At 42.8% G+C, this 126,553-nt stretch overlaps 3 protein-coding genes across 11 annotated transcripts in view; 1 reads left to right on the top strand and 2 right to left on the bottom strand.

The window, feature by feature from the left end:
• Positions 1–5,916: 5,916 nt before the first annotated feature.
• MRPS17 (mitochondrial ribosomal protein S17) lies at positions 5,917–12,927 on the bottom strand. 2 transcript variants are annotated; one of them, XM_056556488.1, is made up of 3 exons: positions 12,787–12,927; positions 9,060–9,200; positions 5,917–6,413 (listed from the first exon to the last, which is right to left on the bottom strand). In XM_056556488.1, the coding sequence occupies exons 2-3, from the start codon at positions 9,180–9,182 to the stop codon at positions 6,120–6,122; spliced, it is 417 nt and encodes a 138-aa protein (XP_056412463.1). In that variant the 5' UTR covers positions 9,183–9,200; positions 12,787–12,927; the 3' UTR covers positions 5,917–6,119. The 2 variants fall into 2 exon arrangements, with proteins under 2 accessions (XP_056412463.1, XP_056412461.1); XM_056556486.1 differs by lacking the exon at positions 12,787–12,927 and adding an exon at positions 12,277–12,410.
• Positions 12,423–99,438, top strand: LOC130355796 (merlin-like). Of its 8 annotated transcripts, XM_056556481.1 has the most exons (21): positions 12,429–12,544; positions 26,147–26,303; positions 28,458–28,498; positions 31,375–31,625; positions 45,815–45,940; positions 49,533–49,658; positions 51,454–51,576; positions 77,512–77,595; positions 78,044–78,112; positions 79,517–79,599; positions 81,398–81,473; positions 86,397–86,534; positions 91,186–91,260; positions 92,685–92,798; positions 93,894–94,016; positions 95,054–95,271; positions 97,127–97,229; positions 97,808–97,923; positions 98,700–98,850; positions 98,986–99,165; positions 99,371–99,438. In XM_056556481.1, exons 5-21 carry the CDS (start codon positions 45,848–45,850, stop codon positions 99,404–99,406), a joined length of 1,908 nt encoding a protein of 635 aa, XP_056412456.1. In that variant the 5' UTR covers positions 12,429–12,544; positions 26,147–26,303; positions 28,458–28,498; positions 31,375–31,625; positions 45,815–45,847; the 3' UTR covers positions 99,407–99,438. The 8 variants fall into 8 exon arrangements, with proteins under 8 accessions (XP_056412459.1, XP_056412456.1, XP_056412453.1 ...); XM_056556478.1 differs by lacking the exon at positions 28,458–28,498; XM_056556482.1 differs by lacking the exon at positions 26,147–26,303 and having other exon boundaries at positions 12,479–12,544.
• Positions 99,439–118,427: 18,989 nt separating this feature from the next.
• The window catches only part of SBDS (SBDS ribosome maturation factor), a 13,721-nt gene continuing 5,595 nt past the window's right edge, over positions 118,428–126,553 (bottom strand). Inside the window, exons 4-5 of the mRNA XM_056556475.1 lie at positions 122,051–122,215; positions 118,428–120,565 (exon numbers count right to left, since the gene is read on the bottom strand). Coding sequence (XP_056412450.1) covers positions 120,437–120,565; positions 122,051–122,215 — 294 coding nt within the window. The 3' untranslated portion in view covers positions 118,428–120,436. The remainder of the gene's footprint in view (positions 120,566–122,050; positions 122,216–126,553) is intronic.

Below are 126,553 nucleotides of genomic sequence, written 5' to 3'. Positions count from 1 at the left end.
TCCCTATCTAAATGATAAGGGATAAGTTGTCTAATCGCATGGGGGGGGGGGGGGGGCCCTGCCGCTAGCATCCCCCCCTGTGCTACTTTAGAAAAATGGCAAACTTTTTAAAACTCAACGTAACTTTTTTATTTTTCTGTATACGCTGTTGTATGAGGTCTAATTTTTTGCGCCGGGATCTGTAGTTTTTATTGGTACCATTTTTGGTACATGGTGCTTTTTGATTTTTAGTATTTTTTTTCTGATATACGATATTCGATATTTTTGTTGTTTGGTATTTTGTTATGTTTATGCCATTTGTTATGTGGGATTTTAAACATTATATTTTAATAGTTCAGACAATTACGCATGCGGCGATACCAAATATGTTTATTATTATTATTATTCTTTTTTTGTAAAATGGATAATAAGGGGGCTTTTATTCGTTATTAGGGGAGGAGGTTTTATATAATTTTAGAGACTTTTTTTATTTTTTTATTTTACACTTTTTAAATGGGCACTGTCAGATTCAAAAATATTTATACTGTATGTTGTACATCTTGGCAAAACATGAACCTTTCTATTATACTTCATACAACAATTTCATTTCCTTTTTATAGAAAACATGGCTTATAAAAAGAAAAAAGACATGGATGAAGTCCAGTAAGTAATGGTAGGACTAGCACTCCTCTATGCTCACTCCTGTCCTATCAGACTGTGGCATGAAAACTGAGAAGACCCAGCACAGCAGACTCAGGGAGGAAGATGTCATGCAGAGTGAGGACATGCCACCTTTCAGAGCACAGAATGACAAATCAAGTGAGCAACAGATGGAAGATATTTGTTAGAGAAATATGTGAATTATAGCATATGTACATGATGAGAATTAGGTACCGAGTAACATATAACTTTTTTTTTCCAATGGGATATGACAGGTATTCTTTAAGTCCCCATAGGGGACTTTTATATGAAATCATTAGCTGGCATTCACTGTATAATTCTATGCCATAGGCATAGCATTACAAAGTGAGATCGGACATCCACTGATCAGTAACTCTTCAGCAGAAGGCAAGTAAGGGGACACCCTCCCCCATCCCCCCCCCCCTCAGCCATTTTAGCTCAATGAACCCATGCGATCAACACGCGATCATGTCGCAGTGCCGTGACATCACTATACTCCGGTCCCTGTATCGCCTGTCAACAGGCATGGAGCGAAGTTCGCTCCATGGAGCAGATGACACAGGGAGCTGCATGAGAGATCGCAGGGATTCCCAGTGGCAGGACCCCCGCGAACAGACATCTTATCCCCTATCCTTTGGATAGGGGTAAGATGTCTAGGGACGGAGTACCCCTTTAACCTGTCAAGGACACAGGGTGTACAGCTATGCCCTGTGTCCTTAATCACTTAGGGACTTAGGGCGTACAGCTTAGGGCGTACATGCCAGTGGGAATTTCGGTCCCTGCAGGGTGGGAACCGGACCGGGATGGCACCCCATGCAAACCCCTGGGGGGACCTGGGTCAATTAAGACCGGCGATTTGCGGCGATTCCGGGTCAATCAGGTCTCTGGTGACCCAGAAAAAAAGGGTGAATGGGGCTGTACGAGACAGCCCCATTCACCCTTACCCAGCAGGAGTGAGGTGGCATGGGTGCCACCTCACGATCACGATTGATTGGTCAGGACGACCAACCAATCACTGCCCTACTGGGCAGTGATTGGGGTGGCGATCGGGGCCGGCGGGGGTCTCCTACCTCTCCTTTGTCCGGCAGGGGTCTCCTCAGAAGCGGCAGCTGCTGTCCAGGCGGCAGGAGCAGTGGAAGCAGCGGGGGCGGTCCCGGCAGCAGGATACAGCAGGAGCTGAGCCCTGTTCACCTCCTGCTGTTGCTTAGCAAAAACTCTCAGCATGCACAGCCAAAGGGCATGCTGGGAGTTGTTTTGCAACAGCTGAAGGCACACTGTTACAACGCCCAGCAAGCCCTTTGGTAGTCTGTGCATGCTGGGGGTTGTAGTTATGCAACAGCTGGAGGCACATTTTTTTCTATGAAAAACTGTGCATCCAGCTGTTGTATAACTACAACTCCCAGCATGCACAGACTACCAAAGGGCATGCTGGGAGTTGTAGCAGTGTGCCTCCAGCTTTTGCAAAACTACAACTCTCAGCATGCCCTTCGACTGTCAATGCATGCTGTGTTTTGCAACAGTTGGAGACATATTGGTTGTGAAACAGAGTTTGAGTCCTAACTGAGTGTTTGGCAACCAGTGTGCCTCCAGCTGTTGCAAAACGACAACTCATAGCATGCACTGAGAGACTGTACATACTGGGAGTTCTAGTTTTCCATCAGCTGGAGGCACACTGGTTGCGAAACACTGAGTTAAGTAACAAACTGTATGGTCTGTCAGTGCATGCTGGGAGTTGAAGTTTTGCAACAACTGGAGGTTTGCCCCCCACCCCCATGTGAATGTACAGGGTACATTCACAAGGGAGGGGGTTCACAGCGAGTTTTCTGCAGCAAGTTTGAGATGCGGCAAATTTTCCGCTGCAGCTCAAACTCCTAGCGACAAACTCATTGTAAACCCCCTCCCATATAAATGTACCCTAAAAACACTACATATACATATACCCTTACATAGTCACAGTCCGAATACCCCCCCCCCCCCCCGCCAAAGCAGAGCCTCCAGCTGTTGAAAAACAACAACTCCCAGTATTGCTGGACAGCCACTGACTGTCAAGGCATGCCTGGAGTTTTGCAACAGCTGTTTGGGAAACACTGCTTTAGGGTATTTTGGTGGGGATTGCAAATCTCCAAAATAGGCCTCAAATGCGCATGGCGCTCTCTCACTTTGGAGTCCTGTTGTATTTCAAGGCAACAGTTAAGGGCCACATATGGGGTATTTTCGTACTCGGGAGAAATTGCTTTACCAATTTTAGGGGGCTTTTTCTCCTTTTACCCCTTATGAAGGTAAAGTTGGGGTCTACACCAGCATGTTAGTGTCCAAAATTTTTATTTTTGACACTAACATGCTGGTGTTGCCCCATACAGTAAAAGAAAGGCACTAACATGCTGGTGTTGCCCCATACAGTAAAAGAAAAAAAAAAAAAAGACTCCCAAAATTTGTAATGCAATTTCTCCTGAGTACGGAAATACTCCATATGTGGGTGTCAAGTGAAAAGGTGCGCTCTCTTCTGAGCCATGTTGTGTGCCCACAGAAGGCACACAACATGGCTCAGAAGAGAGCGCACCTTTTACATTTGAGGTCTAAATTGGTGATTTGCACAGGGGTGGCTGATTTTTCAGCGGCTCTGACAAACGCAAAACAATAAATACCTACATGTGACCCCATTTTGGAAACTACACCCCTCATGGAATGTAACAAGTATAGAAGAGTATACAAGAGTATAGTGAGCCTTAACACCCCACCGGTGTTTGACGAATTTTCATAAAATTTGGATGTGAAAATGAAAAAAAAATTTTTTTTCACTAAAATGCTGGTGTTACCCTACATTTTTCATTTTGACAAGGGAGAATAGGAAACCCCCCCCCCCCCCCCCCACAAAATTTGTAGCCCCATTTGGAGAGAGAATGTTTTCTTCTGAGGAAGGGGTTGGTTATCTCTAATATAGCACCCAGAAACGCGTTTAGCCTGGTTTCCATATGCAGTGTGACCGCCACTGAACTTGAAACAACCATTTACCAAAAGGCAGTTGCCACTGGTAACCACCGTTGCTCTCGGATTTCCTCTGTTGCGATAATCTGTGCATCACCTGGAGCATTTAATACCTGCAGTTCCTGACCACTGACATCAGACGCCATCCACATGAAGGAAAGCAGCTAACATCATCACTGACACCTCCGGACTGCAACATTGCACGGCAAACATCACGTTCAGTGCCGTCTGAACCAGCCGTGCCGGCGCCTGCCAGCGCTCACAGGACAGCGTCACTGCGCAAGGATAACACAGGAATCCTTATCGGGTAATATCTCTACTATATTATACAACATTTTGCAGATTTATTTGGGACAATACTCTGGACATCCATATATTTGTCTTGATTTATTTTTCTGGACATTGGTAGCATCATACCGGACTATCAGTTACAGAATTGCCGGATTATCGGTCACATTGCATTGATACATTTTTTAAAAGGGAAAACTTTTTTTTTTATTGCAAAACTATTGCATATGGATTCACTTTGGGGGAGATTCATCAAAACCAGTGTAGAGGAAGAGTGGTGCAGTTGCCCATAGCAACCAGATAGCTTCTTTCATTTTTAACAAGGCCTTTGAAAAATGAAAGAAGCAATCCGATTGGTTGCTATGGGTAACCTTTACTCTGCACAGGTTTTGATAAATCTCCCCCTTTGTCTCTAGGCATTTGCTTGTAACTTTATCCCCCCGCAAGGTCCCTGTGAGGGGATTTATCTGTATATATTTTTACACATTGCATTTTGATATTCATGTATTAAATAAATTTATATTATGAATATTTGAAGCACAGTCTCAGCCTAAATATATTAAATTGTTCAAATGACTGTCCTTGAGGTGTAGGCAGCCCCTCTTTTCTATACAAATTATTACTATACACCTGGGTATAGGTGTTTTTGCCTACTCTGCCTCGGCCAGTATTTAATTATGAGCTACACCATTTTCTAAATTTAGAGATTTGTAAATTACTTCTATTAAAAAATCTTTACCCCCGCCCCCCCCCCCCCCACCTACACGTTGTCCATCTTGCTCCTAGAGCGCTGATGATTTTTCTACTCGTTTGAATACTGAAGCAAGAAAGGGATTGAGAGTGCCCTGGTTTTTCATTACTCAGCAAGGTGTACCAGTTACAATTGTTATAACCGACTGTGGATTTAATGCATTCTGTAAATAAACTTGCTCATTTGGGTACTCAGACACAGCTTACCCCCAGAACATCCCTCCCAGGCCCATAAGTTACTCAGGACCCTTTAATAGTGCAGGGGCATCTGGTAATAGACATCCGGTAACAGTGTGGTGGAGTTTACATTTCTACACACCATTTCAGGCTGCCACACAGTGCCACTTGTAAGGGGATGCCAAGCTTTTCGCAAAGGTTTGATGTAAAATTATTGGTTATGGTAGTAGTTTTGGGTTAGCTCCAGAGCCATAGGGTGTATCAGAACATGCTGGGTGTTGTAGTTAGTAATTGCAACTGCCAGCATACCCTGATACAACCTATGGCTCTGCAGCTGGCCAAAAGCACAACTTCCAGCATGTTGCATTACAGTAGTACAGTACAGGTTATGGTGAAACATGCTGGGAGTTGTAGTTTTGGGTCACCTGCAGAGCCATAGGTTGTATCAGGGCATGCTGTGTACTGCAGTTAGTAACTGCAACTCCCAGCATTTTTTCACACAGCCTATGACTCTTTGTAGTGGAATTCTTGATACGGCCCAGCCTCTACCTCCAGCTTTCCCCAAATAATTAAGCCCATACTAAAGATATTGGCCCAGATTTATCAATCTGTCTTATTTGTCCATAGCAAAAGATCACAGCTCAGCTTTCATTTATCAAATTGCTCAGGTAAAATGAAAGACGAGCTGTAATGGGTCGCTATGGGCAAATCAGTTTTTGTCGGATTGATAAGTCTGGGCCATTGTGTCATAGGGACAACCCCCTGCCCATATACCCGATCAGTCAACATAAAAGGGAAAGAGGGGGATTCTTCTTGGGTGAACTATTGGAGAACTGTAAAGTGCCCAACTGTCTGCACTGCTGTGGTTACCTGTGTATCGGAATCTTGTTTTATGTAGCTTTCCCCTTGTTTTATTATCAATTATATCTGTATATGTGTACCCCTAATAGAACAGAAAGTTTACCTTTGGCTATGTAAGCAAAAGGTGAACAACCATTTTCATAGACAAAATAGGTAAATTGGTGTAAGAAATACATACATACAATATAAAAAATACACTAAAAAGACATTTGTTTTGGGGTCACAGATCTTATATTGGGCTATAATATAAAGTAAATGTAAAGTAATGAAATTAAACAAATATTTCAGTTATAATAAAAGAGAATTGTGTAATGTAGAAAAATTGAATAACTTTAATGACTCTTGTTTAAGGTAACGTTAATGTACAAAAAGTGTTTGCAGGGAACAACCATAGCTCTTCATGAATCTGCCGCCTTCTCTTCACTTATTCCAGCTGAGATTTTCAGACTCTGGAGATGTTTATCCAGATCATCTACATTAACGTCCTCTAAAGTCTCTAGAAATTTGCTGCCTGCACACAGCTTCCCGGTTAGAGGGTCGACCACTCTGCCAACCTTAAAAATTATTTCAGACAGTTCATGAGTCACATGCTTGCTTCTCCTCTCAGGTAAAGCTTTCAGCAGCACAACGTCACCTACTGTGCACTGCTCCTCGGCATCATGGGCAAAGTAAGTCTTCCTCTTGTTGTAATACTAAAAGAAAGAAGCAACATTAGTCACCTTTACTTGCCAATGACAGGTAAATATTTCTTCTATCCATACATGTAAGGTGGAACGACAGAACTAGAAGGATTCTAAGAGGTATCCCAAAATTAAAAGTTATCCATAATCCACAGGATTGCAGTTATCCCCTATCAAGAGCATGGATGTCAATTGTGAATAGAGCAATGTGCATGCTTGTCCGCGGCTTCTTTCATTCTGTATGGGACTTCCGAACATTGCCAGGCGCTGATCTTGGCTCGCATAGAAAACAAATGAAGCAGTGGCCAAGCACATACCCTGTCACTCTATTTACTGAGGGAATAAATGAACCCCATCCTTGTGATGAGAAGGGTGTGTGGGGCTAATAGTGAGGCTATGTGCACACACTGGTCCAGATTTTAAAGCAAAATCCTAAAGCAATTTAAACCAATTAATAGATAATCTAATCTGAGATGTGATAAATCTGGTACATTCTCAAAGTGTCTAATCTAAATTTAGAAAATCTGGCCTACTGTTTTTGAGGTGTGAAATAGTTAAAAAATAGCAGTTTTACAGCACAAAAAAAGTCAGTATTTAGGGTTCTACTAAATGGAATGGTAAAGGGCTCTGTGTATACACACTGTTTAAAGAAGTCCAGCGAAAACACTTTTTTCCATTTGTCTATTAGGCTGGCTTCACACTACAGAATCTCCGCCTAGATGAAATCTGATCTGCTTTGCTATCAATCCCATGATGCATCAGGACAGCATCACATAGGCAGCTTGAACCAGTACCATCTTTGCCTGCTGGTAGGGCAATGTAATAGGGAAAGGACTATGTTCAAGTGCTTTCTCTTAGATTTGTTGTACAATGATGTCATTACAAGGTACAATTGGTGGCGCAAAAATGGGTCTGTAGGTGGAAAATTAAAAACGTTATTGTTATTAGATTAGAAGGCAGGGAAGACTTAACGAGAAAGCACAAAAGAAAAAATCCCTGCATACCCAAAGGGTTAATATTTTGGACTTTTCCGCAAACTGTGATATAAATAAAAATATATATTTGGTATTAGTTGATGTTGAAAAGGGGCGGATAAAAAAAACTTTATTAAGAAAAAGGACTTATTCACACTAACTATATTTTAGTCCCTAAAGTTGACTATTACATGCAACCTTTGGATAGCAAACACTGAACAATACAATGCAATGCAATAGCATACATCAGTGATATCAGCGCTTCACTTATACAGGCTACCAGCAAACTTGGACGCTGATCAGATGGCAAGGAGGCAGGTAGCAGCAGTCTCGACTAACCGGCAACACAATTTTACAGTTTTTAGACGCCACAATCAATTCTGATTGTGTGGTCTAAAAAGTTACTGCCAGACAACAGCCTTATTAGCTGTGGGTCCTGGCTGCTAACTGGGTATGAAGCGCACTGAGCACCTGCTTCATACAGGAGCGGGCAGAGGGCATACATGTACGCCGTTTGTCAACCTGAATCCAGTAAAAGGCCATTTTTTTGTTTAAAATACTGTGTATAAACATAGCCCAAAACTAGTTTAAAATCAACTCAATTTATGTCATTTTAACATGGCTTATGCTTTAATCCCCCAAGAGAAAAGTGCTATAAGGGGTGTCTGGCAGCTGCTTACCCACATAACCCTACAGAATGTTTAAAGGGGTACTTCACCCCTAGACATCTTATCCCCTATCCCGCCGCTGGGGACCCTCACGATGCACGGAGCGCACTTTGCTCAGTTCCAGATGACTGGCGATGCGGGGCGGAGGCTCAGGACGTCACGGCCACGAGCCCTCAATGCAATTCTATGGGATGGGGCTTGACAGACATCACATCCCATCTCATAGGCTTGCATTGAGTGGGCATGGCTGTGACGTCACGAGCCTCCGACACTGCACTCGCGGGGGTCCCCAGCGGCGGTACCGCCGTGATCAGACATCTTATCCCCTATTCTTTGGAAAAGGGATAAGATGTCTGGGGCAGAGTACCCCTTTAAAGAGGAGTCATAAAGAAACAACAGTCAGTATATGGCTAGCTCCATTCATAAAGCCTCTGTTTAAAGGGGTACTCAGGCCCTAAGACATCTTATCCCCTATCCAAAGGATAGGGGATAAGATGTCTGATCGCGGGGGTCCCACCGCAATCTAGCATGCAGCACCCACCTGTAAGCACTGTAGGATGCGCTGGAGGCTCTCAGTGTTATGCCTCCCGACCATGGGGCCAGAGTATTGTGATGTCACGACTCCGCCCCCATGTGATGTCACGCCCTACCCCCTCAATGCAAGTCTATGGGAGGGGGCGTGATGGCCGTCACGCCCCCTCCCATAGTCTTGCATAGCGGGGCATGACGGCACACGGGGCGGAGTCATGACGTCACGATACTTCAGCCCCATGGTCGGGAGGCATAACGCTCCCCCGCGGTCAGACATCTTATTCCCTACCCTTTGGATAGGGGATAAGATGTCTTCGGGCCAGAGTACCCCTTTAAAGAGCACTTTTCTTATACTTTAACCAGTCGAGAGCCGCAATTGGATGACACATAGTCTAACTTACTATGACAAGACTATAATCAGCCATCGTATTTAGATTTATTCTACTAATATCAGTGGGAGTAGAATACAAATGGGCTGTACATACCTTTAGCAAGTAGGAATCCAGCACCATCCTTGTCACTCTTACTTTAGCTGTTTTTTTCATCTTTGTCCCAATCACTTTTCCTACAATCCACCTGGCATGAACAGAGGCGCGTACAGCGGACATGGTGATGACCAAGTGCACCTAGACCAAGAGAGACCATTCACAATTACACTTCATAAGCTCTATACTTTCCTATAACTGACTTATTTGATATTGCCTTTACATTTCAGTCCTTAACCCCTTAAGGACACAGCCCTTTTTCACCTTAAAGGGTAACTCATTAAAACTAATTTTTGCTATTGCACTCATTATGGTAAATGAAAAATATTTCTAATATACTTTGTTTAAAAAAAAATGAAGTTTTCTATGTTTTATTTCTGCTTAAAAAAGCTCAAGAGCACATTTTCCCCCATCTCATACACAGACTTTGGACCGAAGCCCAAACACAGGAAGTGCAGCCAGGAGTGCTGAGGGGGGGGGAGGCGGGGGGTCCAGCCTCATCCAATCATAGCTCCTCTCACACTTAACTGCCATATGCTGTTGGTTGGACCCCCCCCCCCCAGCACTCCAGGCTGCACTTCCTGTGTTTGGGCTTCGGTCCAAAGTCTGTGTATAAGTTGGGGGAAAATGTGCTCTTGAGCTTTTTTAAGCAGAAATAAAACATAGAAAACTTATTTTTTTTTAAACAAAGTATATTAGAATTTTTTTTATTTACCATAAGGAGTGCTATAGTAAAAATTAGTTTTAATGAGAGTACCCATTTAAGGACGGAGCCCTTTTTCGCAATTCTGACCACCGTCACTTTACGCATTAATAACTCTAAAATGCTTTTATCAAATGTTCTGATTCTGAGATTGTTTTTTCGTGACATATTCTACTTTATTTTGGTGGTAAATTTCCGTTGTTACTTGCATCCTTTTTTGGTGAAAAATCCCCAAATTTCATGAAAATTGCAAAATCTGAAGTGACAGATGTTAATGAACTACAACTCTCAGCATGCCTGGGCAGTATAGGCATGCTGGGAGTTGCAGTTTTGCACCCACTAGGAAGGGCAGCAGTAAATATCACTTACTGCCCCCTTCCTTCCCCCCCCGTCATTTCCCTACCTGCGCCGTGATCTCCGCTGTCTCCAGCGACGATCGGCGGTCCCCACGGCATCCTCCCCCCGTTCTGCCCGACATCCAGGGGTGGGCAGAAAGGGGGTTGCCATGGCAACCCACTGTCCTGCGCTGCCATTGGTCAGAATTCATTTTGACCAATGGCAGGGGATAGGAGGAGATCGCAGCACTGCGACCTCGCTCCTATCCCTCAGGATGATCGGGGCTGTCACTGACAGCTCCGATCATCCCTATTTTCCGGGTGATTGGGTCACCAGAGACCCGATCAGCCAGGAATAGCAGAAAATCGCATGTCTAAATTGACATGCGATTTTCTGCAATCGCCTACATGGGGGGGGGGGGACGACCCCCTCGGCAATGTGCCAGGATGCCTGCTGAATGATTCCAGCAGGCATCCCGGTCCGGTCCCCAACCGGCTAGCGGTGGGGACCGGAATTCCCACGGGCGTATGCATACGCCCCACGTCCTTAAGAGGTTAAAGGGGTACGCCGGTGGAAAACTTTTTTTTTTTTAATCAAATGGTGCCAGAAAGTTAAACAGATTTATAAATTACTTCTATTTAAAAATCTTAATCCTTCCAATACTTATCAGCAGCAGTATGGTAAACAGGAAGTTGAGTTGTTTTCAGTGTGACCACAGTGCTCTCTGCTGACACCTCTGTCCATGTCAGGAACTGTCCTGAGTACAAGCAAATCCCCATAGCAAACCTATCCTGCTCTGGACAGTTCCTGACATGAACAGAGGTGTCAGCAGAGAGCACTGTGGTCAGACAGAAAAGAACTCCAGAAAGAAATACAACTTCCTGTAGAGCATACAGCAGCTGATAAGTACTGGAAAGATTAAGATTTTTAAATAGAAGTAATTTACTAATCTGTTTAACTTTCTGGCACCAGTTGATTTAAAAAATGTTTTTTCCACCGGAGTACCCATTTAAGGAAACCCTGTCCCCTCTAAAAATCCCACTAAAATACAATGAACCGATGCCAAGTCCAACCTGTCATTTATATCTGTCTATTTAATTGCATTCCACAAACAAATAAGAAAGCGTTATCTCTCAGAACAAGGAGACAATACGGGAATTTCACATTACTGCAAATTTGGTGCAAAATCTGTGAATGTAGGTAAAATCCGCTCTTCTGAATATTGCAGCATCCAAGTTCTAATCTTACATTTTCAATTTCCCCGCAGTATTTAAAATATTCTCCGCATAGTAGCTACTGTATATTAACATTTTCTGCCATGTGTGTACAAACAAGTCATATAAAAAATAAGGGTATTTTTGACTGTTTATATAAATCTGGTATTGTAATAATTGTACCAACCCAGAGAATAAAACAAGCATGTGATTTATAGTGGAAAGAGAATGTCCTAAAGACGGATCGTGAAGAAGAGAACTAGAGATGAGCGAACTTACAGTAAATTCGATTTGTCACGAACTTCTCGGCTCGGCAGTTGATGACTTTTCCTGCATAAATGAGTTCAACTTTCAGGTGCTCCGGTGGGCTGAAAAAGGTGGATACAGTCCTAGGAGACTCTTTCCTAGGAATGTATCCACCTTTTCCAGCCCACCGGAGCACCTGAAAGCTGAACTAATTTATGCAGGAAAAGTCATCAACTGCCGAGCCGAGAAGTTCGTGACGAATCAAATTTACTGTAAGTTCGCTCATCTCTAAAGAGAACAGGAAGTTATATGTGTAACAAAAAAGCTTTTATATGGCTACACTATAAACTTTATGGCTTATTTTAGGTGTATGGGGACACTTAGGTGTATGGGAACTGTCTGCAGATAATAGTATCTCCTCTATAGAGACCATGGACCCTTCCCTTAGACCATGTTTCCCAACAGGGTGCCTTCAGCTGTTGCAAAACTACAACTCCCAGCATGCCCGGACAGCCAAAGGCTGTCCGGGCATGCTGGGAGTTGTAGTTCTGCAACAGCTGGAGGCACTCTGTGCACAAATCCTATTCTACAATGCTTCATTGGCGTATGTGGAGTATGACTGGTCAGTCAGCGGCAGTATAGGACACATGACACTACATAGAGAGGACTACACTACATGTGCACACCGCAATGACAGTCCCATCAGGACGCCACTCACCTCCAGCCGCCACTTCCTGTCCTTCCGACCTCTGTCGCATACATGACGTCATCTGTTTTCATCCAGCCGCATCTGGCTAGAGAGACCATAAACGCTGGTTCTTGTGCAGAGCGCCATCTGCTGGCTCCGCTGAGAACATTCAGGAAACCTTCGGATAAATACTGAGGGAGATTTAGGAAACCTTGTGCAGTGTGGGCAACTATAGCAACCAATTATATCCCAGCTGGAGACTGATTAGTTGCCATGGGCAACTGCTCCTTTGCACAAGGTTTGACAAATCTCTGTCTTCTGTCCTGTCCCAGCAAAAGCATTAGAATCTAAGGGCTTCTTCACACTTCTTTGTTCTCCGGTAAAGGGAACGCCATAGTCCAGTCCGTCGGAAGGACAGGAATTAAAAGGAGGAAAAAATTGTGCATGTCCTATTTTTTCCCCCACTTAAAGGAGAACTCCAGAATAGAAAAATTGTCCTCCATACTGCTGGCAGTAAAAAAAACATAAAGAGGTACATACCTTCCTTCGCTCCTCCGGTAAAGCACTCCGGTCTCCGCCGCGATCCTCTTCCTGGTTGCCTGTGGTCGGTGAGTCATACTGCACTCAGCCAATCACTTGCCGCAGCGAAGTCCCGACTCGGCCGGCGATAGGCTGAGCGGCAGTGTGACGTTTTCAGCCCCAGCACCTGCTGTTGGGGCCGAAAACATCACATTGCCGCTCAGCCTATCGCCGACCAAGTCGGGACTTTGCTGCGGTCGGTGATTGGCTGAGAGCAGTATGACTCACCGACCACCGGCAACCAGGAAGAGGATCGTGGCGGAGACCGGAGTGGGTTATCGGAGGCACCGGGGGAGCGAAGGAAGGTATGTACCTGTTTATTTTTTTACTGCCAGCAGTATGGAGGACAATTTTTCGATTCTGGAGTTCTCCTTTAACTCCTGTAAGGCTGCATGCACACCACATTTTTGCAACACAGTTCCCGTATCAGGTTTTTGAGGAAAAACGGATTCCTCAAAACCTGACTAAACTGTATCAAAACGTATGTGCAAATTTTAACCCATATATGGTTGAAAACCGTATACGGTTTGAAAAATGATGTCGGGTTGCATCTGTTTTTTTAAGAAAAAAACGTATATGTTTTTAACCTTTCACTCCATTGTGAATAAAGTTTCACTTGTTTGATTGAAATTCCAAGAAAAAAAACTGCAAAAACCGCGTCAAGGCCACCTTGTTAGAGTGGGTCCCTAACCTAGCACTTTTTAATTAGCAGGAAACTGCATAAGGGTTTCCTCCTACCATTCTCTCAGGGAGCACATGGTAGGTTTCATACTCGTGTGGTTCTCTGTGGCAGCCATTGTTTCTGTGATGCTTTGTCTGTGGGGTGGAGTGGCCCAGGGGCTTGGTCGGGCAGTAGTGGGGCTGCCTGGCCACTGGGTCGCTACCCCATTGGGCATGGGGTCTCGGAGGCAGTGGTCGCCGCCGGGGGCTACGCCAGTGTCAAGTTAGGGACCCACTCTAACGAGGTGGCCTTGACGTGGCGAGTGGGCTTGTACTTTTTTATCAAAATGTATACTAACAACCTGTTAGTTTTTGAAATTATGCTGAGAATCAGGTAGATCAAATTACATATGGTGGATGTGCGGCCATGTTTCTCTCTTTTTGTGTTGCACATTTGTAGTCTCTCCCTTCTTCCACAGCCATTACTCCACTCCACCCATTTGGCCCAGGCGTTTTTAATTAGCAGGAAACTGCATAAGGGTTTCCTCCTACCATTCTCCCAGTCCTCTGGCAGTGAGCACATGGTAGGTTTCATACTGGTGGGGTTCTCTGTGGCAGCCATTGTTTCTGTGATGCTTTGTCTGTGGGGTGGAGTGGCCCAGAGCCAGGGGCTTGGTCGGGCAGTAGTGCGGTTTCCTGGCCACTGGGTCGCTACCCTATTTGGCATGGGGTCTTGGAGGCAGTGGTCGACGCCGGGGGCTACGCCAGTGTCAGGTTAGGGACCCACTCTAACGAGGTGGCCTTGACGTGGCGAGTGGGCTTGTACTTTTTGATCAAAATGTATATTAACAACCTGTTAGTTTTTGAAATTATGCTGAGAAGCAAGTAGATCAAATTACATATGGTGGATGTGCGGCTGTGTTTCTCTCTTTTTGTGTTGCTAACTGACAAATCTGTTTAACTTTCTGGCACCAGTTGATTTAAAAAAAATAAAAATAAAAGTTTTCTACCGGAGTACCCCTTTAAGGCGGAATTCCACAAAATGAAATTCCACAAGCGAAAATTCCGCTGTGTGAATAGACCCTAAGACTGCCATCACACACCAGGTTTTTTTTTTTGTGTAAAATTACCACTGCAGTTTTTGAGCCAAAGCCAGAAGTGGATCTAACAGGAAGTAGAAGTATAGGTCCTTGTGGATAGGGGAAAAGTTTTATTTCACTGGACCATCCCTTTAAGGCTAAAACAGGCTGCATCATTACAGGGTTAATGTTAAAGAGTACCTGTCACCAAATAAACTTTTCTAAACTAACTCAGGCTATCTTCCCTAACTACTCTTTACACTCCTCCCACCCTTAAAAAAAAATGTCAGAGCTTTAAAAAGCTGTGTATCATACCTTTCTTGTTGCTCATATAGTGCAATCTCCCAGCAGGAGAAAGTGGGCGTTTCCCAGCAGGCATGACATCACTGAAGCCTGCTGAGGGACCACTTCTGTCCTCACATGGTTGCAGTGCTGTGATGAATAGAAGACCTCAGGCTCTGTGCAGCTTTCAATGAGGCTCTGTGCAGCTTTCAGTGAGGCTTTTTGCAGCTGTCTATCAAGCTCGGTGCAGAGAAACACTTCCTGAGTTTGGTCTTCTGCCAGGCCAGGAAGAGACCAAACTCACTGTATTAATTGTAGCAGGGAACAGAACGTAGCCACCTAGTGGCCGTTTTTTCTATTACATATTAAACATATTTATATAATTTTAAAAGCAAGTGAATGGGAAAGTGTCTGCTAATTACGCAAGGAACACTAAATTAAAAGTTTTATTTAATGACAGGTACTCTTTAAGTTACTGCAGCTTTGTGTCATCCGTACATCTGTGGTCCACAAATCACACATCGGACATTCTGAGGATAATCCCCAAGTTAGAAGTGGATTTCATAATATATATACAAATAGTCTGCAGAAATGCTGAACATGTTTTATAACACAACATCAGATACCTATCAAAGCAAAACTACAGCCCCACCTTATGTCATTTTCTGTTATTGTCATATAACTTGTAGTCTATGTTGTCTCACAGTATCAGCTTATAGTAAAGCACTGCTGCTGTCCTTCATCCACAGAAATGGTCAGTAATGGACCATGGTGCCAATGTAATGGTACTGGTTCCTTTTGGTGGAGAAATCTAGATACAAGTGAAAACAGGTTGAATGAAAAGTTATAGCAACTTTACTGACAAATAGACAGATGTTTCACTACTAGCGCACTGTAGGACTGATGTAGGTCTTTTCCTTGGCTACTATTGTGGTATCATAATCTGGTTTTCTATAGAAATAATTCCAAGAACTGATCGTTTCCATCAATACAACTACACCAAAACTGCAGTCCCAGGATCACTAAAAAAGAAACATTTGGTGAAATTGACTGGGCTCATTTCCAAAACCTAGCCGTCACCATCAACATGTGATGCATTACATAGGACTAGGAAGACAGTCCAAGAACAACCAGTCCAGTCTGACTAGAAGTTTCCACTATTTGGGTCAGTTCCACCCTTAGGTGTTAGAAATGGTGTATACCAGTGCTAGTCTATGTTTTACTACGTAATTTCTGAATCTTAAGGTGCTCTCCTCATGAACTATAGGCCCAGATTTATTAATCTACCTGAAACCAAAACTCTCTGTATTTTTTTTATTTTTTACCAGAGCTTATTAGGATATAAAGCAGAGCTGTGATTGGTTGTTATTGGTAAAGTTTTTGGTTTTAGGCAGATTGATCGTTCTGGGCTATATGAGTATTGGTTCATTTGCAGAGTTATTTGTGCGAGCGTTCCTGTTCCCATACTAAGTTGCCCATACATAGCTCAGCGCAGGGCCATCTGTCATAGTGCGACGCAACCATCTTAGCCAATCATTGGGTGGGAGTGCCAGTCCAATCAGCTGAGACATCGGTACGGGACATTAAAACAGCCATCTGAATACAGTCAGATGAATTTGATTGTGGTTGTTTCCCGTCACTCACGTTACTCCTTTCACTTAATGCATTTTCCTGATCTGCCTTTACATGACCGGACTTCTGCCTATTCCTATTACTATATTCCTCACCTGCTTATTTTGTATGATGCTGATCTTCTGGTTTAACCGCTGCTTGTCCTGACATTACCTTTGGTTCTGTTTGTATACTGCGCTGCCCTTGTGGTTTTGATTTTCAGATTTTTTCCTGGTTTACCCCTTGTCTGCTGATTTTGTACTTTTCTTGCCTGTGCGTTTTTGACCTGGCTTGTAAAACCTCTCTGACACCCCTGTGCACTTAGTCCAATGTGGACCCACACCCAGTTTAGTCTCCACTTAAAGGGGTACTCTGGTGGAAATTATTTTTTTTTTTTAAATCAATGAAAGTTAAACAGACACAAAAGAAAAAGGGAGAGCACTCAAGGAGCAACATCACCTTATATAAACAACAGAGCGATCCTCGGCGACCTATGTCAATGTCTCCTGCGGGGTGCATATACGAAAGTGTAAAGTATCCAATATAGACAAAAAGAGGGGCATGTACGTGCACTCACCGCAAAGCAGAGACGATCGGGTCTGGAGGTCCGGTGACAGGGTGCCGGGTCACGGCATAGGCGCTGGTATGTGGCGCTCCAATAGGAGCGCCACATACCAGCGTCTATGCCGTGACCCGGCACCCCGGGACCGGACCTCCAGACCCGATCGTCTCTGCTTTGCGGTGAGTGCACGTACGTGCCCCTATTTTTGTCTAGAAAGTTAACAGATTTTTTAATTATTTCTTCTAAAAAAATCTTAATCCTTCCAGTACTTATCAGCTGTTGGATGCTCCAGAGGAAGTTCTTTTCTTTTTGAATTTCTATTCTGTCTGACCACAGTGCACAGGAATTAAAAAAGAAAAGAACTTCCTGTGACACATACAGCAGCTGATAACTCCTGGAATGATTAGAGATTTTTATATAGAAGTAATTTACAAATCTATTTAACTTTGTGGCACCCCTTTAGGGCAGATCATCCAAGCAGGTAGGGACAGTGGTTTGGGCAAGCTTCAGGTGTGCACTTCTCTTATGAGAATGAAGAGAGATTCTACCTAATAAATACAGGGAGGCCTTTTAGGTGCCGTGCGGCATTACTCAGGAATTCCTAAGTCATGAATAAGACGTATGCAGTGAGAAGTGATGGTTAGTGGGAGGGTAAATCAGAACAATTGGCTGAATTTTTTTTTTTAACTCTATCTTATGGTTCATAATGGTCATATTTTATTAATCCTTCAGTGCTTTAATAGTGCAAGTAATGAATGAATTACTTCAGGGGATGAGTGTATATATTTAGCTATGTCTGTGTAAGAGCAGTGTCTTTATAACTGTCTGTTTGTTTTCTGATTAGTTGTTGTGGCGATGCCCTAACCTATCCCCTCAGCAGTTTCTTTATCCATTCAGGTTCGATCTTTTATCCACGCCCTGTTAGGCCTGGGTATTTAAAGGAGAACTCCACTGGAAAACATTTTTCTTTAAATCAACTGGTGTCAGAAAGTTAAACAGATTTGTAAATTACTTCTATTTAAAAATCTTAATCCTTCCAGTAGTTATCTGGTACTATTTGCTCCACAGGAAGTTCTTTTCTTTTTGGATTTCCTTTCTGTCTGACCACAGTGCTGTCTCCTGACACCTCTGTCCATATCAGGAACTGTCCAGAGTAAGAGAAAATCTCAATAGCAAACCTCTACTACTCTGGACAGTTCCTGACATGGACAGAGGTGTCAGCAGAGAGCACTGTGGTCAGACAGAATGGAAATTCAAAAAGAAAAGAACTTCCTGTGGAGCAAATAGTAACTGATAAGTACTGGAAGGATTAAGATTTTTAAATAGAAGTAATTTACAAATCTGTTTAACTTTCTGGGACAGGTTGATTAAAAGGTTGATTTTTCTAGTGGAGTATCCCTTTAAGTCTTCCTTGTTCATTCACTGGTTGCCTGTGAAAGAATATTGTTTCTGGAGCTAGCTTTCTGTGTTGGATTCTACTACTTGGTATTCTGACTTTGGCTGTGTTTCCTGGATTAACCCCTTGCATTCTCATTCGACATCTCTCTGGTTCTCTCAGTTCTGACTTCAGCTTGTTGACTCTGATTTATCTGTTGTTTGTTTGTCTCCCTCTGTATTAAGTGTGCATTTACCTTTTGTATTCCTGACTAATTCCCTGACTTGTGACTGAGTATTTTTGTAGTTTGTTAGTTTGACTTGAAGTCCCAGCACGTAGATAGGCAGGAACCATCTTCATGGTTGTGGATCCGTCAGTTAATATGCAATAGGAAGGGACAGCGGTTGTGGAGCGATTTCTGTTGACCCCTCTGTCAGTGTCAGGAACTTTCCAGAGTAGGAGAGGTTTGCCATGAGGATTTGCTCCTACCCTGGACAGTTCCTGACACAGACAGAGGTGTCAACAGGGAGCCCTGTGGTCAGACATAAAAGAACAACTCAACTTCCTCTGTAACATACAACAGCAGATAAGTACTGGAAAGATTAAAAACTTTTATTAAAAGTAATTTACAAATCTGCAGAAACAAAGAGATAGTATGCACTCACCACTGGTAAGCTGCTATGAGCTCCGAGTCCGGGATCACCACGGCATGAATGGAGACGATAAGGGGCGCTCAGAGGCTACAACGGCTGTTTCGGACGTATGAACGTCCTTCGTCCGGCCTCAACGTTCACGTCATCGTGCTTACCTTATAAAGGTGTCTGCAGGAAACGTGAATAGCCATAGTTACATGTAAACTATGGGTCCAAAATTGGATCAAAAAAGTAATTAAAGCAAGAAGGTAATTCAAGCAAATAGGAACCCAGAAACCAAGGAGAACCATACAGCACGAACACCAATAGCTATATATTATGTGACATAATAGAAAAGCTGCGATTCACTATGATAATAATAATTATAAAAAGAGGGACTAGTGAAATAAATAGACCAGAAAAAATAATACAAAAAATAGTGTATTAATAAATATTAGTACAAAAAAAGAAGAGAAAAAGAGAGAAATAGTGCTGGAGAAAATGAACTATTAGTTCGGAAGGGAGACATATCAAGTCGCTCATTCAGCCCAGCCGGGCCTTGAGCATTACATTTGAGAATAAATCTTGCCTCGCATTGGAGGAGAATATTCTCTCTATCGCCACCTCGATTGGGAATTGGAATTCGTTCAATGCCACCGAACTTTAGTACTTCGATATTATTATTATGGACCTCACTAAGGTGTGCTGCCAGCCTGATTTATAAGATTCTAGTGACGTTCTTCACTCTTTACAGGATGTAGTTTGGTCAAATGAATACAGTCTTGCCAGTATAGACGTTGAGAGCCTGTACACTCGCATCCCTATTGGTGCGGGTGTACAGGCTGTCAGGTTCTTCCTTGAACAAGCAGGTAAATCCCTTTTATTCATAAATTTCGTATGTGAGTCAATTTCCATCATTCTCAATAATAATTTTTTTCAATACGGCACCCAGTGGTATAGACAAAGGACAGGAACGGCTATGGGGACATCGATCTCCTGTACATTCGCAAAAAATTTTCTTGCGCTTTTTGAGTACAACTATGTGTTTTCCACTAAAAACACATTCATCCAGAACATAAAGGGTTACAAACGCTATGTCGATGACGTACTGTTGTTTTGGGAGGGGTCAGAAGATAGTTTTAGGACCTTCGTTGATTATTTAAATGCAAACACTATGAACATGCGTTTTACATGCGTGTTCAGTCAGTCTTTTGAAATTTCTTGATATGAAGATACTAAACACACCCCATGGTCTGAAAACTGAGGGTTACAGAAAGGAAATAGACCGCAACAGTCTTCTCCACTTTAATAGCTCTCACCCTAAACACACAGAGGGCTATCCCACTGAGCCAATTTATGCGCCTTAAGAGGCTGAATAGCAAACAGGAATCGTATAATTTACAAGCAAATGAATTACAGACCTGACTATTGGACCGCAGGTATCCTTTGGACACCATCCGGACTGCTTATGACAAGGTAGAAAAAATGAATCGGATGGATCTGTTGCAGTATAATAAAAATAAGAGGAAACAAGAACAGAGCAATGAACGAAGGTTCACATTTTCATTTAAGAATACTCAAATGAATGAGGTCATGAATTCAACTATTAGACGCTATTGGAATATCCTGTCTACGGATGAAGACCTTAGACAGGTCACAGCACAACGTCCTTTGATTACACACTGTAAGAACACAACAATAGCTCAAAAAGTCAAACACCATACTCCGTTACCCAGGGATAACTGGTTATAAAACCTCTCCCCCACTGGCAATCACCGTTGCGGATCTTGCAAATTTTGCAAATATAACACTGGGGCAAAATATCTCAACCTAGGAGGTTTTTCCATCACCGTCAAGCAGCTAATTACATGCAAGTCTACATTTGTTGTCTATTTCATGGCCTGCCCCTGCCAAAGATTCTATATTGGCAAGAAAAAGAGGCAACTTTGTGCCAGGTTCCTTGAGCACAGGTATACACTCTCTAAAGGGATAGGTCCCTCAGGCTGGCAGGACACCTTAGTGAGGTCCACAATAATAATATCGAAGTACTAAAGTTCGGTGGCATTGAACGAATTCCAATTCCTGATCGAGGTGGCGATAGAGAGAATATTCTCCTCCAACACGAGGCAAGATTTATTCTCAAGTGTAATGCTCAAGGCCCGGCTGGGCTGAATGAGCGACTTGATATGTCTCCCTTCCTAACTAACTAATAGTTCATTTTTTTCCAGCACTATTTCTCTCTTTTTCTCTTCTTTTTTTGTACTAATATTTATTAATACACTATTTTTTGTATTATTTTTTATGGTTTATTTATTTCACTAGTCCCTCTTTTTATAATTATTATTATCATAGTGAATCGCAGCTTTTCTATTATGTCACGTAATATATAGCTATTGGTGTTCGTGCTGTATGGTTCTCCTTGGTTTCTGGGTTCCTATTTGCTTGAATTACCTTCTTGCTTGAATTACTTTTTTGATCCAATTTTGGACCCGTAGTTTACATGTAACTATGGTTACTCACATTTCCTGCAGACACCTTTATAAGGTAAGCGCGATGACGTGAATGTTGAGGCCGGAAGAAGGACGTTCCTACGTCCGAAACAGCCGGCGTAGCCTCTGAGCGCCCCTTATCGTCTCCATTCATGCCGTGGTGATCCCGGACTCAGAGCCCGTAGCAGTTTACCAGCAGTGAGTGCATACTATCTCTTTGTTTCTGCATATATTGATACTTTACCTAGTGTGTGCACCCCGCAGGTGCTGCGTATACACTGATGTGAGTCCGGATGCTCCCAACAGTTACCTCACGGTATTGTATGTTTGCCTTCCCCATCTATTTGATTTGCTATCTGGTGTGCTCTCTCCTTCTTTGATTTTCTATGGACATTTGTGCTATTTTCCTTTCTTTCTTGGATTGATGAGCACCTTATATAGCAATACCCTAGTAGAAGTCCAATAATATGGATACGGATACGCAAACAGCTGGAGCCTCCGGCTCTACAGACACCGGCAGACAAGACGCAGGGGCGTTTTTCATGTCCTGCAATTCTGTGGATGAAGTTAAATTGCTAAGTGTTAAAGCCCTTGAGTATAAAATCACCTCTTTGGCTGACAAGGAGCTTAGGTCCTTTTGTACAGTTAACTCCTTGAAAGCCTATAGAGATAGTGGAAGGGTTCCCAGAGGTTTGCGAACCTACAAGATACCTTTGCAGTTCCAAAATTACCCAGCTTTTTTGGAATCTTGGAATAAAGCCCATCTTACACATGCGGAGAATTTATTGAAGATTGTTTTAGAACAAACAGAACAGGATTATATTAGAACAACAGAGGAATTATGCCGTGCGAAGAAAGAGCTCCGCCGGAGATTAACTGAAAATCAAGTCACTACCTTTTTCAACAATCTGGATAAAAAGATCAAAGTCACTGAAGTTGAAGTGAAAGAGAAAAAACGCGACAAATTCTTACGCGATAAGAATGATTACGAAAACAGCATGAGTTTCTCTTGGCGTCAGCAACAACCTCGCAAACAGCGCCTAAACAATAGGAGCAATAGCAGGAGACGACCTCAGAAGAAGACGTGACCATCAGATTATTGGACGACGGACTCTGACACAAGTGCCTCGGATGACAATGCGAAAGATAAGGCAGCAAGCCAGCAATCTGAGCAGCAAAGAGGAACGAACCCCCCTTTAGGAGGAAAACCCGAAGGGGAGGAAGAAAGAGGAAGAAGCCTCACGAGAAGCTTCGTCAAGAAGAAAACAGTGACCTGGGACCAGGATTAATGAACGTCATTAACATATCAGGCGCAGACCTGTCACCAGAGTGTCTTTCAGTATTATCAAAAGGCCTCAATTTCGAAATATGTGAACCCTTCGACATGACTCAGTTCGAGATAGATCTCTTTAAAGGTGCACGTAAAATACAACTGCATAAATTCTACAGTAAAAAAGGAACCCAAGTCCATACTCAGTTAGAGAGGGAGAAAAGCCCTGTGTCCACTTGGATTCATTCCAGTTGGCGGCTTGAATGAAGAAGAGTGTATGCATATCAGGCTATTAGCTAATCTAGCTGATCCACCAGAGGAAGTCATGGAGACTACCCCTGAAGACTCTGAGAATCTAAGATTCACTAGCAGAAAACCATCTACGTTTAACCCCCCTCCCCCCCCCCATACCCCCCGGATCACCTCTTGACATATTCATACAGTCAGTAACCCATGATATGAAAAGTTTGATTTACCCTACCACACATAAAAACCTTACTTCAGAAGAACAGCGCATATTGAAATGGTTATCCATGCAGACCCATTTAATGGTTGTAAAGGCAGACAAAGGCGATTCTATCGTCATAATGCTGACATCACAATACGACAAAGAAGCAAAACGTCAACTTTCTGACCAGACGACATACGAACATCTAACATCAGATCCCACCAAAAAGGTTATGGACATACTTCGTTTGTTTCTTCGCAGGGCAGTAGAGATGGGGGTTCTCAGCCACTCCACCGCAGAGCGATTAATACCTTCAGCTCCAAAAAAAAACAGATGGTATATATTACAGAAGATTCATAAGTCGCGGACCGATCCCCCAGGGCGACCTATTGTCGCTGGGATCGGCTCCGCGACCGAATATTTGTCAAAATACATTGAGTGGCTTTTGTGTCCCCTCCTCCCCTCCATTCCTTCCTACTTAAAAGATTCTAGTGACGTTCTTCACTATTTACAGGATTTAGTTTGGTCAAATGAATACAGTCTTGCCAGTATAGACGTTGAGAGACTGTACACTCGCATCCTTGAACAAGCAGGTAAATCCCTTTTATTCATAAATTTCGTATGAGTCAATTTCCATCATTCTTAATAATAATTTTTTTCAATACGGCACCCAGTGGTATAGACAAAGGACAGGAACCGCTATGGGGACATCGATCTCGCAAACATTTTTCTTGCGGTTTTTGATTACAACTATGTGTTTTCCACTAAAAACACCTTCATCCAGAACATAAAGGGTTGCAAACGCTATGTCGATGACGTACTGTTGTTTTAGGAGGGGTCAGAAGATAGTTTTAGGACCTTCGTTGATTATTTAAATGCAAACACTATGAACATGCGTTTTACATGCGTGTTCAGTCAGTCATTTGAAATTTCTTGATATGAAGATACTAAACACACCCCATGGTCTGAAAACTGAGGGTTGCAGAAAGGAAATAGACCGCAACAGTCTTCTCCACTTTAATAGCTCTCACCCTAAACACACAGAGGGCTATCCCACTGAGCCAATTTATGCGACTTAAGAGGCTGAATAGCGAACAGGAATCGTATAATTTACAAGCAAATGAATTACAGACCCGGCTATTGGACCGCGGGTATCCTTTGGACACCATCCGGACTGCTTATGACAAGGTAGAAAAAATGAATCGGATGGATCTGTTGCAGTATAATAAAAATAAGAGGAAACAAGAAAGGAGCAATGAACGAAGGTTCACATTTTCATTTAAGAATACTCAAATGAATGAGGTCATAAATTCAACTATTAGACTCTATTGGAATATCCTGTCTACGGATGAAGACCTTAGACAGGTCACAGCACAACGTCCTTGTTACGATTCAGCAGGCTGGATGTGGATCCTCTGTGTCAGCGAGGGATTGGCGTGGACCGTGTCGGTGGACCGGTTCTAGGGTTGCTACTGGTTTTCACCAGAGCCCGCCGCAAAGCGGGATGGTCTTGCTGCGGCGGTAGCAACCAGGTCGTATCCACCGGCAATGGCTCAACCTCGCTGACTGCTGAGAAGGCGTGGGACAGAAGGACTAGGCAGAGGCAAGGTCAGACGTAGCAGAAGGTCGGGGCAGGCGGCAAGGTTCGTAGTCAATGAGGATAGCAGGAGATCTGGAACACAGGTTTGGACAACACTAAACGCTTTCACTGGCACAAGGCAACAAGATCCGGCAAGGAAGTGCAGGGGAAGTGAGGTAATATAGCCAGGGAGCAGGTGGAAGCTAATTAGGCTGATTGGGCCAGGCACCAATCATTGGTGCACTGGCCCTTTAAATCTTAGAGAGCTGGCGCGCGCGTGCCCTAGGGCGCGGAGCCGCGCGTGCCAGAACATGACAGCCAGTGACCGGGACGGGTAAGTGACTTGGGATGCGATTCACGAGCGGGCGCGTCCCGCTATCCGAATCGCATCCCCGCCGGTCTGACCGGGGCACTGCAGAGAGAGAGACGCCGCGAGCGCTCCGGGGAGGAGCAGGGACCCGGAGCGCTCGGCGTAACAGTCCTTTGATTACATACCATAAGAACACAACAATAGCTCACAAAGTCAAACACCATACTCCGTTACCCAGGGATAACTGGTTATCAAACCTCTCCCCCACTGGCAACTACCGTTGTGGATCTTGCAAATATAACACTGGGGCAAAATATCTCAACCTAGGAGGTTTTTCCATCACCGTCAAGCAGCTAATTACATGCAAGTCAACATTTGTTGTCTATTTCATGGCCTGCCCCTGCCAAAGATTCTATATTGGCAAGACAACGAGGCAACTTTGTGCCAGATTCCGTGAGCACAGGTATACACTCTCTAAAGGGATAGGTCCCCCCAGGCTGGCAGCACACCTTAGTGAGGTCCATAATAATAATATCGAAGTACTAAAGTTCGGTGGCATTGAACGAATTCCAATTCCTGATCGAGGTGGCGATAGAGAGAAGATTCTCCTCCAACGCGAGGCAAGATTTATTCTCAAGTGTAATGCTCAAGGCCCGGCTGGGCTGAATGAGTGACTTGATATGTCTCCCTTCCTAACTAATTAATAGTTAATTTTCTCCAGCACTATTTCTCTCTTTTTCTCTTCTTTTTTTGTACTAATATTTATTAATACACTATTTTTTGTATTATTTTTTCTGGTCTACTTATTTCACTAGTCCCTCTTTTTATAATTATTATTATCATAGTGAATCGCAGCTTTTCTATTATGTCACGTAATGTATAGCTATTGGTGTTCGTGCTGTATGGTTCTCCTTGGTTTCTGGGTTCCTATTTGCTTGAATTACCTTCTTGCTTTAATTACTTTTTTGATCCAATTTTGGACCCGTAGTTTACATGTATCTATGGTTATTCACGTTTCCTGCAGACACCTTTTATAAGGTAAGCGCGATGACGTGAACGTTGAGGCCAGAAGAAGGACGTTCCTACGTCTGAAACAGCCGGCGTAGCCTTTGAGCGCCCCTTATCGTCTCCATTCATGCCGTGGTGATCCCGGACTCGGAGCCCGTAGCAGCTTACAAGCAGTGAGTTCATACTATCTCTTTGTTTCTGCATATATTGATACTTTACCTAGTGCTGCGTATACACTGAAGTGAGTCCGGACGCTCCCAACAGTTGCCTCGCGGTATTGTATGTTTGCCTTCCCCATCTATTTGGTTTGCTATCTGGTGTACTCTCTCCTTGTTGGATTTTCTAATTTACAAATCTGTTTAAAGGGGAACTCCGGTGCCAGAAAGTTAAACATATTTGTAAATTACTTCTATAGAAAAATCTTAATCCTTCCAGTACTTATTAGCTGCTGAATGCTACAGAGGAAATTCCTTTCTTTTTGGAACACTGATGACATCACGACCACAGTGCTCTCTGCTGACATCTCTGTCCATTTTAGCAACCGTGCATAGCAGAAGTATGTTAAGGGCAGCATGGTGGCTTAGTGGTTAGCACTGCTGCCTTGCAGTGCTGGGGCCTTGGGTTCAAATCCCACTAAGGACAACAATAAACAAAGACTTATTATTATTATAATAACGTCAGCAGAGAGCAGTGTGTTCGTGATGTCATCAGAGAGCATTCCAAAAAGAAAAGAATTTCCTCTGTAGTATTCAGCAGCTAATAAATACAGGAAGGATCAAGATTTTTTTAATAGAAGTAATTTACAAATATGTTTAACTTTCTGGCACCAGTTGATTTAAAAAAGAAACAAAAAAATTGTTTTTCCACCGGAGTACCCCTTTAACTTTTTGGCACCAGTTGATATGACAAAAATTGTACCCCTTTAATTAAGGTTCTTCACCAGCTTCTCTGACAAATACACAGACTTGCAGGGTTCCTACAGTGCCACAATATTAAGACATCTGGCTATTTGCTGTAAAGTCCCTTTATCTTTGTTTCTAGTCTGGCAACCAGTACCATTACATTGGCACCATGGTCCATTACTGACCATTTCTGTGGATGAAGGACAGCACCAGTGCTTTACTATAAGCTGATACTGCTCACAACATAGACTACAAATAATGTAAAAATAGAAATTGAAACAAGGTTTGTATTCTCAAAGCAGTAGGGTCAGAACTCTTTGATAGGTATCTAACATTGTATTATAAAACATATTCAGCATTGCTGCAGAGTATTTCTATGTTTAATATGAAATGCAGTTCTAATATGAAATGCAGTTAATATGAAATGCAGATGCACCGATGCACAAAGCTGCAGTAACTTACAGGAAAACGGTCACCAGTTCCCCTGCACTATAACCTGATACACCGAGTTATAGTGTGGGTGAACACAAGACCGATGCGGGGTCTTGGACTGCTATACCTACCTGCAGTCTGGAGCCCCACGTCACGTGAGCGCTCAGTAGGCACTAGGCTTATGAATATTTAAATCTAGCCGGCGGCCGGCCTCAAAGTGCAAGTCAACACTAGAAGAGGGGGACCTTTGGAGGAGTGGGGCTCCAGACTGCAGGGAGGTATAGCAGTGCGAGACCCCGCATCGGTCTCCTGTTCACCCACACTATAACCCAGTGTATTGAGTTATAGTCTGGGGCAGGGGTCGGTCACCCTCATTCCGGGACAATGCAGTGACCCGGAATGATCTGAGCCCGTGAGCTGCCGTCATGGCGTCGTCGGTTTACTTACCTGCCCTGGTGCCATCAGAGCGGAGTCTCTTCTTCCGGGGCCGCGCGGAGCCTCACTGTCATGTGACAATGTAACGTCACATGACAGTGACGTCGCCGGCCTGTGCCTCAGTCGAGGAGCGCTGCCGGGAGAGGAACATGCCGCTGCCATGGGGTGCGGGGTTAAGTTACCCCTCACCCCATGGCAGCGGTAGCGTTAACCCCTCTCCCCAGTGCATTAACCCCCCTCTCCCCAGCCCACCCGAGGCCTGGGCCCCAAAAAAGCCCACCCGAGGCCTGGGCCCCAAAAAAGCCCACCCCAGGCCTGGGCCCCAAAAAAAGCCCACCCCAGGCCTGGGCCCCAAAAAAAGCCCACCCCAGGCCTGGGCCCAAAAAAAGCCCACCCCAGGCCTGGGCCCAAAAAAAGCCCACCCCAGGCCTGGGCCCAAAAAAAGCCCACCCCAGGCCTGGGCCCAAAAAAAGCCCACCCCAGGCCTGGGCCCAAAAAAAGCCCACCCCAGCAAAAATATATTTTACATTGTTAAGTGAAAGTCCTTTTTTTCTTCAGATTGACAGCTGACTGCACGATCCTGTATATATAGCATTCAGGTAAGAAACAATATATGCAGTGCTATATTTGTTTTAAATGTCGCAATGGTTTTGCGGCTCCCATTTTTTTTGTTTTTTTTTGGGAAACGGGTCCAAGTGGCTCTTTTTGTCTTAAAGGTTGCAGACCCCTGGTCTGGGGAAACTGGTGACCGTTTTCCTTTATGTTACTGCAGCTTTGTGTCATCAGTAACATTGTTTTAGCCTGAAAGAGATGGCCCAAGTGAAATACAACTTACCCCCTATCCACAGGATAGGGGATATGTTTCTAATCGCAGTGGGTCAGACTGCTTGGACCCCCTGCGATCTCCTGAACAAGGATATGGGCTAAGTTGTATTTTACTGAACTACTCCTTTGATTTGGCCAATGTTCCTTTTTTTTTTTGCTCATTATTTAATTTGAAATAGGTTTGTTACAATCTTTTTTAGGGGAGATGCTCATTCACATTTATTCCAACCTTTTTTTTTTTTTTCACTATATTTTACTCTCCATAGGGGACAAATACATGCAATCTTTCGATTGAAAACACTGTTTAAAGGTGTACTCTGGTGGAAATTATTTTTTTTTAAATCAACTGGTACCAGAAAGTTGGACAGATTTGTAAATTACTTCTATTTACAAATCTTAATCCTTATTTTTCAGCTGCTGTATACTACAGAGGAACTTCTTTTCTTTTTAAATTTCTTTTCTGTCTGACCACAGAGCTCTCTGCTGACACCTCTGTCCATGTCAGGAACTATCCTAAGCAGGATAGGTTTGCTATGGGGATTTGTTACTGCTCTGGACAGTTCCTGGCACCAGTTAATTTAAAAACATAATAATAATAATAATGTTTTCCACCAGAGTACCCCTTTAATGTTATGCCATAGCCAAGGCTGTCTGTATACTCAGAGCGCCTGAAGGACCGGCACCAGTTTTATGATGCTTTTAGATCCCGCAAGTTATGATCGTGGGATCTAAAGGGTTAATTCTGGACATCGGCATGATCCCCAATGCCTGACATTAGCAGTGAATTCTGGTTGTCGATAGCAACCATTACTTACCACCTGTGAAGTGAGCTCACTGGCAACGCTTCATGAGGTAAATATATGTCATTTTGCGTTAACATATTCTTGTCTCTGTCTCTTAATATGTATCTTTCTACAACTAAAGGACAGGAGGAGTTTTTTGTTCTGAATGTACTGTGGCTGGCACTGCTATGAGGTTAATGTGGCTGCACTTTTTTGAGGCACTGGGGCTGTCAATAATATATAGTAACACTGAATGGCACTGTTTTGGAAGCCTTGTTATGGGGTGCAGTAGTTGACGCTAGTATTAGGGAATAGTAGCTGACACTATTATGTCATACTTGGACAATCCTATGAATTGGGTTAAAAAAGGGTTGAAGACCCTGGGTATTTTTGGGGCATTCCTGGGTTGTCTCGGGGCAAGGCTTAATTCAAGGGGAATTCCGGCCATAGACATTTTATCCCCTATTCAAAGGATAGGGGAAAAGATGACTGATCGCTGGGGGCCCATTGCTGGGATCCCCGCGATCTCCGTGCAGCACCCGCATTCTATGCCGGGCGGATGCTCCAATCTCGAAAACAACTCTGTTTCTGGGACTGGAGACGTGACGTCACGCAAATGTCTATGGCCCGAATACCCTTTTAATGTATAATTTTTGCCTTCTGAGATACTGTAAAGTATGTTATGCTGTTACTTTAGTTATGACTTTTACATTTGCCCTGTTATCTAGCTACTGCAGATGGCATTATTATGAGGTACTGTAACTAGCTGTGGTTTACAGGCATTGGGGGACATGTATCATTATTTGTGTATGGTAGAAGCAATTTACCCCTTTTCCCGAATTCTAAATTATGTGCAGAAGCGCTAAATTTATCAATCAAGCGCAATGAGCTTCATAAATTGCGAGTAAATGTAGTCATCTCCTCAATCCACTCTTTGGAAAATAGAATCGATGATTTAGTGCATCTTGCTACGTTAAGTCCAAGATGGCTTATATTTGCGCAAAAAAAAGAGCTCTTGCGCCAAAATTTTTGGTGTAAAGGAAAAGTACGCAGTTAATAAATCCATGTGTACTATAGATGTCACTCCAAGGTACCCTGATTCAGCCACATCTGGAAGACATGCTCTACCAAAACGTGCGCAAAAAAATGCGCAAAAAAAAGGTCTTGCGCAAAATTTTGCACAAAAAAATACACACAAAACAGGGGTAAAATCTTTGATACATGTCCCCCATTGTGTCTACCATTGTTTTGTGCTTGGAAGGAGAGTGCTGTGGGAATACCGTGGCTATTACTACTGGCTAGATAAAAAGTTATGGTGTTGTGCCGAGCATGCAGTTTTTGCATCTTCAATATATAGATATGCACATATATTCTTGTGCAAACAACACGACAAACAGGAACGCCAACCTAACAGTGCACACCCAAATAGTATGATAGTGTAATAGAGCTTTATTAGTAACCATATAATACATATAATCACAGATGCTGGAGTTAGAAGCAATCTAAAAAGCTCATATTCTTGGGAACCTTGGTGATAACTGTGCATTTCTCTAATGTACAAGCTATCGGATGTGTTTGCCAGTGACTGCTCTCCCCCTGCTTGCTGGAGTTATTCACACGCTTACAATAGGAGCATTCCCTGCAGTGCAGCTTGACTCACCTATCATTCCTTTCAGGTTATACACATTCCTTCCTGTTTCTTCATTGGCTGACGCTCCTGCCATTATTGGCTTAACATATGTGTCATGGATTAGAGCTTTCGTATCTTCCTCCTTAACTCCCATGTACATGTAGGAAGCAGTGTGGAGTCTCGTATCAACAGAAGAAGACGCAGCTTTCTGCAATTATAACATTTTAATGTTTTACAGCCTCTTTTTTCATTGGAATTGTCCGTTTTTTGCTACAATGGATTTATCTGGATAATATGCAGCAACTGTGGGAGAAATGGCTCTTTGGCATCAAGGATACTTTCTAAAGTCACCCGAATAGATAGGATACTGTGATACTGGAACCTGGATTACCTGTGTTTATATATTGGGAGCAGGAAGTGATGAGGAGAGCACTATCCCTACTGAATATGTGGCGCTGTACAACTAAGTTCTTCCACTTTTGAATCCTGGTAAAGTAAAACACATATTCAGATTACATGGAACATATTTACTATGACTGTTCATTTGTTTTGTAGAGTAACCATTATATTCTGTAGCCTGATCAAATATCTCACACTGTATGAATAATGTTATGCATGAGAATTCTTATATTTCTTTAATATAGAATGAAGATACAACACCCCTCTTAGAAAGCTATCACTGTTAGTGAACTCCCACAAACAAGGATGGATCAGTATCTCAGCCATTGTGTGCACTGCTTATGTACTACTGATACTTTACACATATGCCCCCTATTTATTGTTTATATGGCTGTCAGCACTAGTGACAAGAAAACCTGTTGAGCGGCATTGGCCATATTCGAATTCGCTATTTTTCACGAATATATAGACAAATATTCGTCCTATATTCGCGAATTTCACGTATTTGTTATATTCGCGTATTCGTTATATTCGCATATGTGAATATTTGCATATTTGCGTATTCGAGGAAGAAAACAGTGAGGGGGTGGGCAACTTTACTATTGGTTGCTAGGGATGTTGTTGATAGCCTCTGACAAGTGTATTTGCATCATTCTAATTGGCCCACAAGTGAAAGGAAGGAATATGCGAATATTCACCTATGCGAATATGCAAATATGCGCATATGCGAATATTCACATATGCGAATATGCGGAAAAACTAATATTCGCAATTTCGAATATATAGCAAATATATTCGCAATATTCACAAATTTGCGATATTTGAGATAAAAATTCGAAATGCGAATATTCGCGCCCAACACCGGTCTGCCCTAACTTAATCTAATCTAAATATACCAACAACTGCCCCTACTATCTATGACCCTGGGAAGTTGGACATGATCATATCCAGTGAATCATCTTTAGGAGTAATACATTTGTACTTTGGCCTCTGACTGGTTACATGAATATATTTATATGACATATCATTGTAACAACTTCCTAACAATCAAGGATCTTGGAAATGATATTGGGCTGGTTTCACACACAATATATTTAGTGTTTTGTATTTTGCAGTCGGAGGTTACTTTAGAGCAGTGTTCCCCCATGATGCATTATGGGGGTTATAGTTTTGCCAGGGGTTGGGGGAACACTGCTTTAGCATTTATAGTGAAATTTAAAAAGTAATATATAAAACTGTTCTTGGAGTTTGTATGTCTTTTTTGAGCCATTGTCTTTTTTTTTTTTTTTTTCAACACAGCATGCTATGGGTATGTTGTTATTAGAGATGAGAGAACTTACAGTAAATTCGATTTGTCACGAACTTCTCGGCTCGGCAGTTGATGACTTTTCCTGCATAAATTAGTTCAGCTTTCAGGTGCTCCGGTGGGCTGGAGACTCTTTCCTAGGAATGTATCCACCTTTTCCAGCCCACCGGAGCACCTGAAAGCTGAACTCATTTATGCAGGAAAAGTCATCAGCTGCCGAGCCGAGAAGTTCGTGACGAATCGAATTTAGTGTAAGTTTTCTCATCTCTAGTTGGGATCTCTCAGTGAGACTCTCACATAATTCCCATAGAAATCTCCTCTCAGTTATGCTGACACTAATGCTGAGAAGTGTTTGATTTACCCCGTCAGACACTCCAGACTTTACAGTGAATGGGATTCTGCAATGATATAGAACATAAAAGGTTGAACAATTATCATTTAAACCTATTAAAAACAATTTTTATGACAAAATATAAAAACAGTAACAATATACCCACAACCCCCTCCCATAGCATTTACGTGTCTAGGTAAGATACAATGACCCCACTCTTTCTTTTTCAATACGCTGTTTAGTCCACCCCAAAAACTGCACATTCTTAAAGTAGTCTTCTTTGTCACTAGTGATACTGCACCGCGAGTGACATTTCAATGAACCCATTTTATATTATGATTCAGTCTAAGAACATTATAGGAATGTTATATTAAATTACTGACATACTTTGTACTGGTTGTTTAGTAATTTATTATTATCTGGTTTATAGGCTTGGCCAGAGACATTGCATTGTATGTCTTTGCTTTACATGAAAGCTTTCAAACGTTTAAAGGGGTACTCAGGTGGAAAACATTTTTTTTAAATCAACTGGTGCCAGAAATGTAAAGAGATTTGTAAATTACTTCTATTAAAAAATATTTGTCCTTCCAGTACTTCTTAGCAGCTGTATGATACAGAGGACATTCTTTTCATTTTGAATTTCTTTTTTGTCTTGTCCACAGTGCTCTCTGCTGACACCTGATGCCCGTATCAGGAACTGTCCAGAGCAGGAGAAAATCCCAATAGCAAACCTATACTGCTCTGGACAGTTCCTGAAACACAGAGGTGTCAGCAGAGAGCAATGTGGACAATACAAAAAAGAAATGAAAAGAGAAAAGAATTTAAAGATTTTTAAATAGAAGTAATTTACAAATCTGTTTCACTTTCTGGCTCCGGTTCATTAAAAAAATTGTTTTCCAGCGGAGTACCCCTTTAAGTGAATCTCTACCTTTTGAGCAATATTGGGTCACAATGGCTCAGATTTATCAAATTGTGTGAAAGAGAAAGTGAAGAGATTTTCCCACAGCAACCAATCACAGATCAGCTAACAAGCTCTGGTAAAGTGAAAGCTGAGCTGTGATTGGTTGCTGTGGGAAATCACTCCACTTTTTCTCTCACAAAGTTTGATAAATCTGGGCCAATGTGTACTATGGGAAAAAAGCATTTTTACAATGTCTTGTAAAGCACTAGTGGGAGGATTTATCAAAACTTGTGGAGAGGAAAAGTGGAGCATTTGCCCATAGCAACCAGTCAGATTGATTCGTAACCCCTTGTTTTTTAAATCAACTGGTGCCAGAAAGTTAGGCTGGGTTCACACTACGTTTTCTCCCATACGGGAGCGCATACCTGCCGTATGCGCTCCCGTATGGGAGAAAACGTAGTGTGAACCCAGCCTAACTTTCTGGCACCAGTTGATTTAAAAAACAAAAGAGCTAAAACCTCGCGCTCTCGTATGCCTTCGTATGCGCTCCCGTATGTCATTCATTTCAATGAGCCGGCCAGAGTGAAACGTTCGGTCCGGTCGGCTCATTTTTGCGCCGTATTCGCTTTTACAACCGGACCTAAAACTTTTCACTCCGGCCGGCTCATTGAAATGAATGACATACGGGAGCGCATACGAAGGCATACGGGAGCGCGAGGTTTTAGCTCCCCCCTGCCGTATGCGCTCCCGTATGGGAGAAAACGTAGTGTGAACCCACCCTTAAACAGATTTGTAAATTACTTCTATAGAAAATTTTTTTTACCCTTCCAGTACTTTTTAGAAGCTGTATGCTACAGAGGAAATTAATTTATTTTTGAATTTCTTTTTTGCCTTGTCCACAGTGCTCTGTGCTAACACCTCTGTCCATGTCAGGAACTGTCCAGAGTAGCATAGGTTGCAATGGGGATTTTCTCCTGATACGGGCATCAGGTGTCGGCAGAGAGCACTGTGGACAACACAAAAAAGAAATTCAAAAAGAAAGGAATTTCCTCTGTAGCATACAGCTACTAAAAATTACTGGAAGGGTAAAGATTTTTTAATAGAAGTCATATAAAAATCTGTTTAACTTTCTGGCACCAGTTGATTTAAAAAAATGTTTTCCACCAGATTACCCTTTTAAGGACCAGAGCATTTTTTGCACATCTGACCACTGTCACTTTAAGCATTAATAACTCTGGGATGCTTTTACTTATGAATTTTATTCCGAGAAAGTTTTTTCGTTACATATTCTACTTTAACATAGTGGTAAGTTTTTTTTTTACTTTTGGAAGACATTGGAGGGCTTCAAAGTTAAGCAGAAATTTTCCAATTTTTCACAACATTTTCAAAATCAGAATTTTTCAGGGACCAGTTAGACTTGAAGTGAATTTGAAGGGCCTTCATATTAGAAATACCCCATAAATTACCCCATTATTAAAACACCACTCAAAGTATTCAAAATGGCATTCAGTAATAGCAGCAAAGTGAAGGAGAAAATTCATAATCTCCATTTTTTACACTAACATGTTCTTGTAAACCCATTTTTTAAAATTTTACAAGAGATAAAAGGAGACAAAGCCCCCCAAAATGTGTAACCCAATTTCTATCGAGTAAGGAAATACCTCATATGTGGATGTAAAGTGCTCTCTGGGTGCACTAGAGGGCTCAGAAGCAAACGAGCGACAATGGGATTTTTGCTGAAGTTTTGCTGAGTTTTGCTGAAATGTTTTTTGGGGGCCATGTCACAATTAGGAAGCCCCTATGGTGCCAGAACAGCAAAAAAAATAAATAAAAAATAAATAAATAAAACACATGGCATACTATTTTGGAAACTACACCCCTCATGGGTACAGTGAGCCTTAACACACCACATCTGTTTGACGACTTTTCAGTAAAGTCGGATATGTAAATTAATTTTACTAAACTGCAGTTTCCCCCTCAAATTTACAAGAGAAAATGCCCCCCAAAAGTTGTAGCCTCATTTCTTCTGAGTATGGAATGTGTGGACGTAAAGTGCTCTGCATGCGCACCCCATGTGTCCCCATGTGTGGACGTAAAGTGCTCTGCATGCGCACTACAATGCTCAGAAGAGAAGGAGTCACATTTTTTAGGGGGCATGTCGCATTTAGGAAGCACCTATAGTGCCATAACAGCAAAAAGAAAAAAAAAACACATGGCATATACTATTTTGGAAACTACACCACTCAAGGCATGTAACAAGGGGTCCAGTGAGCCTTAACATCCCACAGGTGTTTGACGACTTTTCATTAAAGTCGGATGTGTAAATGAAATTTTTTTTCACTAAAATGCATTTTTTCCCCCCAAATTTACCAAAGGTAATAGGAGAAAATGCCCCCAAAAACTTGTAACCCCATTTCTTCTGAGTATGGAAATACCCCATATGTGGACATAAAGTGCTCTGCGGGTGCACTACAATGCTCAGAAGAGAAGGAGCCACATTTGTTGGCTTTTTGAAAGCAGATTTTGCTGAAATTGTTTTTGGAGGACATGTCCCATTTAGGAAGCCCCTATGGTGCCAGAACAGCAAAAAAAAACACACATGGCATACTATTTCGGAAACACCACCCCTCATGGAACAAGGAGTACAGTGAGTCTTTACACCCCACAGGTGTTTGACAAATTTCTGCTAAAGTTGGACGTGAAAATGAAAAATTAGATTTTTTTCACAAAAAGGCTAGTGTTAACCCAAATGTTTCATTTTCACAAAGGGTAATAGGAGAAAAAGCCCCCCCCCAAATTTTAACCCATATGTGGATGTATAGTGCTTTGTGGGCGAACTATAATGCTCAGAAGAGAGGAAGCGCCATTGGGCTTTTGGAGAGAGAATTTGTTTGGAATGGAAGTCGGCGGCCATGTGCATTTACAAAGCCCCCATGCTACCTCCCCCCACATGTTACCCTATTTCGTAAACTACACGCCTCACAGAATGTAATAAGGGGTGCAGTTAGCATTTACACCCCACTGGCATTTGACAGACCTTTGGATCAGTGGGCTGTGCAAATGAAAAATAAAATTTAGCATTTTCATGGGCCACTGTTCAAAAAATCTGTCAGACACCTGTGGGGTTTCACTGCACCCCTTGTTACATTCCTTGAGGGGTGTAGTTTCCAATATTGGGTCACATGTGGGGAGTCCACTGTTCTGGCACCATGGGGGCTTTGTAAACGCACATGGCCTTCAATTCCAGCCAAATTCTCTCTCCAAAAGCCCAATGGCGCTCCTTTTCTGAGCCCTGTAGTGCGCCAGCTGAGCACTTTACCTCCACACATGGGATATTTATATAGAAATGGTGTTACAATGGTGTTACAAATTTTGGGGTGCTTTTTCCTGTTACCCCTTGTGAAAATGAAAAATTTGGGATATCCCCACAGCAGGAGTCCGTTACTGGCCGACGAATCGGGACGATCTTGAGGTGGCATCAGTGCCACCTCACTCCTGCTGCTAAAGGGTGATAGGTGACGTCTCGGACGGCACCTATCACCCTTTTTTATCCAGGTCAACGGGGACCCGATTGACCCAGAATCGACGCAAATTGCTGAATGATTTCAGCAGGCATTCAGGTCCGGTCCCCTCCTGGTGACCAACAGGGACCGGAATTCCCACGGGCGTCCTTAAGTACCAGGATGTCAAGGCGTACCTGTACGGCCTTGGCCCTTAAGGGGTTAAAGGGGTACTCCGATGAAAAACTATTTTTTTCCCCAAATCAATTGGTGCCAGTAAGTTAAACAGATTTGTAAATTACTTCTAGAAAAAAAATCTTAATCCTTCCAGCACTTATCAGCTGCTGTATGCTCCAGAGGAAGTTGTGTAGTTCTTTCCAGTCTCACCACAGTGCTCTCTGCTACCACCTCTGTCCATGTCAGGAACTGTCCGCAGCAGGAGAGGTTTGCTATGGTGATTTTCTCCTTCTCTGGACAGTTCCTGACATGGACAGAGGTGTCAGCAGATAGCACTGTGGTCAGACAGAAAATAAATTAAAAAAGAAAAGAACTGCCTCTGTAGTATACAGCAGCTGATAAGTAGGGCAGGAAGCAGAGCAGCACCCACGGGTCACATATAGTCAGTTCCCCCCGCTGACAATTTATTCATTCCCTGATGTGGGGACTGTGGGGTGAGAAGCTGACAGTGAGGGTGGGATGAGTATACTGATATGCAGGGCGGGGAAAGAGCGTGCTGAAGGGAGAGAAAAAAAAGCCGGCCACAAACAGGGCTGGGCGGCAATGCAAAACAAGTTGGGCAGGGCACTGAAAGAGGAGACAGGCTACAAGGCATTCTGGGAGCTGTAGTTTCTAAAACAAAGGCAAAACGGAAATAGATGCTACACTACATGGACACACTTGTGCAAAGAAAGGAAAAGAAAGACAAACATAGAGCAAGCACGAGACTGGAGATAACAAGAAAACTCGCCTGCAAGGGTAAGTAGAAACTGAAAAAAACACACTGGCCACCGGAGTACCCCTTTAAGTTCTTACAGTTATGGCATTAGGACATCATACTGTAAGATACTGTGTTTGCAACCTTATTTAAAGGGGTACTTCAGTGGAAAACATTTTTTTTTACAATCGACTGGTACCAGAAAGTTAAACAGATTTGTAAATTACTTCTATTAAAAAACCTTAATCTTCCAGTACTTATCAACTGCTGTATACTACAGAGGAAGTTGTATAGTTCTTTTCTGTCTGACCACAGTGCTCTCTACTGACACCTCTGTCCATGTCAGGAACTGTCCAGAGCAGGAGAGGTTTGCTATGGGGATTTGTCAGCAGAGAGCACTGTGGACAGACAGAAAAGAACTATACAACTTCCTCTGTAGTTTACAGCAGCTGATAAGTACCGGAAGGAATTCGATTTTTAAAAAGAAGTAATTTACAAATGTGTTGAACTTTCTGGCACCAGTTGATTTGAATTTTTTTCCCCCACTGGAGTACCCCTTTAGGAGGTTATTCAGGATTGGAAAAATAGAATTAATTTCTTCAAAAAACAGGACAGACTATGTGTGGTATTGCAGTAAAACTTATTGAAGTAAATGGAGCTAAGTTATCATACCACACATAACCTGAGGACAGGTGTGGTGCTGTTTTTGGAAGAAATTAGCTCTGTTTTTCTATTTCTGAAAACCCCTTTAACTCTACTGAAGAGTAAAACAGAGCCTTCAGACATATTTGATATGTGTATTGTTAAGATTAAAGGGGTATTACAAGTTTTCTTCCCAATCATGCACAGACTTCTGGCATGATTAAAAGAAAAAAAAAATGAAAGAAAAAAATCCTTTAACTTTCATGGTGCTATGAAGATCATTGGAGTATAATATATAATATGAATAACTGGAAACAAAAAAGAACTATTGGAATAAACAACATGAACACTTAGGGCCCTTACACACTGAGCAAATTCCTTGCAGAATTCCTTATCGAATCTGCGCCATTCTAAAAAAGTGCACAATTGGCAGTGGGAATAAGCACCGAAATGAAAGGGTACCTCTCATCAAATAAACTTTTGATATATTTTAGATTAATGAATGTTGAATAACTTTCCAATAACATGTTAATGAAAATATGCTTCTTTCTATTGTATTTTTCCCGATGAGTCCTGTCAGCAAGCATTTCTGACTCATGCTGGAGTCCTAAACACTCAGAGCTGCCAGCCTGCTTTGTTCACAGTCAAACAGGCTGTGAACAAAGCAGGCTGGCAGCTTTGAGTGTTCTCCTTTGTGAACAAAGCAGACTGGCAGCTCGTGGTGTTTAGGACTCCAGCATGAGTCTGAAATGCTTGCTGCCAGGACTGGTAGGGAGACCCCTAGTGGTCATTTCTTCAAAGTGGAAAATTAAATAGAAAGAAGCATATTTTTTAATAACATGCAATTGTAAAGTTATTCTTCATACATTAATCTATAATATATCAAAAGTTTTTTTGATAAGAGGTACCCTTTAATTCTTTTGGCAGAATCCAGAACCGCGTCAGATGTTTCCCTATGGAACTCATGATGTGTGCAGCGAGCAGCAGAATCCCATTGAAAACAAATCTCATTAGAAATTCAGAGCCCTTAGCGTAAAATCATATTCACATGGCGCAATTTTTGCAGACTGTCCACCTGGAAAATCTCCTGCGCACATTCCGCAAACAGTGGACACCGGCAGAACATGCTGGCTTGGAGCTGCACCATCCACGTACATGACAATGCATTTCCGGACGGACGGGCTAAAATTCTGCCATGTGAACGGTGCATCAAATTCCATTGAAAACAATGGGACAAGGGGGCTGCATCGGATTTTCTGAGCCGAATTTTTTCGCTACATTCCACTCGAAAATTCCACAGTTTGAATATGGCCTAACAGACTAGCACAGGAGAGCGGACACTTGCTGCAATGGCTTACTTTTTAGAAGAAAAAGAGGAAAGTAAGGGTCCGTTCACACGCTCTTTGTTTTTGCGGGTTTTCCGCTGCCTATTTGAAAGGGACGGGCTCTTCACGGCTGTCCATAGCAGATTTTCGCTGTGCAAAATCCACCGCAGTCCCTACTGACTTCAATGGGGCTTGCAGCGGATTTTCCACAGCGTAAATTCCTCCGTGGAAAATCTACTGCGGAAAGCCGAGAAGAGCCCGTCCCCTTTCAAATACACAGCGGAAAACCCGCAAAAACAAAGAGCATGTGAACGCACCCTAAGGGTAGAAGCTGCTTGTTCAGTGATGTAGTAAAGGCTGGGTTATTGCTGAATGCAAACTTTTCTGAAGAGAAGGGTTCCGATGGAAAGTGTAGATGGAAGTAGAGCATCAGGTATGTTGAAATTTTTGAAAATGAAAAAAGTTTTTATTCATCTATATGGAATTGTTTTGGCAGCTAGCCCATGAATTTTTGCATGTCACATTCACATTAATAAGGTAGAAGACAGGAAAAAAACATGTATTCAGGCACGTGCCCCAGGATTAAAAACAGGCATTCAGTAATAGAATATATGTTCTTTATTAGCCAATTCAGACGCGTTTCAAGGCTGCTGCCTCTTTCTCAATGAACAGTGGCTTATGCCTTACATGAACAGGCAGGTTCTATTTAAAACAGTAAAAGCCTGTGAATGGGTCAGGACCGCCCCATGTGAACTGCGCACACTGGTGACGTGCATATCACACCTGTCAAAGTAACATCACATAAAAGAAGGAGATTTCAACATATATCTATATATATATGTTGTCGGCAACAGTTCTGCATTACAAAGTATATCTCACTGCATATAAAATAAACATTTACTGAAGTATATCTTGTAGTACAAAAACATGTTTGCAACATGAAAGTGAATGTATAGTAGAGATATGCGCGGCAGCAATAGAGTATGCATGTCATATTGGTTATGCCACATTCCTGTTAAGTGAGATAATAGTTGGTGGTTGGGGTTAGGACTAGGAGGTGGCTGTGTATCAATAAATACTGCAGAACATGGAAAGGATGCAGCGGTATGAGACCGGCACTGCTGCACTCAGTATATACACAGCGATAGTGATAGGTGGAGGAGGAACATTACGAATTGGAAGCCGAGATCGCTGCGCTTGGATTGTACGTGCCGGGAACTATGACAACTACTATGGGCACAAGCGCTGAAAAAGGTAAGTGTATATCCACATCAATGAGTTTTAAGGAGATGGTGAGTGTGGGGAAAGATTGTTATAAGCATGGAGCCAGTGTCCATAATTTGGAGGTACACAGCAGGGGTTATAACAAATCCTGTAGGCTGTGCACTGTCTCACAGTTGTTTGAAAAAAACTCCAGGGTGTGGGGGTACCTGTATAAAGATGGATGTGTTGGATAATCACTATTAGAAAAAGGGGAAGTGAAAGTGGTCACATACAATTCTTAGGGTTAGGAGGTGGGTAGTTATACATAATAATCAGGGCTGATTATCATGTATAACTACCCACCTCCTAACTGAAGGAATTGTATGTACGTGACCACATTCACTTCCCCTTTTTCTAATAGTGATTATCAAACACATCCATCTTTATACAGGTACCCCCCATACCCTGTATTTTTTTCAAACAACTGTGAGACAGTGCACAGCCTACAGGATTTGTTATAACCCCTGCTGTGTACCTCCAAAGTATGGACACTGGCTCCATGCTCACAACAATCTTTCCCCACATTCACCATCTCCTTAAAACTCATATTGATGGGGAGATGGGGTGATCAACTGGTGGTGCAATGGATGTAGCAGGGTCTGGTGGTATTAACCCTGGGGGCAAGATGTTAACCCCTTAGTGTTCGTGACGCCAGGATGTTGTTGTTTCAGTATAGGGACCGCCGACAACCAGCCCAAAAACGGCATGCAATGAAGGAATGTCCACAGCAAGGGTTTTAAAGTAGCTGGAAATTTTACTTGCAATATGCAGGAAATAGACTTTACAATAATGCAGTTTCCTCAGAGGCGACCGGGACACAGGATACCTCGCAGGCTTGCTTGGACTTGTAGTTATGAGGATATTTAGGCAGGCCACTGTGCTACTAATATATTCCTTTAGCTGAGTAGTAGTCATTTGATTTGTAAATCTATTTGTAACTCACGTTTTAGAAATGGCTGCTGGACTTTAGGCTTTGGCCTAGATGATATGAATTTGCAGTATACATGACTTTGTGCTTTCTTTAGGTCTAGGAACTAAGAGAGAAGAGAATAGAGACTACAGCCCCTGATATACTAGGGGGCGGGACTAAAGCCCATTGGTAGCTGGTGCCTGGGGTTCCTGTGCCCATGGAACTCTGGGTATATCACATGACAGTAGTTCACATGACCAACACTTTATACACTTTTATACAACTTTATACATATGAACAATAGATACACGTAATGCATATACATTGCATTTATATCAAGCAATAAGGGGCGAGCCCTGCAGGAGAGCCCTATGGACCGAAGGGACTCTTCCTGAGGGGACTTAAGCATGGTACAGGTCAGGTCCTGTACCAGGACACCACAGATACACACTTACCTTTTTCAGCGCTTGTGCCCATAGGAGTTGTCATAGTCCCCACCACGCACAATCCAAGTGCAGCAATCTCAGCTGCCCGTTCGTAAGGTTCCTCCTCCACCTATCACTATCGCTGTGTATATACTGAGCGCAGCAGTGCCGGTCTCATACCTGCAGCATCCTTTCCATGTTCTGCAGTATTTATTGATACACAGCCACCTCCTAGTCCTAACCCCAACCACCAACTATTATCTCACTTAAAGGGGTACTCCGGAGAAAACCTTTTTTTTTTTAAATCAACTGGTGGCAGAAAGTTAAACATATTTGTAAATTACTTCTATTAAAAAATCTTAATCCTTCCAGTACTTATTAGCTGCTGAATGCTACAGAGAAAATTCCTTTCTTTTTGGAACACAGAGCTCTCTGATGACATCACGAGCACAGTGCTCTCTGCTGACATCTCTGTCCATTTTAGCAGCCATGCATAGCAGATGTATGCTAAGGCAGCATGGTGGCTCAATGGTTAGCTACTGCTGCCTTGCAGTGCTGGGGACTTGGGTTCAAATCCCACTAAGGACAACAATAAATAAAGCGTTGTTATTATTATAATAACGTCATCAGAGAGCATTCCAAAAAGAAAATAATTTCCTCTGTAGTATTCAGCAGCTAATAAGTACAGGAAGGATTAACATTTTTAATAGAAGTAATTTACAAATATGTTTAACTTTCTGCCACCAGTTGATTTAAAAGAAAAAAGGTTTTCACCGGAGTACCACTTTAACAGGAATGTGGCATATCCAATATGATATGCATACTCTATTGCTGCCGCGCATATCTCTACTATACATTCACTTTCATGTTGCAAACATGTTTTTGTACTACAAGATATACTTCAGTAAATGTTTATTTCATATGCAGTAAAATATACTTTTTAATGCAGAACTGTTGCCGACAAGCATGGTCCATACATATAGATATATGTTGAAATCTCCTTCTTTTATGTGATGTTACTTTGACAGGTGTGATATGCACGTCACCAGTGTGCGCAGTTCACATGGGGCGGTCCCGCACCTGACCCGCTCACGGGCTTTTACTGTTTTAAATAGAACCTGCCTGTTCATGTAAGTCATAAGCCACTGTTCATTGAGAATGAGGCAGCAGCCTCGAAACGCGTCTGAATTGGCTAATAAAGAACCTATATTCTATTACTGGATGCCTGTTTTTAATCCTGCGGCACGCGCCTGAATACATGTTTTTTCCTGTCTTCTACCTGATGTCCAAGACCAGCTGGGGGAACCCAAGTCTGATCCCCGGGAGGCAGCTCCGTAATCTATTCTATACAAGCGCTTCATGGTGGTTGTGTCTGGCACACAACCCTGCAAGGTGAGCACACATCTAACTGGTGCAAACTCTGTTGTCTGCTTCACATTTCCACAAACATACTGCCCTTAGAGGAAGCTCTGCTCTATCTTTTTCTGCATCAGGTTATTCACATTAATAAGACATTTGCAGAAATTACTACCACATATAAATACTGTATAGCTTTACAGTAATAATAATTCTTTATTTATATATCAGTGCACACAAAGATTCTGCAGTGCCGTACACTGACAGCAGAAGAAATAGCTGATTGGAAATAAGAGAAGGGGGAGGAAAATAACTATAAAAAAGACAGGAACCAGCGCTGTAGAATCTTCAGATTTATTGGAGGTTAAAACATAGAACAGGATAGGAACACATACCGGCACGTGGAAATGGCAGTGACGCGTTTCAGATCTGATGAAGGGTCAGTGACCTGAAACGCATCACTGTCATTTCTGAATGCCGGTATGTGTTCCTATCCTGTTCTATGTTTTAACCTCCAATAAATCTGAAGATTCTGCAGCGCTGGTTCCTGTCTTTTCCTTGCATTTTACCTGTGGAGATTGCTGTGCGCTTAGATTAGGAGAAGCTAACCCTCTCTTCTGTTGTCTTCATAAAAAAGTAACCTTCAAATATGGTTAACACTTTTAGCAAGCATAGATACCCATCAGGTACACTTTTTTCCAATCTTTCTTCCATATTTTAGAGGGGGTCCCACAATGGGTGCCATGCGCCTATCATCCTACCACTGTGCTGCCAGCATGAAAACATCAAACCGCGCAGCATGTATTCCTGGTTGCCTGCTCCTATGTCTTGCTGACACCTGCAAGGCCAAAGGTGAGGTCCATCTGCATTAGATGAAGGTGGCCCTCTATATAGTTGTTTTGATGCTGACTTGCTGAAGTAGGCTAGGCAGGATAGGGTGTGTATAGAAAGGGAATAGGTATGGTTAGAGGTATAGCTGAACAAAAAATTCCAGCCTAATGTGACCCTCTTTCTTTTTACTAAAAGCAGGGAGATATGTATAAGATTGAACAATTAGTTGTTACACTGCTAGCATTGACACCACTATTGTGCTTCATTCATTTTTTGCCAGAATATAATGACTGGTGGCCACCTTACTATGCTTCATATCCTCTGGTCTAAATATACATGTAGAAAATTACCGTATACGTCTTGGAAACATTTCCATGCTTCTACCTATTTCCCCCAGCTCAATGATTGCAATAGAGGAAAATTTGTATTGAAATATATAGTAATGGGCTGTTATAGTCATGGATGGTAAACTCACCCTGTTTGTAAGGGGGAATTAAGTTCAATTTGCTCTAAGTATTTGTGAATTTCCATATATTGATTATTATTTTTCTCCAGGACTGCTTACAAATCATCACTACACTGTAAGCTATGTCAATCCGAAGTCTGAAAAGGAAACAACAGCCGAAGACTTTTAAAGTGAAGGTTGTAACAATGGAAACAGAAATGGAGTTAAATTGTGAGGTTAGTTCTTACCTGCAATATAATGATAATGTTACATGACATCCAGATAGATCACCACCAAGTCAATAGCGTCAAAAGAAGAGAAAAAGTCACTTGAAAATGGGCCAGTAATCAAAGGAGCGGTCATTCATATAGACATTCCTTCCCCATCATTGGCCTGTGTAAACACCAGCGATCGGCTGAAGGACACATTTTCTCAGCAAAACTCTTTTGATCATTTGTTGACTGATCGGATCTTTTATGCATAGATTAAATTCATTGTTTGTCAGAAGAACATCTCCTCGTGTAAACAGTAAATGTGCTACTGACAAACAATGATGTCTATAGGAAGGGGGTTTGAATGAACAATCATAAGAGCGATAGTTTATGTAAACTCTTCCCGAAATTGGCATGTGAGAATGAAGGTAAAGGCTGATTTACTTTCTATATCTGTGTAATTTATCTGCCGGCATAAAGACTCTTAAGACATTACTGGATGAACCCTTAAGAATTCAGGACACAATAACAGTAAATTGTAAAATGATCATGATCAATTAAAGCCAGTTAAAGTAGTTATCAGAAAAACTAGATGTAAATATCAATGGTTCACGTAGTGGCATTTACATTTACAATAGGCATTGTTCCCCAGTGAATGGACCTTCTACGTTCTGCTACTTTGCTCTATTACTTGGTGGAGTTTGTAGCGTGGGGTTTGGACTCCCGCTAAGTTCTCACACTTAATTCACTTTAAAGGAAGACACATGCAAACCAATGCAATACAAACAAACAAGTTTACTAAACATACAGTGATACAACAATCCTGGTGGTTGCAGTTCTTCAAAGAAGCATAAGAGCCTAGCAGTTACTTTTAAATAAGGAATGTTACCGATAATTTAGTAAGATAACAGGAATTTTGTCTTTGGATCCTGTTTTCTACACAGGAGCCCCTAGCAAGGGGAATAACGCCTATTTTGCAGTTCCAGACCTTGAGCTCAAGGGCATTGACCCAGACCACAATAAGTTTTCCTCACACAATAGCAAGGGGATAGTAAGGCCTATCTGGGCTCACTCATAGCAACCTCCTGCACTGTTTATAGGACCAAGTTCTCTACTTACAGGATTGTCCCATATTACCCAATGGCTACACTTGCGGGTCTAACTTCCCAGCCCATGTCACAGGCCTGCAGGGTAACCAGTTCTCATAATAGCTATCTACTGGTGTATTAACTCAAGGGAAACTCCCTACATTCCTCAAATGGATCGAAATACAGCCATCATTGGATTAAAGCACTCTACTAGTTACTCCTGATAGCTTACTTTGACTTTGTCTCACAACCCCAGTAAACTCCCCAGAGCTAGCTGCTCAGGCTGATGATATCCTCCGGCTACAACACTTCAGTGGCACCTCATACACTGCACGATTCAATTTCCCCTAGGATAGTAGAGGTTATTGCTTTGTTAAGTGCAGGTGAATGAGATACAAATAGACATTTGTGTATTTATTGACTAGCAGATGACCTTGGGGCTCTGTCTCAGGTTTTCCAGGATGCTCACAACAATCTCTACTGGGGCCTCTGGTATCAGTCCTTCTCGCACATTTTGTGGCAGTTTGGCGCCCTCCCTGCACAGCAGCTCTAGCAGCAGGTTCCCTCATTCTCTTTGCAAAACAGCTCTTATAAGAGTCTGTTTCTCTCTGGAAAAGAACTGATGGCACACTGCTTCACCCAACAACTACTCTGCAAATGTGATGAATACAGCACTCTCTGTGGGTGTGGGTGCTCAGTTAGGGTCCCAAACCGTTTCAATCAATATAAGAAAGTAATGTGGCACTCCAGTTGCAGTGAAACTAGAAGAATTTTTATTAGTGCAATCCAATTTACAAAAGTGATGTTTCGGTCAATTACGACCTTCATCAGACCTGATTGCTGCGGAGGGAATGGTAGTCAAGGATGAGTAACGGTCAGATACCGTGCTATGAGGTAAGTTGTGCAGAGACCATAGGGTAAGTTGTGCGGCCACCATATGGTCACCGCACAACTTACCTTATAGCATGGTATCTGTCCGTTACTCATCCTTGACTACCATTCCCTCCGCAGCAATGATGAAAGCCGTAATTGACCGAAACATCACTTTTGTAAATTGGATTGAACTAATAAAAATTCTTCTGGTTTCACTTAGTGCCACGTTACTTTCCTATACTCTGCAAATGTGTTCAAATAGGAACAGCTCTCCACTCTTATTGTGTCCAAGCCCTGGTGTCCTACATACAAGCCAACAATGCTTCTCACTGACTTTCACAAGTCTGCTCACTCTTTCCTCTTGTCATGAAGAGCCTTGCCTTTCCATAATTTTGGAAACACCCCTTTAAAAACCACAAGTTCTTTGTAGCCTCAACTGGCAACAGTAAGCTTTGGGTTAATAAAAAGTCTAATTAAAATAAAATCTGACTTTGTCTTCCTTTTTCTGTTTTTAAAACGAAAGCACACACGTGCAAGATGGCTTCTTGTTGGTATTAAGTAAATATAATATTCTTTATAAGTTTGCAATTCTAGCTGTGAGTTGTAAAGAACAATTCATCCCGGGCCCAGGGCAATACTGTGCTTGAGATTTAAATGACCCCTTTCATGTGTCTTAAGAAGATTCTTTACAATGTGTTAAAGGTCAGCATGTCTTCCACAAAATAAAGCCCTGCAGAATAATCTCATTGTTCATAAATACTAGAGAGCACTGTCATCTTTGTAAGGTTCACAAAGCACTGTCATTGACATAGGAAATGATACATCCCAAACTTTCTCTCCATGACTAAAACGTGTTTTTGTCTTCCACCTTTTTATAATACAGTGCAACCAGTTGAAACATGTTCACTTGTTGACTTGTACAAAGTTGCGTACTGGCACATATGAAAAGCCCTGAAGGCCCTACATAAATGAAATAATAGTATTACTGTATAGTATTAGTCTGATCCACAGCTTTTGATTAGCAACTGGTTGACAGAATTTTTATACAACTTAAAAAAGACTAACAAGTTGATAGGCCAAAATCTAAAGATCCTCCCATAGTGTGAGAGAAAGCATGAGCAGACATGAACAACACGTAGAAAGACAACACGTAGAACAAAAACTGATTATCGAGGAGAAGATTATACTAAGGATACATTTATTAGATGTTTACATATGTGTTTGCGATGGACATGATTTCATTTCAGAAGTCTTCCATAGTGACAATGTAACCTTTTCCTATCATGGGCTCAGTTTATTAATTGTATGATGGGCCCTTACTTGGGCTGACCTTAAAACTTGCTTCCCAGAGCATATGGTCTTTGTTTCTATGGCTTATTACCTGGAGAACCACAGTTTATAGTCAATGGGTCTCCAGGTTTTCATGCCCTCTCTATTTTTTGTGTTTTTCCTTGTTTATCCCCTACCATACTGTAGGCATTGCTGCCTAAAAAACTATAGAAAATATCAATAAAAGCTAATAAAAAAAAGGACTATAAAGAACAAAGTTTAAGATACTTGTGGCACTGGCAAGCAAAATTGTAGGTTTTGTGATTGTCAACAATATCTATTTTTTCTTTTAAACTGTCATACTAAATAATCAATTTTGCCTTTAGATGGAATGGAAGGGAAAAGACCTTTTTGAATTGGTGTGCAAACATCTACTACTGAAAGAGACTTGGTTTTTTGGTCTACAATATGTGGCAAGTGGAGTGGACATCTGGCTGAAACTGGATAAAAAAGTAACTGAATTTGATATGTACTTCATATACAGTATTTGCCTGATAAACATATGCTTATCTCTTGTGGCAACAAGGGAATTATTTTTATTTAAAATCCTGTATCTTTTTTTCTGTTTTCACTTTTTTCTTGTGTGGAAGATAAAAGCTGTTTCTACCTAGAAATCAAAAAGGAAGCTGTTGACTGCTTATTAAAGGGGTACTCCGGTGGAATATATATATTTTTTTTTTAGATCAACAGGTCCCAAAAAGTTAAACAGATTTGTAAAATACATCTATTTAAAAATCTTAACCCTTCCAGTACTTATCATCTGTTGTATACTACGGAAGTTGTATAGTTATTTTCAGTCTGACCACATTGATCTCTGCTGACACCTCTGTCCATGTCAGGAAATGTCCAGAGCAGGATAGGTTTGCTTTGGGAATTTTCTTCTTCTCTGGACAGTTCCTAACACTGACAGAGGTGTCAGCAGAGAGCCCTGTGGTCAGATTTGAAAGAATTTAACAATGTTCTCTGTAGTATATAGCAGCTGATAAGTCCTAGAAAGATTAAAGGGGTACTCCTTGGGAAAACTTTTTTTTTAATCAACTGGTGCCAGAAAGTTAAACAGATTTGTAAATCACTTCTATTAAAAAATGTTAATCCTTCCAGTACTTTTTAGGGGCTGTATACAAAAGAGAAATCCAAAAAAGAATTGCATTTCGTCTGATGTCATGACCACAGTGCTATCTGCTGACCTCTGGTGTCCATTTTAGGAACTGTCCAGAGCAGGAGAAAATCCCCATAGCAAACATATGCTGCTCTGGACAGTTCCTAAAATAGACAGCAGAGGTCAGCAGAGAGCACTGTGGTCATGACATCAGTGGAAATTCATTTCTTTTTGGATTTCTCTATAGTATACAGCCCCTAAAAAGTACTGGAAGGATTAAGATTGTTTTTAATAGAAGTGATTTACAAATCTATTTAACTTTCTGGCACCAGTTGATTTAAAAAAAAAAAAAAGTTTTCCACGGGAGTACCCCTTTAACTTACAAATCTGTATAACCTTTTTGCACCAGTTGATTTGAAAACATTTGTTTTCCACTAGAGTACCCCTTTAATCTTTTATCAGACAAGCTATTAGGGTTTCATAATTTGGCAGTTCATAAATAAACTTCAAGAGTTCCTGTATTAATGGGTAAGATGACAATAAGATCTATCAATGGCATTGAACCTACTACTTGATAGTTTTAAGGTAGGCACTCGTTTTTTTCCATACTGCTTAAAGTTTAAATGAACTATTAGGCCCCATTCGCATCACGTGTTTGGGCAATGGTGTTGATTTGTAATGTAAAACAAGCAGAAATGTATTTTGGGTATTCTGCGACCCACCTGTAAGTGACTATGAGTGCCTTTGTATGGTCTGTTTCCTGAATATATATTTTTTTAGTAGGACTCAAAAGCATACTTGCCGATGATTTTGAGTACTTAAAAAATTAAATATATATTTGGGAAACAGATGAAATGTAGCCAGCAGTAAAATACATTTGGTTTAATAATGTCACTGGGTGTGCAATGGATATGTCACTGTATACAACGAAAGACACAAAAAACACTTTTTGCAGATATATACAGTATAACATATACCTGTGAATGTATTATGTAAATGGGTACTTACTTTTTTTTTTGGATAGTAATTATAGATGAATCAAATGTTATTGTAATTGTGCAATAGACTGAAAAATTGTTTAGCCACCAAATAGACCATTAGAAAAAAAGAATAACTTTACCCTTTTTTTTTTTTCTTCCAACTACAAGATTTTACAGCAGGATGTTCCTAAGGAGGATCCTGTAAAGTTCCATTTGTTGGCCAAATTTTATCCAGAAAATGTAGCCGAAGAGCTGTTTCAGGATATAACTCAGCATCTGTTTTTCCTACAGGTAATTTATATCACTGGGTCTGTATATCTTAACACATTCACTTAGTCTCATCTTCTGGTCATAAACAAAATATATACATAAAAATCTGTTATTGCTGCATAGCTATGTAGTCTGAACTTCCCCCTAACTGCCAGCTAAGAGCTAAGAGGAGGAGATCCAGACTACATAGTTAGGCTGCAATTACACAGTTGTAGCTGAAATTGTAAATATTTAAAGACATCAGAATACATCATAAGGGTACGTTCACTCGTGCAGGATCCTGCGCAGATTTGATGCACAGGATTTGTAACTTCCGATTAGCAGCTGTGCTCGGTCATTTAGTTTACATTGAAATCTGCAGCAGAAAATCCTGTGCATCAAATGTGCATACGTGTGAACGTACACTAAAGAAGTATAAAAAGCTTCAACAATGTAAAGAAAAAAAAATATGATATACAGTGTGGGAAATTTACTAAATCTGTCTAATTCTTGGACAATGCAAACACACAGATTTCAAATGGGCATCTGTAGACCGTCTAGTCAAAGTTTTCACTGTTGAGTTTTAGTTTACCACAACTATTAGACAATATTAATGAGACAACATTTTGGCACATTATTTTGACGCTTGGAATTTAAGAATAGGCCCCTTTCCATCCATAACATAATCATCTCTAGGTAGGTCATGTCCTCTTGTTGTGCAAGGGGCATTTTCCTGTTCTTTTTGGTGCACACGGCTTAATAAATGTGTCTCATTTGCTGTGCAACACAATGCTGGTCAATGTGGAGCCAAAGTTCTGGTGCATTAGGCATAATATATGTGGGCCATTGTGTCTTACTTGTTAAGATAGACTATAATAATGCTGAAATACAAGCTTTGTGTCTTTAAAAGGGTTACATAGTTACATAGTTAGTACGGTCGAAAAAAGACATATGTCCATCAAGTTCAACCAGGGAATTAAGGGGTAGGGGTGTGGCGCGATATTGGGGAAGGGATGAGATTTTATATTTCTTCATAAGCATTAATGTTATTTTGTTCCAGGAATGTATCTAATCCTGTTTTAAAGCTGTAAATTGTTCCAGCTGTGACCAGTTCCTGAGGTAGACCGTTCCATAAATTCACAGTCCTCACGGTAAAGAAGGCGTGTCGCCCCTTGAGACTAAACTTTTTCTTCTCCAGACGGAGGGAGTGCCCCCTCGTCCTTTGGGGGGGTTTAACCTGGAACAGTTTTTCTCCATATTTTTTGTATGGGCCATTAATATACTTATATACGTTTATCATATCCCCCCTTAAACGTCTCTTCTCAAGACTAAACAATTGTAACTCCTTTAATCGCTCCTCATAGCTAAGATGTTCCATGCCCCATATTAGTTTAGTCGCGCGTCTCTGCACCCTTTCCAACTCCGCAGTGTCCCTTTTATGGACAGGTGCCCAAAACTGAACAGCATATTCCAGGTGAGGCCGTACCAATGCTTTATAAAGGGGGAGTATTATGTCCCTGTCCCTTGAGTCCATGCCTCTTTTTATACATGACAATATCCTGCCGGCTTTGGAAGCAGCAGCCTGACATTGCATGCTATTCTGTAGTCTGTGATCTACAAGTACACCCAGATCCTTCTCTACCAGTGACTCTGCCAGTTTAATCCCCCCTAAGACATACGACGCATGCAGGTTATTAGTACCCAGATGCATAACTTTACATTTATCCACATTGAACCTCATTTGCCAAGTGGATGCCCAGACACTTAGTCTATCCAAGTCATCTTGTAACTCCGGGGGACATTTTTTTTTGTAAATTACTTCAATTTAAATCTTAATAATTCCAGTACTTATCAGCTGCTGTATGCTCCACAGGAAGTTGTATTTCTTTCTGGAATTCTTTTAACTCTGACCACAGTGCTCTCTGCTGCCATCCCTTGTCCATGCCAGGAACTGTCCAGAATACACACAAATCCCCATAGCAAACCTCTCCTGCTCTGGACAGTTTCTGATAAGGACAGAGGTGTCAGCAGAGAGTACTGTGGTCAGACTGAAAAGAACTCCAGAAAGAAATACAACTTCCTGTGGAGCATACAGCAGCTGATAAGTACTGGAACAATTAAGATTTTTTAATAGAAGTAATTTACAAATCTGTTTAACTTTCTGACACCAGTTGATAAAAAAAAAAAAAAAAAAAAAATATTCCACCAGAGTTCCCCTTTAATTATCATCATGGAGTCATTTAGAAAGCTATGTATAATGTTGGGGGCTTCTGTATCTACACATTGCATTTGTTGGTAAAAACTACACATTTCCAAATTCTGTAGGTCCATACGATTAAAGTTATACCCTACGTATATAGGTTTGATTTTGTCTTACTTCTTGAAAAAATCGTAAATACATGCACAAAAATTTATACATTTAAAAATGACCTATTCTGACCACTAACTTTTTTATTTTTCTGCATATGGGGAAATATGAGGACTCGTTTTTTGAACCGTGATCTGAAGTTTTTATTGGTACCATTTTTTCTTTAAATCTGACTTTTTGATCGCTTTTTATTCCAAAATATGCTATTTTGGACTTTGGAATTATTTACGTGTACGCCATTGACTATGCAGTTTAATTAATGATATATTTTTATAGATCGGACATCTACGCACACGGCAATACCACATATGTTTATTTATTTTTATTTACATAGTTTTTTTTAAAGGGAAAAGGGGGGGGATACAGACTTTTATTAGGGAAGGGGTTAAATTACATTTATTAACACTTTATAGGGGACTATAACACTGCACACACTGATTTTCTACACTGATCACTGCCATGCAATAGCATGATTGATCGCCACGTCTGAATTACTGGACATCACTGCGATCAGTGATGTCTGGTATTAGCTGTGGGTCCCGGCCGTTGATGGGCGCCGGGATGACCCGATATGACGCAGGGTCACCTCGTGACCCCGTGTTATATCGCGGGAGCCAGTGCAGGACGTAAATATACGTACTGCGTCGTTAAGGGGTTAAATAATCTTAAATATTCCAGTACTTTTCAGCTGCTATATGCTACAGAGAATGTTGAGTTGTTCTTTTCTGTCTGACCACAGTGCCCTCTGCTGACACCTCTGTCCAGAGTAGGAGCAAATCCCCATAACAAACCTCTCCTGCTCCGGACAGTTACTGACATGGACAGAGGTGTCAGCAGAGAGCACTGTGGTCAGACAGAAAAAAAACAACTCAACTTCTTCTGTAGCATATAGCAGCTAAGTAATGAAAGGATTAAGATTATTAAATAAAAATAACTTACAAATCTGTTTAACTTTCTAGCACCAGATGTTTTGAAAAAAATTGTTTTCCACCGGAGTTCTCATGGACTCTATTAGAATCTGCAAAAAATATATACCGTATTTATCGGCATACAACACGCACTTTTTAGGCTAAAATAATTAGCCTAAAGTCTATGTGTGTGTTATATGCCGATAAGCCGCTGCAGTTCAATGATTTAAAGGGGGCGCTTTAAATCAATGAACTGCAGCGGCTTTGCAGGTGCAGAGACAGCCAGCGCTGCCGGCTTCTCTGCCCCTGCCTGCCCTGGGGTCTAGAGCCCTGCTGCCGGCCCTTCTCTCCCCCTGGCTATCGGCGCCACTGCCCGTTCTCTCCCCCTGACTATCGGTGTCGGCGCCCCATTGCCAGCGCCGATAGCCAGGGGGAGAGAAGCGGCGCCGGCAATGGGGCAGCGGCGCCGACAGACAGGGGGAGAGAACGGGCAGCGGCGCATGACGTCAGTGCGCCGCGCCGTGTAGTGCATAGCAACGACGCAGGGGACGCACACCGGAGGCCTGAAGCAGCGCGGACCCGACCCCGGCAACAGGTAATTATGCAACCGGGTATGGGGGAGGCAGCGGTGCCGGCAATGGGTGCCGCTGCCCCTTCTCTCCCCCTGGCTGTCGGCGCCGCTTCTCTCCCCCTGGCTATCGGCGCCGGCACCGATAGTCAGGGGGAGAGAACGGGCAGCGGCGCCGATAGCAGGGTGAGAGAAGCGGCGGCAGCAGGGCTCTAGACCCCAGGAAAGGCAGGGGGAGAGAAGCGGGCAGCGACGGCCTCTCTCCCCCTGCCTTTCCTGGGGGTGTATTGGGGTATACACGCGCACACACACGCACCCTCATTTTACCATGGATATTTGGGTAAAAAACTTTTTTTACCCAAATATCCTTGGTAAAATGAGGGTGCGTGTTATAGGCCGGTGCGTGGTATATCCCGATAAATACGGTATGTTAGAGAACTATTATTTCCTTGAATCATTTCTATGTGTCTTACTTTTCTACAATTCATACACAACTCCCCCCAAAAAACTATTATTTCCAGTTAGGTTAACCTTAGATTTACTTAGTTATAGTCAGTCTAATAATTTGTAAGATAGCTATTTGGAAACTTAATTCTTGGTTATATATTGTATTGATTTTCCATAGATATTTTATATATTCTGGCCTACATTAATTATTGTATTTGCAGTTTTTGGTGCATACTGTTTTATAATAAAGTTTTATAGGTTGTGTCTTAAGTTAATACTGTAAGATAGACGTATTAGTTTGTAAACATGAAAGATAAGTGGGCATGGCAAACTTTAGGTTTGGCTGTTTTTTTAAAACATTGGACAGGGTAGAAATTTAGAAAAAGTGCAAAACTTTTAACTTGTGTGAAAGTGAAGGCAGTGATGCACATGGTGACAGATTTAATAAGTAGAACATTATGGTCATAGATGTGTCATGCTGAGACATTTGCTCAAATTATATCACTTTTAATATATGTGGCCTTAAGGGGATCAAATTATGATATTGGCTTTGTGGACCTAAAAGGGGTTGTATAGCCAGTTAATTTTTTCCAAATAGCTTAGTATGATGTAAAAGAAGCCATATTCGGTTCACCTATCCTTGCCATTCCAGCCCTTCCTAGGTTCCACTGGTGCCTGTGCTTCCTGGTCTCTGTTAACATGCAGCCAACCACTGGATTAGGCTACATTCACATCACGATTTTGCAATACGTTTTTGTATCAGACCCCCCCCCCCAAACAGGAAACAAAAAACTGACAAAACCATATGCAAAATTGTGCATTATAAAAACTGTATATGATGGGAGCAGTAGTAGGAGGGACGTCTCCTGCCAGGAAAGCGGGCAGCATTACGCCGCAATCCCTGGCCAGCTGGCTCTATGAAAAACACTGAGCCACACTGTATCTTTTAAACCCAGCCAAGAGCTGTGCCCAGGCCACTCGGTGCCGGCCATTCAGGGCTCCTGGTGAGGTATTTAAATATGTAGTTGTGAGTTTCAAATATACATGTGTGGTGTCCCGGTACCGTATTGCATCCAGTACCTAGTGTAGAGGTCCCCAAAGTCAGAGTAACTACGTTCAGGTAGGGTTCCTCAGGTGGGACAGCCCCTTGTCGCCTCTCCTTAAGTATAACTTTAATGTTAATAAATGTCTATATTTAATAATTATATCTATCTTTATAGTAATGTAGAGTACTTGCCTTGTTCAGCGTCACAGGACCTTCGGTCATGTGACCATGCTAGTAACCTCTATGGTATGTTGCAGAACCTTAGGAGGTCCTTGGGTCACATGTTACCCACAAATCTCTGTAATGGTGATTGACATCCGTATGGACCAATTAGCGTTAGTCCAGCCCCTGCCCATATAAGGGAGCTGCATCCAATTATCGCTCTCTTGGGTTGCTTCTCTCATGGATGCCGGACTAACAGGACGGTGTGCTACGCAACTTTCAAAGACACGCTAGGCCTCAAAACCTCCGGCCTCAGCAGAACCAAAAATCGTGAGTTCAGATCTAAATCCCTGCTAATAATAGCCTGACTACTGGACTGCAACTAATTCCGCTAAATCCAGTGGAACAGCGCAATAGACTAAAAGACTCTTAATGCTAAAGTCCCAACCATTGTCAATCTCCACAGGAAGCTGTTGTTATGCTAAGAGACTGTTGTGTTAATGAAGTGTACAGAAAATCTTCAGTAAAAGTGAACGCTGTTTACAGAAGCTCTCCGGTTGTGGACAATCCATTATAATTATCTACCTCAAACATATTATCATCTACCTCCCTATCGTTCCTGGGAAGGGCGGCGGTAGGAAAAGCTTTACTGAGGAGCCCTCACCCTGGTGTCACGAATAGCGAGAGTTAACAAACACCCTTTAATACCCGCACAGCCACACTCCCCATACCCTACACCCCCCAGGCTATCACACATGCTACCCACTGCCCTGGTTAATAACTTATGGTCGCAGCGTGTCTCAGAATTGAGACCCGATGCGATCAATCCCTCAGCCCTGTACTACTACTCCCAACAAGGAGCAGACTCTGTTTCATGATGGGAGTAGTAGTACAAAAACTTACTGTAGACTTACCAGCTGCCTGCAAACTCCTGCACCCGGGGAAACTACTACTCCTATCATAGAAAAGAGTCTGATAAAAGTAGTAATAGTATCACAGCACTGCAGGAGTCCCGGGTGGCTGTGGAGTAAAATGTAAGAAAAAGTACAAAACCGCAAAAGAAAAAAAAAGTACATGTACAAAAACACGGATACATCTGGTTGTGTACGTTTTTGTATTGTAGGACAATGTTTACGTTTTTCTATACAGTTGCATATGGTTTTCAAATTGAAAATGTATACTGCAACCGTATAGCAAAATTGTGATGTGAATGCACCCTTAGCTGGTTAAAGGTAACATTACAATTATCCCCTATTCTCAAGATAGGTGATCACAATCTGATCACAGGGACTGCTGGGACCCCTGCGATCTTGAGAATGGGGATCCATTCTCCAACAAAATGAGCAAAGGAACACACATGCGTATTGACGTTTAATTCATTCTCCATGGGAGCTGTTTGGCTATCTCCAGTGGCTTCCATAGAGAATGAATGGAGTGGAGACACGCATGCCCACCCGATGCTCCATTCTGATGGGAGACTTGAGTCGCCATTCATGAGATTGTGTAACCCCCATAATCAGATACTTATCCTATATTCTGAGAATAGGGGGTAACCTGTATTTGTGGGAGAACTCCTTTAACATTGCATGTAGTGATAGGATCCAGTGGTCACATGTCCATGCAAGAGCGGCCAAGAATCTTAATTTATTTATTTTCTTATTTTACTCCTTTCCGAGCAGTTTGTAAAAGAAAAGAAAATGTCTGGAAACCCCCTTTAATCTGTATTTCAGAAGAATACAAAATGCTTTATTCTCATTACTAGGAAAGGAAACAAGCTAGCAGATTGAGACTTGCTCTGAATAGGAGTTTGTCATCTAAATGCTGGAAGCAAAAGACTTGTCCAGACACAGACGGATACTAGGCAAAGAACATTGTTTTTGACACACTGAGTTATATTTGAGTACAGAATAGCAATTACTATGGTTTAGCATAAATAAGGTGAAGCTTGCGATACATTTATTAAATCTATCCAATCTATCTATCTTTCTATCTATCTATCTATCTTATAGTATCTACAGTTAGATTCATAAATATTGGGACATTGACACAATTCTAAATTTTTTTGCACTATACACCACCACAATGGATTTGAAATGAAACAAACAAGATGTGCTTTAACTCCAGACTGTCAGCTTTAATTTGAGGGTATTTACATCCAAATCAGGTGAACGGTGTAGGAATTGCAACAGTTTGCATATGTGCCTCCCACTTGCTAAGGGACCAAAAGTAATGGGACAATTGGCTTCTCAGTGGTTCCATGTCCAGGTGTGTGTTTTTCCCTCATTATCCCAATTACAATGAGCAGATAAAAGGTCCAGAGTTCATTTCAAGTGTGCTATTTGCATTTGGAATATGTTGCTGTCAACTCTCAAGATGAGATCCAAAGAAATGTCACTATCAGTGAAGCAAGCCATCATTAGGCTGAAAGAACAAAACAAACCCATTAGAGAGATAACCAAAACATTAGGTGTGACTAAAAAACTGTTTGGGACATTCTTAAAAAGAAGGAATGCACCGGTGAGCTCAGCAACACCAAAAGACCCAGAAGACCAAGGAAAAAAACAACTGTGGTGGATGACCGAAGAATTATTTCCCTGGTGATGAATACCCCCTTCACAACAGTTGGCCAGATCAAGAACACTCTCCAGGAGGTAGGTGTATGTGTGTCAGAGTTAACAATCAAGAGAAGGCTTCACCAGAGTGAATGCAGAAGGTTCACCACAAGATGGAAACCATTGATGAGCCTCAAAAACAGGAAGGCCAGATTAGAGTTTCCAAACAACATCTAAAAAAGCCTTCACAGTTCTGGAACAACATCCTATGAACAGAAGAGACCAAGATCAACTTGTAACAGAGTGATGGGAAGAGAAGAGCATGGAGAAGGAAAGGAACTGCTCATGATCCTAAGCATACCGCCTCATCAGTGAAGCATGTTGGTGGTAGTGTCATGGCATAGTGGGCATGTATGGCTGCCAATGGAACTGCTTCTCTTGTATTTATTGATGATGTGACTGCTGACAAAAGCAGCAGGATGAATTTTGAAGTGTTTCAGGCAATATTATCTACTCATATTCAGCAAAATGCTTCAGAATTCATTGGAGGGCGCTTCACAGTGCAGATGGACAATGACCCAAAGCATACTGCAAAAGCAACCAAAGAGTTTATTAAGTGAAAGAAGTGGAATGTTATGCAATGGCCAAGTCAATCACCTGACCTGAATCCTATTAAGCATGCACTTAACTTTCTGAAGACAAAACTGAAGGGAAAATGCCCCAAGAACAAGCAGGGACTGAATACAGTTGCAGTAGAGGCCTGGCAGAGCATCACCAGGGATGAAACCCAGCATCTGGTTATGTGTATGCATTCCAGACTTCAGGCTGTAATTGATTGCAAAGGATTTGCAACCAGCAGGCAGGAATAAACAGAGGAGACACGGGGACGATGGGGAAGGTAACGGGCAGTGGGGTGGGCATCGCGGGATGCGAATCGCAGCGCAGGCTGCGCTGAGCAAAGGAGAAGGAGTGGATCCGCGGCCGGACATGTCGTGACTCCTAACACTACTCCCCCTTAGGTCTCCCCCTCTTTTTAGGCCGGAGAAATCAGAGTACCAGATCCCAGTCCAAGATGTTCTCCTCAGGTTCCCAGGACCTCTCCTCAGGACCAAAAGCCTTCCAATCAACCAGGAAGTACTGTTTACCCCTGATGGTCCTGGTGGCCAGAATTTCTTTAACTTCAAAGACATTGGCTGCGCCAGACACAGGAGTAAGAGAGACTTCACCTCGGAAGAAAAGGTTGAGGACTAGTGGCTTAAGGAGAGAGACATGGAAGGAATTCGGTATGCGAAGGGAAAGAGGGAGGCAGAGCTTGTAGGAGACCGGGTTAATTTGGTGTCAAATTTTTAAAGGACCCAGGAACCGAGGACCAAGTTTGTAGCCAAGCATTAGTAGTTTGTAGTTCACTTACTTAGAGCCATTCAGGAGATAATGTACGTAGAACGCTGCAATGGCAGCGAGTGCCGGAACAGTGTCCGGGGTAGCTGCGTGTCAGGTAAACATGCCGGCGTCTCCATGCGGCCGGGACGCATCCTATTTACGTCATCGGAGACCCGTCCCCATGACGCCGCATATGGGGGCGCGGTCTCCACTCAAGTCCCGGATTCCCAGAGATGGGCCAGGCTTGGCACCATTCACACGTCTGATGCAATACCGGCATGCGTGTAGCAAAATATAGAATCAATCACTGATTTGAGGCTAGCTGATAGGACAGATATTACCTAGTAGAATTTGACTCATTAAACAGTTCTACATAGAACCGGGTATGTTTTCCCTCAGTCCATTCAGTGTTGGAGCCGTCTCTCGTAATTCAGCCGCAGCTGTCAGTGGGTCTGAGCTATGTATTCACTATTAAAACCATCTTGTGTAGTTCAGCCGCAGCTGTCAGTAAGTCCGTGCTCTACTATACCCACTTGTTTTACCATGCATAAATTTGTCATTGCATGGTAGCCCACTAATAATCAGGATAGGGCTGACAACACATACGTAATTCTTAACCCCACTGCTCGGAGAAAAATAAACCCTGATAGATAACAACAAAAATAGATGATTAGTGCCCATATTCTGCATAATACAGGGATATGTTGAAAAAACAATGATAGTCAGTGCTGGAGAACATGATAGCGTTGCCGAAATGTAGGATGGGGGAAAATTAATTAGCAATGGATAATCAATGTTTAATAGCCTATACAAGAGTCAAGAGGGGGCGGAGACTAAGATAAGGAACCCTTTCCTTATAGGCAGATGATGTCTCTAATTGCCAAAAATAGAAGTAATGGGGGATAACTATTTAATGTTATCGTTCCTCCCTTCCTATAGCCTAACATTAAATAGTTATCCCCATTACTTCTATTTTTGGCAATTAGAGACATCATCTGCCTATAAGGAAAGGGTTCCTTATCTTAGTCTCCGCCCCCTCTTGACTCTGGTATAGGCTATTAAACATTGATTATCCATTGCTAATAAATTTTCTCCCATCCTACATTTCAGCAACGCTATCATGTTCTCCAGCACTGACTATCGTTGTTTTTTCAACATATCCCTGTATTATGCAGAATATGGGCACTAATCATCTATTTTTGTTGTTATCTATCAGGGCTTATTTTTCTCCGAGCAGTGGGGTTAAGAATTACGTATGTGTTGTCAGCCCTATTGTCACGATGCCGGCTGGCAGGTAGTGGATCCTCTGTGCCAGAGAGGGATTGGCGTGGACCGTGCTAGTGGACCGGTTCTAAGCCACTACTGGTTTTCACCAGAGCCCGCCGCAAAGCGGGATGGTCTTGCTGCGGCGGTAGTGACCAGGTCGTATCCACTAGCAACGGCTCACCTCTCTGGCTGCTGAAGATAGGCGCGGTACAAGGGAGTAGGCAGAAGCAAGGTCGGACGTAGCAGAAGGTCGGGGCAGGCAGCAAGGATCGTAGTCAGGGGCAACGGCAGAAGGTCTGGAAACACAGGCAAGGAACACACAAGGAACGCTTTCACTGGCACTAAGGCAACAAGATCCGGCAAGGGAGTGCAAGGGAAGTGAGGTGATATAGGGAAGTGCACAGGTGTAATCACTAATTGGAACCACTGCGCCAATCAGCGGCGCAGTGGCCCTTTAAATCGCAGAGACCCGGCGCGCGCGCGCCCTAGGGAGCGGGGCCGCGCGCGCCGGGACAGAACAGACGGAGAGCGAGTCAGGTAGGGGAGCCGGGGTGCGCATCGCGAGCGGGCGCTACCCGCATCGCGAATCGCATCCCGGCTGGCAGCGGAATCGCAGCGCCCCGGGTCAGAGGACGTGACCGGAGCGCTGCCGCGGGGAGAGTGAAGCGAGCGCTCCGGGGAGGAGCGGGGACCCGGAGCGCTCGGCGTAACAGTACCCCCCCCCTTGGGTCTCCCCCTCTTCTTAGAGCCTGAGAACCTGAGGAGCAGACTTTTATCTAGGATGTTGTCCTCAGGTTCCCAGGATCTCTCTTCAGGACCACAACCCTCCCAGTCCACTAAAAAAAATATTTTTTCCTCTGACCTTTTTGGCAGCTAAAATTTCTTTGACCGAGAAGATGTCCGAGGAGCCGGAAACAGGAGTGGGAGGAACAGACTTGGGAGAAAAACGGTTGAGGATGAGTGGTTTGAGAAGAGAGACGTGAAAGGCATTAGGGATACGAAGAGAGGGAGGAAGAAGAAGTTTATAAGAGACAGGATTAATTTGACACAAAATTTTGAAAGGACCAAGATAGCGTGGTCCCAACTTGTAGCTAGGGACACGGAAGCGGACATATTTAGCGGAGAGCCATACCTTGTCTCCAGGGGAAAAAACGGGGGGAGCTCTTCTTTTCTTATCCGCGAACTTCTTCATGCGTGAAGAAGCCTGTAAGAGAGAATTTTGGGTCTCTCTCCATATGATGGAAAGGTCACGAGAAATTTCATCCACAGCGGGCAGACCAGAGGGCAAGGGAGTAGGGAGGGGGGGAAGAGGGTGACGGCCGTACACCACGAAAAATGGGGATTTGGAGGAGGACTCAGAGACCCTGAAGTTATACGAGAATTCGGCCCATGGGAGGAGATCTGCCCAGTCATCCTGGCGGGAGGAAACAAAATGTCGCAAATAATCACCCAAGATCTGGTTAATCCTTTCTACTTGTCCATTGGACTGGGGATGATATGCAGAAGAAAAATTTAATTTAATCTTGAGTTGTTTACAGAGAGCCCTCCAGAATTTAGACACGAATTGGACGCCTCTATCCGAGACAATCTGCGTAGGCAATCCGTGAAGACGAAAAATGTGTACAAAAAATTGTTTAGCCAACTGAGGCGCAGAAGGAAGACCAGGAAGAGGGATGAAATGTGCCATTTTGGAGAATCGATCAACGACCACCCAAATAACAGTGTTGCCACGGGAAGGGGGTAAATCAGTAATAAAATCCATACCAATCAGAGACCAAGGCTGTTCGGGGACAGGCAGAGGATGAAGAAAACCAGCGGGCTTCTGGCGAGGAGTCTTATCCCGGGCACAGATAGTGCAGGCTCGCACAAAGTCCACAACATCCGTCTCCAGAGTCGGCCACCAATAGAAGCGGGAGATGAGTTGCACAGATTTCTTGATACCCGCATGACCTGCGAGATGGGAGGAGTGACCCCATTTGAGGATTCCGAGGCGTTGGCGAGGAGAAACAAAGGTCTTTCCTGGAGGAGTCTGCCTGATGGAGGCAGGAGAAGTGGAGATCAGGCAGTCAGGTGGAATGATGTGTTGCGGAGAGAGTTCAACTTCTGAGGCATCCGAGGAACGAGAGAGAGCATCGGCCCTAATGTTCTTATCGGCAGGACGAAAGTGAATCTCAAAATTAAATCGGGCAAAGAACAGAGACCACCGGGCCTGGCGAGGATTCAGCCGTTGGGCAGACTGGAGGTAGGAGAGGTTCTTGTGGTCGGTGTAGATAATAACAGGAGAACTTGATCCCTCCAGCAGATGCCTCCATTCCTCAAGTGCTAATTTAATGGCTAGAAGCTCTCGATCCCCGATGGAGTAGTTCCTCTCCGCTGGAGAGAAGGTCCTAGAGAAAAAACCACAAGTGACAGCATGCCCGGAAGAATTTTTTTGTAGAAGAACAGCTCCAGCTCCCACTGAGGAGGCATCAACCTCCAATAGGAAGGGTTTGGAAGGGTCAGGTCTGGAGAGGACGGGAGCCGAAGAAAAGGCAGACTTGAGTCGTTTAAAGGCGTCTTCTGCTTGAGGAGGCCAGGACTTGGGATCAGCATTTTTTTTGGTTAAAGCCACGATAGGAGCCACAATGGTAGAAAAATGTGGAATAAATTGCCTGTAATAATTGGCGAACCCCAAAAAGCGTTGGATAGCACGGAGTCCGGAGGGGCGTGGCCAATCTAAGACGGCAGAGAGTTTGTCTGGATCCATCTGTAGTCCCTGGCCAGAGACCAAATATCCTAGAAAAGGAAGAGATTGGCATTCAAACAGACATTTCTCAATTTTGGCATAGAGTTGGTTGTCACGAAGTCTCTGAAGAACCATACGGACATGCTGGCGGTGTTCTTCTAGATTGGCAGAAAAAATTAGGATATCGTCCAGATATACAACAACACAGGAGTATAACAGATCACGAAAAATTTCATTGACAAAGTCTTGGAAGACGGCAGGGGCGTTGCACAGTCCAAAGGGCATGACCAGATACTCAAAGTGTCCATCTCTGGTGTTAAATGCCGTTTTCCACTCGTCCCCCTCTCTGATGCGGATGAGGTTATAGGCGCCTCTTAAGTCCAATTTAGTGAAGATGTGGGCACCTTGGAGGCGATCAAAGAGTTCAGAGATGAGGGGTAAGGGGTAGCGGTTCTTAACCGTGATTTTATTAAGACCGCGGTAGTCAATGCAAGGACGTAGGGAGCCATCTTTTTTGGACACAAAGAAAAATCCGGCTCCGGCAGGAGAGGAGGATTTACGGATAAAGCCCTTTTTTAGATTCTCCTGGACGTATTCGGACATGGCAAGAGTCTCTGGGGCAGAGAGAGGATAAATTCTGCCCCGGGGTGGAGTAGTGCCCGGGAGGAGGTCGATAGGGCAATCATAAGGCCTGTGAGGAGGTAGAGTCTCAGCTTGTTTTTTGCAGAAAACATCCGCGAAGTCCATATAGGCCTTAGGGAGACCGGTTACTGGAGGAACCACAGAGTTACGGCAAGGGTTACTGGGAACCGGTTTTAGACAGTTCTTGGAACAAGAGGACCCCCAACTCTTGATCTCCCCAGTGGACCAATCCAGGGTAGGGGAATGAAGTTGAAGCCAGGGAAGTCCAAGGAGAATTTCCGAGGTGCAATTGGGGAGGACCAAAAGTTCAATCCTCTCATGATGAGATCCGATGCTCATAAGAAGGGGCTCCGTGCGGAAACGTATGGTACAGTCCAATCTTTCATTATTTACACAATTGATGTAGAGGGGTCTGGCGAGACTGGTCACCGGGATGTTGAACCTTTTGACGAGAGAGGCCAAAATAAAATTTCCTGCAGATCCAGAGTCCAAGAAGGCCACTGTAGAGAAGGAGAAGGCAGAGGCAGACATCCGCACAGGCACAGTAAGACGTGGAGAAGCAGAGTAGACATCAAGGACTGTCTCACCTTTGTGCGGAGTCAGCATACGTCTTTCCAGGCGGGAAGGACGGATAGGACAATCTCTCAGGAAGTGTTCGGTACTAGCACAGTACAGGCAGAGGTTCTCCATACGGCGTCGTGTCCTCTCTTGAGGTGTCAGGCGAGACCGGTCGACCTGCATAGCCTCCACGGCGGGAGGCACAGGAACAGATTGCAGGGGACCAGAGGAGAGAGGAGCCGAGGAGGAGAAACGCCTCGTGCGAACAGAGTCCATATCTTGGCGGAGTTCCTGACGCCTTTCGGAAAAACGCATGTCAATGCGAGTGGCTAGGTGAATAAGTTCATGTAGATTAGCAGGAATTTCTCGTGCGGCCAGAACATCTTTAATGTTGCTGGATAGGCCTTTTTTGAAGGTCGCGCAGAGGGCCTCATTATTCCAGGACAATTCTGAAGCAAGAGTACGGAATTGTACGGCATACTCGCCAACGGAAGAATTACCCTGGACCAGGTTCAACAGGGCAGTCTCAGCAGAAGAGGCTCGGGCAGGTTCCTCAAAGACACTTCGGATTTCCGAGAAGAAGGAGTGTACAGAGGCAGTGACGGGGTCATTGCGGTCCCAGAGCGGTGTGGCCCATGACAGGGCTTTTCCGGACAGAAGGCTGACTACGAAAGCCACCTTAGACCTTTCAGTGGGAAACAGGTCCGACATCATCTCCAGATGCAGGGAACATTGGGAAAGAAAGCCACGGCAAAACTTAGAGTCCCCATCAAATTTATCCGGCAAGGATAAGCGTATCCCAGGAGCGGCCACTCGCTGCGGAGGAGGTGCAGGAGCTGGCGGAGGAGATGACTGCTGAAGCTGTGGTAGTAACTGTTGTAGCATAACGGTCAGTTGAGACAGCTGTTGGCCTTGTTGCGCTATCTGTTGTGACTGCTGGGCGACCACCGTGGTGAGGTCAGCGACAACTGGCAGAGGAACTTCAGCGGGATCCATGGCCGGATCTACTGTCACGATGCCGGCTGGCAGGTAGTGGATCCTCTGTGCCAGAGAGGGATTGGCGTGGACCGTGCTAGTGGACCGGTTCTAAGCCACTACTGGTTTTCACCAGAGCCCGCCGCAAAGCGGGATGGTCTTGCTGCGGCGGTAGTGACCAGGTCGTATCCACTAGCAACGGCTCACCTCTCTGGCTGCTGAAGATAGGCGCGGTACAAGGGAGTAGGCAGAAGCAAGGTCGGACGTAGCAGAAGGTCGGGGCAGGCAGCAAGGATCGTAGTCAGGGGCAACGGCAGAAGGTCTGGAAACACAGGCAAGGAACACACAAGGAACGCTTTCACTGGCACTAAGGCAACAAGATCCGGCAAGGGAGTGCAAGGGAAGTGAGGTGATATAGGGAAGTGCACAGGTGTAATCACTAATTGGAACCACTGCGCCAATCAGCGGCGCAGTGGCCCTTTAAATCGCAGAGACCCGGCGCGCGCGCGCCCTAGGGAGCGGGGCCGCGCGCGCCGGGACAGAACAGACGGAGAGCGAGTCAGGTAGGGGAGCCGGGGTGCGCATCGCGAGCGGGCGCTACCCGCATCGCGAATCGCATCCCGGCTGGCAGCGGAATCGCAGCGCCCCGGGTCAGAGGACGTGACCGGAGCGCTGCCGCGGGGAGAGTGAAGCGAGCGCTCCGGGGAGGAGCGGGGACCCGGAGCGCTCGGCGTAACACCTATCCTGATTATTAGTGGGCTACCATGCAATGACAAATTTATGCATGGTAAAAGAAGTGGGTATAGTACAGCACGGCCTTACTGACAGCTGCGGCTGAACTACACAAGATGGTTTTAATACTGAATACATAGCTCAGACTCACTGACAGCTGCGGCTGAATTACGAGAGACGGCTCCAACACTGTATGGACTGAGGGAAAACCTACCCGGTTCTATGTAGAACTGTTTAATGAGTGAAATTCTACTAGGTAATATCTGTCCTATCAGCTAGCCTCAAATTGTGATTGATTCTATATTTTGCTACACGCATGCCGGTATCGCATCCGACGTGTGAATGGTACCAAGCCTGGCCCATCTCCCGGAATCCGGGACTTGAGTGGAGACCGCGCCCCCATATGCGGCGTCATGGGGACGGGCCTCCGATGACATAAATAGGTTGCGTCCCGGCCGCATGGAGACACCGGCGTGTTTGCCTGACACGCAGCTACCCCGGACACCGTTCAGGCACTCGCTGCCATTGCAGCGTTCTACGTACATTATCTCCTGAATGGCTCTAAGTAAGTGAACTACAAACTACTAATGCTTGGCTTCGGGTGGTTGTTTTTTATTATGAGGCTAGTTTGTCTATATGCTCTATTAACTCTATGAGAACGAGGTATTAAGTATGGGCATATTGTTGTTTGCAGTACCCGGCGCTCTCTTATCTCGCACGATCCAGCAGACAGTGAGTAGCTATTTGTCAATATGTGTTGAACAACCGTTGGGGTAAGTTATTCACTGGTTGCTAAGGGAGATGCCTATGTTTTTTCTGTCATTTCAGGATAGATCTAAGACTATGAGAAATGTCTCCACTGATCCCTGGACATAGTTGTCTAAACGGAGAGCCGGGTGTATATTGATGCTATCAGTCTTTGATGTTTGACTTCTAACTAGGTGTCACTGTTGATAACCAGCCCCCCTATTTAAATAAAAAAGAGGGTGCATACAGTGACTCCAGTGTGATATATGACTCCAGAGCACTTGTCTATTGTATACCTAAATCCCCTGAAGAAGTGTAAGGGGTAATTCTTTATACCATACCCCTACATAGAAACGCGTTGGGATAAAGGGAATTTTTATTTATGTTGTGATAACAATTGGTATTGAGGAGCATACAATCACAGATTGGTGATAAGCTGATTACAAATTACTGTCATACATCTATGTAACTTGTTTTAAAGATAATATTCAATGGGCACTGTTAGACTTTTCATATGTTACATAGTTACACATGTTGTACATTTTGGCAAAACATTAACCTTTCCATTATACTTCAAAATGTTATTTCCTTTTATAGAAATCATGGCTTATAAAATCATGGTTTTGTCCTTGCTGAAGAACAGGCATGAACAAAGTCCAGTAAGTGAGGGTGGGCTAGCACTCCTCTGTGCTCTCTCTCCTGTATGATAGCACTCCTCTGTGATCTCTCCTGTCTGATAGCACTCCTCTGTGTTCTCTCCTGTCTGATAGCACTCCTCTGTGCTCTCTCCTGTCTGATAGCACTCCTCTGTGCTCCTCTGTGCTCTCTCCTGTCTGATAGCACTCCTCTGTGTTCTCTCCTGTCTGATAGCACTCCTCTGTGCTCTCTCCTGTCTGATAGCACTCCACTGTGCTCTTCTGTGCTCTCTCCTGTCTGATAGGACTTCTCTGTGCTCTCTCCTGTCTGATAGGACTCCTCTGTGGTCTCTCCTGTCTGATAGGACTCCTCTGTGCTCTCTCCTGTCTGATAGGACTCCTCTGTGCTCTCTCCTGTCTGATAGGACTCCTCTGAGCTATCTCCTATCTGATAGTACTCCTCTGTGTTCTCTTCTGTCTGATACCACTCCTCTGTGCTCTCTCCTGTCTGATAGGACTCCTCTGTGCTCTCTCCTGTCTGATAGGACTCCTCTGTGGTCTCTCCTGTCTGATAGGACTCCTCTGTGGTCTCTCCTGTCTGATAGCACTCCTCTGTGTTCTCTCCTGTCTGATAGCACTCCTCTGTGTTCTCTCCTGTCTGATAGGACCCCTCTGTGCTCTCTCCTGTCTGATAGCACTCCTCTGTGCTCCTCTGTGCTCTCTCCTGTCTGATAGGACTCCTCTGTGCTCTCTCCTGTCTGATATGACTCCTCTGTGCTCTCTCCTGTCTGATAGGACTCCTCTGTGGTCTCTCCTGTCTGATAGGACTCCTCTGTGCTCTCTCCTGTCTGATAGGACTCCTCTGAGCTCTCTCCTATCTGATAATACTCCTCTGTGTTCTCTCCTGTCTGATACCACTCCTCTGTGCTCTCTCCTATCTGATAGGACTCCTCTGTGCTCTCTCCTGTCTGATAGGACTCCTCTATGCTCTCTCCTGTCTGATAGGACTCCTCTGTGCGCTCTCCTGTCTGATAGCACTCCTCTGTGCTCTCTCCTGCCTGATAGTACTCCTCTGTGCTCTCTCCTGTCTGATAGAACTTCTCTGTGCTCTCTTCTGTCTGATAGTACTCCTCTGTGTTCTCTCCTGTCTGATAGCACTCCTCTGTGCTCTCTCTTGTCTGATAGTACTCCCCTGTGCTCTCTCCCATCTGATAGTACTCCCCTGTGCTCTCTCCCATCTGTTCCCCTATGCTCTCCCATGTCTGATAGGTCTCCTCTGTGCTTTCTCCTGTCTGATAGCATTCCTCTGCATTCTATCCTGTCTGATAGGACCCCTCTGTGCTCTCTCCTGTCTGATAGCACTCCTCTGTGCTCCTCTGTGCTCTCTCCTGTCTGATAGGACTCCTCTGTGGTCTCTCCTGTCTGATAGCACTCCTCTGTGTTCTCTCCTGTCTGATAGCACTCCTCTGTGCTCTCTCCTGTCTGATAGCACTCCTCTGTGCTCCTCTGTGCTCTCTCCTGTCTGATAGGACTCCTCTGTGCTCTCTCCTGTCTGATAGGACTCCTCTGTGCTCTTTCCTGTCTGATAGGACTCCTCTGAACTCTCTCCTATCTGAGAGTACTCTTCTGTGTTCTCTCCTGTCTGATAGCACTCCTCTGTGCTCTCTCCTGTCTGATAGCACTCCTCTGTGCTCTCTCCTGTCTGATAGGACTCCTCTGTGGTCTCTCCTGTCTGATAGGACTCCTCTGTGCTCTCTCCTGTCTGATAGGACTCCTCTGAACTCTCTCCTATCTGAGAGTACTCTTCTGTGTTCTCTCCTGTCTGATACCACTCCTCTGTGCTCTCTCCTGTCTGATAGGACTCCTCTGTGCTCTCTCCTGTCTGATAGGACTCCTCTATGCTCTCTCCTGTTTGATAGCACTCCTCTGTGCTCTCTCCTGTCTGATAGCACTCCTCTGTGCTCTCTCCTGTCTGATAGTTCTCCTCTGTGCTCTCTCCTGTCTGATAGAACTTCTCTGTGCTCTTTTCTGTCTGATAGTACTCCTCTGTGTTCTCTCCTGTCTGATAGCACTCCTCTGTGCTCTCTCTTGTCTGATAGTACTCCCCTGAGCTCTCTCCCATCTGATAGTACTCCCCTGTGCTCTCTCCCATCTGTTCCCCTATTCTCTCCCCTGTCTGATAGGTCTCCTCTGTGGTTTCTCCTGTCTGATAGCATTCCTCTGCGTTCTATCCTGTCTGATAGGGCTCCTCTGTGCTCTCTCCAGTCTGATAGTACTCCTCTGTGCTCTCTCCTGTCTGATAGTACTCCCCTGCTCTCTCTCCTGTCTGGTAGGAGGAGTGCTGTCAGACAGGAGAGAGCACAGAGGAGTGCTATCAGACAGGAGAGAGCACAGAAGAGTGCTAGCCCACCCTAACTTACTGGACTTTGTCCATGCCTGTGCTTCAGCTTAGATAAAGCCATGTTTTTATAAGCCATGATGTCTATAAAAAAGAAATAACATTTTCTTATGAAGTATATTAGAAAGGTTAAAGGGGTTATCCTTGAAAAAAAAACATATATATATATATATATATATATATATATATATATATAACTGGCTTTGTAAATTACTTCTATTAAAAAATCTTAATCCTTTCAGTACTTATGAGCTGTTGAAGTTGAGTTTTTCTTTTCTGTCTAAGTGCTCTCTGATGACACGTGTCTCAGGAACTGCCCAGTTTAGAAGCAAATCCCCATAGCAAACCTCTTCTACTCTGTGCAGTTCCCGAGACAAGCAGAGATGTCAGCAGAGAGCACTGTTGCCAGACAGAAAACAACAACTCAACTTCAGTAGCTGATAATTATTGAAAGATTTTTTAATAGAAGTAATTTGCAAATCTGTTTAACTTTCTGGAGCCAGTTGATATAAGAAAAAAAGTTTTTTCCTGGAATACCCCTTTAATGTTTTGCCAAGATGTACAACATATAAAAAGTGTTTGTATCTGACAGTGCCCATTTAAAGTGTACCTGTCGTCAACAAAAACTTTTTATATAATGTAGATAATACCATTATATGTATATTTGTAATATACATTGGTTAGAAAAAAATATGTATATTTTTGTTCCTGCAGCAATTGCCTGTGTGTCTCTATGAGGAGTCCAAATACAGGAAGTGAGGGTGGACAAGCGGGGCTCTGTGCAGTGAGGACAAGCAGGGCTCTGTGCAGTGAGGCCCTGTGACATGCTATGGGCTCACACACAAGGATGATTGACAAGCCAGGAGCCTGCACAGAGCTCTGCTTGTCCCGCCCTCACTTCCTGTATTTGGACTCCTCACAGAGACACCCATGCAATAGTTGCAGAGACGGCATTTTTTCACCCAAAAATATACACATTTTTTAACCAATATACATTACAAATATACATATAATGTTATTATCTACACTATATAAAATTTTTTGTTGAAGACAGGTGCACTCTAAGTAACAATATAACTATGTGATTATTGTTATATGGTTTAGTATGTTGAAGGAAGTAATGATGGTGATCCAGAGAAGGACAGTTTAACTATAACCTAAATAGGTCTGTAATTCTTTGCTTTTCTAATTTAGATTCTTAGATTTCTTTTACACATTTAAATGCAGCAGAAAGCTTTTTTAAATGGTAGAAATGTATACAGCTCCCATAGAACTCAGTTATAAGTTACTATGCAGTGCGCTCTCTCTAGAAGTGGCAAAAATAATTTTATCATCTAACTTGTTGTTTTCTCCCTAATGGCTCAAAAGCGGTCTTTCTTTAAAGTAACTTAAATTTTTTTGTAAGAGCCATTCCAATAGGGTCGGAAAGCAGTGTTAGTGAATAATTACAATGGAAAATCTCCTACTCACTGTAATAACTGTATATCACAGTGGTTAGAGTACCAGAAAACAAAACATCATTAGCATAGTACGTGGTATCTCCATCAGTTTATAGAAAGGTGCACATAAGGATTGGGTTTGCTGATTTATTAAATATTACTATTTAGTAAACTAATAAACACCTTTTACTTTGGAAGGAGCCTTGGCACAGATTTACTTTGGCACAGGCGCTTCAAACTATGCCCAAGACTCTCACTGGAATGTCGCAATCTTTGACTTGTCTATGCATGTGTTATTTTTAATTGCTATATGTTTTATTGTGTGAGCTATGTATACTGTAAGAATGTGTCATTTTAATTTTTTTACAGAAACACAGTACTACATATTTTCATTTTTTTATGATGTTGGCTATTATACAGGGTTTATGCACACCTTTGGTGTCTCACTGGGGTTTCTTATGCTTATTGCTTATTCTATTCAGAGCATGTGAACTTTTGCTCTTAATTGTATCACTCTTTTTGTTTCTATTACTGAACACACATCCAGAGAGACAGTTTTTGATCAATAAAGTACATTTGCTAATAGAAACCCAGATCAGTTCCAGTAGAGGGATTTCTGTATTTTCCAACATTCCATGCGGCGAGAGACAATATTTCATAAGTCACGTGGTCTCTAGGGGGCGTGGCTATGCTGCAGTGGGTGGTTGGATAGCAGGGTGGAAGGGATTTACTGAAGTAATGCTATCCGCCCATTTACTGCAGCATAGCCATGCTTTCCTGAAGACCATGTGACCTATGAAATATTGTCTCTGGCCCCGTGGATTGCTGGGAAAAGTCAGAGACAGCATTAAAATAAATAGACTTGCACTACAGCACTTCTGGTTGTGGGTCCCATGCATAAAAATGGGGCAAAGCGGCATTCGAAGGTAATAGAAACATATTACAGATCATGGCATTATGGGCTGAAAGGCTGAAGAAAAAAAATACTGGAATGTCCATTTAAACATAGAAGGAGACTTAGATAAGAATGCAGGATGTGTGTTCTTAAAAAAGTCACTTGAAAAGTGTGATTATTATATACAGGGTGTTCCACTCACTGAAGACCCAGAAAAATAGGCTATAACTTCAAAAGTAATAAACACATTTTAATAAAAAAAATTGGTTAAAAGAATCAAGAACCTTATATTTATCAAGCAATCCTTGATTCACGTATACATGATTTTAGTGTCCCCATACAAAAAGCCCATAAGTACACTCATACAAAAAGTTCCACCTCAGTGCGCCCTTGAGTTGAGTCTGCTACGCTGCAGGCTTGAACCTACAGTACATTCTAAGAGAGTGCATGGAAGATCAGGGAGTTGTTGGCTCCATTCTCTGCCATAATATTCAATGTCCTGAGGTCAAACATACATAAAAGGAAAAAGGTGGCAGGTAAAACTACCCCTTGTGTACACCTCAGACACCAGTCATTGGCTTACCGGCTAGCATAGTTTTCTTGTAGCATTGCATGAAGTTTGTATTTTTTCTCAAAGATATTCTGGTAAAATTGGCTTCCCATAAAACTGTCACCAATGTGTATGTGCGACTGAGAGGAAACTGACCTCAGTTGGGGACAGAGACTATTGTAAATGGTGATAATCTTAGCACAGCACAGCACAGCACTGCAGAATATATCAGCTTCATGAAAGCAATAAAAAATACATAAACAAGCTTCCCTTTCAGCAAGCATGTGTTTCATTAATTCTTATTTATTTAATTTATTAGCAGAAGGTAGATATTTAATAATGTAGAATGTTCTATGAATTGATCTGATTTATCATGGTTCTGAGGATTGGGAGAGACCTATATAGGCTGGATATGGTTTATGAACACAGTGTAATTACCTTTTAACGGAAGTATCTGTATCCATTTTATGACTCTGCTTTCGCTCCCTTGGTTATACTAGAACATGAGCTTCTAATGAGCCGTAAAATGCCTTTCTAATATTTGATGGTAAACTGGAAATATCATCTGTGTTAATTGTAGACTCATTTAGCATCTCTGAAAGCTAATGATTAATTGAAAGCTTCTGTTTCATCCAGAAATTATTAGTCATTCAGAGGCATTTTTATTGTGCATTTTCAATGGGGATTTCAATACATGAACATAAAGTTAAATTTAAAACTCTTGTAAAATATCCGGTATAATATTTATTAGGTATTTATGGCCACAATGTGACGTCTAAAATCACTTGATTTATAAATTGTTTTAGAGAATAGTGTGTAGGAGAGGGCAGAACATAGATATCAAGGATATTCAGTAAATTATTGATACCTGTTAATTAATAATGGATAACCTGAAATGATAAGCATAGTACATGGATAAGTGGTGGCCCAGTACAGCATTTCCAGCTGCTATCCATTGGAAATGTCAGAGTAAATAAAGGTTTGCTGGATGCATAGAGTGCATTTTATTCACAGCTAAATGGATGATTTAGTCACATGTAGCCTCCTAGCCAATAGGTTTTGGTCATTTTCAGAGCGTATCCGAGTTTGGGCTCAGAATGAAAAGTATAGCAAACAACATTTTTAGTACAAGACAAAACTAGATGACTACATTCAGGTCATGGGACCTTTTCCGATCTGAACACAGATATGTCGGCAGATATGTTGCCAACGTATGTGTGCCTTGGAAACCTGAATCATGATGTGAATGAGGCCTCAGAGGTTTACATATACTTGGTTAATATTTGCTAGCATTTCCTTTAGATTGTCTAACTTGGGTCATACATTTTGGGTACCTTTCCACAAGCTTCTCACAATAAGTTGCTGGACAGAACTGGTGTAACTGAGTCAGGTTTGTTTGGCTTCCTTGCTCACACATGCTTTTTCAGTAATGGAGCGGTTACCAATAATGCCCTGACCTCAATCCCATAAATTTTCTATTGCTTTATGGATAGAACTTTGTAATGCTCACTTAATTACCTTCACTTTGTCATCTTAAAGTGTCCCTATCACTAAATAATTTTGACATGTCACAGAGACCGCCATTGATCATTAATAGCTCATCTTGCAGTTGCAATAGACTTGTGATGGGGCTGTGAGCCAGAAAGGGTTTATTCAGTTATTAAAAAGTTACCCCCTATTCACAGGACCACTGGGACCCCCAGCAATCTCTCACTTTCCGAGACAAACTGGTGTCAACAGTGACGACCTGATTAGACAATAAATGCCCGCAGCAGTGTCTTGCTTCAGCCGGTGATTGACTGAGCAGGCTGTCAGTGCTGAGATTAGTATATCTCAAAAGGTGGATGCCTAAGTGCTCAAATAAAAGAGATGTTCCTCATTCTGGAAATATAGGGGGTCCCAGCAGTCGCACTCCCTGCGATCAGACACTTATGCCTTATCCTGTGAATAGGGGATACATCTTTAATAACTGGATAACCTCTTAAAAAGGATATTCCAGTTTCTAAAAACGTATTCAACTTAACCACAGGATAGTAGATAAGTGTCTGATTTTGAGGGTGTCTTCGGCACTCCCATTGACAATGTATGGAGCACATGCCAACCAATATTACACACCATTTATGACCAAGTCAAGTAATTAAGTAATTGATATAGTCAATGGAGAAGATTTATCAAAACCTGTGCAAAGGAAAAGCTGACCAGTTGCCCATAGCAACCCATCAGATTGCTTCTTTAATTTTTAAGAAAGGGCTCAGAAAAAGCAAACAGTACCTGTCACCAAATAAAACTTTAAATATAGTGTTCCTTGTGTATTAAGCAGACACTTTCCCATTCCTTTGCTTTTAAAATTATCAACATAAATATGTTTAAAATGTAATAGAAAAAAATGGCCACTAGGTGGATCTGTTCTGTTCCCTGCCACCATTAATACAGTGAGTTTGGGCTCCTCCTGGCCTTGCAGGAGGCCAAACTCAGGAAGTGTTTCTTTGACAGCTGCAAAGAGCCTCACTGAAAGCTGCACAGACTGAAAGCTGCACAGAGCTTCACTGAAAGATGCCCAGAGCCTGAGGTCTTCTATTCATGACAGCATTGCAATGATGTGAGGGTGGAAGTGGTCCACCAGCTGGCTTCAGTGATGTCATGCTTGCTGGGAAACGCCCACTTTCTCCTGCTGGCAGATTGCACTATGTGAGTAAGAATAAAAGTATGATAAAGAGCTTTTTAAAACTCTGAAATTTATAAGGGTGGGAGGACTGTTATGAGTAGTTAGGGTACTTACCCTGAGTTAGTTTAGAAAAGTTTATTTGGTGACAGGTACATTTTGAAGAAACAATCGTATTGATTGCTATCGGCAACTGGTCAACTTTTTCTCTGCAAAAGTTTTGATAAATTTGGTTATAATTTTCTTTCTCATTGTGTGATAATAATAGTCAAAGGTATGTGCAAATTTGGTAGGCTTACATACATTTTCCTGTTGTATACTAGGTTAAAAAGCAGATTCTGGATGAAGAAATAATTTGCTCTCCAGAGGCATCAGTTCTTTTAGCTTCATATGCTGTCCAAGCAAAGGTGAGAATGTTTACAAGTCTGTACTACAAATGAGCCCACAATAAGCACTGGAATGTGTTTACATATGTGATTAGTTATTACATTTCCTTTTATTTCCAGACATTTTCTGTTATCAATTAATGTATATTCCACATCAATGTATACAGATTAGGCACCTTCAGCATATGAGATATAAATCCCTATAGTGTACATATTTTGTGCTGTAGAGTAAGATATTTTAGAGTAGTCCTAATGACACCATCTTGTCAGAGGAGTAACTTGAACATGTGGGGCCCCACTCTATAATGCTTTACTTGTGGTACAGTTGAAGAAACCTTATTGGTCCCTCAGGCTCCTTGGCCCAGTGCATTTGCACCATCTACACCCCCTGTAGTAACTTCCCTGCATCTTTTTCTGTTGATCAGAAGAACTATGAATATTTAATCCAGGTTTTATCTATTTTTTGTAGTATGGTGATTACAGTCCTAACATTCATCAGCCTGGATTTCTATCTCAAGAAGAATTATTACCAAAACGAGTGAGTATTAACCCCGACATTGTCTACAGTAAATCATACTATGATTAGTGTTGGGCACGAATATTCGCATTTTTAATTTTTATCACGAATATCGCGAATTTGCGAATATATTCGCTATATATTAGAAATAAAAAATATTCACTTTTTTCCGCATATTCCTTTTCACTTGTGGGCCAATTAGAATGATGCAAATACTCTTGTCAGAGATTATCAACAACATCCCTAGCAACCAATAGTAAAGTTGCCCACCCCCTCACTGTTTTCTTCCTCAAATATGCGAATATTCACATATGTGAATATAAAAAATACGCGAAATTCGCAAATATAGGACAAATATTCGTCTATATATTCTCAAAATATTGCGAATTCGAATATGGCCAATGCCGCACATCACTAACTATGATATCAGACTGCATAATTCAAGGCCCCTTTCATTATTTGCTATGTGGCCCCCTTTATTCTATGTTAGAAGTACGCATATTGTATAAGGGATTACAGTACACTTACATCTAAAGACTACAGAGTCTTTCTCTTTCCTTTTTCTTCCCCATACAGCCCAGACCACTATAATGACTTCTTCCACAATTTGTGTCTGTAAAGTTTCCCATGCAAATGTCTGTGTCTCCCTGCTTTTCCAGGACCCTTCTCATCTATTCTCCACCCTCCATACAAACCTCTCTTTCTGTGACCCTTCAATGGAATTATTCTGTGCCTGCTGCACTACAGTTACTCACCCAAAAAATGCCTCAGATGATAATAGTGCCCTGCACAATAATAGTGCCTCTCTTTGTACTCCACACAGTAATTGTGCTTTGTAGCAGCATCATCATAGTAATAATGCCCCTTCTATTCCTCCACATGGTAACAGTGCCCCTTTAGTGCTCCTAACACAAAGTATCCAATTAGCGCCCAACACAAATAATGTCCCATGGGCAGTGAGTGCCCCCTTAGTTCCTATCATACAGTAAGTAGCCCCTTAATGCCTCCACACACAATTACGGCCTCCCAAAGTTTCTTCACCCAAAGTATGTGGCTCCTTAGTGCCCCCACACACAGAAAGTGTCCCCTTAAAGTCTGAAAGCTCATGAGAGTATATGGCAGAGTAGGGAACTTTTGGTCATATTATTCAACTGGCTGGGTGTCCTGAGCATCTCTGTACAGTTGGAATGGGTTCAGGAGGGTGGATTTACACCATAAAACAATCCCTTGTATACTTCTTGAATCAGAGCACATACTTTTTCCCCACAAAGTCATTATCTAATATGAGAGATCTGACAGAAAAAACAGCTCAGGTATATACTGTATTATTTGCTATCAAAATAGTCTATATAGATTATAGAGTGCATTTTGCATTATGCTATTAATATATCCTGTACACTAATGTGGATGTAAATGTTTCTATAGGTTCTCCAACAATATCAGATGACATCAGAAATGTGGCAGGATAAAATAACTGCTTGGTATGCAGAACACAGAGGTATTGCTAGGTACGCCAAAGAATTCACTAGAATAAAATACTTAAACATCTCTAATTAGCCTGATCATACTTTCTTACATTTTCCTTGAGCTTTTTCTCTCTCTTTGATGGCTAGAATATTTTGACATGCTACAGATATTCAATTAAAGAAAAACAGAACTTTAATTGTCCCATTATAATTCTTTAAAATCCATCATAATAATGTCATATCTGCAAAAACTTAAAGTGGACCTTTCAGCTAAAAGACAGGGGTATAAATAGACCAATGGCTACATAGGGCTAGTCATCTGAATCCCATGCTTTTATTTATCTCTATAGTCCTTTCCAGCGCTGAGATATAAGCCTTTTCATTATTATGCAAGAGGCTCAAATCTCTAGTGGGTCTTCCCCAGCATGGCAAGAGCCCAGGTAAATTCTGCCCATGCTCTCTCTATCTAGTGGCTATCTGCTACAAAGGGTAGTTGGATGCAAGCAGGCCAGTGAATGGTAATAAAAAGGCTATGGGCTGGACTTACCTGGGCTCCTGCTGTGCTGGGGAATGTTCCCTGGGCTTTGCAACTTTATTTATCAAAACCGCTTATATTGGAAAGGGCTATGTAAATAAAAAAAAGTATGCCTGAAATCCTCATGACTCACCGGATCTGGCCATGTGCTTATTTATACCCAGAGTTTTAATAACTCTGTTAAAAATGGAATAGGTGAGGCGGGCAGCTGCTCGTCTATGAGAAGTTAGGAAAGAAGCTGTTCCTGGTGCAGTGGCAGCAGGATTATTGTAGGTCAAAGGCTTTCTTAAACTGATGGGTCTTTCGGTTGCTTTTGAAGGTCTTGATGGTGGGTGTGAGCCAAGATCAGGGTAGAGAGTTCCAGTGTATGGGGAAACCATGGTAGAACTCATGAAGACGATTGTGCCGGGTGTTGACAAGGGGCACAGGCGGAGGTTTTGAGAGGATCAGAGATTAAGTGAGGGGCAGTATCAGAAGATCAGATCAGAGATGGATGGCCTTGAATGTCATAGTAAACAGTTTAAACTGAAGCCAGTGAAGGGATTGGCATGGGGGGAGAAGTGATAGGTGGATTAGTCGGGTTGAGGATAGATTGGAGGGAGCAATAGTGTTTGATGGAAGACCACAGAGAAGGTTGTTGCAGTTATCCAATCAGGAGATAATGAGGGCATGTACCAGTAATTTAGTTGAGTCAAAGTTGAGGAACAAGCTGATTCGAGAAATGTTTTTGAGGTGAAGGCAGCAGTAGGTGGTAAGGATCTACATGTGTGGTTTGAAAGCCAGCAGGACAATGGACTTGTGGGCCTGGGGAGAGAAAGGAACCATTGACTATGACTGATAGATCATGTGAGGAGGGGGCGGAGCAAAGTGAGGGAAATATTATGAATTCTACTTTCTTGATGATTAATTTGGGAAAGCAGGGGGAGAAGAAGGAAGATATAGTTGACAGACAATTTTGGATCGAGGAGAGGTGATATCTGGATCAGAGAGGTAGATTTGAATGAGAAATGATACTTGAAGCCTTGGGATTCTTCAATCTCTTTCTAGGTCAAAAGTATAGGTGGAGAAAAGTAGGGGCCCTAGGACAAAGCCTTGGAGGACTCCAACAGTGAGAGGCTGAGGTGGGGAGGTGAGGACTAGTGTCTAGAAAATAGTGAGAAAAAATTAGTGCAGTGGCAAGTAGAGTTGAGCAGTTTATACTATACTTTGCTGAAAATTATGCAATTTTCCATGTTAATTGTAATTGTATTTTGTGGTCGATGTCATCCCAATTATTTGCTGTATTTTATTTATATTATCTTTTAGAGATGAAGCAGAGATGAATTATCTAAAAATTGCACAGGACCTGGACATGTATGGCATGAACTACTTTCCTATTTCAGTGAGTTTTCCTTTACTTGTCATTTTAATACACTGCTCAAAAAAAATAAAGGGAACACTTAAACAACACAATGTAACTCCAAGTCAATCACACTTCTGTGAAATCACATTGTCCACTCAGGAAGCAACACTGATTGACAATCAATTTTACATACTGTTGTGCAAATGGAACAGACAACAGGTGGAAATTATAGGCAATTAGCAAGACACTCCCAATAAAGGAGTGGTTCTGCAGGTGGTGACCATCGACCACTTCTCAGTTCCTATGCTTCCTGGCTGATGTTTTTTGTCACTTTTGAATGCTGGCAGTGCTTTCACTCTAGTGGTAGCATGAGATGTAGTCTACAACCCATACAAGTGGCTCAGGTAGTGCAGCTTATCCAGGATGGCACATCAATGCGAGCTGTGGCAAGAAGGTTTGCTGTGTCTGTTTGCTGTGTCTGGAGGAGGCCGTAGGAGCGCAACAACCCAGCAGCAGGATCTCTACCTCCGCCTTTGTGCAAGCAGGAGGAGCACTGCCAGAGCCCTGCAAAATGACCTCCAGCAGGCCACAAATGTGCATGTGTCCACTCAAACGGTCAGAAACAGACTCAATGAGGGTGGTATGAGGGCCCAACGTCCACAGGTGGGGGTTGAACTTACAGTCCAACACCGTGCAGGACGTTTGGCATTTGCCAGAGAACACCAAGATTGGCAAATTTGCCACTGGCGCACTGTGCTCTTCATAGATGAAAGCAGGTTCACACTGAGGACATGTGACAGACGTGACAGAGTCTGGAGACGCCGGGAAGAACATTCTGCCGCCTGGCTGCAACATCCTCCAGTATGATCGGTTTGGCGGTGGGTCAGTAATTGTGTGGGGTGGCATTTCTTTGGGGGCCTGCACAGCCCTCCATGTGCTTGTCAGAGGTAGCCTGACTACCATTAGGTACTGAGATGAGATCCTCAGACCCCTTGTGAGACCATATGCTGGTGCGGTTGGCCCCGGGTTCCTCCTAATGCAAGACAATGCTAGACCTCATGTGGCTTGAGTGTGTCAGCAGATTCCTGCAAGAGGAAGACATTGATGCTATTTATTTATTTATTTATATAGCGCCTACAGATTCCGCAGCGCTTACAATTATGGGGTACAAACAAAGACAAGTATCAGACATAAAATTACAAAATAACTATTCAAACAAGAGGTGTGGGTATATATTGAGGATATGTTGGAGATATGTTGGAGATATGTTGGGGATATGTTGAGGATATGTTGAGGATATGTTGAGGATATGTTGAGGATATGTTGGGGATATGTTGGGGATATGTTGAGGATATGTTGAGGATATGTTGGGGATATGTTGGGGATATGTTGGGGATATGTTGGGGATATGTTGAGGATATGTTGAGGCCAATTAGAGACTGTTGTAGGCCTGTCTGAAGAGATGTGTTTTTAGGCCACGTTTGAAACTATGGATGTTGTTGTTGAGTCTGAGGGATTGAGGTATAGCATTCCAGAGAACCGGTGCAGCATGGGGAGTGAGAAGTTCGGATTATAGAAGATGTTAGTGTGAGATCATTAGCAGATCGAAGAGAACGTGTAGGATGGTAGACGGAGATGAGAGAGGAGATGTAGGGAGGTGCAGCATTGTGGAGAGCTTTGTGTGTGAGACTGAGGATTTTGTACTGTATTCTGGACTGAATTGGTAACCAGTGTAGTAACTTGCACAGGGAGGAGGCGTCTGTGTAGCGGCTGGAGAGGAAGATGAGTCTGGCTGTGGCATTAAGTATAGACTCTAGAGGAGAGAGTTTGGAGAAAGTAAGGCCTATTAGTAAAGAGTTACAGTAGTCGAGGCGGGAGTGAATTAAAGCAATAATGAGAGTTTTAGCAGTTTCAGTATTGAGAAACGGGCGGATTCTTGAAATGTTTTTGAGATGCAGGTGACAAGAATGTGAAAGAGACTGAATATGGGGAGTGAAAGACAGATCAGAGTCAAGTATAACTCCAAGACAGCGAGCCTGCTGCCCGGGAGTTATGGTAGTACCACATACCGAGATGGAAATGTCAGGGTTAGGTACAGTATCAGTTGATGGAGAAAAGACAAGAAGTTCTGCTTTAGAAAGATTGTTTCAGATATAAAGAGGACATGATGTCTGAGACAGCAGAGAGACAGTCACTGGTATTCTGTAGGAGTGCAGGGGTGATGTTGGCGGAGGAGGTATAGAGTTGGGTGTCATCAGCGTAGAGGTGGTACTGGAAACCAAATCTACTGATTGTTTTTCCAATGGGGGATGTGTAGAGTGAAAAGAGTAGAGGACCCAGGACCGATCCCTGGGGAACCCCGACAGCAAGGGGAAGAGGAGAAGAAGTAGAGCCAAAAAACAAGACGCTAAAGAAGCGGCCAGAGAGATAGGGGGAAAACCAGGCGAGAGCAGAGTCCTTGAGACCGATGGAGCGGAGACTACTGAGGAGGAGTTGGTGATCCACAGTGTCAAAAGCCGCAGACAGGTCCTAGAGAATCAGTAAAGAGAAATTGCCATTTGATTTGGCCATCAGAAGATCGTTAGTGACTTTGGTTAGGGCCGTTTCGGTGGAGTGAAGGGAGCGGAAAGCAGACTGTAAGGGGTCAAGGAGAGAGTTCTCAGAGATAGCGGATAAGGCGGGAGTAGACCAAGCGTTCCAGGAGTTTGGAGATAAAGGGGAGATTTGAGACGGGTCGATATTTGGCTGCACAGGACGGGTCCAGAGATGGTTTTTTCAATAGTGGGGTTATGATAGAGTGTTTGAAGGAGGAGGGAAAGACCCCAGAAGAGAGGGAGAGGTTAAAGATTTTAGTTAGGTGACAGCTGATAGCAGGAGAGAGAGACTGGATGAGGTGTGAAGGCATGGGGTCACTAGAGCAGGTAGTGGGGCGGGCAGAGGAGAGGAGCCTGGAAACCTCATCCTCCATTACAGGCTCAAAAACTGAGAGTGATGAAGAGGAGTCGTGGCTGGGAATTGGATCAGAACTTTTAGGGGACTGGGAGAGGATTTCATCACGAATGTCATCGATTTTAGTTTTGAAGTATTTGGCCAGGTCTTCAGCACAGAGTGATTGGGGTCTGTACTTTAGGCCGGAGGAGAGAGTTGAACGTGTCAAAAAGGTGTTTTGGGTTGTTAGAGAGGAGATGAGGGAGGTAAAATATGTTTGTTTGGCGAGATGAAGAGCGGAGTAATAGGATTTAAGCATGAATTTATAGTGCAGATAGTCTGAAGAAGTCTTAGTTTTCCTCCACAGACGTTCAGCACACCTAGAGCATCGCCTGAGAAAGCGGGTTGTTTGCGTGTGCCAGGGTTGCTGCCGTCTGTGTCTGGAGGTTCGTGTTTTAGAGGGTGCCATTTGATCCAGGGTAGACTTTAGGGTGTCATGGTAATGTTTGGCTGCTAGATTAGGGCAAGAGAAGAAATTGGTGATAGTGAAGATTGTAGAATGTCTATAAATTGACTAGTGTTTATGGCACGCAGGTTTCTGTAAGTGTACAAGGTAGGAGTGTCTGGAAGAGGATAGGAGTTACTGATAGAGAAAGATAGAAGGTTGTGGTCAGAGAGCTCAAAAGGAGAATTAGTGAATTTAGAGACAGTGAAAAGTCTAGAGAAGACAGATGCTATGGACTGGCCCACCTGTTCCCCAGACCTGAATCCGATTGAGCACATCTCGGACATCTTGTCTCGCTCCATCCACCAATGCCACGTTGCACCAGACTGTCCAGGAGTTGGCGGATGCTTTAGACCAGGTCTGGGAGGGCATCCCTCAGGAGACCATCCGCCACCTCATCAGGAGCATGCCCAGGCATTGTAGGAAGGTCATACGGGCACGTGGAGGCCACACACACACTGAGCCTCATTTTAACTTGTTTTAAGGACATTATATCAAAGTTGGATCAGCCTGTAGTGTGATTTTCCACTTTGGTTTTGAGTGTGACTCCATATACAGATCATGAGTTGATAAATTTGAGTTCCATTGATAATTTTTGTGTAATTTTGTTGTCAGCACATTCAACTATGTAAAGACGAAAGTATTTTATATGATTAGTTCATTCATTCAGATCTATGATGTGTTATCTTAGTGTTCCCTTTATTTTTTTGAGCAGTGTAATCATTTTAATATATAATGCACATTATCAGCTCTACACATCAGTAAACTGAGTTGTCTCCCTTTCACAACTCCTTTGCATATTTCCTTTCAGTCATATGGGTGTCATAGAGGGTGTCCTCAACTTGGTACCTCCTCCTTTAAAGGGGTACTCTGCCCCTGGCATCTTATCCCCTATCCAAAGGATAGGGGATAAGATGTCAGATCGCCGGGGTCCCGTTGCTGGGGACCCCGGGGATCCCCGCTGCGGCACCCCACCATCATTACTGACGGGCGATACAGGGGCCGCCCCTAATGACATCATGGCCCGTCCCCTTAATGCAAGTCTATGGCAAGGGGCGTGACGACCGCCACGCTCCCTTCCCATAGACTTGTATTGATGGGGGCGGGCCATGATGTCATGAGGGGCGGAGCTGTGACATAACGATGCTCCGGCCCCTGTATTGCCCGTCATTACGTACAGAGCAATCTCGCTCTGCGCAGTAATGATAGCGGGGTGCTGCAGCGGCGATCCCCGGGGTCCCCAGCAGTGGGACCCCGGCGATCTGACATCTTATCCCCTATTCTTTGGATAGGGGATAAGATGTCTAGGGGCAGAGTACCCCTTTAAGCAGAACATAGTGCTGTTTAGGGTCCGTTTGGCTCTTTTTTGCCCCCCTGGGTCCCAATGAACCCCATTGACTTAAATGGGGTCCGTCGGGTGTCCAGTATTATAGAGGAGTATTATAATGGAGAAAAAAGATCAGACATGCAGTATTTATTTTTTTACCTGGAAGTTTATGTTTTTTTTGTTTTTGTTTTTTAAACTCCAGCAAACTAAGAATGATTCAGACATCCTGCTTGGCGTTGATGCAAAAGGAATCCATATTTACAGTAGAAATAACAAGATATCACCATTAAAGTCTTTGAAATGGGGTGACATAAGGAATATTTCTTATAATTCAAAGAAAGTGAGTAAACATGTTAAAATGCAAACCAATTCTACTTCTTGTATGTAGCAATTATACATTTTTGATCAAAATTATCTATATAGCTAGTATGACTTTTTATGTCCACCAATAACTATATCGGGTTAGTAAAATGTTCTATTAAACCTAGATGGACATTTTGTTTTCTCCAACTGAATAAAATTGTACAGGCTCGTATTGTATAGGTCTCCAAAAGGTATTATGAAACCCTGACTTACAGTACATCAACAGTCTACCAATAACAATTATGTGTTTGCCATGCTGTATATAGTAGTAGAGTGGTTATGGCAAAAAAACTGGGAAAGAACAGGAAACTGTCCATCTCTAACATTCATCTGTAATTGAAAAGATTCCTTTTATAAGTGGCATTACTTTAAAAATACAGTATAGCAGACAAAGGATCATGTTGAAGGTACATTTAAAGGGGTTGTCCAGGACTAGAAAAATAGAGCTAATTTCTTTCAAAAACAGCTCCCCTCCTGTCTCCAGGTCGGGTGTGGTTCTGCAGCTCAGTTCTATTAAAGGGGTTCTCCCTTGTTTATACTGTTTTTTGTTATTATGTTTGTGTGTTATGTGTGTATAAGTATGTTTTTTTATGTGTGTTGTGATTATGTATAAATGCATTTTCTTACCTTTTGTGAAGATCCGGAAGCTGGCCCCTTTTTCTTCCAGCGGCTTGCTGTGTAACCTCGGCCTCCGCCATGTTGTGTTCGGTAAGTGGGATGTCGGGGGGTGTGTTCTTGCTTCTGTCCTTCCTATCTTCTGACGTCCGAGGCAAATCTTTTCTTTCTGTTTCTTCCGTGGCTCAGGGACGAATCTGCGGCCTCTTCCGGCGAATGCGCAGGTAGTTTATTTTTATTTTTTTTACCAATAAAGTTTTTTTTGTCTAATTGTCAAACTGTCTGCGCTTGCGCGAAGCTACGCTATTAGCGTAGACCTAACGTACGCTATGCTGTTAGCGTAGCACTTGCGTACTCGCTCATGCGCAGACAGCTTGTCAATTAGACAAAAAAAACTTTATTGGTAAAAAAAAAAAAAAGAAACTACCTGCGCATGCGCCGGAAGAGGCCGCAGATTGGTTGCTGAGCCACGGAAGAATCAGGAAGAAAAGATTCGCCTCGGACGTCAGAAGATAGGAAGGACAGAAGCAAGAACACACCCCCGACATCCCACTTACCGAACACAAAATGGCGGAGGCCGAGGTTACACAGCAAGCCACTGGAAGAAAAAGGGGACAGCTTCCGGATCTTCACAAAAGGTAAGAAAATACATATATACATAATCACAACACACACAAAAAAAACACATACTTATACACACATAACACACAAACTGTCACGGATCGGCAGGCTGGAGGTGGATTCTCTGTGTCAGAGAGGGTTTGGCGAGGACCGTGTCGGTGGACCGGTTCTAAGTAGCTACTGGTTTTCACCAGAGCCCGCCGCAAAGCGGGATGGTCTTGCAGCGGCGGTAGCAACCAGGTCGTATCCACCGGCAACGGCTCAACCTCTCTGACTGCTGAGATAGGCATGGTACAAGGGATAAAGCAAGAGCAAGGTCGGACGTAGCAGAAGGTCAGGGCAGGCAGCAAGGATCGTAGTCAGGGGCAACGGCAGGAGGTCTGGAACACGGGCTAGGAACAAACAAGGGAACGCTTTCACTAGGCACAAGGGCAACAAGATCCGGCAGGGGAGTGCAGGGGCAGTGATCAGATATAGTCTGGGAGCAGGTGGAAGCCAATTAAGCTAATTGGGAATATTGGGCCAGGCCCCATCATTGGTGCACTGGCCCTTTAAATCTAGAGAGCTGGCGCGCGCGCGCCCTAGAGAGCGGAGCCGCGCGCGCCAGAGCATGACAGCCGGGGACCGGGACAGGTAAGTGACCTGGGATGCGATTCGCGAGCGGGCGCGTCCCGCTGTGCGAATCGCATCCCCAACGGCCATGACAGTGCAGCGCTCCCGGTCAGCGGGACCGACCGGGGCGCTGCAGGGAGAGAGACGCCGAGAGCGCTCCGGGGAGGAGCGGGGACCCGGAGCGCTCGGCGTAACAGTACCCCCCCCCTTGGGTCTCCCCCTCTTCTTGGAGCCCGAGAACCTGAGGATAAGACTTTTGTCCAGGACGTAGTCCTCAGGTTCCCAAGATCTCTCCTCTGAGCACTCAAGTACAAAGGGTCCAAGATAACGTGGTCCGAGATTAAAACTGGGGACACGGAAGCCGAAATACTTGGCGGAGAGCCACACAAAAACAGGAGGAGCTCTTCTCTTTTTTCCGGCAAGCTTCTTCACCCGGGATGAGGCCAGCATGAGGAATTTCAGAGTCTTTTTCCAGTTGGTGGCGAAGCCCCGGGAAACCACATCAACAGCGGGCACACAAGAAGGCGTGGGGGTGGGGAGGGAGGCAAGAGGGTCAAGCCCGGCACGGGGCAGAGTGTCAACAGGACGGGAGCCATGAGGAGGAGACACAGCAAAGTCCAGACAGGCCTTGGGGAGGCCAGGTAAAGGGGGAGACACAGAGGCTTGACTGACGGGACTGGGAGCAGACATGAGGCACTTCCTGTGGCAAGAAGCACCCCAGCTCCCGATCTCCCCGGTGGTCCAGACAAGGGCAGAAGATGGGGGTTGGAGCCATGGCAGACCGAGGAGGACTTCAGAGGAGCATTTGGGCGAAACAAAAAGTTCCATGCTGAAGAGCAGGGGTTCTGTGCGGTAACGCACAGTGCAGTGTAGAAATAAATCTTCTTTCTTCCTGCGGCGAGTCCTCTCTTCAGGGGTCAGGCGGGACCGATCCACTTGCATAGCCTCCTCGGCGGGAGGCACAGGGGTGGATTGCAAAGGATACTGTAAGAGAGGTGCTCCGGGCGGTGTGGCACATGGCAGGGCCTTCCCAGGCAGGAGACCACGGCAGAGTCTAGAGTCCCCATCAAATTTGTCCGGCAGGGACAAGCAGAGGTTAGGAGCGGCCGGTTGCTGCGGAGGAGTTGCAGGAGGCGGCGGAGGAGATGGTTGTTGCAGCTGTAGCTGTGACTGAAATTGTGACTGAAGCTGCTGTATCTGTGAGTGAAGTTGCTGTGTCACAGTGGTCAAGTATGCCAGCTGGTGATTTCGTTGGGTGATCTTTAGGGCTTGCTGGGCGATCACCGTGGAAATGTCGGCAAGACTTGACAGCGGCACCTCAGCGGAATCCATGGCCGGATCTACTGTCACGGATCGGCAGGCTGGAGGTGGATTCTCTGTGTCAGAGAGGGTTTGGCGAGGACCGTGTCGGTGGACCGGTTCTAAGTAGCTACTGGTTTTCACCAGAGCCCGCCGCAAAGCGGGATGGTCTTGCAGCGGCGGTAGCAACCAGGTCGTATCCACCGGCAACGGCTCAACCTCTCTGACTGCTGAGATAGGCATGGTACAAGGGATAAGGCAAGAGCAAGGTCGGACGTAGCAGAAGGTCAGGGCAGGCAGCAAGGATCGTAGTCAGGGGCAACGGCAGGAGGTCTGGAACACGGGCTAGGAACAAACAAGGGAACGCTTTCACTAGGCACAAGGGCAACAAGATCCGGCAGGGGAGTGCAGGGGCAGTGATCAGATATAGTCTGGGAGCAGGTGGAAGCCAATTAAGCTAATTGGGAAGATTGGGCCAGGCACCATCATTGGTGCACTGGCCCTTTAAATCTAGAGAGCTGGCGCGCGCGCGCCCTAGAGAGCGGAGCCGCGCGCGCCAGAGCATGACAGCCGGGGACCGGGACAGGTAAGTGACCTGGGATGCGATTCGCGAGCGGGCGCGTCCCGCTGTGCGAATCGCATCCCCAACGGCCATGACAGTGCAGCGCTCCCGGTCAGCGGGACCGACCGGGGCGCTGCAGGGAGAGAGACGCCGAGAGCGCTCCGGGGAGGAGCGGGGACCCGGAGCGCTCGGCGTAACACAAACATAATAACAAAAAACAGTATAAACAAGGGAGAACCCCTTTAAAGTGAATGTAGTGAAATTGTAATACCACACACAACCTAGGGACACACATGGAGCTGTTTTTGAAAGAAATTAGCTCTGTTTCTCTATTCCTGGATAATCCCTTTAAATCCGCAGGCATCATGTTTAGAGCAGGATAAGATAACCAGATTGATCTATAATTTTGCATGGAATATTTATGTATAACTTGTCATTTATTAATATAAATCTCTCATCATTCCAGGCTAAGCATTCAGATTGCTGTCAGTCATTGACCAGGACCGCCCACAGGACTATGGGTGCTCAGAATGAGCATAGTTTTACATGAATAAGCTATCCTAGAACTTTTCCCACAAATTTATATATTAATCTTCTCAACTCCTCCTGCTCTATGACTGCTTAGACTGCATTTTCAACTTGACATTTTTCCTTGAATTCTCCTAGGAGATATTATAGTTGTATGCTGGCTTCTGAACCCAATGCAGGGTATTTTATAGCAGTCTGGAATCTGTTTCATTCCCAAAATACAGGCTTATATAAACAAAAGAATGGGACATTTTTCTGTTAGTACTGCTAACCATTCTGACTGATTTTGTCTATTTAAAAGCTTCATATACTGTGAAGAAAACAGTACAACTAAACACAAAGTATAAACAAAAACTACTGCTATTTAGATATTACTACCTTTTATTTTCAGCTGAAGTTTACCCCAGTTGATAAAAAAGATGAAACTTTCAAATTCTATTCTAAAGAACAAAATGTGAACAAACTGGTAAGTAAATATAAAATGCACCGCAGAAAATAACTGATGAAGGTTAACACAGTGCTAAATCACTGTACAGTGATCCCTCAACTTACAATGGCCTCAACATACAATAGTTTCAACATACAATGGTCTGTTCTGGACCATCGTAAGTTGAAACCAGTCTCAACATACAATGCTATGGACAGTCGAGATCTGTGAAACGTGTCAATGGCTGGAAGATCTGACCAATCAGAATGGGCATTCACTGGTAAAACCCCTGTGTTACTGAAGTGTATGCACTGACTGGTGTCTGGTAGCGCCCCCTACAGTACAGGGAGGTATTACATGTTCTGTACTCTTTACCTGTACCAGGATTAGCTGCTCCTTTGGACACCGGGTAAGGGCGACTCCATTACTTTTTTAGAACATTGCTTGTACTGTACAGGACCCCGAAGAAGATCCTGTCCTCTACATAGACCAGTGTTTCCCAAGCAGGGTGCCCCCAGCTGTTGCAAAACTACAACTCCCAGCATGCCCGGACAGCCTTTGGCTGTCCGGGCATGCTGGGAGTTGTAGTTTTGCAACAGCTGGAGGCTCCCTGCTTGGGAAACACTGACATAGACAGTGATTACAGCTCCCAGCAGCTCTTTCTTACTTTTATATGTAAGGACTTGCTTTATCTATATTAGTTATCTACTTATTTTTCTTTAATTCTCACTTTTTCCTATTTTTGGATGACATTTTGGTGCCTTTAGAACCAATTACCAGGTTTCCATAGAGTTCTGGTCTCAACATACAATGGTTTCAACATACAATGGTGTCCCAGAAGCAATTAATATTGTAACTTGAGGGACCGCTGTATTCTCATATGAAAGAGTATCTGTCACCAAAATGTTCCATTTCTATGTCTTTGCACACATCATATTTTAATACTGCAATACATTTTCTCTGAACTATGAAAGGTTACTGTCTTCTTATAAATCACACAGTGATCTGCCTAAATTGATACTCCTAACCCCGAGCTGGCCTTTGGTTGACAATTAGAGATGAGCGAACTTACAGTAAATTCGTTTCGTCACGAACTTCTCGGCTCGGCAGTTGATGACTTTTCCTGCATAAATGAGTTCAGCTTTCAGGTGCTCCGTGGGCTGGAAAAGGTGGATACATTCCTAGGAGACTCTTTCCTAGGACTGTATCCACCTTTTCCAGCCCACTTCAGCTGCCTTCAACATGGCTACACATCCCAGAAACTTGTTGTCAATGACTGTCAGGGAACCTGTATAGGAAATGCATGACAACTCAAAGCTTTTATACAATCTGTATTGATTTTGATTCTCAGAACTGTATTAAATATATATGTTTTCATGCTTTATTATGCTTTTACGTATTATTAATGTATTCAAGCATGTAGTTACTATTATAGGTTAAAATGTTTTATGATACATTTGTAGATCTTGCATCTTTGCATTGAAAACCACAATTTATTCCTAACAAAAAGGAAAGTAGATTCGATTGAGATGCAGCAAATAAAAATGCAAGCCAAAGAAGATAAAGCCAGGAAAAAGGTAATAACAGTGTGCGGATTATGTGTTGTTCTTTCTATCATGAAAGATTAGCTCTGTAGAACCAGTCCAATAGTGGCAAAGTGGCACAGGGCTTCTCCTGTCTTCATTTTTCAGTAACAAAACAAATACAGGCTTTACACTTTTGGCATGAACCCAAAAATGATTCTTGTTTTTTCAGCACTAACTATACAGATCTCTTTCTTTTCTATACAGGGGGCTGACTATCAGCCACACAACACAACATTAAACAGAGGTGTTACTAATGTTCCCTTTTGAGGCTGCAAATCTCTGTATTTAAAGGGGTTATCCAGGAAAAAACTTTTTTTTATATATCAACTGGTTCCAGAAAGTTAAACAGATTTGTAAATTACTTCTACTAAAAAATCTTAATCCTTTCAGTACTTATGAGCTTCTGAAGTTAAGGTTGTTCTTTTCTGTCTAAGTAATCTCTGATGACACGTGTCTCGGGAAATGCCCAGTTTAGAAGCAAATTCCCATAGCAAACCTCTTCTAAACTGGGCGGTTCCCGAGACACGAGTCATCAGAGATTACTTAGACAGAAAAGAACTATCTAAACTTCAGAAGCTCATAAGTACTGAAAGGATTAAGATTTTTTAATAGAAGTAATTTACAAATCTGTTTAACTTTCTGGAGCCAGTTGATATATAAAAAAATGTTTTTCCTGGATAACCCCTTTAAACTCTCTTAGTTCGTCACAACCTCACATGTAGACTCACTCTCGCCTAGTTTTAAAGCACAGTGACGAGCTGTCTTCAGCACCTGTGCTGATCTGAGCTAGTCTGAACACCTGGAGTGACCCAGAAATGGGATAAAAGGCCCCACTACCAAACCTACCTTTCATCCGATAGTTCAGGCCTGATAACAGGACTTACCAAAGTTCCTAATAAGCAAAGTCTTGGTAGGGATTAACTATTTCTGGATTTCCAAAATTTTAACCAGCTTTCTCTGGATGAGATATGAACTTCCTGAAATCTTGTAGCTACAGTTTCCTGACCAACACCATCTTAAATTTCTAATGATATAAAATTTATATTGTCATTACAAATCAACATTTTCTTTTTTTTTTTTTCTTAGAAAGAGCACCAGAGACTTGTGATGGAGAAACAGTTAAGAGAAGAAGCAGAGCGAGCTAAAGAAGATCTTGAGAGAAGACTGTTTCAGGTAGAAGAGGAGGCAAGGCAAGCCAATGAGGCTTTGGTAAGTGTAAATAAAGGGTATTCCCAACTCAAACATTTATGGCATATGTACTGAATATGTCATACATTTCTCACCAGATTGCAGTGGCTAAAGGTGGACAGGATTCTGAAAACAGCTTAGTGGGTTGTTTTTATGAAGTTTGCTAACTCCTATAGATGTTAATGGGAACAACATAAAAAGCTGTGCAAGCTACACTTTTTCCATAACTAGAAAGAGTAGGCCAATGAGGTCAAGAGGGCTCATGTTCTTGAGAGAGATTGACGTTGAACCCACACATCAGACTGTGAACATGCCATACATTTTTGAAATGTGAAGACCCCTTTATGATCAATTGTTCCAGGTATTACAGACCATGAGTGCAACTACCAGTGCAACTATGTGTATAGCAGGTAAAATAATTATTACAGGGTTCCGCAGTTAGCAAGGGGGGCACCTCCAGGCAAAGATGTGGTGCAGTGTGATTATTATGGACGATAGAGAGTAAAATTGGCAAAGGACTTTGTAATGAACCTTGAATGATGGTTGTGCTGCAGTAGGGTTTCCTTCCAAGTAACAACATAACAAATAACATTGGGGCATTATATAAAAGCCTAAAATTGGGCCATATGTCACCATGACCACCTTCAGCATCAAGTTTAGAAAATGAAAAGCTTATGATTATTTTATTTTTCATAATGCACAGGGACAATGCACACAACAATATAAAATTCAGATGAGTCACAATGTCACGGCACAAGGACCTTTCTTTTGTCAATATGTATTATTGAATCGCTTAGGTATCACATAATCATCTGTTGATCCTGAGGCTCAATAATATCCCTAGAATTGAATTTCACTTATTGCAGGAGGGAAAATATTTTTATTAAAGTTTTTCTCTGTGTAGGTTCCAGAGAGGAGATGCACCCCTTTAGTTGTTAGGCCCCAGAGCAGCTGCTATACCTACTACACTGGTGGTTACACCCATGACTGTAAGGGGCTGAAAAAGACCACCCTACTACATTCTGGGTTAGTATGTTATGGTGTGTTATGTTCCATAGCTTCGTTCTAATGAAACAGCTGAGTTACTAGCAGAAAAAGTACAGATTGCAGAGGATGAAGCAAAGCTACTAGCTCAGGATGCCGTGGATGCCAGACTAGAACTACAACGCCTCGAGTTAGCGGTGCTCAAGAGTAAGGAAGAGATGCGGATGATGGAGAAAAAGATGAGAGAATCTGATATGATCACCATGAAACTCCTTCAGGAATCTGACAGAAGGTAATTTATGACTTTTTGTCTCAAAGTATACAGTATTTCTTTTTTACCAACATGACATACACATTTGTTATTTAGCTTTTTTGAAAATTATTTGCCAAGTTACTTTTCTTTTTATGCTTCATATTTTACTTATATATTTGCTTCATTCTTTCCAAATACCCCAAACTTGCTTGCTGCTCTAGTTGCTGGATGCTACAGGCAGTCATAGAGCCATTGCATTTACTAAGAGAATTAAAAAACAATCAGCTATTATTATTATTATTTTTTTTCATACTACAAAGGTGATGATGTAATGTCCCAGTACAGGACATTGTCCTGCAATGCAGTTAGGCCCTGTCCCCTGCTGTTTTTATAATGTTATTTGTCCTACCTCATGTGTAGTCAGTGTCCTAATGTATAGCTAGTTTTAAGGACCTGCAAATTGTCTAAAGGACCTGTGAAATGTCACATGTTATGTTATGTTTTCACATGATGTTACCCAGAGAGCACCAGCTTAACCTATGACCCGCAGCTTGACCAATAGGCTTTGGTTCAGCCCCCCACGATATAAAGGGGCGGCCATTATAATTCTCTCTCTTCCTTTACTGGGAACCAGCCAGTACAGATGTCTCAGTGCTAGTAACCGGCATCTGAAAGGCCACAAAGCTTCAGTAAGTCAAAAGTCTATATCTGCTCTCACTACAAATAGTCAAGTCCTGCATATAGTCAAGCCTCAAGATAATTGTCTCAAGTCTATTACAGGTATAATTGGTCCCAGCAAGCTGCTAGGTCCTTCTGGGTTCCTGGCCACCTCTCCTAGCTGTGAAGATAATTCCATCTGTCTTGACTCAGTAAAGCCTCTGTTAAACCATAACTGGTTGTGGACTCTCATTTCACTAACTAGCCATTGGAGTCGTGGAGATACCGTTCGTGTTGTTCCGGTACCCGAAAACCACTCTGGCGTCACGAACACTAGGGGTTAACAACATCTTGCCCCAGGGGTTAATACAATCTGGCCTTACCACCTACACCGCTACACCCCGTGGTCCCCCCATACACCGGTAGTCCACCAGAATGATATTGTGCTACAACAGAAAAGATAAGGATTATACATCTGTATAATATATATTCAGCAATTTAGTTTGCCTAAGGAGTCAGCTACCTCATCTACCCTTGTAATGAATAGTATACAGACTTGCAGCCTAGGGCAGCATGGGCTATCAATACAGCCCTGCCTGTCTGCCTGATTCTGCTGCTCTCTCTCTCTTTTATTGTGCACATTCAGACTGGGTTCACACAGCTGAATGTCCGCACGGAAACTCACCATGCAGACATCCTGCAGACTGCGCGTGGCGGCATGACATAGGACTGGCATGACATAGGCGGCAATGCATTCTGTGCGGGGTCCGCAGAAAGAATGGACAAACTTCTGGCGCGTAAATACCACCGTGTGCACATCGCAGCAGAATCCCATTGAATTCAGTGGGACTTTGCTTCTGCAGACTTACTGTGTGGAATTCCGCATGGAAATTCTGCCGTTTGAACATAGCCTTATAAGGAGAAAGCTGTAAATCAACAGCAAAAGCCTGCAGCTAATGAGTACACCACAATCCTAGTTTACAGCAATCAAATTGTGCAATTAATACATTGTAAGTTTTTCAAAACTAAAACATATCCACATGTACAGGAAGTGACACATAACTGAGATTTGCATGTCTACCATTACTTTATTTGGCATCATTCATTTTTATACGCATATTTTTCATCATTTACATATGGTTACTTCACTTTGCTGTTTTAGATAGAAATTAAGTGACAGCCAGTTATATTCTATTTGTATGACTTTTAAAGGTTTTTACTTTTGCTTTACTGACAGAGCTAAAGAAGCTGAGTTGCTAGAGCAGGACTTACAAAAAGCCCGAGAAGCTGAACGGATGGCAAAGCAAAGGCTCCTAGAACTGGGTACTACTTGCCAAACTGTAAGTAAATATGGTGATGTGTGCCTGGCGTTTCAGTAGGAGTCATAGATAAAGGAATCATTAAAGCATGTCAAAATTATTAAAATATGCTTGGTGCAGAAATGATTTAATAGGACCTTTTCCACTGCCAGACCTCTAAATTTATTCTATAAACTTATTCTGAAGTCAGTCAGACCCCAAACTCATTCTGACTCCAGAACAGACCCCTAAACTCTTTCTTATTGCTGCTAGACAAAAACTGATACTGCCCTACATTATGTCCTGATGCTGGGCAGGTTCTGGTGTGCTTGGCTTGGTCCTGGTAGTTCATCCACTCCTGATAGCAGACTTGCTATCATAGATGCATTGGAGGAGGGCAGTGTCGTCTTCAATGCATCTATGATGGCAGTGCTGTGTTATCAGGACAGCTAGTACCCCCAAATCAGATTTAGGCCAGGGTCTATAAATTGAGGACTACTGCCCTATCTTATTATCCCAGCCTAACATTACATAACTGAACATCTTTGTTGATATAAGTGTAGATGTAAATGTTATATTATTATAATTATTTCAACAACAAAAGTATCCTTTTATTTTAGATGCCAGCAAAAAGTCTTCCCCGGGATACTTCAGAAAATGGTTATGACACTAAGATTCTCCGACAAGATGTAGATACTGAATACAAGAGGTTATCACTAGAAATAGAAAGGGAGAGGTATGTTGTGTAAAGATGTAAACAAGTTAAAAGCTTTGGACATTTGCTGTAAAGGCAAAGGAAAATCAACGTATACTATACAGCTGCATACATTGCCCATTATATTGTGTTATTACATATCAGATAGTCATTGTTATAGTTTTTCTCAGTATAAGGTAAGCTCACAAATGGCCTAAAATTGAATCTAAAAATACATTTTCTCTGGAAACCTGTCATTAGTTTTATGCTTCCTAAAGCGCGGGCAGCATAATACTGGTGCAGGCATCACAAATATGGGACTCTTTAAATAACTCTGAAAAGCTTGGTGTTTCAGAATAGTAGTTTAAAAATTTTAGTAACTAGTCCTCGGGGTGGGTCCCAACATCTGCTCCCTCCTCAGCTGGCTTGAGATGTGACTCTCCTTTAGCACTCCTAGGGAGAGATGCAGCACTTCAGCCGGCCAAGCAGCAGCCACTGGGACCTGCCCTGAGGACTATTTCCCCGGGCCCTGGCGGCATTTTTAAACTACAATTACTCTGAGACGACTGACCTTTTCAGAGTAATTCATAGTGTGCAGCAATCCTGATACCTGCATACCAGTTTAGGCAGCATAAAACTGATTACAGATTCCCTTTAAAGTCTATGAAAAAGTGGCCAGTGCAAGTTTTCGGTGCAATTGCTAACGGCCATTTAAATAATGTTCATTTCAACATTTTGCTGTTCCAGTCACTGTTTATTCTCTTTATATTCCTGTACACTGTAGCCAATAGAAAACATCATGTATATTATTTTTGCAGGATGGACTACCTTGAAAAAAGTAGACGACTTGAAAATCAGCTAAATGATCTGAAATTAGAAATTCAGGCCTTAAAACAGGAGGATCGGCTAATGAATACTCCCAGCCTCTGGAATAGCAATCTAAGATCCAAATTTAACTTGCATGGAAGTGTAAGTCCACTTTTTACAGGCCTAAAAATTGACACAGTCTGATCTCCATTGATTAAACTTTCATGGTCTATCCTGGTGCTAGGCCATCAATGTTTTTGATCCCTTTGATATTTTTTATGGATTTTTTTTTTCAAGGATAACTTCCTGATGCGAACATACCAGCGGGAACCAGCAAGTCCTTTCTATCTTTCTCCAGTTAGCACTATTCGCAGTTGTACAGATTCAGACCGGGTTCCCTATTGTACCCCTGTGCGTATGGTACACACGTTACCCAGCAACATTAACGGAAGAGAAAATCAACAGAATTCTAGGAAGGTAAAGACTGCCATGCCCATGTTGCCATCATCTTTATAACTGGAACATTAGATCAATAACAATTTTCCAACATTTACTGCATACTGAATTGACAATAAACCATTATAAGCTCTTAACACAAGCTCTGTTTAAAAAAGCACAGTACATAGTGTAAGCTGTAGATGCAATTTGAATGGGTAAAACATTATTTCTTGCTTTTTTTTAGGTAGAGAAAAGTGATTTAGACATTATATACATTTAAGGATTTTTAAAACAAGGAACATTTCTAAACAAGTAAGTATTCCCTCCTGTTTTTTCTTCTTGTTTAACAATACATAACACTTTTTTTCAGAGATATTACAAACTTGTACCTTGACTTAAAGTGTACTTAGAGTTAAAGGTGTATTCTGGTAGCACAACATTTTTTTTTATATGTGGCGCAGAGTATTGTACAAATAAAATATGAAGCCATACTTACCTGCCCTCATCCCTGCAGCTGCTGTTCCGACAGCTCTAGGTCCCTACTGCTCTCTACTTGCTCTGAAGAATGATACTTTTCTCCCCCAACCCTCCCTGCATGATTGATCTACTAGGATCAGTGTTGGAAGCTAAGTAGAGAGAGGTGGGGGAGGGAGGAGGTGTGCATGCTGCAGCTCAGCACAACCTCCATGACTCATGAGGTTATAAGATTAACATGATTTTATAACTGTATAAAAAGCCATCAGTTAAGATCATTTGTATCTCCCTATCAGCTATCTGCAACTTAGAGTATGAAACAGAGCTAACAAATTCCATTAAATTTGCTTGTATTTGATAATTTCATTTTAAATGCTCAGAAAATGATCTTCATACTTTAGGGAGGTGTGACTTAGACTAAAGCCAACCAATAACATTGTGTTTATTATTTTTTATTTCAGCAAAAAAAAGTTGGTGCACTGCTAGGAGTGTGAAGGGTTCTTCAGTTAGAATCTTCATTCGTAATTGGAAGCAAAAAGCAGTATGGTTCTATCACAGAGCACATAAAAGCTGACTGTAAATTTGTCCTCACATAATGTACATAGTGTAAATATTGTTAATATACATCTTTGTTCTTGATGCCATTTTCTAATAATCTTGTGGATCTGACCCAAAATGATCAGGAGAACATGATATGAATATAGACCAAGGGCTGACCTGCACAATATTCATCTGCACACAGAGATTACATAACTATTGTGGAGTCTTAATTGCAGAAATTAAACCAGGAGAGCTCTGCCTATATTTGTGTCTGGTTGAGTGACATTATTAAGATGTAATTTTCTGTCTCATCAATGCAAAAGCCTCATAAATGGACATGGTGAAGTAGTGGTTTCGTTTTTTTATTACATAAATTATGGGGCAGATGTATCATAAAATTTTCTCAGCATTATGATAAAAAGTATCTCCTATTCACAGGATAAGGGATAACTTTAGATCATGAGGATACAAAGAATAGAGGACATATGTCCTTCTGAAGAAATGGAGTGGTTGTACGAATGCATGGCCAATAACAATGCCAAGTACTGAGATTGGCAACGTTTGAAAGCCCCACAGGAAAATAATGGAGAGCTGGTTGTACATGCACACTGCTGCTCTACTGTAGGGCATTTATCCTTCATTCTTGTGATGGGGGTCCCAATAGTTGAGCCCCACCTGCTGCACTAGGGATAAGGAGTTAAGTTTGAATACCTTTTAAATAATACATATACAGCAACAGCCTTTGTGGGATGCTTGTTTACACTCATGAGAGATTTTATTGGTGTGTGTGTGTGTGTGTGGGGGGGGGGGGTATGGGGGCTGGCTATCATATTTGTAATGCAAATAGAGTGAGTTGTGCACAACAATGTACAGACATTGAAAACCAGTTCAATACACATGAGATGCAAATCCCGCAGATCTGTCCAAAGGATCAAGGCATTCTGAATCAAAATGTGCTGCCCAGTTTCATTAGGTTTGGTCTCAGTCACCGGTCATGGGTCCTTCAGCAGGACAATTGTAGCATCAGACATGTCCCCGCAGACATGATATGTCCCTCTCTTGACATGTCCCCGCAGCTGGCTGGGCTGGGATTCGCATGGCGGGAAGCGCCCGCGTGTGAATCCCAGCCCGTCACTCACCTCCCTGGTCTTCTTGGTCTCGCAGCCCTGGCACGTGTGCCCCCGCCTCCTAGGGCGCGCGCGCCGCAGCTCTTTCATTTAAAGGGCCAGTACTTCCCTAATTAGTGTTTTCACCTGTGCTCTTGTTATAAGTACTTGCTCCTCCCTTGTATCCCTGCTGGATCTTTGTTGCCTTGTGCCCTAGTGAAAGCATACTGTGTTCCTGATATCCTTGTTCCGTTACCTGACCCTGCACCTGTGCCACCTGCCCAACTGCTACCTTGAACTTGTCTTGCCAGTTTCTTTTTGTGCCACACCACATCCCAGCAACCTGTGTGGACGAGTCATGCAAGGGGTAGCGACCTGGGTGCCGCCTGCCGCAGCAAGACCATCCCGCTTTGCGGTGGGCTCTGGTGAAAACCAGCGGCACCTTAGACTCCGCTCCCTGGCACAGCTCACTTAATCATCCACACAGGTCCAGAGGATCCACCACCTGCAGTGACCCTTACAACAATGACCCAGAACACACAGCTAAAAGAAACTAAGAATGGCTAAAAGCAAAACATTGGATAATTCTGGAGTGTCACTCTATGAGCTCTGATCTGAATCTGGTGTAGCATCTGTGGAAGGAGATGAAATACCATATATCCCGGCGTATAAGACGACTTTTTAACCCCGAATTTTCTTCTGAAAAGTCGGGGGTCGTCTTATACGCGGGGTATTGGGGTCCGGCATAGGAATACTTACCATTATCGTGCCGGCTCCTGTGTGCGGCTGCAGGCGGGGGCCGGCCAGAGCCTGTACAAACTAATAACTGTATACTTAAAAACCAGGGTGCCTCCAGCTGTTGTGAAACTACAACTCCCAGCATGCCCGGACCGGCAAAGGCTGTCCGGGCATGCTGGTAGTTGTAGTTTCACAACAGCTGGAGGCACCCTGGTTTTTAGTGTTCATGAATTAGTTTTTACATGCTCTGGCCGGCCCCCGCCTGCAGCCGCACACAGGAGCCAGCACGATAATCATAAGTATTCCTATGCCGGACATCCCCGTGTCCCGAAAAATCTTTTCGGGACATAAGGATGTCCGCAGGTCACTTACCATTCCCCGCCTGCCGCGTGTCTTCCTCCGGTCCTTCTGCGCTTCTCCACCGCTCTATTGTTGTACACACGGGACGTCAGTGACGTCCCGTGCGTATAACCATAGAGGCGCAGGAGGACCGGAGGAGGACGAGCACGGCCGGGGCCTGGTGAATGACCGGCGGCGCTCATCAACAGTGTTCCGATCACCGCTCCTCTGGTCCCGGGACTGCTGCTATGGTCCATAGGCCATAGCAGTAGATTGTGACCCCGGGCCGGAGGAGCGGTGACTGGAACACTGTGGGGGGCAGTACACAGACATACAGCCTCCAGCCATACACTCTATATGGCTGGAAGTTGTATGTCTGTGGGGGGAGCTTCCTACTATTGTGGGGGGGGGGAGCTGCCGACCTAATGTGGGGGGGGGGGAGCTGCCGACCTAATGTGGGGGGGGGGAGCTGCCGACCTAATGTGGGGGGGGGGAGCTGCCGTCCTAATGTGGGGGGGGGGGAGCTGCCGTCCTAATGTGGGGGAACATGCTGCCGACCTAATGTGGGGGAGCTGCCGACCTAATGTGGGGGGGGGGAGCTGCCGACCTAATGTGGGGGAGCTGCCGACCTAATGTGGGGGAACATGCTGCCGACCTAATGTGGGGGAGCTGCCGACCTAATGTGGGGGAGCTGCCGACCTAATGTGGGGGAGCATGCTGCCGACCTAATGTGGGCGAACATGCTGCCGACCTAATGTGGGGGAACATGCTGCCGACCTAATGTGGGGGAACATGCTGCCGACCTAATGTGGGGGAACATGCTGCCGACCTAATGTGGAGGAACTATAAGGTACTGTACATAGCGGTAGGAGGGGTAGTCTTATACGGCAAGTATATCCCAAACTCTATATTTTAACTGTAAAAGTTGGGGGTCGTCTTATACGCCCAGTCGTCTTATACGCCGGCATATACGGTATACAGTCTGGAGAAGACACTGTCTTTACCGTAAGGGTACCAGCAACTTTTTCCACATCTGTAAGAGAAATGCCCAGAAGCAACTAAATATACCAATCAGTGCACTGGAAACAGTTGTGAAGTGCCAGCTGTGTTGAGAGGAAGATTATCAATATAGACCAGATGGGGAAATACAGTTAAGTCAGTCTCTCCTTATCTGTTAGGGTTTCAATACAGTCCATTCAAAACAAAAAGTCTACTTTTTTTATTTTCATTTATTTTTTTGAATGGGCTGCCATCTTGCCTGAACTGTCTTTATCAGCATTTAGATATATGCTTTACTGCAAGCCCCATGAACATTGGCATTCGCATGAATTAAAAAAAATACTGGGCATTCTCTGAGACCTTTGCAAATGTCATTTCCCAGGGAGGGGAGGCAGAGCTCAAAGCTTCAGCTATCGTGAATAGTATCTTTTCTTTACACTGGTGTCCCCTTTCGCAGTAATGCTGTACTGTTCCCTTTCCAGCAGCCTCCTCCATATTACAAACAAAACAGGAAGTCTTAGTTTTACGCCTATTGGCTAAAAGAAAAACTGCAAGATTTCAGATTTATAAAAAAAAAATATAGATAGTATAATGGAAAACAAGAATAATACAAAAATTTTCATCAAAATTTCTTAAATATGTTTACCAGATATTGATTTGAACAATATTAAGTTTTCTGATAACACATAATAATTAGCCCCTTAAGGACCGGCCATTTTTTCATTTTTGCACTTTCGTTATTTTCTCCTCACCTTCTAAAAATCATAATGCTTTAAATTTTCTACCTACAGACCTATATGATGGCTTTTTTTGCACCACCAATTGTACATTTCACCTCAAAATCTATGGCGAAACCAGAAAAAATATATTTGTGAAGCATAATTGGAAAAAACGTCATTTTGGGGGCTTCTGATTCTATGCAGTGCCCTTTTTGGTAAAAGTGACACCATATCTTTATTCTGTAGGTCAATACGGTTACAAGGAGACCAAATTTATATAGGTTTTATTTTATTTTACTACTTTAAAAAAATTATGACAACATGCACTAATTAGTATGTGTAAAATTGTCATCTTGTGACCCCTATAACTTTTTTATTTTTACATATACAGGGATGTGTGATGGCTAATTTTTTGCGCCGTGATCTGAAGTTTTTAATGGTACCATTTTTGTTTTGATGGGGCTTTTTGATCGCTTTTTATAAAAAAAATTTGGGGTATACAAAGTGACCAAAAATACGCAATTTGGAACCTTGGAATTTTTTTCGTGTATGCCATTGACCGTGCAGTTTAATTAACATTATGTTTTTATCGTTCCGACATTAACCCCTTAAGGACAATGGACGTACTCCTACGCCCCCGTTTCCGAGTCCTTAAGGACCGAGGACGTAGGAGTACGTCCTGTCCTTTCCCGGCCCCCTGCCGCTAGCCGGAGGGGAGCCAGTGCCCGATGCCTGCTGAAATCGTTCAGCAGGCATCTCGGCATATCGCCCAGGGGGGTCATTATGCCCCCCCATGTCGGCGATGGCCGCAGATCGCTGGACAATTCAGTCCAGCGATCTGCGGCGATTCCGGGTCAATCGGGTCTCCAGTGACCCGGTGACCCGGAATTACTGGCTGATCGGGGCCGTCAGAGACGGCCCCGAACAGCCAGAGCCAGCAGGGGTTAGGTGGCACTGGTGCCACCTCACGATCGCCCTGATTCGTCGGCCGGATTACCGGCCGACGAATCAGGGCGCCTGCTGCGGGTGTCACTCCCGCACCCGCTCCGCCCCTCTTCCGGAGGACGTGAGCGGGTGCGGGACGTGCACCCCTGGTGCTGGGGACCCCGATCCCCGGCGTTAATGTTGGGATCGGGGCCCCAGGAGCGACGACGGCGGCGGCAGCGGGACTGACCTGTGCGGCGATCAAGCAGCAGCAGGAGGTGAGTGACAGCCTCCTGCTGTTGCTTAGCAACAGCTCCCAGCATGCAAAAAGGGCATGCTGGGAGCTGTAGTTATGCAACAGGAGGAGGCAGACCACCACAACTCCCAGCATGCACTTATGGGGATGCTGGGACTTATGGTTTTGCAACAGCTGGAGGCACATTCTTTCTATGGAAAAATGTACCTTCAGCTGTTGTGTAACTACAACTCCCAGCTTGCACAAACAGCTTAAGTGCATGCTGGGAGTTGTAGTGGTGCATCTGGTGGTTGCATAACTACAACTCCCAGCATGCCCGTTGGCTGTCGGTGACTGCTGAGAGTTGTAGTTTTGCAACAGCTGAAGGCACACTGAGTTAAGTAGCAAACCAGTGTGTCTCCAGCTGTTGCATAACTACAATCCCCAGCATCCCCAGCCAAAGTAGTATGCCTCCCGCTGTTGCATAACTACAACACCCAGCATGCCCTTCCGCTGTCCGTACATGCTGGGGGTTGTAGCTTTTGCAACAGCTGAAGGCACACTGGTTGCAAAAGACTGAGTTTGTTGCCAAACTCGGTGTTTCACAACCTGTGTGTCTCCAGCTGTTGCAAAACTACAACTCCCAGCATGCACTGATAGACCGTACATGCTGGGAGTTGTAGTTTTGCAACAGCTGGATGTTCCCCCCCCCCCCCCCCAATGTGAATGTACAGGGTACACTCACATGGGCGGAGGATTACAGTAAGTATCCGGCTGCAAGTTTGAGCTGCAGCAAATTTTCTGCTGCAGCTCAAGCTGCCAGCGAGAAACTACTGTGAACCCCCCGCCGGTGTGACTGTACCCTAAAAACACTACACTAACACACAATAAAATAAAAAGTAAAAAAACACTACATATACACATACCCCTACAATAAAAATGAAAAACGTCTGGTACGCCACCGTTTCCAAAACGGAGCCTCCAGCTGTTGCAAAACTACAACTCCCAACATGCACTGATAGACCGTACATGCTGGGAGTTGTAGTTTTGCAACAGCTGGATGTTCCCCCCCCCCCCCCAATGTGAATGTACAGGGTACACTCACATGGGCGGAGGATTACAGTAAGTATCCGGCTGCAAGTTTGAGCTGAGGCAAATTTTTTGCCGCTGCTCAAACTGCCAGCGAGAAACTACTGTGAACCCCCACCCGTGTGACTGTACCCTAAAAACACTACACTACCACAAAAAATAAAATAAAAAGTAAAAAAACACTACATATACACATACCCCTACACAGCCCCCCTCCCCTCCCCAATAAAAATGAAAAACGTCTGGTACGCCACTGTTTCCAAAACGGAGCCTCCAGCTGTTGCAAAACAACTACTCCCAGTATTGCCAGATAGCCACTGACTGTCCAGGCATGCTGGGACTTTTACAACAGCTGGAGGCACCCTATTTGGGAATCACTGGCGTAGAATACCCCTATGTCCACCCCTATGCAATCCCTAATTTAGGCCTCAAATGCGCATGGCGCTCTCACTTTGGAGCCCTGTCGTATTTCAAGGCAACAGTTTAGGGTCACATATGGGGTATCGCCGTACTCGGGAGAAATTGTGTTACAAATTATGGGGGGTATTTTCTGCTATTACCCTTTTTAAAAATCTAAAATTTTTGGGAAACCAACATTTTAGGTAAAAATTTTTTTTTTTTTTTTACATATGCAAAAGTTGTGAATCACCTGTGGGGTATTAAGGTTCACATTACCCCTTGTTACGTTCCCCGAGGGGTCTAGTTTCCAAAATGGTATGCCATGTGTTTTTTTTTGCTGTCCTGGCACCATAGGGGCTTCCTAAATGCGGCATGCCCCCAGAGCAAAATTTGCTTTCAAAAAGCCAAATGTGACTCCTCCTCTTCTGAGACCTGTAGTGCGCCAGCAGAGCACTTCTCACCCCCATATGGGGTGTTTTCTGAAGCGGGAGAAATTGGGCTTCAAATTTTGGGGGGTATTTTCTGCTATTACCCTTTTTAAAAATGTAAAAATTTTGGGAAACCAAGCATTTTAGGTAAGAATTTTTTTTTTTTTTTAACAGATGCAAAAGTCGTGAAACACCTGTAGGGTATTAAGGTTCACTTTACCCCTTTTTACGTTCCCCGAGGGGTCTGGTTTCCAAAATGGTATGCCATGTGTTTTTTTTTTGCGGTTCTGGCACCATAGGGGCTTCCTAAATGCGGCATGCCCCCAGAGCAAAATTTGCTTTCAAAAAGCCAAATGTGACTCCTTCTCTTCTGAGACCTGTAGTGCGCCAGCAGAGCACTTTTCACCCCCATATGGGGTGTTTTCTGAATCGGGAGAAATTGGGCTTCAAATTTTGGGGGCTATTTTCTGCTATTATCCTTTTTAAAAATGTAACATTTTTGGGAAACCAAGCATTTTAGGTAAAACATTTTTTTTTATTTTTTACATATGCAAAAGTCGTGAATCACCTGTGGGGTATTAAGGTTCACTTTACCCCTTGTTATGTTCCCCGAGGGGTCTAGTTTCCAAAATGGTATGCCATGTGGTTTTTTTTTTGCTGTCCTGGCACCATAGGGGCTTCCTAAAGGTGACATGCCCCCCAAAAACCATTTGTCGCTCCTTCCCTTCTGAGCCCTCTACTGCGCCCGCCGAACAATTAACATAGACATATGAGGTATGTGCTTACTCGAGAGAAATTGGGCTACAAATACAAGTAAAAATTTTCTCCTTTTTACCCCTTGCAAAAATTAAAAAATTGGGTTTACAAGAACATGCGAGTGTAAAAAATGAAGATTGTGAATTTTCTCCTTCACATTTCTGCTATTCCTGTGAAACACCTAAAGGGTTAATACACTTATTGAATGTCATTTTGAATACTTTGGGGGGTGTAGTTTTTATAATGGGGTAATTTATGGGGTATTTCTAATATGAAGACCCTTCAAATCCACTTCAAACCTGAACTGGTCCATGAAAAATAGGGAGTTTGAAAATTTTGTGAAAAATTTCCAAATTGCTGCTGAACTTTGAAGCCCTCTGGTGTCTTCCAAAAGTAAAAACTCATAAATTTTATGATGCAAACATAAAGTAGACATATTGTATATGTGAACCCAAAAATGTTTTATTTTGAATATCCATTTTCCTTACAATCAGAGAGCTTCAAAGTTAGAAAAATGCAAAATTTTCATTTTTTTCATCAAATTTTGGGATTTTTCACCAAGAAAGGATGCAAGTTACCATAAAATTTTACCACTAAGTTAAAGTAGAATATGTCACGAAAAAACAATCTCGGAATCAGAATGATAACTAAAAGCATTCCAGAGTTATTAATGTTTAAAGTGACAGTGGTCAGAATTGCAAAAAACGCTCTGGTCCTTAAGGTGTAAAATGGCCTGGTCCTTAAGGGGTTAAAGCACGTGGCAATACCACATATGTTTATTTTTATTAGTTTTATATATTTTTATATGGAATTTGGGTGATTTAAACTTTTAATATGGAAGGGTTTAATAGGTTTATAGGTTAATTCAGCTGCACAGTGCAGACTAATGAATTTCAGCAGCAGATATTCCACCCCAGAAATTACACTGCCAAAAGAATGATCAAGTGTAAGACACATTGCCATCTATGTCCACATGGTCCTAATGCCATCTGATTCAGTCGGCGCTATGCGCACTTGGACTCTCTGGCGAGACAAATTTCAGTATGGAGGACCTAATACTGAAATTAGCAAAAGGTGTTTTAATTAACCTTTTAAGGATGCCGGGCGTATGCATACGCCCTGCATCCCGAGTCCTTAAGGACGTGGGGCGTATGCATACGCCCGTGGGAATTCCGGTCCCCGCCGCTAGCCGGTTGGGGACCGGACCGGAATGCCTGCTGAAATCATTCAGCAGGCATCCCGCCACATCGCCGAGGGGGGTCCTGAGACCCCCCCATGTTGGCTATCGCAGAAAATCGCATGTCAATTCAGACATGCGATTTTCTGCTATTCCGGGCTGATCGGGTCTCTGGTGACCCGATCACCCGGAAAATAGGGATGATCGGAGCTGTCAGTGACAGCCCTGATCATCCTGAGGGATAGGGGTGAGGTCGCAGTGCTGTGATCTCCTCCTATCCCCTGCCATTGGTCAGAACTGATTCTGACCAATGGCAGGGCAGGACAGTGGCAACCCCCCATTCTGCCCACCCCTGGATGTCGAGGGGAATGTGGAGAGAAGATGGAGGCTGGTACCTGGAGGAGAAGATGCCTGGGGACCCGCGATCGTCGCTGGAGACTGCTGGATCCTGTCTCAGGTAGGGAAACCACGTTGGGGGGGGGGGGGGGGGGGGAATGAAAGTGAAAGTAAAGGGATCTTTACTGTGGCAATCACTAGGAAGACCAAACTGCAACTCCCAGGCATGCTGGGAGTTGTAGTTTTGCAACATCTGGAGGGTCACAGTTTGGAGACCACTGTTACAGTGGTGCCCAAACGGCAGCCCTCCAGATGTTGCCAAACTACAACTCTCAGCATGCCTAGACTGCCCAGGCATGCTGAGAGTTGTAGTTCTGTAACATCTGTCCCTTCAGATTTTGCAATTTTCAAGAAATTTTTGAAAATTGCTGCTCTACTTTGAAGCCCTCTGATTTTTACAGAAAGCAAAAATATGTCCATTTTATGATGCCAACATAAAGTGGACATATTTTTTTGTGAATAAAAATAAAATTTATTTGGAATATCCATTTTCCTTACAAGTAGAGAGCTTCAAAGTTAGAAAAATGCTACATTTTCCAAATTTTCATGAAATTTTGGGATTTTTCACCAAAAAAGGATGCAATTAACGCCGAAAATTTACACCCAAAATAAAGTAGAATATGTCACGAAAAAACTATCTCAGAATCAGAATATTCGGTAAAAGCGTTTTAGAGTTATTAATTCGTAATGCGACGGTGGTCAGAATTGTGAAAAAGGGCTCAGTCCTTAAGGTGAAAAAGGGTTGCGTCCTTAAGGGGTTAAAGAAAGGAGATTGTCGTACTATGACTTGCAAAATCCAATCATAAATTGGATTTTTGGTTGCATGCAACCTTGCCAGATCTTACACGTTGTGTATGAGTGAAACCAGATTGTAATTTATCTGCGATTTGGCTATTTTTATTCAACCAAATCACATCTTTAGTAAGGTTGCACATCTGTAACAGCAAATTGCACACATATTTTAACAGCACGATTTAGATGCAGTTTACGGTCACATGACACATGTCCCCATATAGCCCTAGCCGTAAATAAAGGCAGACAAAACCTGCTTCCTGACAATCTCTGAATGTGTGTATTATACTTCATTTTCTGTATGTAAATCTTTTAGTCAACCACACCACTAACCATCCTTTTTCCCTTACAAGCTATATACAATATATATGTACATATGCATATAATGGATCATATAATGTATCATATAATTGATCTGTAATGCCTGCATAACGCTCTTGCTTGATCAGCTGAATAGACTATAAAGCTGCCAGGACAGAAAGATCAGTGAACTGTAGGTATCAACACTGTTTTTTGAAGGATGTGTTGGCGGATTTGCGGTCTCACTAGCCACAATTGTACCTCTTTGTTGTACCTCGTGTTAAAATTACATCCCTTATCCACAGGACCCCAAAACAGGGGTCCGAATAATTGTTATGAATGGAGCAGCAACATGCCACATGTGTGCAACCGCCATTTATTGTTTATGTTGCCGCTGGAAAATGCTGAGCGATGTACTCCCTTGACAATGAATCAAGCGCTGGAAAACATGGGGGAGTCACCGCACCACATTCATAAAAAATGAGTTGGAGCCCTGTTCTGGAGATCAAGGGGGTCCCAGTGGTGAGACACTTCTGTGATTTGACACATTTCCTATCCATTGAATGGAGGATTAAAGGGGTTCTCCGGTGGAAATTTTTTTTTTTTTTTTTATCAACTGGTGCCAGAAAGTTAAACAGATTTGCAAATTACTTCTATGAAAAAATCTTTATCCTTCCAGTACTTTTTAGCAGCTGTATGCTACAGAGGAAATTCTTTTCTTTTTGAATTTCTTTTTTGTCTTGTCCACAGTGCTCTCTGCTGACACCTGATGCCAGTATCAGGAACTGTCCAGAGCAGGAGAAAATCCTCATAGCAAACCTATGCTGCTCTGTACAGTTCCTGACAAGGACAGAGGTGTCAGCAGAGACCACTGTGGACAAGACAAAAAAAAAGAAATTCAAAAAGCAAAGAATTTCCTCTGTAGCATTCAGCTGCTAATAGGTACTGGAAAGATAAAGATTTTTTTTATAGAAGTAATTTACAAATCTATTTAACTTTCTGGCACCAGTTCATAAAAATAAAAAAAAAAAAAAACTGTTTTACACCCAAGGAGTTTTCCAGGTAGGATTTTCAATTTTTATTTTTTTTTAAGAACACAGCCTGTTTTGGCCTTGAGGACAAAGGCAATTTTTATTTTTGTACTTGTAATTGTACTGTAGTCCCCCCCCCCCCTTGCCTTTTTGCCTTTTGGAACCCATAGCTTTTATTTTTCCATCTACAAACTTGAATGACACCTTTCATTATACCATAAGATGTACAGCGAAAACAAAAAATTATCATTTCGGGGGCCATATTCGAATTCGCAATATTTTGTGAATATATAGATGAATATTTGTCCTATGTTTGCGAAATACACTTATTTGCTATGTTCATTCACTTTTTTTTCCCATGCCAAAATCGTAATGAAATTCGTATAGGCAACTTTCCTATTGATTGCTAGGGATGTTGCTAACCTCTGACCACTGTATTTGCATCCTTCTCATTGGTCCACAAGCTAAAAGGGAGGGATCAGTGTCCTCTGGAAGTGCCGATATTGCGAATATTTGCATATATTAAATATTCCCGCTCCACACCGATTCACACAATAAATAATATTGGAGCCTTCTTTGGACCACAAGCTGGAAGCAGGGAGGGATGATCAGATAATCACTTTTTTAAATTTTTTTACACAGTACATCATTGTTTTGAGTGCCGATATTCGCAGTAAAAAAATCGCATTTGGAATATTCGCGCTCAACACAAATTTTTATATGCTTATACAGTTCACCGTGTAGGATCATTTTATATACTGTATTAATAGTTCGGACAATTATGCTCGTGGGGCTCCCAAAAATGTTCATTATTCTATTTTTTTTTTGTAAAATTGGAAAATGCTAATTTTATTGGTGGAGGGACCTTTAAATGATTTCAAAAACATTTTTTATTTTACACTTTTCAGTCCCATTGAGGACTGGTATGTGCAATCATTAGACTGCATTCACTGCACAATGCTATGCCTATTGCATAGCATTGTACAGTGTAATTGGCACACCACTGATACAGCCTGGCTCTGCCAAAGGCGCAGCAGTACAGGGTCGATCTGTCAGCCGGAGGTAGGTAAGGGGACCTTCCGTCTCCATTTTAGCGCATAGGATCCCAACAATCTCGTTGTGGGGGTCCTATGAGCTCCACTGAGCTACCAGCATATGGCATTTCTCCCTTTAGACACCGTGATAGGTATTGCAGCAGTGAGATTGCAGCCTTCACTTACCACCTATAAAGCAACTGCAGCTCTTGTGCTTGGTTCATAGGCATTAAACCAGTCATAGGCAACCTTCGGCACTGCAGAAGTTTTTGACTACATCTCCCATGATGCTCTTACAGCCAAAATGCTGACAAAACATCATGGGATTTGTAGTCCAAAACATCTGCAGTGCCGAAGGTTGACTATGCCTGCAGTAAACAATCTGGTGCCCCTTGTTCATAAAAGTTGCAGACAGCAAGGGCCTACCTGTATCATCATTGTTGTCTAGGGGTTACATGGCCCTAAATGCATTAATGTAACAAACTGATACTTCTGCAATACCATACTGATCCCTTGTTCAGCCACCGGTCGGCACTCTGGTCTAAACTTTAGGAGCAGATGATATGTAACTAGGGATGTCCCAATACCATTTTTTTTTAAGATTGAGTACGAGTACCTATACTTTAAAAAAAAATTTAAGTACTCGCCGATACCAACAACTGGTACTATTTTTGAATGTCATGTGACTACTTTTAATTTTTTTTTCCATTGGGAAAAGGGGGTGTTTTCAGTTTTTATTAGGGGAAGGGTTTTTTATATTAAGAAAAACAAAACAAAACATGTCAAAGTAAATCCCCCAGATAGATGTCCCATATATGAAAACTTAGTAGTTAGTTTCCATAATAGCTTGTAGGTAGTAGATAGTCCCCCACCTATCCAGCAAAAGTCCCCTCATAGTAGGTAACAATTCCCACCACCCCCTTCCCCTCTGGCATACTTCCTTCCAGCAGCTCTTCTTTCTTCTGTTGGCACCCTCTGCACGGTCTCTTCTTTCCTCTTCCTCTGTGCTCCAGTGTTTGATGACCCTGTCAAACTTCCCACTGAGCACCACATTTCACTGCTAACGCCTCATTAGGAGACATTAACCGTTAGATGAGGGTGCCGTTCCTGGACTGCAGGGCAACACCCCAAAAGCGAGAATATCCTGCTGGATCCAGAACAGTTAGGAGCTATTCCTGCGGGGGTCCTGCCATGCCAGCAGGTTTCGAATTAGGTTACAAGTACTCCTGCAAACATCCAGCATCGGTCCAGATACTGAAACTACTGCAGCCAATCAGAAGGTCACACTCCATACTCCTGGCATCACTCAGTGATGGGAGCCATGATGCTAGGAGTATGGAACGTGACCTCCAGTTCTAAAGTAAGTGCAGAGTGGCAGCGTCTATTCATAACAGATTTCATTTCAATAGGGCTGTTTAGTTTCTGTTCATAATTGGCGCATAATACAAATGTTTGTTAAGAAATGTTTGTATTGGTATTGAGCAATCGAAAGGGATCTACAGACTTGCATTGAGTGATTATCCTCCTTTTAACACCATGTCAATCTCAGGTCTAAGACTGGCTTCAAATATAATATTTTGGTCAGTACTTTTAGATTCCAGAAATGGAACAGAGAAAAAAAAATATTCTGTGTTTTGGCTAAAAACATTGACCAAAATAAGGATCAAGTAGTGGCCACAATACCACTCTCACAGGCCTCTTTATTAGGTATACTTGTTGGCACAAATAGATCACATGGCAGCAACTCAGTGGGGGAGATTTATCAAAACCTGTTCAGAGGAAAAGTTGCTGAAAAATGAAAGAAACAATCTGATTGGTTGCTATGGGCAACTAAGCAACTTTTCCTCTGGACAGGTTTTGATGAATCTCCCCCAATGCATTTAGGCATGTAGAGGTGATCAAGACAACTTGCTGAAGTTCAAACCAAGCATTAGATTTTGAAATTGAAATTTGTAATGGTTGTGAATGAAATTTTCATTCACAGCCATCTCTAGGGTTTACAGAAAATGGTGTGAAAACAAAAAACTGAAAATATCCAGAGAAAAGGATGGATCTCTTGGCTGATCTCTGCTAATAACACGATCGCAGCAGGTCTCAGGAGTGAGATCCAGTGCAATCAACAACTTTTGACATGTCTGATCGACATGTCAAAATGTGTTTTTTTAGTGTCAGTAACGCTTATAACTTGTTAGGGACGAAGGACATACGCTCTTCGCCCACTCCCTTTCTATAACATCATACATCTAACAACGGCCAGGACACGTGGCTAATAGCACGCGGCCCTGATCGCGGGGCCGTGCACTATTAACCCTTTAGACACAGCGATAAAAGTTGATCGCCGTCTCTGAAGTAAACTAAACTAATGCCGGTTAGCTCAGGGGGCTGTTCGGGACCGCCGTTGCAAAATCACAGCGTCCCAAACAGCTGTAGGACACAAGGAGGGTCCCCTTACCTGTCTCCTGGTGTCCAATCGCCTGCTCAATGCTTGAGATCCAGGCATGAGCAGTCAAGCGGCAGAATCATTGATTAATGGTTTCCTATGGGATAACAATGATCAATGTAAAAGATCAGTGTTTGCAGTGTTATAGCCCCCTATGGGAGCTATAATATTGCAAAAAAAAAAAAAAAATACAATTTTGTCGCACAATGATTTTTTTCCCGTTTCGTTGTAGATTTTTGGGTAAAATGACTGAGGTCATTACAAATTAGAATTGGTAGCGCAAAAAAATCATCATATGGATTTTTAGGTGCAAAATTGAAAGGGCTATGATTTTTTAATAGGTAAGGAGGAAAAAACTAATGTGCAAAAACCCTCCGTCCAAGGGGTTAAACATGACAGCCTACCTGTGAAGTACTGTTGCTGACCATGACCATCCCTTTATCACAATATTCTGATGGCTACTTCCAGCAGGACCATGTCACAAGGATCATCTCAAACTAGTTTCTTGAATGTGACAATGAGACATGACAGTCACCAGATCTCAATCCAAGAGGATCTTTGAAATGTGGTGGATGGAAGATTCACATCATGGATGTGCAGCCAACAAATCTTCAGCAATTGCTTAAAGTCATCATGTCTACCTGTACCAAAACCTCTGAGGAATGTTTAAAGTATGCCATGAAGGCAATTCCGAAGGCAAAAGGGGGTCCAACCGAGGACTAACAAGGTGTACCTAATAAAGTGGCCAAGGAGTGGTATGTGTGAATCCAGTCTAAGCCCAAGAAACACACTAAGGATTTTACAGGACTGGAGTGAAATCTGCTGCAAAACCCACACATAAAGGCCCTTTTACATTAGCCAAAGGCTAACCACTACATAGGTGACTATGGCAAACCAAAAAAACAGGCATGCTTTGGATTCAAACCAACACTGCTTTACTCCCAAGTTTAAAATGTACGTATCATTTATAAAAAAAAAAACACAAAAAAAAAAACAAACAAAAAAAAACAAACAAAAAAAAACACATCACAGGGACCCCCAATGATCATTAGAACAAGTCTGGTAAAGCCGGTTTCACTCCCTGGCTACCAGCAATCTCAGTCCTGCTGTCCTATTATAAGGCCGCAGGGCTGTCCCGTGAAACTGGACAGAGATCGCTGGGAGCTAAAAACCACGCGCTACCACGCGCCTCTCATGGCTCATTTTAGTGCTTGGTGGGGGTCTGTGCAAAACTTTTCATAGGTCTTTGAGATACCAATTTGTTTTTTTTTTTATAAATGATAGTTAAAGGGCACACATACAAAATTCTAGTTGTGGTTTAGTTTTCTTCTACATTCTGCAAATGTTTTCATTTTATAATTTTTTTTTTTTATACATATTGGAAAGGATCCCATGAATAAGGCTGCCCAAGGAAAATATTTCAAAAAGTTGTAGACCATCACTTTTGTGTTGGGAGCAAAAAGTATTACACGTAAAATATTGGTTAAGAATCGACCTATTAGTTTTGACAAGATGCACTAATAAAAACAAACCAAATGTGTGAAGGACTGTTTATCAAATGAAAAAACAAAATCTGTCTAGAATACATACCTGTTGCTTTGCTTTTGTTTAACCAGATCAATATGCCACTTTTATTATTATACTATAGTTATCCTACATGAAGCATCAGGGATTTACTGGCTACTTTGACTGTAGAGGCTGAATCACTAAATGGTAGTGTACTACTACTACACTGAAAGCATTTACTTATGAATGTATACACATGGTGGCAACACACAATTTAACAGTAGTTTCATAAAAATATAAAGTTTATACTTTTGTTAACTTCTATTAAGTAGTCATTTCATACATAAAAACAGTACAGAATCCTGTAATTCCATTCGAAAATTCTGATAAGAGAACAATTTCATATAGTCAGATTTCTCCATTATTTATATTAGAATACATATATTTATATATTAGGGATGTAAGAAAAAAATCGATTCGATTTTTCACTTGCCGATACTGAATCGATTCAAAATATTTTTGACTCGATTCTTTTAGTGATGTGGAATTTGTATCTCCTGATGCCCGGAACAGCATGTCCCGGGCATCAGGAGATACAAGTTCCACATTTTGTCAGCCGGATCTGACACGGCATCACTCTGTGTGTATGGAGCGGGCTCCGACTCTTGCCCGCTCTGTACTCTGCGGCCCCCAGCTGATTTCAGTAGCCGGGGGCCGCTAATGCATCACCGCCGCTAATATCCAGCATGCGGCGCTCTGCAGTGTGTATGGAGCAGGCTCCCGACTCGTGCCCGCTCCATACTCTGCAGCCCCGGCTGTTCTCAGTAACCGGGGGCCGCCGCTAATAGCCAGCATTCGGCGATTGCCGTGGCTGGCTATTAACCCTTTAGATCGCCGCTGTCAAAGCTGACAGCGGCGTCTAAAGGGATCTGTGAATTCTCCCTGGTGGGCTAGTGGGGTGGATCGCCCTCCCGCAGCGCGACCCCGGGCGGGCGATCCACTGTGGAGGTAGCCGGAGGGCTTACCTCTGCTTCCCTGCTCTCCGTGGCTCTATCATTGATAGAGCCTGGCTGGACCAGGCTCTATTAATGGATCGCAGATCTTATGGAGTTCAATAGAACTATTCATCCGTCTGAGGAATCTAATGATTCCTAAAAGACTAATAAAGTGTATAAAAAAAGAAAGTTTGAATAAAAGTGTTAAAGACATTGTTTTTTAGACAGAATCGGGATATATCGAATTGCCACACTGGTATCACGATTCGAATCGTATCGCCAAATTCTTGGCGATTCACACCCCTAATTATTTATATATATATATATATATATATATATATATATATATATATATATATATATATATATATATATATATATATATATATATATATATATATATATATATATACACATACATATATATATATACATACATACATACACATGCAATGACCCTAATGAAGTTCTGTTGTACAGGGTTTTCTATTAAAACTAGTGTGTGAATCCAGCTGAAAAGAAATAATATCACAGGAGTCAAATAGCATCATCTGGAAAATTCTCAGAAAAGCTGATTGGTTAAATATGCCCAGACACTTTCAACAGCTAGCGGCTGAATGTTTGTTATCTCTCCATATTTCCTGATATATGAAGGCACAACATGGCAAAATGTTCAGGAGAGAGGAGGGGTAAGCTGCAGCCAGAGAACTGGCAGTTGAAATTAACATGACCAACCCCTTCTCTTCACTGACAGATGATGGCAGTATGACAGGGAGGCTACCATACACTTTGGTAAGTTTGGCCACCTGTCCAAAGTGTATGGGCCAGGGCTGTGGAGTCTGCAAACAATGCACCGACTCCGACTCCTACTAAATTTAGATTGGAATAAAAAAAAAAAAAGCAAGTTTAAATGTCCCAATTCACAAAAAGTTATAATTAATGACTTCTCTACTGTAAGAATAAAGACCAATGCATGCAGTGCCTCACGTAACCGCAAAATGAACACGTTAAGGGACCGTGAAGAAGCTTTTCATGTGCTTTACTATATGGCACACAACGCAAAATTAGGAGCAGCAATACATATACTTTCCATATTGTTGTGTTCTGCTGTTACAGGGAACCCATGGGTAACCTAGCCTCTCACTGATAAGGGATTAAAGTAAATATGTTTTTTGCAGGACTAGAGACACTTGTATAAGTGAAGGGAATGGAGGGTCAATGGTTCAAGACTGAAGCTGTAAACCATTGGAAAAACTACTGTCATTCAGCTGAGGCTATAAAAACTTGTAAACTCCGAATGTTAGCTTAAACTTTAAACATAACTATGGGATTCTACTAGGGAAATCATGTTTTATAATAAATGCCTCTTCCTGGATCCTCCCACTGCCCTATCTTCAGCAGCAGATCAGCACACAAAAAGGAGAAGGCAGCAGCTTCTGCCCAACTACCTCTCTCTGCTAGAAGAGCTTAGAAGAACTTGGTGGAACAGCTTCTTGGATTCCACTGTAAGTGTTTATAAATACATTTGCATATTAATACAGAGGAGTCGGAAGTACAAAAAACTGCGGAGTCGGAACATTTATCTACCGACTCCACAGCCCTGGTATGGGCGCCTTAATGCCCCGTTCACACTATGGAATTTCCATCATATTGTACTAACAGTTGCCTCCTCTGGAGGCGGCGCTTCCAGAGGAAGTCATCCTGTTAACTACAGTGCCTGGACTTCTCTGGCGGATTCTGCCAGAAGATTAAACATGTTCAATTTTTTGGGCAGAATCACGCAATGCCGGGATGGAATTTCCGTTGTGAGGCCTGAGCAGAATAATTCCACTGAGATCTGTGTGGACATTCCATAGTGTGAACAGAGCAGCTGCTGACAAGGCTCATTCCATTATTAGCTGGATGACAGGCACATTATACAGCCTCATCCTAAACTCTAGTCCTAACCCACTATATGAAGTTTCTCAACAACAGTGAATAGTATTTTAAATACACACCCTTGCAAAAACAATGGAATCCTTACACTTAGAGGATGATCATCCTGTTTTTTTTTTATCTTCATAGCAAATACACAAATCATAAATATGACAAAAACAATGTTTAATAGTGGAACAGGTCAAGCTTCATGAAAAATCCTTCAAACAAACACGTAAAGACAAGTTTTGGAATCTCTTAATGTTGAGGATCACTTTGTAATTTGCATAACTATTACCGGCAGTAGTCAAAAATGCAGAATTGTCTGCAGCGAAAACCCACATGAAATGTGGTAAAAGATCTTGGTTGTTCCAGTCAGCTGTGTGTACAAGTATAAACAAAATATGAATGATATAAAAGTAAAATACAGGTAGACCAAAGGAAATGACAAAGCATCAGAACTAAATAATATATGTTTCTAGAAATTTAGACAATCTGTCTTTTTCCACTAGTTAATCTGGAAAAGCATATGCAATAAAGTGAAATCATTAATTTTTATTTTTTTTTGCTTGAAGGAGGTTTAATAAAGGCAGAATGTTCAGTTATTATACACCGTTTGGTGTTATATGTGTAATTTGAGTGTTTGCTATGCATTGAAAAATAATAATAATAAAAAATATATATAGGTGATCATCCTCTAAGACTTGTGATTTCATATTTTATTCAGTTTCTGTAAATGTAACACTGCAGTGTTTTTAGATATTGTAAATGCAGCAAAGCACTATTGCACAAAATGTTTAAATATTTGCAGTTATTTCTTTGACACCTTATAAGCAGGCTAGAATTATAAATTAATATTTCCTATACAATGTGGCATTGTTTACATGTAGGTTAGAAGAGCAAAATGTAGCTGCTGCGAACAAAAGGCTGTCAGCTGCAGAATGGTATGACCTAGTCTTTTACTAGATATTTGGAATTCTTATTCAAGCTTCTCATCTCCTTCTTCGACATCCTTTAGACTGAGAACTTCTAGGGTGCCTTTCCCTTTTGTTTCACAACGTATCAGCTCATCAATCTCTCGGAAGCAGCCAGGATCAATCAAACATACCTAATAAAACAGATGAGAGATGCATGAAGATTATTCCTACTCTACAATAAAAATAATCTTAGCATTTCATAATATACTGCTGCCTATGAGTCACATTACAAATTAAACTTCCAACATATTAGCTATGCAAAGACCTGTCAAACAGTAGGTAACCTCCCAATCCTGCCTGCGGGTGCTTCCACTGTAGACCCTTATGAAGCTTGTCAGGGAACAAGATATCTTCTATAACAAACCAAGTTAGAAGACGAAATGCTTCCTTTAACTGACACTAAATGATATGACATAGTAGGGAAAATTTAATTAAGTAGGTTCTATAGTAGAAAAAAAAAAAAAAAAAAAAAAAAACGATACGAGGTTAAAACCTTTGTGATATAAACCATTATTATGCATGGACTGCAGATGGAAGAGGAGCATGTGGAGAAAGTAGACTTACGTGTTCTGAGTAAAACATAAGTGACGGTAAATTAAACTATGAGGGTTTGTTCACACTGCGGAATCTTCGCTCGCAAAATTCCGCGAGCGGAGATTCCATCTGCCAGCCGACGAAAATATTTCGGCGGTAGGACCGCACAGCACTACGCCATCACCATTGACAGATATGCAGTGCTCCCGAACTTCCGTCTAAAGAATGAACATGTTCTTTCATTGCGCAGAACAATTTCAGCAGCAGAATTTTCTGCCACTGAAATTCCTCAGTGTGAACGTGTCTCGTGGAAGACCCAATCACATTGATACTAATTCGGCAGGAATCACGCAGTGTGAACATACCCTAAGGTTATATTTAATGGGGTATTCCAGGATTTTTTTTTTTTATTTTATTTGACTTTATTGGGGCTGTAAAGTTAGTGTAGTTCATAATATAGTGTCTGTTCCTGTGTGTGACGGTTTTCTCACAATTCTTCTGTGATTTTCACCCCAATATTTATTTTTAACAGCATACAAAATGACTGTTGTCTCAGATTTTCCCAGCTTGCAATGCGGCCGAGACCTGACTCACTAGTCAGCTGATGACAGGGAGCCTGTCTGCTTCAATGGGTAGAGGGATCTCTTGGTGGGAGAGAGATCAATCTGCAACTAATGCAACAGCTGTAGGCACCCTGATTGAAAACCACAGGTCTTTTGAATGGATGCAGCTGATTTATGTTTCAATGGGTGGGGTGGCTGATGTGTGAGAGGGAGGAAAATGGCATTGTGGGATTTGTAGTCAAAAAAACCTAAGTCAAACAGGAAATACCAGTTCACAAAAAGCTAGCCACAGTGTTATGGTAATCTCACAACATAGCAATTTAGCCCCAAGACAAGCGCAGATCCTTCCTAAGCATGCCCATTATGGTCTGCCAGGTACGTACTAAAATCACTTTATGGTGGATAACCCCTTTAACTGATTGGTGACAATGACAAGGCCCCTTGAGTGAATGGAGTAGCGGTGCACATGCTCAGCTGCTGCTCCATTCACTCTCTATAGTAACTCGCAACTTTACTTACAATCTCCAGCTCTTGGTCAAAGTCTTCACTTTCTACTAGCTTTATCAGTGGTTTCAACTTTTCTTTCAATCTCTTCCCATCTTTGGCAGGAAGCATAAAGCGCAGCCTCATGTGAGCACGCTCTATCTTCATAGTTTCCTTAAGTTGTTTTATGACTTCCAATGCCTTAAGAAAAAAAAAAAAAGTGATTAGTGTTACCTACCTAAATGATTTTACAATGTGTTGCCATATGCATCTCATGAGGTAAGGGTTCTAATATAAAGTAGATATACTATATAATATTTGACAGCGACTTCATCTCCAAATACTCGAGAACACCAGCAGTGACCGTGCTTATCCTCTTGGTTGTAGTAAAATTCCAAAGCTAAATGTCGACAGATTGGTATTGCGCCCGCTATTCTTCTTTATTTATTTATTATCCTGTCCCGCTCTGCATGTGTGCACTTATAATCAAGAAGAAGATAGCACAAAACGGGCGAGCGACACTGTCTGTATCTTGTATTCTGCATTTTTGACTGCATGTTTTGGCTGCAGAAAATAGCTTTTAGATAATGTGACAGTGCCACCTTAACGACATGCGTTGTGTGTGTGTGTATATATATACATATACACATACATACATACACACACACACACACACACACACACACACACACACACACACACGGCAGGTCTATCCGTTTGGTCCCTGCTGCTATCAGTAGCCAGGACCCGCGGCTAATGCCGGACACCAGCGATCATGCCGATGCCCAGCATTAACCTATTTTAGATGCAGTTATCAAAGTTGATTGCAGCCTCTAATATGTCGAAAATCAGGTGGGAGGACAGTAGAAGGGACCTTACTTGCCTCCTCGCCATCAAATCTGTTCTCCAAGGCTCTTGTCAAACACAGCAGGCTGGAGCAATGGAGTAAAGATAACAGTGATCAATGCTATGCCATGGCATAACATCGAACATTGTATGCAATCTAATGATTGCATGTTATGGTATCCTATGGGGACTAAAAAGTTAATAAATGTGAATTAACCCCTTCGATAATAAAAGTTTGAATCACCCCCCTTTTCCCATTTAAAATAAATAAATAACAAAAATAAACCTAAACATATGTGGTATAGCAGTGTGTGTAAGTGTCCAAACTATAAAAATATAATGTTAATTAAACTGCCCGGTCAATGGTGTATAGGTAAAAATATCAAAAGTCCAAAACTGCATTGCTTTGGTCATTTTTTATACCCCCCCCCCCCCAAAAAAAAAAACAACAAAAAAAAAAACAAAAAATAAATAAATAAAAAAAAAGGGTAAAAAGCGATCAAAAAGTCCAATCAAAACAGACGGTACAGATAAAAACAAACAAAACAAGTTATAGGGGTAAGAAGAGTACAATTTTAAATGTATTAATTTTTGTACACAAAGTTATAATTTTTTTTAACAGAAGTTAAACAATATATAAAGTTGGGTATCATTTTAATGGTATGGACTTACAGACTAAAGATAAGGTGTAATTTGTACCAAAAAGTGCACTGTGTAGAAACAGAAGCCCCTAAAATTCCAAAATGGCGTTATTGATGTTATTACAAAGTAAAAGAGTATAAAGTAGCGCAAAAAACAAGCCCTCATATGTGTCTGTAGGTGGAAAACTTAAAGTGTTATGATTTTTAAGTTACGAGAAAAAAAATCGAAAGTACAAAAATGGAAAAACCCTGAGTCCTTCCAGTACTTATGCTGAAGTTGAGATGCTATTTTCTGTCTGACCACGGAACTGTCCAGAGCAGAATAGGTTTGCTATGGGGATTTGCTCCTACTCTGGACAGTTTCTGAGACAGAGAGGTGTCAGCAGAGAGCACTGTTGTCAGAAAGAAAAGAACAACTCAACTTCAGCAGCTGATAAGTACTGGTAGGATTACAATTTTTTAATAGAAGTAGTTTACAAATTTGTTTAACTTTCTGGAGCCAGTTGATATGAAAAAAAAATTTTCTTCACTGGAATTAACCCCTTAAGGACAGAGCCCATTTTCACCTCTAGGACGAAGCCCTTTTTTGAACATCTGACCACTGTCACTTTAAACATTAATAACTCTGGAATGTTTTTACTTATCATTCTGATTCCGAGATTGCTTTTTCGTGACATATTCTACTTTAACATGGTGATACATTTTTGTGGTAACTTGCATCCTTTCTTGGTGAAAAATCCCCAAATTTGATGAAAAATTTTTACATTTTGCATTTTTCTAACTTTGAAGCTCTCTGCTTGTAAGGAAATGGATATTCCAAATAATTTTTTGGGGAGGATTCACATTTTTCAGGGACCACTTCAGGTTTGAAGTGGATTTGAAGGGTCTTCATCTTAGAAATACCCCATAAATGACCCCATTATAAAAACTGCACCCCCCAAAGTATTCAAAATGACATTCAGTAAATGTTAACCCTTTAGGTGTTTCACAGGAAAAGCAGCAAAGTTAAGGAGAAAATTCAAAATCTTCATTTTTTACACTCGCATGTTCTTGTAGACCCAATTTTTGAATTTTTATAAGGGGTAAAAGGAGAAACTTTATACTTGTATGTGTAACCCAATTTCTCTCGAGTAAGGACATACCTCATATGTCCATGTTAAGTGTTCGGTGGGCGCAGTAGAGGGCTCAGAAGCAAAGGAGCGACAAGGGGATTTTGGAGAGTATGTTTTTCTCAAACGGTTTTTGGGGGGCATGTTGCATTTAGGAAGCCCCTATGGTGCCAGAACAGCAAAAAAAAAAAAAAAACACATGGCATACTATTTTGGAAACTAGACCCCTTGAGGAACATAACAAGGGATAAAGTGAGCCTTAATACCCCACAGGTGTTTCACGACTTTTGCATATGTAAAAAAAAATTTATTTTTTTTTCACTAAAATGTGGGTTACCCCCCCAAATTTCACATTTTTTGCAACGGTTAATAGCAGAAAAGACCCCCCCCAAAATTAGTAACCCCATCTCTTCTGAGTATGGAGGTACCCCATAAGTGGACTTGAAGTGCACTGCGGACGAACTACAATGCTCAGAAGAGGAGGAGTCATATTTGGCTTTTTGAGAGCACATTTTGCTCGGGGGGCATGTCGCATTTAGGAAGCCCCTATGGTGCCAGGACAGCAAAAAAAAAACACATGGCATACCATTTTGGAAACTAGACCCCTCACAGAATGTAATGAGGGGTACAGTGAGCATTTACCCCCCACTGGTGTCTGACAGATCTTTGGAACAGTGGGCTGTGCAAAAATTTTCATTTTCACGGACCACTGTTCCAAAGATCCGTCAGACACCTGTGGGGGGTAAATTCTCACTGCACCCCTTATTACATTCCGTGATGGGTGTAGTTTCCAAAATGGGGTCACTTTTTTTTTTGCGTTTGTCGGAACCGCTGTAACAATCAGCCACCCCTGTGCAAATCACATCAAATGTACATGGCTCAATCTACCTTCTGGGCCTTGTTGTGCGCCCCCAGAGCACTTTGCGCCCACATATGGGGTATCTCCGTACTCGGGAGAAATTGCGTTACAAATTTTGGGGGGCGTTTTCCCCTTTTACCTTTTGTGAAAATGAAAAGTATAGGGCAACACCAGCATGTTAGTGTAAAATTTTTTATTTTTTTACACTAACATGCTGGTGTAGACCCCAACTGTTCCTTTTCATAAGGGGTAAAAGGAGAAAAAGCCCCCCAAAATTTGTTAGGCAATTTCTCCCGAGTACGGCGATACCCCATATGTGGCCCTATACTGTTGCCTTGAAATACGACAGGGCTCCAAAGTTTGAGCCCTGAATTAGGGATTGCATAGGGGTGGACATAGGGGTATTCTATGCCAGTGATTCCCAAACAGGGTGCCTCCAGCTGTTGTAAAACTCCCAGCATGCTTGGACAGTCAATTTCTGTCCAGAAATGCTGGGAGTTTTTGTTTTGCAACAGCTGCAACACTGCCGTACAATACGCTTTTCATTTTTATTGGGGAAGGGGGGTGGTAGGGGGGGCAGTGTACGTGTGTATATGTAGTGTTTTACTTTTTATTTTATGTTAGTGTAGTGTAGTGTTTTTAGGCTACATTCACACTGGCGGCAGATTACACTGAGTCTCCCGCTAGGAGTTTGAGCTGCGGCGGAAAATTTGCCGCAGCTCAAACTTGAAGCGGGGAACTCACTGTAATCTGCCGCCAGTGTGAATGTAACCTGTACATTCACATGGGAGGGGGGGGGGGGGGGGGGGTCAAAACTACAACTCCCAGCATGCACTGACAGACCATGCATGCTGGGAGTTGTGGTTTTGCAACAGCTGGAGGCACACTGGTTTGAAAAATCTTGAGTTAGGTTCTATGACCTAACTCAGTATTTTCCAACCAGTGTTCCTCCAGCTGTTGCAAAACTACAACTCCCAGCATGTACTGATTGCAGAAGGGCATGCTGGGAGATGTAGTTATGCAACGGCTGGAGGCACGCAAGTACAACTCTCAGCATGCCAAGACAGCCTTATGCAGTTCCTGA

Source organism: Hyla sarda, chromosome 2 (assembly GCF_029499605.1).
Source record: "Hyla sarda isolate aHylSar1 chromosome 2, aHylSar1.hap1, whole genome shotgun sequence".
Classification (NCBI taxonomy): Eukaryota; Metazoa; Chordata; class Amphibia; order Anura; family Hylidae; genus Hyla; species Hyla sarda.
The sequence above is the reverse complement of the archived record's forward strand: the minus strand, read 5'-3'. Positions and strand labels throughout refer to the sequence as shown.

What these genes read in the sequence shown, in the direction of transcription:
- MRPS17 (XM_056556488.1), bottom strand. Translation starts at nt 9,182, where the DNA reads ATGTCCGCTGTACGCGCCTCTGTTCATGCCAGGTGGATTGTAGGAAAA. An exon ending in TGGATTCCTACTTGCTAAAG is followed by an intron (nt 6,414 to 9,059) that starts GTATGTACAGCC and finishes TCTTTCTTTTAG; the next exon opens with TATTACAACAAGAGGAAGAC.
- LOC130355796 (XM_056556484.1), top strand. Translation starts at nt 45,848, where the DNA reads ATGTCAATCCGAAGTCTGAAAAGGAAACAACAGCCGAAGACTTTTAAA. An exon ending in AAGAATTATTACCAAAACGA is followed by an intron (nt 78,113 to 79,516) that starts GTGAGTATTAAC and finishes ATGTTTCTATAG; the next exon opens with GTTCTCCAACAATATCAGAT. An exon ending in ATCAACAGAATTCTAGGAAG is followed by an intron (nt 99,166 to 99,370) that starts GTAAAGACTGCC and finishes GCTTTTTTTTAG; the next exon opens with GTAGAGAAAAGTGATTTAGA.